The 144179-nt window shown below is 36.7% G+C and overlaps 1 long non-coding RNA gene across 4 annotated transcripts; it reads left to right on the top strand.

Moving 5' to 3' along the window:
- Positions 1-47932: 47932 nt before the first annotated feature.
- LOC150083019 (uncharacterized) lies at positions 47933-143370 on the top strand. 4 transcript variants are annotated; one of them, XR_016547156.1, is made up of 5 exons: positions 47933-48323; positions 59382-59430; positions 76186-76341; positions 100852-100986; positions 143162-143370. It is a non-coding gene; the product is annotated as an uncharacterized LOC150083019 (long non-coding RNA). The 4 variants fall into 4 exon arrangements; XR_016547157.1 differs by lacking the exon at positions 143162-143370 and adding an exon at positions 141031-141466; XR_016547158.1 differs by lacking the exon at positions 100852-100986.
- The last annotated feature ends 809 nt before the right edge of the window (positions 143371-144179 follow it).

Raw genomic sequence — 144179 nt, 5'->3', positions numbered from 1 at the left:
ACATATGTAGATATTACAGAAATTCAAGGATTTACATCAATGTTTACCAACAAAATGCTTCCTTATCTTTTTTCCATAATTGTAATTCTGTTCCAAAAAAGTCTTTTATACAATACTACACTGCCAGTATAGTCTTTGTTGCCAGAACACTATAATACATTTACATCTTCCATCTGTGTTTACTTCATTTATTTCTTGTTGGGTTTTCCACCTGCGTTCCTCGACACATTTATATTGGCCACCTCATGGAAAATGTGCATCTCCAGAAACTTGGGATCAGTTTCAAAAAGGGTAATTGGATTGTATATTTCTCTGATAGTAAGAAAGACTTGTTTCATTCACAAACAGATAATAAGTTTGAATTCACCATTAGTATTGGCCAAGTTGAATCAAACAGTCAGACTAGATATGGTAAAATTTTAAAATTTGGTCTATGCAAGCCTCTATAGCCACTTCTTGCTGCATTAGTATTAATAAGGTCACCCAGAAAGTTCTGTACTCTTCCCCCATCCTACTGATTTGATGTGTCCCAACAGATTGTTCAGTGCAGTGAAAAAATCTAATACACTACTCTTTTAACCACAGCTAAGAGTTTTCCAAAGTACTTAATGCTACCTCACAGCATCTGCAAATACTCTTGCACCTGTTCTATTCAAGTACATCCCACTGTTGGAAAATCAGTCACTTATAGAGTCACAAGTACAGGAAAAATTTAACTTTATGAACCCTGCCAATTTCTCACCTTATCAAATTGACTGATTAAGCTCAAAACAAAACTACTGTGCAAATAAAAACATTGTGCAGAGTAAGTTTGTCTCTCGCTTTTATGTAAAAAGTTTTTCTTTCACCTCTAATTTATGTTTTTCTTTGTGGATTAAGCTTGAGGCTACTGTACAAGGAAAAACTTGAAACAAAGCCACATTCATCCTGAAAAACACAATCTGACATTCAATTAACTTGAAAGATTGAGATAAACTGAGTTGCTTTTTACAGACAAAAAATATCACTGAGTAGTCAATGGACTAGATTGGGATTGCCTCATTCAAGGCTTACTACCACTGCACCATAACCCAAGAAACACTGGCACAAGTGGCACAATTAGGAGTAAAATGACTTGAGAAAATTTCACTAACTGGCCCCATTCAGTGTAATATAAAAAGTAAAGGAGATGAGGCACAGGATTCTTTGGGCTAATGGCATTTTGCACCTCCCATGCCTTCCTATCATTGAAGAGCTGGGCCTGATCAATAAATGTATTTATACTGCAGGATAACCATAAGGGGTCAAAAGAGTTTACAATATAGTGAGTATAAGATTTGCCATATTTTGTAATATTATGGATTCATACATGCAGCATATATAACTAACTAGCACTGACTACTCAACTATGCTGAAAAACTGGCAATAAGTCCAATTATGGACAAATAGCATCTCACAATTTAAGTTATACTTGCTAAGAACATATCCCTTACCACTGTTATAGAGTGACTATCTATACTCACAAAGGTTAACTTTCAGAAATTTGGAATCAGTTTTAAAGAATAATGAGATCTTATGTTTCCCTTAACACTGCAGAGTTTACTCTTAAAATACAGAAGTAACAAATATCTAGTGGCAATACTATTCAATACACCAAGAATAATGTCAATACCATGGTATGTACCTTCTGTTGAAAAGAACAATAATAACTTTTTTGCAATCAAATTAACAGAAACACACCACTAACAAATAACACAAGTTGTGGATCAATTTGTATATTCTTCTTCTTCTTCTTTGGTCCTTAGCTGGCAGCTGGGGGAGGCGGTGGGCCACGCAACCAGTATGCTGCTGTAGGTGCCGCAGGGTTTCGGACTTGCTCTGTGATGTTCTTCCATACCTTACGATCCATGGCTTCAGTCCTGGCCTGGTTAAGGTCGAGACGTCGGCTCTTCAAGTCATCTTCCACTTGCTTGGCCCACGTTTTCCTAGGCGCGGTCCGTTGGATGCTCCATTGGGTGGGTCGTTGTCTCCAAAGGAGTGTGGATGGTATTCTGTTCGTGCCCATTCTACATACGTGGCCAAACCATCTGAGCCTTCGCTTCTGGATTTGGTTGGCAATGGTTGGTTGCTGTTGGCATCTGGCGCGGATGGTATCATTAGTGATGCGGTCGCGAAGAGAGATGCCCAAGATCTGCCGCAGGCATCGCATTTGGAATACCTCAAGTTTGTTCAAATCTAACTTGAGACAAATCCATGTTTCCGATCTGTAAAGAAGAATGGGCAGGATCAAAGTCCGGAAGAGTCGGATTTTAGTCTTTGTGGAAATGTTGGTCCTCTTCCACAGACACCATTTGAGCGAGGCGAACGCAGTGGCCGCCTGTCCAATTCTGCTGTGAATTTCCATGGTGGATGCAACTTTCTTCTCCTGGACCAGCGACCCAAGGTATTTAAAGTCCTGCACTTGCTCGATCTGGACGCCTTCGAGATAGATGGTGGCTTGCGACCCATCTGTTGTCAGGGCCTTTGTCTTACCAGCATTGATCTTCAAACCGTATGGCCGGGCAATGCGGGCAATGTCGTAGAGGATTTCCGTGGCTTCAGCGTCGTTACCGGCAAGGATAGCACTATCATCAGCAAACATCAGGTCAGTCACATAGTGATCCTTGTCATATTGTATGCCCTGTCTGTTTCTGAATGCTTGCCTCATAATGGCGTCGACCACGATGTTGAAAAGCAACGGGGAGGCTACATCCCCTTGGCGGACTCCAGTTTGGATGGTGAATTCCTCAGATAAATCGTTCTGGATGCGCACCTGGCTGGTTAAACCGTTGTATGCAGTTTGGAGGAGTGTGATGACTTTTCGAGGTACATGTTCAACCTCTAGTAGTTTCCATAAGGCAGGCCGGTGGACACAGTCGAAAGCAGACTTAAAGTCAATGAAAACAATGACGGTTCGCTGTCCACACCGGATCCTCTCCTCCATCAGCTGACGAATGGCAAAGATTTGATCACAGCATCCTCGCCCGGGTCTAAATCCTGCCTGTTCTTCTCGACTGGTTTGCTCGCGATGTTTTTGCAGTCTTGACTGGATAATCTTCATAAAGACTTTTCCAATGATGGAAAGGAGGCTGATGCCACGGTAGTTCTTGCAGTCCCGGTTATCACCTTTCTTGTGGATTGGTACGATAATGGCTTTCCTCCATGTTAACGGAATTTGTTCAGTGCACCAGATGGTTTTGAGGAGTGAGTGTAGTCGGCGAAGCAGTACATCTCCCCCGGCTTTGATCGCTTCTGTGGTGACTTGGTCCACTCCTGGTGCCTTGCCATTCTTCAGGGATTGTATGGCTGCTTTCACTTCTTCTACTGTAGGCTCAACATCGACCATGGAGACCTCAGGGGGGTCGATCGAGAGTGCTGTTGCTGGCGGTCCCTGAGGTGGGTCGTGATTATACAGAGCTTTGAAGAATTCACTCCACCGTTGCAGGCGTTCGGATGGTGATCGCACGAAGGTCCCATCAGCATTCTTGATGTTGTCACTAGTCAATTTAGTCTTTCCACTCAGACATCTGAGGGTGCGGTACTCGTTTTTGGATGCCGCCACTTCAAGATCGTCTGCCACTTGGTTCCAGTATGCTTCTCTTTCTGCTGTCATTCTTTGTCGGACTTCTCGGTTTAGCTGCCGGTACCGTTCAAAGTCGACCAACTTTGCCTGTTTCCGTTTGTCCACGAGGTCGAGGCACTCATCTGATATCCATGGTTGCGTTCGACGTTGGGCAGGTGGACATAGGGGCTTGGCACATTCCAGGATGGCATCAGAGATCTGCTTTTCTTCTTCATTTATATCCTCGGGCACGGCCAGCATCTCGAAGCGGTTGGATAGGGCGATCTGATATGCCTGTTTGTTGGCAGCATTCATTAGCTGCCTCCAGTCCAGCTTGGCTGACCGAGATGATCTTTTTGCATGCCGTAATTTGAGCTGCACCTTAGCCCGGATGAGGTAATGATCAGATCCGCAATCAGGTCCCCTCATGGCACGAACATCCATGAGTGATGAGCGAAATCTGGCATTGATCAAAATGTAGTCCAGGATTGCTGAGTCCTTGCCAGATGGATTTCGCCATGTAAGTTGATGTTTTTGAGGGTGCTGGAAATGGCTGTTTCCAATGATCAGGTTGTTAGATGCGGCAAAGGACAACAAACGTAGTCCGTTGTCATTGATCTTCCCATGGCCAAACTTGCCCATTGTTGTTTCCCAACCAGATCTGTCCACGCCAATATGGGCATTAAAGTCCCCTGCGAGGATGATCACTTCTGTCTGCGGAATTGAATCCAGCGTATGTTGGAGCTGGTTGTAGAAGTCATTGTTGTATATTACTGGCCTTACTGAGATCCAAGCAAATGTCAGAACAGGCTTATATTGATTTACATCAGTACTGATCTGGAAAATTCTCCTCCCTCCATTTACCAATATGTAGTAGCACAGAAGCATGTTCAGGAGAAAGCGGAAGGGGCATATGCTCTCCCCATTAACCATGCATATAAATGTTCCTAAGTCTATCTAAAAAAAAACTCAAAAACCTGGTCATCTAGACATCATGCCTCCCTTACAATGATACCTGAATATGACAGTGTAGTAGCATGATATGAATAAATCTAATCAACTTTGTAATATTCTTCTTAACCCATTTAGTATTAGTTGCAGATGATGAAAAAAAGCAAGCTCATACAGCACAGGCCAAAAAAAAAAAAAAACAATGCTTCATATTACCTGTACACCCTTATAACAATGTCTAGTTCTTCAATTTATCCAAACTAGTCACCTCAACAACATAAGATGGGAGTTTTTTGCAAAATCAACTGCCTGCTGGCTGAAGTTCAATTTTCACAGGTCTATCCTGCAATGATGCTTCCACAATTTCAATTTATGCTCTCTTGTGTACGTAGTCTGAAAAAGGAAAAGGATTCCATTAGCATTGAGCTTACTCAATCCATTCAAAGCCTCAGTCAAATCTCCTCACTGCCCAGTCTCCAGATAGTTGCAATTTGCAGAGCTAAAGTCTTTCCTGGTAAGAGCACCCTTTTGTTCCCCTCACTAACCTTTCTCTTCTCTGCATCTGTTCCAACATATCTGCATCCTCCCACAAATGAAGCTTACAGACTGCATGCAATATTCAAGATGTGGCCTAACCACCTCCTTAACCCTATTGTTAAAATTACTGCATATTACTGACAAAATCCCATGAGCTGTCACTAGATGGTTAATGAATTATCCACTAAAATAAGAAAGGTTGGTATGAAAGCCTTCTCATATGATAAACCTTTCATGGAAACAAGAAAAGTGGATTCACTTTTAAAAAAATTAAAATCTGCTGAACTCTTCAGCCACTAATGCAACAAGCTCACCTGAAAATCCTTATATCTGATTAAGAAGGATATGCATATAAAAGAAAGTTGTAATCCGTTTCACAGTGATGCTTGGAGTTGCCTATCTTGAACAGGCTTATCAAGAACAGACGTAAGAAATAAATGGAAAACAAGGGAAAGGTTAGGAAAACAAAAGAGAAACTACTTTTTTTATATATACTTACATTTTCTATTAGTTGATAACACACTGTGCCAATATCCATGCATTAATATAGAAAACTGAAAAAAATTACAATGTTAAATAAATAAACAGTCAGAGCATAGCACATATTTAAATCTAAAACTATGCAAATGTAAACTTAATATAATATTGCAGATCCAAAATATGCAATTGATGAACAGCTCAATTATTTGCACAATGCTATGCACAATGCTAAATAACACTTCAACATTAAACCACATGCTTTTAGTGGTGAACTTAAGGTCTCCAAAATGTGTAGTTATAAAATGAGTACAACAAAAGTAGACAATATTTTGTAGAGAAAAAAAAAAACAATCTGTTGGAGAGGTTCACATTATATATAAATTCAGCGGATAAGTTTATAAGAGACACCATCATAGTGCTGTATATGGATAACACTTGAGTCCAGACAACTTTCATCTGAGCAAGCAATAAAATAACATTCCTCTGGAATATTCCATTATGCAATACTAAATGACAATTCCTCAATTCTTTGGTAGTACACAGAAACAAGATCCCATAATATGCCCATAACAGCTTCAACCTTATTACAGGTTGAAGATGTTATGAGCATGTAGGCCTTGTACTGGTTTTTTGTTTGTCTTGGGATTTATTAGGTGCATCGGTATCTGTGGCCATAGTGCACCACCTTGTACTGGTGGGATGAAATCTAGTTAGTGTGTCAACCAGGGAAACAGAAGTCATTATTATTATCCTGAAACACTCCTCCAATGATCAAGGCAAAGAAAGGCCTTCAGCCTTTCTTTGCATGCTATTAAAAAAGTTATTAAATTAAACATATCTTAAGTATTACAAATATGATGAATATATATTAACATATTAATTCTACCATTAATGAAATTTATAGTGTGATGCTGAATACAGATTAGTAAATGCAAAAAAAAAAGTGGGCAAACAATATTCAATTAAAAAAAGGAGAGCATGTGAATGCAAAAATAAATGGCTGAACACCAGACAACTTTCATCTTTTACTCCCTCATGTATGTATAAAAAGTCATCTTTCTACATTCAAAGTTTTGAGTTAAATATGAAATAAGCAAATGTCACCAGCACTGGAAGTGATTTCTTTGGAGTAAACAAAATGTACAAAAAAATTCCTAGAATTTAGTCTATCATTCCTTTCCCAAAACCAAAAATCAAGAGGAAAGTGGTGGGTGGTGGGAGGGTTATATCCTCCCCCACTTCCCCCTTGAGATTAATTTTTCTTCAAACCTTAAAAGATAAGCATGAAAGCAGCAAAAACAAGCACTATACACATTAAAAAAAAAATGTAGAGGAACTTCATAGGATTTAATCATGGGATCAGGAAAAAAAAAAGGATTAAAATTAAGAGTATTATATAATGGGATTTTCTATATGCACACATATATTAATAAATTATTAATATTAATAAAATAATATTATAGTAGGGATAAGGGGGTGATTGTTCCCTTATAAAAGACAATGGTCAGGCCACACCTTGAATAATGTATACAGGTCTCGAGGCCTCATTTTAGGAAAAATGTAGAGCTGCTGGAATGAGTACAGAGAAGGGCAACCAAGATTGGTAACTGGAACAAAGGGTTGGTGTTACCAAGAAAGGCTTAGGTTTTGCAAATTAGTGTCTGGAGACTAAGCACCTGCAAGGTAATCTAGATGAGGTGTATAAGGCCTAGAATGGATTGAGCAAGCTCAATGCTAATGGGATTCTTCCTCTTGCTCAGATTACTCACTTGAGGGGACAAGTTCAAATTGAGGAAAAGCAATTGTATAATAGATGTATGGAAATTCACCTTTAGCCAGCAAGTGGTTAATAGTTGGAACAAATGTCCATCTGTTGTAGTGGAGGTCAGCAGCTTAAATAAATTCAAGGCAGAACTAGCCAAACATTTGGAATAAATGGATGGGTGAAATGGGAAGGGCTTTTTTTTTTTTTGGCTGATGCTATATAAGCTTGCTTTCTTGCATCATATGCCTCTACTAATGCTAGATGAGTTTTATGGGGAGGAAAAAATTTACACATTTCTGTTGAACCAATTCTAATGAAACTTGGAATGGACTGTCAACTCTTTCTATCAAAATATATAATTTCATGAAAATCTATTCACCAGGAGATGAGTTTTTATTTTCAGACGGACAGATAGATATGGAGATAACAGGCATACTTCATGTGCTTACAACTGTTAGGCCCCATAATTATCCATTATGCCCAACCAAATACACAGAGTGAATGCCATTGAGCTTATGTCTAATTTATCCACTGTTTATAAGTATAAATCTTGGAATTTTTTAACCTTCCTTCAAGATGCTAGTCTGAAATAAAAGTAACTCTTTTTAGGTACTCTGCCACCCTATCCCACAACCATGTTGTAAATTTCATTGGCATCAAACTTTAACTGGCAGTACTTATGCCCCAGAAGCAAAGTAAAAATTCTGCTAACTCCCAACTGCCAGATTGCTGAAATTGGGAATCAACGATTTGATTGACCCCTCCCCCAAATCCATGTCTCCAACAGTGGTGGAATGTTAGTTTGTCACTGTCACTCCCCCTCCTATCGTAACAAAAACACTTGTGCTACACCCGACAAGTGCATGTTTTTTTTTTTTTATTTCTGCAAAGAGTTTGCAGCGTTCTTGAATTCTGTTTGGAGCATAACAATGTTTGAGGTTTTATTAATTTATTTTCTGATGAAATATTTGAATATTCAAAATCTTGTGTCATTTAGCACATAATTTCCAATGAAACAAAACTTAATTCTGCTGAAAAATGTTTAAACAATAAGACATAGCAAACTATGTCCCTTCCATTTTCCATAACTGTCAAATACGCAAAATTGTGCATACACAGCGCTAGACAGAGAACAATATCAAAACGAAGTCGCAAACGCCATTCGGCAGCATTAAAGAAGAAGAAGTGCATACACAATTTTTTTCTCCTTATATATTACGTACATAAATATTAAAAATATATATGTGTGTGTGTGCGCGCGCGCACACACACACACACTAAGTTGCAACTTTATTGGGTACACCTACCCTTTGCATGAAATGGGATGCTCCTTTAGTAACAGCATCAAGTGACTTTGAACAACATGGTAACTGATGCCAGATGTGCTGGCATGTGTATCTTGGAAACTGCAACACTTGTTCACATACAAATATCTTGTGTACGTATCCACAATAGTCCAGTAACCAAATAACATCGTCATCAGCAATGGGTAGAAACAGCTTGTTGATGAAAGCAGCCAAGAAAGGCTGAAAAATCTTGTGCAGCATAACAGAAAGGCTATAATTAATCAATCTAATCACAATTCATACTGAATTGTGATTAGATTGATTAATTATAGCAGTTATACATGGATTAATTATACCAGTAGCCCAAGAGGCATTTCACAGCACATACTCATCATACCTTGTCACAGATGGGGTATCACAGCTAATGAATAGTACTCCTGTCAGCTGACAGTGGGTTCAGGAATGCCAACACTGGAGAGTGAAGGACTAGAAAGACGTTCCCTACCCCAATGAGCCCCTGAATCCTGCTAATGGGAGGACCAGCTGATGGCAAAAATTCAAGCACAAGCTTTTGATACCTTGTTGCATCCATGCATTGACAAATCCAGGTTGTTCTGAGGGCTAAAGAGAAACCTACTTGCTATTAGACAGGTGTAAAGTGGCCATTTTACAGGGTGTTTTTCATAACATATGGGCCATCAGGATCTGAAAATAAAAGTTTATAAGAACACATACTCAAAATTGCTTTGTTTCAGAAATTTATCCACCTTATCTTCTAACTGCTTAAAAAAAAAAGCACCTTCTGCTTGAAAATATGCCCAAACATGCTGCATCATCGATTGCCTAATGCTTTCAAAATTCTGGTATTGTTCAGATTTCTGGTATTGTTGGCATTCTGCACTTGGCAAAGAATTTCAGTGATGTCAATGGACATATAAATGATGGATTTCTGATGACCCCCCAAAGGTCTATGAAGTGAACCAGCCATGCAAGGCCTATCTATTTCAGGGAACCACTCATCTGAAGACTGATTATATGAATAAAGAGAGGTGGAGTGCCATCACACATGAACCACATAAAATGTTAGACAGCAGCAAGAGGATCTTCATCTAGTAAATTGCACAAATCATTCCTTATACATATATAGAGGGAAAAAATGAGGAGAGCATAGAAGGTAGCAAAAAAAAATGTATAATAAGAAATAATTACAAAATTGATAAAATAAGGATTTGCCACACAACTTACAAAACCAGCTTCTTGTCAGGTGTCAATGGCCAGGATTGCAAGCAAAATAGCAACATCTCCATTTCTGCCTTCTTGTTTCCACTTTGTTATTCTTTTCAAAGTGTTTCCACTTAATTTTTGATTATGTACATAATTATAAAAATCTCATTCTCTATAACTATATCACAGCCTAATGTAATGTTTAATCACTAGTTCAATCATATTAATCAGTTCTTAAATGGGTCCTGAGCTGGATATCATCATTCTTCTCTTTCCTGGTGATTCCCATCTACTCTCTCTCTCTCTCTCTCTCTCTCTCTCAATCTCTCTCTCTCTCTCTCTCTCTCTCTCTCTCTCTCTCTCTCTGATATTTTTTTTTGATGCAGCATAAGCCTCAGGCTTCCTTGCACCATATGGTTAATAATAATAATAATTTAAGCCTGCATGGAGTGTAATCTGCCTTCAATTTCAGAATTACAAATTATTCTCAAATGCTTCCTGTATCACTTCTTCAGTGACTATAAAGAGAGCAGAACTGGTATATTATGGTGACTTGATTTACATAAAGTTGTTAATTTGATTACACATTTCTTATTTGTTAAGATTTAGCCTTGAAATTAGTTAACAAACAGCTATCAGCAAACAACAGGTAAAGATTAAATTTTAAGTTTTAAATAATTTTACATTAGTTTAGTTAATAAGATTAATAATTTAAATTAAATAAATTAACATTAAATGGATAACTATGAATACTTACCTTTGTAATGCTGCCTACTCAGTTCTGTTAAATCTAATTTACATAACTTTATTCTACATTACATATCTTCATTTGCCTCTACTTCATAACTTAAATTAGTTTGGTTCAATTTCTGTTTTGTTTTATATATATATATAAATAAACTTGATTATTCAGATTAAATGGGGATGTAAGATGTCCAGATAACAAAAAATCTGTATAATCAAACAAAGAAAAAAAAAAATCATTTTACATGTAATTTTAATACATATGTTTTTTAAAAATATTTAAACTACATAATAAAATATATAAATAATATAAAAAAAATCCTGCCCTGGTAATACATACGTATTACCAGGGCAGGATTTAAACTTGTAGCCCTAAGCTACAAGGTCCTTCTCTCTTACTGTTCACCTGTGACAATATTAAAAAAGGATTTTTTAAGATTGAGCAAGACCCCTTGTAATGTTAAGCCCTAAGCTGTAGCTTGTTTAGCTTATATGTAAATCCAACCCAGTGTATTGCTATTATATATATATATGTACATAAAGAAAATTATTCTTTCTAGAAAAAGTTATTGACATTTGTTTAAAAGTTGCTCTCCTTTTCGTAGCTGCGAATCATGTATACTTTTTAAACATAAAGCTGTTGTGTCACATTCTTCCTGTCTAACTACTTGATAAATGTAAAAAAAATTAACTGCAGTCATGATCAATCTATTGCAGGACGGAAGCCTCCTCGATTCATATTGAGAGAAATGGACCATAATCTGCCACACCAGTCCAGCGCAGGTTGTCGGTTCAACCAAATTTAGCAGTCAGGCACTTAAACACTGGCTTACTCGAAGAGCATGTGCTACTGCACTCCAGCTCCTGACCACTGGGCTATGGAGTTCTCTGTACTATCGGCCTCCATCTTTGGGTCTCCGATGTAACCATCACATGTAGCTAATTTCACCGATTCCAGTCCAAGCACACAGTAAATTGGCATTAACCCGACTTTATTCCGTAATCTAAAGTTACTTTGGTTAAATTTCATACTGTATTTTGTCTTTTTGAATTCGTACTTTTATTCATTTTTTCTTTAACAAGATTTAATTGGCATTATTTTAGCTTTATCTTTTATATAAATATTTTTATTTATGTTTGAATTTTATTCCTCCTTTTTGGTCTCTGGCGGGTCGGCTATGATGTATGCATACGAAACGTATACGTTTCACATGTATACATCATAATAGAAACAGAGACCCTGCTTACAGTGGCTCCTACGGTTTTGGCAGCCAACCCTATAAAGAAGCAGTTAAAGCCCTAGGACCCACTACTTTAGGTACCATCATTATTATTTTTATGTTAATCTAATTTAATTTCAGGTTATCTGCTTTTACCTTGCTGGCATTCTCAATTTTTCTATGGTAATTACATTTGACAGGTAAGCACCTCTACCCAATACACTGAAAATAGACATTTGTCTATATTTCATTATGGTTGCCGGGTATTTTACTATAACTAGTAGTGTCCCGGATCCATAACCCAGTTTTATAATTTAATAGTTTTCTTACTTTTGCTTGCTCGATTAGTGTTCAGTAATATGATTAAAATCCTATTATTTTTATCAATATATATATATATTGTTTCCCCCCCCCGTATCTGATGACAGCTATACCACTTTCATTTTATTTTTTATTTTGTTGTACTAATTTTACTTTACAGTTCCCCCACTTTATATTGGCATGGCAATTCAACCCATAATTTACTTAATTCATCATAACCTCTAGGATATTAATATTCTTTCAACTAATCTACTATTCTTTTTCTACTTTTCTCACCTTTATAGTCACTGGCACTTTGTATAACTTTCACATCCATTTATACTTACTTTACTTAATTTAATATTAAAAAAATATATATATACAAATTATATATACTCTTACATCCTTTAATGCTACTTTGCGCTTTTAGGTGCATCTGTCATACCTAATTTATTAATCTTGCTTTCACTGAAACCATTTCATCTACTGTTTACCCCTTTCCTATGTGACAACTTTTTTTAAAGAGTTACATTGAAACCCCATTTTTATATATATATATATATATATATATACACACACACACACACACACACACACACAGACCAGGAGACCAGTCTCCAATCATCCAAGGTCCAGTGCCGATGTTCTTTTGCCCAGTTCAGGTGTAGAGTCCTGTCATGGTGTTAGCAATAGGACTCTGGTGGGTCAGCAGCTGCCATAACCTATTACGGCTAATGATTGCCTGGTGGTCTTAGTGGAGACGTTTCTGGCCCTCGTTGAAATTGCTGGTGATTTGTGCCACTGTCACTCTCTGGTTGGCTGAAACAATGGGAGACAGATGTCGATGCCCACGTTCAACCACCACCTTTCTCCGCCCACAGCACTGTCCACAATGAGATGTTATTCCAGAAATGGCATATTCCCGATATACTCTTGATACTGTCAAACAAGAATAGTGCAATTTCAGTACTACCTCTGCAATAGAGGGACCATTGCATCAGGCACCCGCAGTCATCAATCTTTCAGAGTCTGTTAACTCACGTTTATCAATCCTGTCATCAAATTACCATTACGTAAATGCAGTGATCCTATGTACCTACCAAGCGGTGGGCTTGTTCACTAGCAAGAGGGGGGGGGTGACAGCCTTGAGTTGCCCAGAAACCAGCTACCCTATGAATTCTGTCCTTTCAGTGTGTAATGAGTAACAAAGGAACTGGATGCAAAAAAATAATTGTGATATCATATACAGTAGAACTTCGACTATCCATCGGGGTACAGGACCAAGACCATGATGGTAATCAAATAGCCAGATAACAGAGTATGTACATTAAAAACATTATACATACAATAGGCCGGGTCATCTAACTTGTTTATTTTATTACATAATACATAACCTAATGAAATTTAATTAAACTTTAATTATTATTTACTGAGTCATCAAAAAATCATACATACCTATTTTTAATATTTTGACTATTTTAATATATTTTTACTTTAATTTTAAAGTCAAATAATTTTATGACATTCTAGAAATGTGTCCCAAATCCCTAAGGAATATGACATATCTGAGGGGTCAGTTATAACCATTCTCCATAACCATTTGGGGATTGACTAAAGTTAGTGCAAGGTGGGTCCCCAGATTTCTAACCCCTGTGCAGAAGCAATTCAGAGTATGGTGTTGTGCGAATTAGAACTTTATGGAAGGGATCCTAAAACTGACATCTTCAGAATTGTTATGGGTTATGAAACATGGGTTCATCACTGGCATCCTGAGACAAAGCAATGCAATGGAAGTGCAAGGTTTTCTCCCCCAACCAAAAATTTTCTTACACATCCTTCAGCTGTCAAGGTTATGGCTACCATTTTTTGGGATTCTGATGGAATTTGTACATTACTACTTGGAACACAAGCAGATAGTCACTGGGGACTCATATGCATCCCTACTGTACAACCTAAGGGATGTCATAAAGGGAAAATACAGTGGAAACTCTCCAGAGGTGTGCTGCTTCAAGACAATTAACCAGTGCACAGGTAACATGCTGTTGCTGCTACTTTGAGAGACTGACTTTACAGAACTTACACATCCACCTTAGTCTGAATCTGGCCCCTAGTGACTATTTGCTGTTTAGAGACCTCAAGAAAAACATACATGGATGTTGCTTTACTGATGAAAATGAACTGAAGTCTGCTATTTCTGCATTTTTGATGGACAGGACAAAGAATTTTATTTGTGTGGTATTTCTTCATTGCCAACAAAATGGAACAAGTGTTGAAGTTCAGGAGAGTTACTTAAAAAATAAAACAAGATTTTTTGCCCTCATCTCATTTTCTTCATAGGTAGGTAGACAATTTAATAAATGCTCCCTCATATTTTAGCCAATTTTCCATTAGTTTTTTATCCTCCAAGAAACCTCTCCTCTTAATCTTGCCCCTCTCATCAAAATTTGACTTGCTAAATCAGTTCTATAGTTTGTCCCCCTTTTGTGTAGATAAGTTGATGCTTAACTTATCCACACACAAGGGGACAAATATTTGTCCCCTTGTGTGTGGGTACAAACAAGGTATGCAAGGTATGTCAATATCGACATACCTGGCAAGCAGGTATGCCAACATGGCTAGCGACCCAACAAAATTTTATTACTTTCGTGTTCTTTCCTAGATGAGTCAGCAAGTTTTGAATATTACCAAGTAGGAAGTTATGATGCTTTCTTGGTTGCTGTAAAGCGAGAAGGGCACTCAGAGAGTCGGTAAAAATAATACTATGGGTAAACTGCTGCAACTTTATAGTTTCTAGCGCCATTTGAATGGCATGAAGTTCAGCAGTAAAGATACTGCATTCTAAAGGTAACTGATTAGAGATTATAGATGATAGAAGAACAATAGCAGCACCAACGTGGTGATCAGTTTTGGAACCGTCTGTGTATATCCTGGTATAAGATTCATATTTCTCAAGTAGAGATTTATGAAGCTGGCCCTTGGGACTGACAAACAAACAGAGCAGAACAGCCAATAAGAAGAGTGGGTAAGTCTTGACATAAGCCTTCTATAAGGTCACTTTAAACTCAGCCAATCAATCACTTTTCTTTTCTCCTAAATCAACCAATGGATTAATCCAGATTTAAAAAGATAATTCAGTTCTAAGCACTATACCATTTCCAACTAGCTGTTCTCCACAATATCCACCACACTTACTTATTTTACTTAGTTTAGTTTAAGTTATTTTACTTTATGTCCACTGAAGAAATATATGAAAGAGTCAATACATATATGAATCAAAACCCATTGCAACACAGCGGGAGATTTTACAGTAAAAGCTTTGTTACCTGTTGTGCATTTGCATTATGGCATTTTATATCAACTCTGAAAGCTGAATATCCAAAGAGAATGTCTTATTGCAAAGTACAGTACCATCAATTCAAACTAAAAATTTACTCATTCTCTTGATTGATATTGTTGATGTCAATGCTTTTCTGCTGTTTTATTTCTCGAATGGAGATAAAATGCAATGAGGGAACTGAATACTACAGTATTCAGTTCCCTCAAGCCAACTGGAATGGCCAAACCACAATGACCAAATTCTTACAACAGTCACCACCACCAAGAAATAAGTAATTATTTTAGTTTTGAATTTTTGTAAGTTGACGTGTCAACAAATTGATCATATGCTAAAGTGGATGCATCTTCCTTCACATTCTGTAATGACTTTTCCTGTTAGTTTAAGTACTGTATAACAATGCTATTATTGTATATTTATTATATCAATATTTTCATAACTTGTCAACTCACAAACAGCCATATGAAGGCTGATTTGCAATCTCGCTATATTTCTGCTGCTGCAGCAGCAAGGTTTCCCAATTGAGGCATATTTTCATTTCCAACTTGGAAAGTCACAGCAAATTAAACAGCCTAAGGGCCACTCCAAGGATGGAGTGGCCCTTATCCCTTGAACCCATGTTAAAGATGTTGCTACAGAATACCCAGAAAATTATAACTATACTTCCATCACCACCCTGATAACTCTCCCTCAAAAGTTATTCACATGAGGAACAAGTCTTCCCCCACCATATTCATAAGAATAATTATAAATTAAACAGTTCTGAGCAGACTTCTGTTTTTCTCCTTTGAAGAAAAAGTCAACCCCACCCCTTAACTCATGTTACAAGCTCATGCTACTACACTTCACAAACATCCAAGACCAAACTAAGGCCAAACTAAGGAATCTATCTTTTAAAACAACTGTTGCTGAAAAGGAATCTTAAGTCAATTCAACAATGGGTGGAATCAGTAGTAGAATAACAAAACCTTTAAATCTCTTTGGATTACTTCATATATCAGCAAATCAAAAGGGGATCACCATTCTCAATACTTCTTACTACCAACTATGCAGGTATGTTGCAGGATGCAGAAATAGTGCTCAAAACCCACCAGGAAGAAAAATTAAAATGATTAAGGGTTTCATCAAAAAGCAAAAAATTATGAAGATCACAACAAATTGAACCCCACAAACTCTAACCACCGCTCCACTCCTATTTATTTATTTATTTATTTTTGGAACAAGGGATAAAGGAAGGGGATGGGGCAAGTTCACTGTGAGGAGAAAACACCATTTGATCCAGCACATGAAACATCAATATTTTCAAATATTATATTAGTACAAATCCATAATCCTCACTTAAGACTGCTTTCTCTACAGACTTCAATGCCCTTGTACAACAAGCAGGATACTTGCACACTTCAACATAATAGTAAGAGGAGGCAGACAGGTGAATGTTGTTGTTTGTTATTTGGTTTTTAGGAGCATTAGCAACTAAGGCCATATTGCTCCGGGGATATGCGGTGGTCATTCCCTGACCTTTCTGCATCCTCGGTATTTGGTGGTCACGGGCTCGAACCCCGGTCTAATCAAGAAGCGTGTGCTAGCACTGCTGCCCCTGCCCACCTGGCTACGGAGGCGCCTCACAGGTGAATGTAATTCACCAGTCACAACCTCACACAAACAAAAAATATATACAGGCCACCCATTCCACTAGTTACATGTTGTTGTCATCGACATTACAGTAATAAGAGTAACTCTTAGTTCCGAAGTCAGTACTTTTATCAGATGAGGGAACCTCAGCATTTGACCCCTCCCCCTTTCATAGAAAAACTTATTTGGCAATTTTTGTCACCTAGGGATACAGTACAGAAACCTTGAAAAGTTTTCCACAAATTTCTCAACACACACAATATCAAAACATTTCTTTTGCCCTTGAAACTTAAGTTTCTTCCCTACCACAACTCTGTCAACATCATGAAAAACACAGAATTCCATGTTCCACAAAGCCATAGGTCTACCCAACTAAACACATACCCCTGCCATCATCTACCACAACTACTCAGGGTTAGAATAGAAATTAGTAGCAATTAGTTACAGGAGAAATCAGTACATTGCCAAGGCACACTGTAAAAACTTATTTTCAAGGCAATTCAACTAAAATTTATTTTAGTTTTGGATTTCCAAGAATAAAATTTACAGAACGAATACATGAATTAGTCTCACAATAGACCTTTAGGACTGCATGGGGGGGCTGGAAAAGTCAAGAGACTACATTGCTTTCCATTCTATTAATAACAGCAGTATCAGTAACCTGTATAAACTCTTACATACTTGGTGCTGAACCCCATCAGAAAAGAGAATTTATAGAATTTTCCAAATTCAGATCACAAAAAGAAATTCACAGGGAATAAACAAGTATAGGAGTATGGTCACTAACTACACCAATTAAATTAACCTTTTCAAGATGAAAGCAACTAGACACCAACACCTTCCTCCCACCTGGTTCTGATATGAGACCCCCGCTCGCCAGTGCTGGATTAAGGCAAGGGCTAGCAGGGCTCTTGCCAGGGGCACCTAATTTTGCAAATCATGAAAAAAATAAAAATATTTTTTTTTTTTTTTTTTTTTTTTTTATGAAAACCCCAAACACGAAAGGTATCAAAACCTATAGTACTTAGTACCATGCATGGGTTGAAGGAGAAGTATGGGGAGAGGGGGATGCTGGAAACTTTGCTCTAGAGACCAAACATGGGTTTCACCAGTTCAAGCCTCCAATAAGCAAAGTGGTGGTATTTCACCGGTTGATGAAAGTCATCTACCACCTGATATCCTTAGTAAAGGGGGGGTGTCAAAAAATCTTTCTGTCCGGGGCATGAAAATACCTTGGTCCGGTACTGCCACTCATGACAAATTCAAGTAAAAGTAACACAAGTTTGCTTTCCTTTGTTCTTCTGCATATGGTTAAACTCAGGTTTCTAATACACTTCAGTTCTAAACTGAAGCATACAATTAGGTATCCTTCACCATGAAGGGTTAATATTTAAAAAAATAGAAGCAACAGTGATCAGATCACCCATGTAATTGCTGTTTAAATTTTTAAATGTTCATTTTTGAAACTTGTAAGGATTAAGTTAAAAGCTAAACTTTCACTGACATATACATAGCAAAAGCACTTATCTGTCATGACTGCTGGCTCACTTGAATTCTAATTTTTTTTTTTTTTTCCTACAAGCAGCTCAGATATTGTAAAAAATTCTATTAAATAATGGAGTACAACTCAGCATGACAATAATTACTATTAGTTGAGTTAGCATTAGCTAACTCGAGTTGATAGACCATAAGCTGATAATCAGAATGCACCAGTAATAGTGCAACAGAAATACTAATTTTGGGATACATTAATAAAATTATACAAGATTAGACACTGTTCACTCACTATAGAAACTGACTAAGAATAAAACTATTCTCAATCCACTGTCTTAGCCATATTTTCCACTCAAATTATCCACTAATGTTATTATTAAGAGGCACATTCCACCTTTTATCACTTCCACTAGAAGCTCCAATATAATAATGACAAGCTCACATAACACTACTGGTAATAATTTTTTTTTTTTTACACAGAAGAAATGCATTGTTCAGAAAGGCTGAGCAAGCTTAAACTTAACAATTGCAAAAAATACTAGAATCAATTAAATTAATGAATATTAATTATTTCATTCTAGAATTAATCCTACATTAATAATTTGGAGTACTTTAATTTATTAATGCAAGCCTACTGAAAGTGTTTACACTGCTGAGCTCTACAAATGTTATCATTACATGACTCATTAAAACATTTTCCCTGTAATAATATTTTGAAAATAACATTAAATAATATTATTAAAATAATGCCAATATCTCTGTAAAAAAATAATAATAATAAATAAATATTATTTCATGCACATGACTATTTTTAAAAGGATGTTCTGATGACAAAACAATCAAAAAAGTAATGAGGTTCAATACTACCACTTTTCAATTTTCATGGCATTATGGGCAAAATCATGGCCAGCTATCATGGTTTGTGGGACTGAATGCAAAACAACTAGATGAGGCCAGCAATTAATATTTGTAAAATCTTTTAATAAAAAAATAACCGACTATTTCATATAATTATAAAAATAACACAAAAAACACATTAAGAACAATCATAAACTTAACAGTAGATTCACAAAACAAAATAAATTGCAATAATTTCATTATAGACGGAACAGTTAATCCAGAAACCAAATCAAGTACCATTATACGCATGCACTTCTTTACATTTTATGCAAGAACTAAAGAAAGACTTAAGCTTGGGAATCTGTATGCTTTCACTGAGCAGGCCGCCTTGGGCAAAATTAGCATTTCGCCCAAAGCCTGCTCTAGGTGAGAAATGAACGTTATTTATAGTATAATATATATATATATATATATATAATGATAATCATTATGTATAAGTCAGCGGTGTTTCAACTCTAGTAAAAAAACATTTTTTAACCTACTGTATATACTGAATATTTCCGAAGAACGAACAGTTCAGTGGCCTTATATCTATAAAGGATTTTTTTCTTTCTCTATATATAAAAGGCCTTTCTTTTACCCCTTTAAAAATTTAAGTCATTTCCTATCTGGTCGGTATCGACAAGGATACTTACTGTACGTATGAATTTATATCATTACTTCTGTAGATGGTAAAGTACCCAAACCTAACGTCAATTGCATTTACAATTTTTATATCACAGAACATTTCATGAAACCAATCATTAATTACCTTTTGTTCACAAAAAAACGCCATTTCGATGGCAATTTTTTTAAGCTTCGAAGAGAATAAAGGAACAGATTAAATATCAAGATGCTGAGTTTTCAATTAACCATCTTTATCATTTCAGAGACATGATTACTTTATTTAAAAGAAAATAAAAAAAAAAAAAAACTGAGGTGATATGCTCTCCCGTTGTAGATGTGACACCATAAAAAAATCCAAATACATAAAGAAATGTATTATCATATAAACACCACCAACATTTACACATTCAATACCAAATACACCATCAGACTAATCCCATGCCTTTACATATCGTATTTATCAGATTACGCCAAGCGCCCTCTCCAATTCAAAATCAACACATGGAAATTTGGTTTCTGCACCGAAAAATTTCTGCCTTATTCTCAAGCTACAGGGGAAAATTTTTTATTCATAAAATATCTCCACAAGCTTGAAAAAAATGCAAATAGGAAGACAGTTTTTAAATTATTTTCTTTTCGAAGGGATAATGTCAAATTAAATACTAAATAGGAAGTGTTCAGTAAAGTGAAGTAACAGCAAAGACAACTGAGGTTTTTCTACCAATAGCTGTCCATAAAGGTTCCAAGGGACCCATCAAGTCCCTGGCTGTTGAGTGCTTGATGGGTCCCCTTTTACACTACTATTGGTTAAGTTGATATACCATAAGCTGATAATCAGAATCCAAAGTAATCCCCTACGGCAGAAAGGGATATAACACAGGAAGTATCTATCATTAGTGACTCTATTGTAATGGAAACGATAGAATGTACATTGTGCAAAAAAAAGAATACGTGGAATAAGACCAGAGTATGTCTGCCAGGGGCAATGGCTAATGATATTGTAAAGGCAGGAGCGGATTAAGGTCGGTTCGGGCGCAGAAGAAAATATTGGGGCCCTTAAAAAAAAGAGAGACAGGAAAAATAAAAATACATGTTAACCATTTTTTTAAATAAAAAAAAATATTATGTACTATTAATGTTTTATTTCCAATAAAATTTGAATATAATACATGTATAATATAATTAATAATAGCATAATAATAATCACAAAGTTTTGAACTAATATGTTCAACTAATTTGTTGGGGTTTTAAGTGGACCCTTCAGAAGAGGCGGATTTAACGGCGGGGGCCCAGGGCGCGCGCCCGGTGCACCCGCCGTTAAATCCGCCTCTGTGTAAAGGGCATATCAACTTTTAAAGGCGCAAAAGGTGATACTGTTTTACACCTCGGTACTCAGTTTTATTAAGAATAAAACTGTCACATTTGGGTTACCCGAAAATATGTCCATAAACTGATTGTGCTCTCTGGTCGGTTTGCCAGTTTTTTTGGATGAAAAAAGAGATTCAGGAAGACACAAATCTTGCTATGCTTGCCTGAGACCAATTAACCAAACCATTTTGAAAAAGGCCCATAAACTTTTCCCGCGTCATTGACGGGACTAGAAACACCAAGCGTGCGGAGAAAGGTGATTGTAACCACTCTGATACCTCCGAGGACAGATATTACGAATAAAATACCATATTAGATAATTATCTTTTGAGGAAAAGATAAACTTTTCCTCAAAAGATAATGTTCATCATATCTTTAAAGATAAAGATATGATGAACATCGTGGCGAGATCCAATATTCCTTACATTTCGAGGGTACAGCTCTAAAACGTGTACTAACTAACTAGCGGTGTACTAACTAGCGGCTGTTCGCAGGCCAGCCGCTAGTTAGTACACCGGACTGAACCTATTGGTAACTCTCTAGGAGGCTTCCGGATCAGCTAGTCTATAATCTTGCTATCTCCACTCTGCCAGATAGTGACTGGAGGGAGTCCGAGTAGTGTGTATGTGGGGAGCATTGGCGAGGCCACGTATGCCAAGGATCTGGGTATATTCTTACCACGGGTACGCCATATCCAAAAATTTCATTACTTCATACAGCATGTCCCACCCACTTTTTCTTACTATTGAATACACCATGAATTGTCAAAATAATAGAGCAAGCTTATCAGCGAAGAGATCTAAACCTCCCAAGCACTTCCTAATTCATTTCACAAATATACGTGGTCACAATTCTAATCTCAACGATGTCCATTTCCACTTGCAGTCTGCCAAATCCCATGTACTATTTCTGACAGAATCTCAGTTATCGGTTGATTCAATTACTGCTCATCTCAGATGCCCAAATTATTAGCTATATGATTCCTTTCACCTCAAAGGTGGTACTTGTGCATATGTCCGTTCTGATATTTCCTGTCAGAGATTTGGCAATTTGGAATCTCTTCTCTTTGATCTTCTCTAGCTTAAAATCTCTCTACCTCATTGTGTAAAATTCATCTGTTGTCTCTACCGTTCTCCCACTCCACTAATCACTTGGAGCTCTTTGCAACTTGACCTTCTCCAGTCCAACTTTCCTAACAGTGAGGTAATTTTCCTTGGTGATTTTAATGTTCACAACTCCAGCTGGCTTCCGTTTTCTAGTCACACCGACCCAGCCGGTCGAGATACTGAGCTTTTGCAATTACTAATGACCTTGCACAGATCGTTCATTTACCTACAAGAATACCGGACAATCCTAATCATACAGCCAATACGCTTGATCTTTTTCTCACAAACAACCCTTCTAAGTACACGATCGAAGTGAGAGTTCCTTTAGGCACTTCAGATCACAACTTGGTGATTGTCTCTTCTCCAATGGAACCTTTATCTCGTGGCTACTCCAAACCTGGTGTTGTTTGGCATTACAAGAATGGAAAATGGGATGACCTGCGAGACTTATTTTCTTCTTTTCCTTGGTCAGACTACTGTTTCAAAACTTCTGATGTCAACGTTTGCTCAGATCGTGTCAGTGAAATTATTCTTGCAGGAATGGAATCCTTTATCCCACACTTCACTTTAAAATCTCATCCTTTATCTAAACCTTGGTTTTCCAATAAATGTGCTAAGGTTGTTCAAGAGAAGAATGTTCCATATCGTAATTTGCTTGTTTCGAATTCTTCAGTTTCATTTTCTGCCTACACCAAAGCTCGCAACAATTTTAAAGCAGTTATTAATCAGTCCAAACTAGAGTTTGAACATGCCAAGAGTAGAAAACTTGCTTCTTGCCCTAATGGTAGCCTAGCATTCTGGTCTCTTGCCAAAGCTATTGGCCGCAACTTTTGCCTATCTCTGCTCCACCTATGTCCAAACCAGATGGTTCTGTTGTCACTTCAACCAAGGATAAAGCTGACCTGCTAACATCCCATTTTTCTTCAAACTCATGTATTAATGATCTTGGAAAACACCTCCCACCATTCCCAGCATACTCCATTCAATGCCTCCTGTGGTCTTCCGTCAAAAGAATGTCAGAAGGATTTTGACGAATCTTGATGCTAAGAAAGCTCCAGGTCCCGATGGTATTTCTCCACTTGTTCTCAAAACCTGTGCTCCTGAACTTACTCCTATTCTATGCCACCTTTTTTCACTTTCTTATTCCAAAGGTGTTTTTCCTTCTGCTTGGAAATTTGATCATATCCAGCCAGTTCCTAAAAAGGGTGACAAATCTCTCCCATCCAATTATCGTCCCATTGCAATTACTTCTACTCTTTCTAAAGTAATGGAGAAACAATTAACCCCCAACTCTTAAACTACCTAGAAACCTTCCGTTTGATCAACGATCGCCAGTATGGATTCCGTCAGTGTCGGTCGCTGGTGATATTCTGGCTTATGTTACCCATTTATGGACTAATTCAATGGAATGGTTCGGTGAAACACAAGTAGTTGCTCTTGACATCTCAAAGGCTTTCGATCGTATTTGGCATAAAGGCTTCCATCTTATAGTTTGCCAACTGTTATTAGTAATTGGTTATCCAGTTTTCTCTCTGATCGCTCACTGAGGGTGATGGTAGATGGCTCTCTGTCTTCTAACTTCTCCACTAATTCCGGTGTCCCCCAAGGTTCAGTTCTTTCCCCCACTCTTTTCCTCTTGTATATTAATGACCTTCTTCCATTAACTGGAAATCCCATCCATAGTTTTGCCGATGATAGCACATTGCATTCCACTCTCCATTTTGAGAAACCTTGTCCTGCATAATCAGCTTCAACTTAGCATTAGCATTAGCATTAGCATTAGCAGAGGCATATGATGCAAGAAAGCAAGCTTATTCAGCATCAGCCAAAAAAAAAACAAAAAAAAAAAAAAAAAAAACCCACTCCCATTTCACCCCTCCGTTCGTTCGAAATACCTGTCCAGTTGAGCTTTAAATTTGTTTAGGCTATCAACTTCAACAACCAGTGATGGAAGTCGGTTCCACCAACCAACCACCCGCTGGCCAAAGGCAAATTTCCGCACATCTATCCGACATCCGTCCTTCCTCAATTTGAATTTATGCCCTCTGAGGTGATTATTCTGAGAAAGATGAAGAATCCCATTGGCATTGAGCATGCTCAAACCATTCAAAGCCTTATACACCTCTATCAGATCACCTCGCCGGTGCCAAGTCTCCAGACTCTGTAATTTGCAAAACTTAAGCCTTTCTTCGTAAGAGCAACCCTTTGTTCCATTTACTAATCTTGTTGCCCTTCTCTGTACCCGTTCCAGCAGCTCTACATCCTTCTTGAAATGAGGCCTCCAGACCTGTATACAGTACTCAAGATGTGGCCTTACCATTGCCTTATACAAGGGAATAATCACCTCCTTATCCCTGCTAGAAAAATTCCTCTTTATCATTGACAAGACACCATGAGCTACTCTTGCAGCTCGTCTGCACTGCTCAGAGAACTTCATATCTGCCTGCACAATTACCCCCAGGTCCTTTTCATTCTCCACCACTGTCAGTGTAGTACCGCAGAGTTGATACGTTGATCTGGGGTTACTGTTTCCCATATGCAGCACTTTACATTTGTCGATGTTAAACCTCATTTGCCACCTCTCAGCCCATCTGTTCAACCTTTCCAGATCCTGTTGCAGCAGCATAGCGTCAGTATTGTCCTTAACGACCCTGCCAACCTTTGTATCATCTGCAAACTTGGACATTAAACTTGATATCCCATCATCAATATCATTCATAAACACCGAAAACAACAACGGACCCAACACTGAACCTTGAGGAACTCCACTAATAACATTAGTCCACGTTGAGCAGTGTCCATTGATTACCACTCTCTGCCTTCTGCCACTCAACCATCCCCTTATCCATAGCAGCAATTTGCCTCCAATGCCACACTGCTCCAATTTGTGCAGCAGTCTTCCATGTGCAACAGTATCAAAAGCCTTTCTAAGATCCAAATATATAATATCAAAGTTATTCCCTGCATCCAGTTCTTTTGTGACTACATCATAGTATCCAATCAAATTGGTCAGGCAAGACCTGCCCTTAACAAAACCAACTTCTCGAAAATCTGCTAGCACTTCCTTAAATGCCAATCTTCAGGTAATTCTCCAGTGGGGCAAAGACAACTTAGTTGATTTCAACCCTTCTAAAACTCAATCTTGTCTTATATCTCGCAAAAAGGATTCTTCTGCTCCTATGCTTATCTTTAGTGACACTCCGATTTCTAGGGAAGATGTTAATATCTCTTTTAGGGATTACCCTGACTTTTAATCTCTCTTGGCACAAGCACATTACAAATATTGCTTCCTCTGCATCTAAAAAACTTGGTTTTCTCTTTCGCTCTCGCCTTTACTTTTCTTCCAAACAGCTGCTCACTCTGTATAGATCGCAAATCGGCCCTGCCATGGAATATTGTTCCCACATCTGGGGTGGTGCTCCCAAAACCTCTCTCAGGCTTCTTGATTCCATCTAAAAAACTTGGTTTTCTCTTTCGCCCTCTGCGTTACTTTTCTTCCAAACAGCTGCTCACTCTGTATAGATCGCAAATCGGCCTTGCCATGGAATATTGTTCCCACATCTGGGGTGGTGGTCCCAAAATCTCTCTCAGGCTTCTTGATTCCATTCAGAAGAGTGCAGTTAGGTTAATTAATGATTCATCTCTAACAGAGTCTCTCCACTCGCTGTCTCATAGATGTACTGTTTCTGCTGCATGCCTCTTCTACAGATACTTCCATGGGCACTGTTCTTCTGAATTGGCTTCTATAATTCCCGCTCTCTCTTTCAAAACAGTCCGAACACGTGCCGCCAGCCAACATCCATTTACTGTCCAACTTCAAACTCACAGAACCAACTTTCCATCTTCCTCATTTATTCATTCAACTGCCGTTTTCTGGAACAACCTTCCTTCTTACGTATTTCCTGAAAATTACAGTCTACAAAAGTTCAATTCCAATATGAACAAATATCTTCTTTCATCTTCTCAACCTCTAACCCAAGCACGGTACTGAGTACTATAGGTTCTAATACCTCTGGTGGTTGGGGTTTACATAAAAAAAAAAAAATCTCAACAACCCATGTCTGTTATGCCTGCATTCATAAGTTTCTGGTAGGTTTACCTGTTTTGTTGGACGGGGAAACCCGAGTTTCCTCTTGTGCGGGTGGGACCTTGTTGTCCTCTCCTCTCCTGAGACCGACTAACCCATCCACAGAGTAGAAAAAAGCTTATAAAAGTTTCTTGTGTTATAGACAAGACTCTAAACCGGTCTTTTCCACCCCATGTGGAGAGGACGATGATTATAACCACTGTGCTACCAGAGAAAACAGATGTTAAGAATAGGAAATCTGAGCAATTTTGCTTAAAGAGCGCGGAGAAGGGCAATAAGATTAGTCAAGTGACCTTGAATAAACTTTTTTGCTTTTCTCTGCAACGGTTCTAAAGAACCTACATCCTTCAAATAATTACGCTTTCATACTTGTGTAAGCGATACTCAAGATACGGCCAGACCATTGTTTTATACAACATGATATTCACCTCCTTGTCCCTGTTGACAAAATTTCCGAACATCATTGAGAGCCATGAGCTGACATACAGAACTTCATCGTTGACTGTACAGTTACCTTTTTACAATACATACAATGTGGTTACAAAGGAACTGGACGTGAAAAATAATTTTTATATCATATACTTGTATTTCAGGAAATCTTTCGACACTGTTGCGCATGGAAGACTACTGTACAAATTGGAGCAGAATGGTATTAAGGGTAAGTTGCTACAATGGATAAAAGGATGGTTGAGTGGGAGAAGACAGAGGGTGGTAATCAATGGACGCTGCTCTTCGTGGACTAATGTTATTAGTGGAGTCCCACAGGGTTCGGTGTTGGGTCCACTGTTGTTTTCTATATTTATCAATGGTATTGATGAAGGTATATCAGGCTTAGTGTCGAAGTCTGTAGATGATACAAAGGTTGGCAGGGTTTTTAATGACAGTGATGGCAGTGTGCTACTGCAACAGGATCTAGAAAATTTAGGTAGATGGGCTGAGAAGTGGCAACTGAAGTTTAACTTTGACAAATGCAAAGTACTGCAGATGGGTAGAAGTAACCCCAGAGAAACGTACCAACTGTGTGGCACTACACTTAAGGTGGTAGAAAATGAAAAAGACCTGGGAGTAATTATGCAGTCAGATATGAAGTTTTCTGAGCAATGCAGACAGGCTGCCAGGGCAGGTCATGGGGTTTTGTCAATGATATATATAGGAATTTTGCTAGCAGGGAAAAGGAGGTGATTGTCCCTCTGTATAAGGCAATGGTCAGGCCACGCCTTGAGTACTGCGTACAGGTCTGGAGGCCTCATTTTAAGAAGGATGTAGATTTGCTTGAGCGTGTACAGAGAAGGGCAACAAGACTGTTGAGGGGATGAAGGGATCCTCTTACCAAGAGAGACTTAAGTTCTGCATATTGCAGCGGCTGCCGACTAAGCACCTGCGAGGTGATCTGATTGAGGTGTATAAGGCCTTCAATGGGTTGAGCACGCTGAATTCTGATGAGATTCTTCCACTTATTCAAATTACGAACCTAAGGGGGCATAAATCCAAATTAAGGAAAGCCTGATGTAGAATAGATGTGCTGAAATTTGCCATTAGCCAGCCGGTGGTTAATTGCTGGAACAAACTTCCATCTGTCGTTGTGGAAGTTTATAGGTTAAATAAATTTAAGGAGGAACTGAATAAATATATATATTTTTTTTTTTTTTTTTTGGCTGATGCTGCCTAAGCTCATACACTTGCTTTCTTGCTTCACTTGCCACTACTACTACTACGAACCCTCGATCTCTTTTGTTCTCTGCCACCTTGAGTGTAGTCCTAATACTACCCAATTGTAGCCGTATTCTGGGATTACTGTTGGCCATATGCTGTACTTTTCACCTATCAACATAAAAGCTCAAATGTCACTTTTCGGGCTACCTGTACAATTTTTGTAGGTCTTGTTGCAGCAGTATACGTTGATTCCTGTCGCTGATCGGCCTACCGACCTTTCAACCATCTGAAACTTAGATAATAAGCTTGTGAAAAAAGACAAATAGCTTCTTAATATTGTTAATGATTACTGAAAACAGTAAAGGGAACAACGTTGATCTTTAACTCTGATCACTCAGTATGGTGAAAATAGTGACCACTCAGTAACACACGAAGTGATCTACGGCCTGAGTTCGAATCTCGTCTATGACGGGTGGAATTTTTATTGGCCTTTTTCAAAACGTGAAGAGTCCGATTTGCCTTTGTTAATATGAGGAGAAATGGTGTCACGTATTGTATGACTGTTTAATATATGAACAATTTGAACTAATGACTAATAACAATAGTCTAAGAAAACCAATGCCCATTTATAATCACTCCTTTCTTCTGCTATACAACTATCCCTTTATTCATAACAGTAAACTGTCCTATAGCCACACTGCTCCGATTTCTACAGCAGTTTTTCATTCAGAGCAGAGTCAAAAGCTTTACTGAGATCTAAGTACCTGATATCAATTTTTTATATTTTTATTTTTAATTTATTATTTTTTTATTATTTTTATTTTTATTTATTATTTTTTTTTATTTATTTTTATTTATTTTTATTTTTTTTTTTTTTTTGCATCCATATCCTTTCTTCTTTGTCATAGTAACTAATCAAGTTGGTCAGACAAGATCTCCCCCTTAACAAAGCGATTTCAATATAACCGAATCTTGCAAGGATCATCCTGCAATACGTCGTCAAACTATCCTTCCCTTTGATTCACCCCTTATGAATACGGGAGATATGTACACATTCGTCCAATCCACAGGGACCTCCGCTGAATCAGAAGGTTCACTCATAATTGTGGCTAAAAATTTACTTACTTCTTTTGCTGCTTTTTTTTTTAAATTATAATTAGATAGATTCCATTAGCCTTAAGTACTTTAGTTACTTCTAGCCTCAACGATTTGTATTCTACTTTCCTCTCAGTTTTCAAAAAATTATTGAACTCCCAGTTATAACTTGGTATACTTCTAGTATGTTCATTCCTATACACATCTTCACGTGTGAAGGCAGTAAATTCCTTAATCAGTTTGTCAGCAACCAGAAAAAGGAACATGAATAGTTATACCACTCATATCTAGTAGAAAAATATGGTTCATTCCTTTCTTTCTAGTGGAACAATAAGGTTCGTTCCGTTCTTTCTAGGTTAACATAAACAAATAACTCTTTGATTCTTTTTTCGCATTCCTAACCAAATAGTAGTGTTTGGCTGATTAACCTTTGTGACTTGATTGCAGACTCGGTTTGCGCTTTCTGATGTTTCTGTGTCCCCTGGTAATTTATGATTATCTCATGCATTTTTATTCTTTGAAACTAGTCTCATTAGTTAACTGCCGTCCATTTAGGTCTAAGTGGACGACAGTTAACTTTTCTAAGCTTTTCATACCGTCTAAGAAATACAGCTGAAGTCTGAATGGACTTCAACTGTATTGCACCCAGTTTTGGTCCTGCTGAAAAGAATTTTAAAACTGTCTGAGATCTACAATAGTAGTCACCTTTATGAAAGCAAAATCCCTTCCCTTTACCCTTGGCAGTAGTTACATCTTGATAAAAACCACGCATACACTGTCATAACAGCCACCTAGTGGTTCTTTTATCTTCAAATTTTTATTGCATGAATAGTTTGTTTGTTTTTGTTTGTTATTTGGTTTTTAGGAGCATTAGCAACTAAGGCCATATTGCTCCGGGATATGCGGTGGTCATTCCCTGACCTTTCTGCATCCTCCGTATTTGGTGGTGACGGGCTCGAACCCCGGTCTAATCAAGAAGCGTGTGCTACCCACTGCTGCTCCTTCCCACCTGGCTACAGAGGAGCCTGAGTGAATAGTCATTTCAGATTAACAGATTAACAGTATTGCTTTCCCTTGTTTCAGATTAACAGTAATCTTGTTTCAGATTAACTAATTTCAGATTAACAGTATTGCTTTCCCTTGTTGCCTTTGACATGCTGGTGTAGAAAGCAGCCATCCAATAAATCTAGAAAAGTTCTGTTACTGTACGAGTGACCAGACTACAAGTTCCAATTAATGCTGGAAAGTTAAAGTTCACCATTATAAGACGTTCTGATTTAGCATTAGTAGAGGCATTTGATGCAAGAAAGCAAGCTTATGCAGCATCAGCCAAAAAAAAAAAAAAAAAAAAAAACCCACTTCCACTTCACCCCTCTGTTCGTTCAAAATACCTGTCCAGCTGAGCCTTCAACTTATTTAGGCTATCAACCTCCACTACAAGGGATGGAAGTCTGTTCCATTTATTAGCCAACTCTGTTTGTCTGTGAGCTTTTCGTTGTATTCATCATACTCATTTGACCTCTAACATTCCCTTACCTTTCATTTTTGTTTTTTCAGTGCTAACGTCGAACTAAATTGGCTTAACATCGTATTGTACACCTATATCAACTGGATGCACTGCCTTAGAGTCTATGTGCTTCTTAACAAACAGCATAAATCCCCCATCCTGCCTATCCTTTCTGTAAACGGTAGATGTTCGCAAATTTGCCTTTAGCCAGCGGGTGGTTAATTGCTGGAACAAACTTCCACCTGTCGTTATGGAAGTTGATAGGTTAAATAAATTTAAGGAGGAACTGAACAGGCATTTGGAGGGAATGGTGTGATTTTTTTTTTTTTTTTTTTTTTTTTTTTGGCTGATGCTGCATGAGCTCATACACTTGCTTTCTTGCATCACATGCCACTACTACTACTACTATTATACCCATATATCTGAGTGTTACCATGTTTATAATACGAGGAGCAGTGCGAAAGTAATGCCTTTTATTTTTTTTCCTTCAGAAATTTAATTCTGACAACTATGCTTTTCATATCACTCAATCATCGATAAATGCACTGTTATTTTTCCACAAAGTCACCATCATTTTCTAAGCATTTCCGCCATCTCTGAGTCAAACGCTGTATTGCAATCCAATAAAAGTCCTTACTGTTGCTCCTGAGGGCTTTGCAAACACTGTGTTTGAGTTGGTCATCCCCAAAATGGTTTCCACGGGGTGCATCCTTCAGCAGGCCAAAAAGGGAATAGTCGGAAAGTGTAAGATCCAGGCTATGAGAGGGGTGAGGAAGAACAGTGCATCCAGTTTTGCAATGGCCTCCATCGTGCACAGACTGGTATGCGGCCTTGCGTTGTCATAAAGATGAAGAATCTCAAAGTTTTTGTCCGGTCGAACTTTACGGATGCCGGCTTCCACCTTTTTCAACGTTTCCATATATCGATCTGAGTTGATTGTGGTGCACGCTCGAAGAAGGCCACAAGACTACATCTTTGTCCCAAAACACTGTCGCTATGACTTTATCAACAGAATGCTGTCTTTTGAACTTCTTGCGCGGTGAATGTTGATGGTGCCACTCCATCGACTGTCTCTTCATTTCAGGGTCATAACAGTGGACCCAGGTTTTGTCACCTGAGACTATGCCTGAAAGAAAAACCTATCCTTCACTCTCGTAGCGCTGGAGAAGTTCGGTATGGATGACTTTTCAAGCTTCTTTGTGTTCGTGTATCAGCATTTTCGGAACCAACCGGGCGCAAACCTTAGTGACCACTCATTAACACACGAAGTGATCTACGGCCTGAGTTCGAATCCCGTCTATGACGGGTGGAATTTTTATTGGCCTTTTTCAAAACGTGGAGAGTCCGCTTTGCCTTTGTTCATATGAGGAGAAATGGTGTCATGTATTGTATGACTGTTTAATATATGAGCAATTTAGAATAATTTTAAAAACTCTTATACTGAAATGAACATATGTATATTTTAAACAGATCTAGGTATGACGCTTTGCGGGACTTTGCAAGGGCTGTTTTAAGAAACGACGACAAATGTCTGTTATTATTGTCTGTGTAATGAGTTTTGCTGTCGTCTTTTTTTTTTGGTTAGTTGGCATTCAATCTTATTCATGATTCAGTGAGACTGAGCGCTGGAATATACATTTATTTATTTATTTTTATTTTTTTTTTTTTTTTGTAATTTTATTTTTCTGGAATTCAGTCTTACTAATAACTGGGTGGGACTGAGTGCTAGAATATACGCAGTTTTTTTTTTTTTTTGCTAGCTTCCAAGTTTTGGCAGCCTAGGAGCGAGATTGCTGGCGCCCACCGGTTTCGCACTACAGCTTGTGGGTGCGGGATTTCAGTGAATACTACACAGACAGAATGCAGAACCAGGCCCGGGTTCACATGCCAAGGAAAGGCACCAGGAAGCAGGTACTCTAGTGGATCCCGCTCCCTGGTGGCTAAGAGGCTTTTCTTTTTTTTTTAATACAGATATACAGGTGGAGATAGGCGCTAGTCCGCGTGCCACTGTAGACACATACATATACATACATACAGTGCCACTTTCCCCACTCTTAAAGTTTAACTGAACTCACGTCTACAGTATTGCCATCATAAACATTTTTGAGACGCGTATGGATTTCCATAGGTGTCACTTTTACCTTGGTAAGAAACTAAATCACCACTCTTTGCTCGATACGTATATCTGTGACATTCACCATTTTGAACTGTCCATGTGCTGCACTCATAAGACCGATTATGATTATATTATCAGTATGGTGAGACCAGAGAGCTCTAGTGACACGCGAAGTGATATATGGCCCAAATTCGAATCCTGTCGATGACGGGAGGAATTTTTATTGGTCTTTCTCAAAACGTGGCTTTATTAGTCGGTCTAAAGCGAGGGTAGCATGGTTTTTCGTCCAGGAAACAGAAAATCGACCTCAGAACATACCAATTTACAGACAATATACACGTAGCACCATAGCTTATTCGCCGATGCTCCTAAAAAAAACCAATCCAGCCATCCACACACCATATACTGTGATGACATAGCAGCCAATAGGATTATTGGAAGAGAAGCGAGAAACCAGAACCTCCTCACTCTCAGCAATAGACCACGCCAATACAAAGAGAGCTCCCAGAGGAGCTCCCAAAAATAAACAACTGAAACTTTGATGAAAACTAAAGAGCCTTCTACTGGAGTCTTGGAGAAAACGGGAAAGACGGAAACCGACCACTCGAGAAGGAGACAATCGAAGAGTTATGGGGCAAAATATGGAGCAGTGAAATAAGACAAACAGCTGATCCCCCTAGATAGAAATATTACGGAAGAAACCCAGGGACATGCAAGAGATGAGAGAGTGGGAGATTCGGGAAGAAGAAGTAAAACAGTCAATCAGGAACTCCCACAACTGCCGAACCCGAGGAACATATATCATCCACAATTACTGGTACATGAAGCTCACTTGCATACATAAGCACCTAGCAGAGCAGTTCACCCGAATGATAAGGCACCCAGAGATAATCCCAAAGTTCTCACTCAAGGAATCACTTATTTGAAAGCTAAAGACCAAGATACAAGAAACCCGGCGAAATACAGGCCAATCACCTGTCTCGCAACGATGTATAAGACCCTGAAAAGCTGCTTTTTTTTTTTTTTTTTTTTTTTTGGTAGTTGTGGGCGCATCGGCTTCTGTGGCCATAATGCACCTCCCAAGGTTTTTGCAGTACTTTGATCCAAGCCCTAGGCGGGAATCGAACCCGCGACCTTTGGGTTGCAAGGCAGGCACTTTACCCACCCGGCTAGCCCGGCCGGCCTGAAAAGCTGCATAACCAAGAAAATATCAGACCACTTTGAGAGCCAGAACGTAATGGCAGAACAGCAGAAACGATGCAAGTGGATGAACAAGGATGCAATGAGCAATTAACCATAGATGCAGCAGTTGTAGAGCAAGCATACATGAAGTGCTGCAACCTGTACACAGCCTACAGGTTGCGGCAATTACCACATCGATTAAATAAATAAATTCTCTGTTTATACTCCGGGACGACCAAACAGTCAGAGGAGTTAACAAGATAGACAGAATTACTGCAAGGCCTTCGACTCAGTACCACATAGCTGGCTAATAGAGACATTGAAGATCTACAAAGTCAATCCGAAAGTGGAAAACTTCCTAGAAGTAACCATGGCAAAATGGAGTACCGCCATCAAGGTCGAGAACATCACAACCAGACCGATCCCATCAGGAATCTTTCAGAGGGATGCCCTGAGCCCACTATGATTCTGTATATATTTGTATATATATATATATATATATATATATATATATGATCAAATTAATCGAAAAATTAAATAGAGAAATAAAAATTACTGAAAATAAATAAGAAAAATAATAGAAAAGTTAATCAGTAGCAGCAGAAAAGCACAATCCACTACATGTTGCATATAATAAGCTAAATTAAAATAGGATATTGCCAGTAGCATGGCTAACCAGTAGAGTCAAAATGAACTGAACCAAATAAAATAACAATAACAAAAAATAAAGAGGGTAAAGAAGAAAAGGGTAGTGTTGAAGCAACGTTCCTAAAATAATTTAGAAATTAAGCAAATTAAAAGAAATTTAGCGGCGCCCCCCCCTAGTAAGCACCCGTTTTTATTGGATTTCATTCACAGAGATATATATCCCATCTAACAAATGCATTTCGAACGTTTCTGCAACCGACAATGCAGTGCAAAACACATTATTTGAAAAATTCACAAGTGGTGCAGTTTTTTTGTCCACAACCGTATATATATATATATATATATTGCAACCCACTGCATTGTGAGCTGCAAAAATGTTCGAAATGCATTTGCTAGATGGGATATATATCTCCGTGAAAGAAATCCAATAAAAAGACTCCACCTGATATACCTAATTGCCATAAATATCTTCCCAAAGGGTAAAATGCGTAATTAATGGAAATATGAGAAATCATGACAACAAAACATACATTTTATTGCATTTGCGTGTACAAACTGAAATGACAAGTTAACCTAATAGTATTATGTACTGTATATCAGCAAAATAAGTCTTCAATATTTTGTTGTTCCTCCTCGAGTGATAATTGTAGCCTTGCAACGATCTGGAATAGAGTTAATCAACTTCTGGATATACAGTTGCCCAATTTCGTGGTACCAAACCCTTACAATGCTCTCCTGCAGCTGAATCTTACTTGTTGGCTTCTTCTGACCAATTTTAGACGACATTATGTACTAGAAATTTTCAATAGGGTTCAAATATGGACTGTTTCTGAACCAGTCCAACACTGTAATGCCAGCATTTCTGAAATATGACTGCACCTTAAGTGAGAAAAACGAGGGAAAATATTGGTGTAAGTATGTTTTAAGCCTTGTGAGACAAGAAGACAAACTCATCACTAAATCTAAATAGCATAAAACTTACCAATTTTGCTATGTGGCAAGGTGCTGAATCCTGTTGAAAAATACAGTTTTGGACCTGCGTGGTGATCCCTAATAACGGGTTTCAGGCACTCCTCCAAGATAGCAGTGTAGATTTTTGCATTCACCGTTCCGTTAATAAAATTAATTCGTCCCACCCCCCCACCATCTGACCGGCGAAGAACTTTACAGTCGGTGTTATGCAGTTAGGATGGTATGTCACCGATTTTCGTCCTCTGACATATCGCTTCCCATCCGAGCCATACAGGTTCAATTTGTCTGCGTGTGTAGCACAGTAGTATCGTCACCGTCCTCCCCATAACGGGTGGAAAAGGCCCAGGTTCGAGTCCCGTTGATGACGCGAGGAACTTTAATGGCCTCTTTTCACTCCGTGGCTGAGTTAGTCGGTCTCAAGCGTAGATAGCAAGGTTTCCCCCCAGAAACTGTGGTTTTTCGTCCAGTAAAACAGACAAATCGATCACAGAACACATGCAATTAACACACATAAGACACACAGCACGGCAGATGAATTTAATTATTCGGGTGGCCTAAAAATAAGAGTTTGATTTTTTTTTTTTTTTTTGCAGGTTGAATTTCGATTCGTCAGAAAAGATGACGGTGTCCCATTGCTCTTTTGTCCTTGAAAGAAGCGTTTTAGCCCAAGCAAGTCGCTTCTTTCTCATTTGTTGGGTCAACAAAGGCTTCTTCTTGTGCCAATAGGCATGCAGGCCACATTCCGAAAGCCGTCTTTGGATAGTTCGTGCACTTGTTTCAACATCAGAGGCCATCTCAAAGTCCAGTTTTAGATCGAGAGCACTATCATGACGATTACGAAGGCATAGCCGTTTTAAATATCGATCTTGGGAAGGCGCATGGATGGGGAATATATATCACTCTCTTATGGCCTGATCCAGGTCTTCTCTTCACATCACCGGTTTCACGCTTTAATTTCAGCACCCGGGATACTGTTGACTGGTGGCAGCCTATTTTATCACGGTGCTGTTTCTTGTATTCTATGTGAACTCCTCTGACCGTTTTGTAGTCCCGGAGTATAAACAGAAAATTTATTTATTTATTTATCAGCGAGAGCACAGGTAGAAAGCCCTTCCTGGAACAGAGCAACAGCTACACTTTTTTTTTTTTTTTGTGTCAACTGAACGTATGGAGCCATGCTTACACCTCCGCAAAACAGGATACTAATGAGCGTGTATACCCTTCCAACGCCGTATTTATAGAAACGGCTGATGCAATAGAACTGTTAACTGATGCAATACCTTTGCTTTGCGATAAAAAAAAAAAATCAAATGAAATCAAATTATTATATTAGGGCCAGCTAATCGCTTACATATACTCATATATGTATTATCACTGTAAATTGCGTGTGTTCTCTGATCGATTTGCCTGTTTGCTGAACGAACAAACCCCAGTTTCTGGGGAATATATATCATCCACAACTACTGGTAGAAGAAGCTCACTTGCATACACAAGCACCTGGCAGAGCCGTTCACCCGAATGATAAGGCACCCAGAGACAATTCCGAAGTTTCTCACTCAAGGAATCACATATCTGAAGGCTAAAGACCAAGATACAAGAAGCCCGGCAAAATAGAGGCCAATCACTTATCTCGCAACAATGTACAAGATCCTGAAAAGCTGCATAACCAAGAAGATATCAGACTACTTGGAGAGCCAGAACGTAATGGCAGAACAGCAGAAAGGATGCAAGGAACAATTAACCATAGATGCCACGGTTATGGAGCAAGCCTACAAGAAGCGCCGCAATATGTACACAGCCTACATCGATTACCGCAAGGCCTTCGACTCCGTGCCTCATAGCTGGCTAATAGAGGCGTTGAACATCTACAAAGTCAATCCGAATGTGACGAACTAGGAGAAACGATGGCGAAATGGATTACCACCATTAAGGTCGAAAACGTCCCAATCAGGCCAATCCCCATCAGGAGAGGAATCTTTCAGGGAGATGCCTTGAGCCATTGTGGTTCTGTCTAGCATTTAACCTGCTGTCCACCATGCTCAACAGTAGCAAGTACGGATATAACTTCAAAGAAGGAAGGAAGAACCTGTACACCCTCACCCACCTGATGTACGTGGATGACATTAAGCTCTACGCGGGAACCGAGAAGCACCTCCAGCAACTAATCCAGATCACCGAAGAATTCAGAAATGATATTAGGATGGAATTTGGTCTAGACAAATACAAGACCCACGGATTGCACCATGGAAAATTAGTCGACGGAAACTACCAGCTGCAGACTGGTAAAGAGATCGAAGCCATGGCAGACGGAGAGGCCTACAAATACTTGTGGATGATGCAGGCAGGCAGTTACAACACAAGGAAATTAAGGCATGCCTGACCGAAAAATACTATCAGAGACTCAGAAGCCTGCTGAAAGTAAAGCTGAACGGAGGGAACACAGTTAAAGCCATAAACACCTATGCATTCCCAGTGCTAACATACTCCTTCGGGGTCATAGATTGGACTTACACCGAGCTAGAGGATATCATGATAAAGAAAAGGACAATGATGACCAAGAGCCGCCAACCCAGCCCGAAATCTGCCGTGGAGAGACTGACAATTTCCTGGAAAAAAGGAGGTTGGTTGGTTTGGTTTTGTTTTTTTTTTTTTTTTTTAGGAGTATTAGCAACTAAGGCCATATTGCTCCGGGATATGCGGTGGTCATTCCCTTAACCTTTCCGCATCCTCCGTATTTGGTGGTGACGGGCTCGAACCCCGGTCTAATCAAGAAGCGTGTGCTATGCACTGCTGCTCCTTCCCACCTGGCTACGGAGGCGCCCAGGTTGGTTGGTTATTAGGAGTTTTATGGCGCATCAGCATCTAGGGCTATTGTGCGCCAATGGAAAGAAGGAGGAAGGGGCCTGATAGACCTCGTTGAGCAACAGAAGACAGTGATAGTTAACCTGAAGGATTACTTCCAGAAACACACAGCAGCACTCCAGCAGGCCATAAGGAAGATAGACAAGTGAGGAGTCCTCCCCCCCCCAACCAGGAAGCACAAACGAAGCTAGAAAGATGGGCAGAGAAGACACTCCATGGCAGACACTACAATGATCTCTATCAAGATCACATAGATAAAACTGCTTCCAATGCACGGCTCACGAGCGGGAAGCTCTTCCCCGAGACTGAAGGATTCATGCTCGCCATCCAAGGTCAGGTAATCAACACAAGGAACTATAGAAAATGCATCGCGCGCCAAAGAGCCCGGTGTTCGATGACACATGTCGACGATGCCACCTGGCCTCAGAAACGATTATAAAAATGTGAACATTTTTACATCGTAAAATATTCTCATAAATACCCATACATTACTTTTGCTTGTCACTATATGTGTGAAGTAATAAGGCCGGGTTGAAAGTTATTTTGTTCGATTCTATTTTTAGGAAAGCAGTAATCGAATTTCCATCTCACTCCCATAGTTTCGGTCAATCCACTGCATGAAGCCGACACTCGATAGGGCAACTAACTAGTGTTGCGTTAGTATAACTCAGGTATACAGTGGCAAAATCTGTGGGTGCCAGTGAGTAAATCGGAATCAGGAAGATACTCTTGAGTGAAATTCGAACTGATTACTGCGAGTTGACTCCTGTCAGAAAATGGATAGAGGTGAATAGACTTTGAATGAAGAGAATACTTTGGTATAACCCGGAAATATCACCGCATATCAATTAATAATTTGCTCCTTTCTCTCGATAGATTTCTCAAATTAAATGTGTCTAATTACGAGGACAGGTCATCATAGATTTGCTTTTCCCCACGGAAATAGGCTGCTAACCAATCAAAAGAGAACCATCCAAAGGGGAGAGGGACATTTATATATTGGGAATAGAGGAAAAACGAGGAGTTGTTGGTGAGTTTATTGGAAAGCTAACTTACATAATTTTCCGCTATGACTGATGAGAAAGAGCAGGTAGTGCCTAGCAAATGGCTATGGAGCTATTTACGTAAGTTCGCCTTTTAGTTTAATGACAGGCTATCTGGAATTACTGAACAACCACATCTACTTCTATATCCCCTGCCTAATATCACATACTAACCTCTCTCCTCCCAGATAAATACGCAGATGTACATCCATTTTCTGTATTAATGCCAGAATGTGTCATCAATTGTACCGACTACTGGATACTGCGTTTCCAGTAGCGATAAATGAAACGAGATGTCAACCTTACACATTTGCCTATAAACTCGAATAGATGGAAGCTCTTCTACCTATTGTGTATTAACAGCGATTGTTTACCGAAAACTGCATGAAGAATGCAGACAGAACGGCAGAAATATGCCATGTTACCACTACCCGTTAACTAGTTAAATGTAAAGCTATCCTGAGTAAAGCTACCACTTACAACATAACATAATCTTAATTTCCTATATTACTTAATATTTCTTTTTGTAAATAAATAAACATGTAAATATACGTGCAATAAACTATACTTTGTTTGTTGATCTCTCTTTCTTCAGGACTATTCTCTAATGTACACATTTGATTGTATTCAAATAAGTTGTTTAAAAGAACCATTAATTGCGGTCACCCTGGGGCCCCCTTATCTAAGAGGTACCTCTGGGTGAAAAACACAATGCCTCTTGATGTTGCAGTTTGTTCTGTACCTCTCAGAGTCAATCTAAGAACACAGTATTTTGTCTTGAATGGACTGCTAGATGCTCATATAAATCCTAGTCTTTCTGGTTTCTCATTTTAGTGTTGGAAACCTGCCTGGGAATCTTGTTATTCGTATTAAGCACTATCCAGCAGGCGCCCCATACCATTACAGAAACGACTTCGGAACACGGTTCAACCATCACCGCGGGATGCAAGGTGATCACCCAGACTGAGTACACTCATAGACACGACCAGGTAGCCAGGATAATACATCAGAAGCTAGCAAGGAAATACCAGTTGATCGAAGAAAGTGTACCGTACTACAAGTACGAACCCGAGGCAGTACTAGAGACCCCACCCACAAGCTGTACTGGGACCGCGCCATAATAACGGATAGGAAAATCTCGCACCACAGACCGGACATAACCCTTGTGGGCAAGAAGGAAAAGGCTACCTTCAGATTGACATAGCGGTACCCAACACTGGCAACCTGCAGAAAAAATCAGGAAGTACACGAACCTAAGACAGGAGATCAAAGAGATGTGGCATATCCAACAAGTAAAGACCATCCCGATCATCGTGCCAACCACAGGTATGATGCCAAAGACCCTACATAACAGCCTAGAAGCAATAGATCTCCCAGCAAACACCTACAAGGAACTCCAGAAAGTCGCAATCCCGAACACTGTAGGATAGTCAGAGAGTTCCTCGACCAACAGTAACACCAGACATAACAACAATCACCCTGTGTGAATACAGTAAATGAAAAGAAGATACATAGCCAGGAATTTTCATCAGGGAACTATTCCTGACCATGTATCAGGCGCTGAGTATCCAAACTTGTCTATAGTATTAGAAAAAGGGTGGGAGCAAATATGTGGCCTTTATCGTAATACTAATAGACAAGGTAGTCCCTACGCAGTGTAAAAATTAAGTTGATTATGTAAATTAAATTTTTTTAAATTTAATACAAATTTACAAATGTGTATGTGAAATATAATACAAATGTTTGTACCGTGCAGAAGGGATAAAAAGTAATTCAATTAACGTGGTTAAACAATGTAAAAATTCAAATATACAGCAGAGAAATTTGATAAAAAAAAGTGTGGACAAGCAAATGGTATAGGGAATGGTAAAATTCTTGGCGTGGGGAACGTTACAAACCACACATCATTTATATCCTTTTGCTTCCTTTACTGCTGTGCGGCGGGTTGTGGAGCATCAGACATATGATAACTTTTGTTATTTTCCTTTTTCTGCTTATTTTGCTTCTTAACAGTTTAATATTACTACTACTATATATACTATATATATATAATAGGATGTAGTGATAAAATTGAAGTCTAAAAAATAACGAAAAAATTATCAATTTATTAAATCGAATTATGGATCCAGGACACTACTAGTTATAGCAGAAACACCCAGCAACTATAATGAAATATAGACAATTTTATTTGATAAGTGTATTGAGTATGGTCACCGACCTGTCAGCTGTAATTACAATGCAATAAATTAAGAACGCCTGCAAAGTAAAAGCAGTTTACATGAAAATAAATAATAAAATTAAGATTAACATAAAAATAACTGAAAGTAATAATCTTAGGACCTATACAGCATTAAATATTATTTTATTACTTTCAGTTATTTTTATTTTAATCTTAATTTTATTTATTTATTTTTAGGTAATCTGCTTTTACAAAGTAAAAGCAGATTACCTAAAAATAATTTATTATTTTTAATTTATTTCATTATTTCATTTTAATTTATTTCATTCTTAATTTATTCCATTATAATTACACTTGACATTTCAGCAGTCCTACTCAATCAGATCTTTTTCATACGCTGTGGAAAGGACGGCGATTCTGTCAACTGTGCTACCCACAAAGCAGCATTTCAGTTATTAAAAATGTACAGTACTGTAAATTATATTAACTTCGATTCAGAAAGTGAACAATTTCAGAGGATGCTGCCACCCATCCTTAAGCCAAATCATTACGCATAATAATTCTTTCTTTCCATTTATTTTATTATTTTTCGGCCTATGGTATATTCACTTAAAACATGATACTGTTATGCTATTATTATGTTAAGTTGCTTTGTTTAATTCTTTTGGTTTTCGTTTTGCCAGCCATTTTGTATAATTCAAAAATATTTATTTGAATTCGCTTTTTGTTAGTTAAATATTAACTTGACGCATACTTGGATTTACTTAAAGATATTACTACTATCAGGGGTAAAGGGAAGGGTTTTTTCTTACGTAAAGGTGACTATAGTAGTCTCGGGCAGTTTTTAAATTGTATGCAGTGGGACTAACTGATGATGTTACCAGCAGCAAATTCTAAATGAGAAGCATTCAAGGAAGTAATCGTTGAAGCTACTAGGCTTTCATTCCGATTAAGAAATACTGTTCAAGGTTTAGGCCTAAATGGATGTCAGATGAACTAATGAGACTCGAGGCAGAGAAGAAAAGTTCATTGCATATCAGGCGACACAGAAGCCTATGGTAGATATAAGCTAGTCTGTAATCAAGTCACAACGGAGGTTAGGCAAGCGAAGGCAGATTACAATAAATCTTTGGCAAAAGATGGTAAGCAAGGACTTCTTTAGTTAAAAACAGCAAGGACTTCTTTAGTTATATACACTCTAGAAGGAAGGGGATGAATCAGATTGGTCCATTTGATATCGATGGTTCGACTGTTGATGATCCTACTCAGATAGCTGACAATTTGAATGAGTATTTTGCATCTATATTCAAACATGAGGAGTTATTAAGGGAGGAGAATGCCAGACGTTTATCAAACTGTAGCAGGGTGATTAATGATTTTGTAATAACTGAGAGAAAATTGGAGGAGAAATTGTTGGGACATATCCAATTATATTAAAGGAGGCGGAAAAGGAAGTAAGCAAACCCTTAGTCATAATTATGAGAGCATTCTTGGACTCAGGGGAAGTCCCCACGGGCTGGAGATGTGCAAATGAATTCCCAATTCACAAAAGAGGATCAAATGGTGACAAGAGTAATTGCAGACTAGTTAGTTTAACTTCTGTTCTAGGGGAAATAATGGAGTCACTGGTTAAAGAAGCATTGCACGATCATCTAGACAAGACTGCAGTAATAATTCACACAGAGCATGGGTTTGTTAAGGGAAAGTCTTGTCTGACAAATTTGATTGTATATTATGATTTGGTTACAAAAATTCATTTTGACATCATATACTTGTATTGAAAGAAAGCTTTTGACACTGTTGCGCATGGAAGACTGTTATACAAATTGGAGCAGTATGGTATTAAGGGCAAGTTGCTACAATGGATAAAAGGGTGGTTGAGTGGGAGAACACAGAGAATGGTAATCAATGGACACTGCTCTTCGTGGCCTATTGTTATTAGTGGAGTCCGTCGGGGTTCTGTGTTAGGCCCACTGTTGTTTTGTATGTTTATCAATGAAATTGATGAAGGTATATCTGACTTAATGTCGCAGTTTGCAGATGATACAAAGGTTGACAGGGTTGTTAATGGCAGTGTGCGCTACTGCCACAGGATCTAGAAAAGTTGGGAAGATGGGCTGAGAAGTGGCAGCTGAAGTTTAACATTGACAAATGCAAAGTTCTGCATATGGGTAGAAGTAACCCCAGAGAAACGTGTCAACTGCGTGGCACTACACTTAGAGTGGCAGAAAATGAAAAAGAGCTGGGATTAATTGTGCAGTCAGATATGAAATTTTCTGAGCAATGCGGACAGGCTGCCAGAGCAGGTCATGGAGTATTGTCAGTGATATACAGGAATTTTGTTAGTGGGGAAAAGGAGGTGATTATCCCTTTGTATAAGGCAATGGTCAGGTAATGTCTTCAATACTGCGTACAGGTCTGAAGGCCTCATTTTAGGAAGAATGTAGAATTGCTTAAGGGAGTATAGAGAAGAGTAACAAGATTGGTGAGGGGGAATGAAGGGGTTCTCTTACCAAGTAAGGCTTAAGTTTTGCAATTTGCAAAACTTAAGCCTTACTGGCTGCCAGAGCAGGTCATGGAGTATTGTCAGTGATATACAGGAATTTTGCTAGTAGGGAAAAGGAAGTGATTATCCCTTTGTATAAGGCAATGGTCAGGTGATGTCTTCAATACTGCGTACAGGTCTGAAGGCCTCATTTTAGGAAGAATGTAGAATTGCTTAAGGGAGTATAGAGAAGAGTAACAAGATTGGTGAGGGGGAACGAAGGGGTTCTCTTACCAAGTAAGGCTTAAGTTTTGCAATTTGCAAAACTTAAGCCTTACTTGGTAAGAGAATTAATTGTGCAGTCAGATATGAAATTTTCTGAGCAATGCAGACAGGCTGCCAGAGCAGGTCATGGAGTATTGTCAGTGATATACAGGAATTTTGCTAGTAGGGAAAAGGAGGTGATTATCCCTTTGTATAAGGCAATGGTCAGATCTGAAGGCCTCATTTTTTGAAGAATGTAGAATTGCTTAAGGGAGTATAGAGAAGGGTAACAAGATTGGTGAGAGGGAATGAAGGGGTTCTCTTACCAAGTAAAGCTCAAGTTTTGCAAATTGCAGCATCTGGAGACACTGCAATTCGCTTCAATCAGATCACCTGTTATTAACAGGTGATCTGATTGAAGTGTATAAGGCCTTGAATGGGTTGATCAGGTCCAATTTGGGATTCTAATGGGATTCTTCCTTTTGCTCAGATTACGAAGCTGAGGAGGCATAAATTCAAATTGAGGAAAGATAATTATAGAATGTATGTGCGGAAATTTGCCTTTAGCCAGCGGGTAGTTGATAGCTTAAATAAATTCAAGGAGGAACTGGACAAACGTTCGGAAGGAATGGATGTGTAAAATTGTTTGTTTTTCTTTTTTTTTTTTTTTTTTTGGCTGATGCTACATAAGCTTGCTGTCCTGCATCACATGCCTCTGTTACTACTGCTACTACTACGGAGGCCATGGTTAGTCTACATATGGAATATTGCATACAAGTTTGGAAACCTCCTTTTAGGAATCACATAGATCCGCTATAAATTGCGCTCTCTACAAACTGGGAAGAACTTGTGATGGTGGTGATATAAATGTAGATTGAAAAAGGATGGTGATGAAAAAGAATAGATATTCGGAAATTTATATTCAGCCAATGAGGAAATGATTATTAGAATAAACTTCCACCTAATGAAGGGTAGTTTGATTAAATTTAAGAATTTGGAAAAATTATTAATCAGAATGGAGAAATGAAGGGTTTTTTTTTTTTTTTTGTGTTTCAACAGCAACCTTCCAGACTATAATATGGCCGCCAACTACACTTTTTAGGTTTGTTGTACTTCAGTCTAACTTGTCCAACATATGCTTTTTTTTGTTCAGTGAAATCGTAATTTCAGTTATTGGCACTAATTTTACTACTACAACCATATATTTAGAACTATCTTTTATACTGGTCCAATATAGAGTTCATACTCTTCTTGATAAAGCGACGAATGGAAAACGATCATATGCAATATGAACCTTGCGTGGGTCATTGTGGACTGTCATTATGACAGTCCACTATCATTTTATTAATTATACTCATACTAATGTTGTAATACAAATAATTGGCACCCAAATATTTGTCCCCGCTGGAATATAAATCAGGAACCCTTCCACATGGCATTTCACCTGAAACCGAACGAGATGCATTCTATAGTTCAGTTTATATCCACGTGCCAATACATCGTTTAGCATAGTCGATGTTTTACGTAGTATGTGATTTTCCTATGATTTCGAAATTATGAATCCTATGATTGGCGTTTTTAGCTAGTCTGGGGGATCCTTATGCACACATTTTTAGAAGCTCTAAAAATAAGGTCGCGTGTCGAACTGTACCAACAGTAACTGCGTTGTTACGGGGAGCTACTACGACCTTGGGGCCTCTATCAACAACCTTGACACCGCATCACATACCGGTAAATCGTTTCGGTGGAAGTACAGTACTTAAAAATCATAATTAGCAATCGTATAACAGAGGAAAATGCTGGGTTTTTTACTTACAAACAATGAAGCAGATTTACTTATAATACTGATAACAAATATGATGTCTGTGGAGAAACTAATTATGAAATGTGATTAACACATTTCCATAATATTTTTATTACATATGTGGATTCTTTTTTTTTTTTATTTAATTTCTTTTAGTTGCGCCGTTCATTTGTAGAGCATGCTTGTCTTGCATTTCTATTTTATTTCTTTGGTTGTTGTGCAGAAAATACAATGTTCAACTCAATAACGGATTAATAAGGTGAAGAACCAGACTAGAACGTTAAGGGGAACGTGACTTTTGCCTCAGTCCTAAGACAATATTTCCAGATGATGATATTCTCTATTGAATATGTTGTGTATGGGTTTCTTAAAAGCCAATAATATAATTTCTTCGTTAAAATAATAATACGTTTAAATGGCATTACCTCATTCTTCTTAATAAAAATAAAGGGAAATACCACGATCTCAAGAGTTCCTCGGCTCGTGCATTTTTAATTATAAGGATAAATTTGATTGGGGAATTTAGTTGGTAATGTATTTGACAAACAAACAAAATGACTTAAATAATATCAATTCTGCTTTCCGTTCGCTTGAAGTTGCATTTCGGTTAAATGCAGAAAATAATGACAATAAGAAGAAACTTAGAAATTTTATAATTTACTTGACTAGTATTTAAATTTCGAAACTGGCGAGATGTTCCTTACGAAACGTAAAATTTTTAAATAAAGTATACCGTTAATAACGTGACAACAAAGTAGCCTATTCTTACAATTACATTTTATATTTAAATTGCAGTAGATGCTTTCGGTGCAATTTGCAAATATTTAAATAAATTTAAAAATTGTAAATTAGGAAAACGTACTTATTTTACTCGTTTGACAAAAGCAGTCCAATGTGAGAGATTAATTAAGAAAAAATCAAATAACTACATTTTGATCTAGAACTTCTTGAAGTAGATTTGATATTGTATCCGTTTTCTTGTCCGCTTCACATAAAAGCCATAGAAGCCCGGCTTCCATGGTCTACACCTCAAATATAGGTTGAATTCCAAGTACTGTCACATTTGAAAATTGCGATTCTACGACGTCTCTTGCCCACTTTTCTCCTCTGTTGGGCGGTCTTCGTTACTGTCTATTATTAGGCATGTAAGAGGAGTCCCATGCCAAACCCGACGTTCGGTCCTTCCTAAGGCCAAGTCCGCAATCTCCAGCAAGCGGGAGCGGCTATTCAATAATGTCTGCCCCTGTTCCCACGGGGTTGGGGTGCTCCATCAGTTGTCAGACTTCCAGCTGTGATGCAGCTGTACCTCGGGTCTCGGACTGCTAATAAATGCCTGCCTAAATCCCTTCTCTCGCCTGGAGACCACCGATCTTTAAGCTCCGCCTCTTGATCGATGTGAAGGCAGGGACCAATCATAATACTCCCTCTTGTCACCCGCAGCTGCTCAGGCGATAGCACTGGGGCATTATGCGACGAGGGGGAAGAGAGTGTGATACGCACAGTCGCTCCCAGTAATCGGTAGTTCGGCAGCGTTTCTGCGTGCTTGGATGACAGCTGCATCTGCTTACGTGGCAATTAACCGTTAGTGAGTGATGTGTGGCTTCGTTCACGTGCACGGCCGCGGGAGGTTGGTGGTTGGCATGGTGACGGTGCGGCGGAGACAGCGTGAAAAACTTCTTGCTAACTGGAAAATGAAAGCGGCCACAGAAAAATGTATCACTATGAAATCTCTTGATTGATAAAATTCTGCAAGGTCTAGTGTACACGGAAAAGCATAGGCTAAGGTGGAACTGCCCACCTCCCCTCAGGTGTAAGAAGTGCTGTCACCCTCCACTGATAAGATAGAGCTGTCCGCCATGTTGACACTGAGTGTTCCACGAGTAAAATATTATCGTTCTGGTAAGACATTACAGCTATCGTTGTTTCTATCGCTGGTTTTACTTGCTACTAATATATTGATACGAGATAGCTAACAGCGAACAAGCCTTTGTTATTACGTACAGTGGAATTTGTTCGAACGGCCATATTGCTCGACGACGAATTGTTTAAATACGATTTGCATATCATTTAGGCTTACTGATTTTTGGATGACTAGGGTTTCGGTGATTGGCATGCTAAGGTTAATATATATTCGAATATGCTTTATTTGATATTCAAGTTAGTTACAAGGGAGCTATTTTTTGTTACGACACTAATAATTATGCACACTATAATTTTGGCAGGTTTTGTAACTGATCACTTGGATAAATTTTGCATTAATTTCGTGCATTTGCTTTTAACAGAAGAAATACCTAAAAGGATTAGTATCCTATTATTTAATTCTGGAAACTTTTACAATTATGCCGATCAGCTACACTACTAGAATTTTTGTTCGCTTCAATGTACAGCACTGGTTGACTTTTTTATGTTTTACCACCTTACTTACATATAATGTATCTTATGTACTTTTTTTTTTTTTAATTTCGAGAAATAACTTTGTTCCCTACTGCAGTTCCTATTTGATTAGGTATTCGAAACATTTTTAAATCTGAAACTTCCATCAGGTTTGTATAAATAAAATAACATTCTAAATAATGATAAGAGCTTTCCCACTTGTGCTGTCAGATTTTTTTTTTTATTGACATCAATTTTGTTTAGTTGATTTGTCAATCAGTTTAGCTAGTAACAAAGGAAACAGATATTGAGAGAGAGGAAGGGAGGAGAGATCCAGATAGTTATGCCTTCCCCACAAATTTTCTTCGATTTTCAGACCTGAAATGTGGACTATATTTCCTAATATATAATTAAATCCCGTAATTAAAGGAATTTGGAATACACTTAAACACTCATCCTCTATTCCAATAAAATTTCTGCTTGCAGTTTATACCCCTGTTAATCTAGTGATATAAAATGACCAAAGAATTAAACAAGTTCTGGTTTGGAAAGAGAAGCAAAACTGAATGAAAGTAAGAAACGAAAAACATTACATTACATGTTCCATAATAACCCAGTTTGTCAGTGGGAAATACAGTACAAGATACGCATTAATCTTCAAATTTAGAGGGAATCAGTTTATATAAAACGGATAAAATCTACGTAGGACCTCTATGGAAGTATAATACAGACATGGTAGTATTTTGGACTTGGAAAGCAAGGGAACACACTGTTTGCAAAATTACTACGAATATATTTATTGTCAAAAACGCATTTGACACATCGCAAGTTCTATCTGTTAGTTTAGTCAATGACTCATTTTAAGTAAGCGGAACATTTCAACTGAGTCTTCATTATAATTGTTTTATTTTAATTATTTTTTGAAACAGTTCTATTCATGTCAAAGCTATGCTCAGTTTATTATTACCCACACGTCCATATAAATGAGTTTTGATTACTGGACAATATTCAATGTACTATGCTGCGATTCTCCGATTGTGCTAATCTTTCTATCGGTCTATAATTGTCTTAAAACAGATAAGTACCTATGTATTTACTAATCATGCATTCTTCAACAGTGGATCATGCAGACAGAAGGGGAGTACTGCTTGTCAATAATGGTTTACCCTCCCTCTTTCTCTTTCTGTTTATTTTTAACTCTTACGTTTCAAGTATAGTTGTACATCTTCCTCTTCAGAGCAATCTGAAATCAGCAGAACCATCTACGTGATATAAATAAAAATAGCAATAGATTTCTCTAAAACTGATAATGTTAATTAATTACAACATTTGTAACATTCCCAATTATTAAATAACGTTATATAGCCCCAAAATAACACAAATGATTAGACTACACCACTGAGATGTTTATATATTTGTAAACATCCTTGTATGTCCATAAACTATATTATTGCATTCTTGATAAGTATTTTCAAAATTAGATCGGTTAGTCTCTTCACAAGTTTATTACCTAAAATGGTGACTATTTATATGCAATTAACTTCCAAAGTGAGTGGTAGGCTAAATAGTTAGTCTTTTCCTATCCTTTTCATGTTTTACCCTGGATTCCAGGAAAGTTGTGGGATATTTTCTCTTCTGGTGAGCTCCATAGTCATCTTTGGGTTAAATTTCCTGGTCCTAGAACTGAATCATCTTTTAGGTGTCCTTTAAGGTGATTATTCTATATGATGAATTATCACAGAAAGTTTTAACGTTGTAAACTTGAGTGTAAATTTGTCTCTTGTCAGAATTTCTGTGAATCGATTTTTACTCCTATTTGGCAGTACATTTCAACTGGAGAAGCATCCAAAATGTTCGTGATTAACAGAACTAGAATTAGTAGTTCCTCTATGTAATTAGCTGGATTCCTGTGGTTGTATTCAGCTTTTATATTAAAATAGCTTTAGTTGTGATATCCATCGGAGTATCTAGTATTTTAAGTTGTGAAACTTTTTGACATTTGATTCAAACGCTAAGAACTGCAGCAGCTTTATATGAATATCATATTATGTATCATTTTATAGATTAAACATTTAAAAAGAAATTAATTGGGCAAGTGCATCCTTAATGAGATCAAACAACTATTTTCTTAGTTTCTGATTTGTATCTCTGACAGACACCCAATGGCAATCGAAGTTTACAGTTTTATTGTTCTTAGGACAGCCATACAACTGTATGGCTATCATAAAAATAACATGTTTTGCATTTTTTGTGGCAACTTTTGAATTTGAATCCTCAAGGTGTGTATCTGTTAACGTGCATGATATCCCCGGATCCAAGCCAGTGTTTCTAGTTTTTGAATATATCTGGTTCACTCGATATGCTTGCAGAATCAATTTTGAATTTGCAGTGCTCTCTTTTTACATTTTTTTTCCTCCTTTGCCGTTTTCATTAGCTAACATTATGCATAAAAATATGTTGATTAATTGTCTGCTTCCATGTGATCCATTTCGATTCCACACAATTACACCCTTTGCGCTTTTGTAATAGTCATCAAAATAAAACACTCTTTAGAAATTACTTCAACTGTACATCGATATTAATGCATTCGTTGCAAGGGAAATGCGTCATCATTGGTACGTCCCTCGTTTCTGACTAGGACAATCAATAAAATTCGGTCTACAAACGATGTTCGATGTGCCGCCGAGTGATGAATAACATTGGCGCTTCTGATTCCAAGGAATATATCGACTGTATTCAGTTTATTGTAAGATGTAAAAATAAACTGGACGTGAAAAAGTTCTTGACATCAAATTTCGTTATTTAACAGAAGAAAGCCAATGGACCACTAATATACATATATAAGTAAAAGGCTTTTTTTTTTTCTTTTTTTTTTGTTCTCTCATACCGCTAAGAAAAAGTAAAATAAATAATTGACGAATAAGAAATATGGTGGCAAGGAAGCTTGAGGCTTATGCTGCACCAACCAAAAAATAAATAAATAAAAATTTCTGAATTACCCCGAGAGAGAACAAGAGTCAGAAGAAGAAGTGAATTACCAAGAAAGAGAAGAACGATGATATCCAGCTCAGGACCCTGGGTGTGCTAAGCCCATACTCACCAGATGTGAGCTCCTGGGATTATTTAAGCCTATTCAAATGGAAATTTTCCTGTTTAATATTGTAGGTCAGGTTAAAGAAAAAAATAATAAATAAAACACCTAGCTTTCCTAGTTCATTAACACCATCATGACTTCAAATCACTTATATCAAAATACAGCCATCTAAAAAGGTTAAAATATTTCAAGATTAATGCTGACCTGCTGTACCGTATTCTACCTAAACCGATATTTCTGCTGACAATTATAATATATCGGGTGCACGAATAACGTCATATTGAATACATTCAGCAGGTTAGGAATGAAACCACTATATTAAAATAGATATTTTTAATAATATGGGATATTAAAATGCCATATTATTAAAAATGCATTTAATATACTTCTCTCAAGGCCAAGTGAAAATACCCTTAGGTGTACGTATGCAAAAAAAAAAAAAAAAAAAAATTCATACATATAGACACAAGATGCGATCAGAAAGTTCGAGGACTGAACTGTGGGAAATGATTCTTACCAATTATTCGGATGAATTTCCTTCAAAATAGCCTCCTTGATACTGTATCCACTGGTTTCAACGTACTGATTCCTTCTGCAACTCCTGGAAACGTTGCTGATAGGCTTCTTTTGAAATTGTCGTGTTGCGTTATGAATAATAGGCCGCCGTAGCCGAGTGGTCAGGCGTGGGTTCATAGGGGATTCAAGCCGTGGGGATTCAAGCTGTGACTGTTAAACACGGTGCTGTTTCTCATATTCTCTGTGTCTTGTGAACTCCTCTGACTGTGTGGTCGTCCCCGAGTATAAACAGAAAATTTAATTTCCTCAGCCGTTACCTGATCTATGACCTTCCAAGGGAGGTTTTAAGCTTGGAAAACAAATAAAAATAAATGAATAAATAAAATAAACAGGGAGCAAATTCGTTAAATACGACGAATGGGGTGGAGTGATAAAGTGTTTCGCAAGAAATTCTTGAATAGAAAGCACCGAGTGTGCGAGCGCCATTCCCCTGAAGCCCACTTTTCTAGATGCTTTTCTCCGAACTGCATCTTACATTCGCTGTAGAACTATTTCGTAGCATTCATTGGTTTACTGTGTGACAGTGCGGGACAAAATTCATAAGGAACAATGCCCTGCTAGTTAAAAAATAATATAAGCACGACCTTCACATTTTATCGAGATTGCCTTGCTTTCTTGGGCCTTGGAGAAGATGGAACAAACACATTCATTGAGAGGACTAGGCGTTTGTTCCTGGATCATGGTCATACACACATACGATTCTCACTAGTAATGGATGAAACAAAGTCGTTCATCAGCAGCACTTGCCGAAGATCCTGATATGCGAGAACTCGCTGCTCTCTGTAGTCATCAGTGAGGATGAAAGGCACAAACTTGGCTGCAGTGCATCGCATTCCCAAATTTTGCATTAAAATTGCGATAACTGCAACATAGGAGGCATAAGAACTGTAGTATAGTGACCATGAAACCGTAAAATTTAACAGAAATACCATACGCAAAAGCTACGAAACCCAAATACAATGTATAGAAGTGGATTTACATTGAGGAGACTGGCTGCAGATGCAGTCAGCGTTGAAAAAATCTACCGATGATGTCATCTTCGGTGTTTATTTTATATCTGTTTTATTCTCCAAATATTTAATTTAATAAAATTTTTCTAACCAAGTCAATATTAACAAATCTCCCCCCCCCCAGCTATCACAGTCTGTTTAGAATTAGTATTGACAATTATGAAACCAGATGTTTTTGCACAAAACAAAAAACAATGCCTGAGTGTTTTCCTCTTCCTGCAGATACTAATCCAGAGTCATTCGAATTGATACTTTGTACAACATGTTACAGCAATAAGTATTGAATCCGAAAAAGAAGATACGATTCCCACACTAGAAATATATGGGACTACATTTGTAGTACGGGAATTCTCACACTAGAAACATGAAAAGGTATGTATATGAAGAAAGATGCTTAATTAGTTACATGGGCATTGGTAAATCTTTACTGGAGAACTACTACCTTACTACCCCCTCACCTTCTATTTCTTGATGAAGCAGTCTGGATTTGAACACTGGTTTAAGTTACTAGCTTATTTTGGGACACAGGTTGAAAAATAATGTTAAAATTTGATGAATGCTTTCTTTCCGATTAAATTAATTTTATCGGTGTTCTAAAACGAGTTCCTTATGTTATACTAGTACTGGAAGCCAAGATTACTTTGCATTTCGAAGATATTAGTTTGCCCACGAGCTTGAAATAAAATAGTAAATCAATATTACTTGCAGAATACAAGTAAGTGAACTGGGCATAGGAAAAAACGCATCCAAAAACGCTTTTATAGATTCGCTTCAACAACTGTACTGTGTATATGAGTATAATATTAAGGGAAGAAAGAGAAGTTGGTCACCTAAGCAATAAATGCTAATAAAAAAATAATAATAAAGTCACAAAAATGCCCATTATTTTATGTCGAATAATTTAGGACATAAATACTGTGTGCTGTGAGTGAGGAGATTATAGCCGCAGCCGAGTGGTCAGAATGTCAGCACTGGTTCAGCACAGAATAACGCCCCGCGTATTTGAGACCAAGTGATACATCAAAAATAAGATGATATTCTTACACTTTCTCTGTCATAACATGTGTATGGACATGGATTGTATGTCTTATGTAGGGTGGCCCCTGAACTTAAGTTCAATTCCGTTTTGTTGCTCTGTGATGACATACAAAACTCTAAAAAACTCAGAAATGAGTGCAGTGCTATTTTTGTGCTGTGTGTGTGTTGTTTAGTTGTTTCTGGCCACTTTGCTACTGGGAAGAAGCGATCAACAGGAAGGCTGCTTCTCTGATACTGTATAATTGTCTCAGTGTGTGTAAACAGAGAATTTATTTATGAATACTGACATTGATCCACTTAATCTCGCATTAGCACGTTGAAAGGGATTATAGGCTTTAATAGCAGTTGACACCGCTAGCATTTTGCAGTCCAAAGGTGACGATTTTAGATTGAATAAATAAATAAATGCTTTAAATTACAGTTCTATGTTTGTTTTGAATAAATGCTGAGGGTTCTTCAGTACGTCGTGTTTTCCACTGCTTAAAGTGATTTCATCAATTAACATTCATTCGGAGAGGCCTTGGTTCGAATCCCGTCAGAGACAGGACTCTTCAATCGGAGCTATAGTTAGCCATTTTCAGATGGGAAGAGAGAAAGAGAATGAGTAAGGTTTCAGCCTGCACAACATGCAAATCAGCCGTAAATAGACACATCCATGTACAGGTATCGCACACTCAACGCAACGCAACATGACTGGAGATGCTGACACGCCGTAAAAACCACCACAACAAATTTAGTTTGTAACCTTGTATTCTGATATTGCATTTATTCTATGGTCATTATGCCTGCTTTTCAGATTTAAAAAAAAAATGATAATAATAATTAAAAATAATTCCAGTAACCGGGGATAAGGACCATAAAAATTCCACGCGTCAAGATAGGATTCAAATCATGTCCTTTCCAGTTATGATTTATTTCTTTTCCAAAGCTATCAAACAGTGCGTAAGAACTTGAATAATTTTATCTACTTCATGCTGAATACTGAAAATGCACATACACTCCTATAATTCAAAGACAAAGAATAATAACATCTGCTATTATTACTTGGTTTAACAAGGGAAATGAAATCAAGAATTCTCTTGTCTTACATTAATTTTGTAAAGATTAATTCTTGTCTTTACAAGCTATACATAATAAGAATTTATTTATTTTGCTTAAACTGCTGTTCGTAATGACGTTTAGCTCAGAACAAAGGGTAAATTGGAGATCTACTCAGCCTAGTGAATTAATAACATTAATTAAATTTCAATTTTAACATTAATAAAATTCTAATTCAGCTGGAATTCTGCTAAAACTTCAAGGGATCTGCTTTCTTTCCTCAATCCACTTCAACCTTTCTTAGCCTACAATAAAAACAAGATGATAAATGCTTCAGTGAAGAGTCAAGTGGAAATATTTGTACCTGTTTTATATATATATATATATATATATATATATATATATATATATTTATTATTTTTTTTTTTTTTTTGTACATTTTTCTAGCATTAAAATTATTCTCTCTCTCATATATTTCTTTACGTACCATAGACAGCTCTCTTAGAACATGCTGCAGTGACTTGCATCTGAATCCTATCTTGACTCTTATTGAAGGAAAGTCATAAAATACTTTTGTTATTTAAATTTAGCTGAAATTACTGAGTTATTTCATTAAACCCAGTCTTGAAATGAATGCCTATTTAAATGAAGGTCATGCAGTGGCGGCTCGCGACTCTGATGTATGGGGTTGCTGCTTCTTAAAGTTACATTAAATTGCCTTGATTATAAGACATATAGACAGTAATAATAATAATAAGCAAGTTAAAATATATGCAAGTTAACTATATGTGGGACCTGTTAATAAAAATATTCATTGTGTTGCATTGTTCTTCACAAAATTTCATATAACTCCTTTGACTATATATTTAGATTTAAAAAGCTAGGGGTGCTGCAGTGTCTACCAACGAGATGCCTCTGTGAAGGTGTAGGTAATCGAACAAATATTTTCATCTTGCTACTATGTGGGTGGGGCCTACTTGTGCATGAATTTCGACTGTATGAAGAACAAAAACTAGTTTCTCACTTTTAAAATCATTTTAATATCTCTCGCTTATTCTGTTCTCAATCCAAGAGAACGTAATAAGTGAAGGCAATGGCTCATTTATTAAATGGCTGATTCAGTAAGGGACGTAAAAGAATACTCTTTCTCTAATTACTTTTTATGGTTATCTTTAAAATCTGGAATGAAGTATTGAATTTAGTTCAATGACTTCATCGTTGTTTTGGTTTAGTAACCAATCTTATTATTCATTTATAATTCTCCAAGGAAAATTACAATAAACGCAAATAAACTAAACCTTCATTTTTTTCACATGAATACTGTTTAACCATACTGTAAAAAATGTGTCTTACAAAATATTTTCTTAATGAGTTACTGCAGTTATGAATCAGTAACTGTATTATTTCTGAAACGCCAGAAATTCAACTACCTTTAACAGAATCTCCTTTATACTTGGCAAATGCTATCACTCCTTTTTGCCGCTTGCTAACATCTTTTCTGTGTCCCATCTTACGTGGTGAAAAGTCTTGCTGCTTCAGTCACAACTAATATACTTATCAATAGAGAAAACGAGTTATACTCCAATTTCAGTGCTTTAAGCAAACAAGCGTAGAAGATGCCACTGTTTAATCTGTTATATGCCCTAAATACCTTGCCTTGTGTGATGTCGTTCACACATCACACAAGGAAATTAGAACTATGGTGCTGCTGGCTTCATGGAATCATCTAGCGTGCACTCGGGTTCCTTAGCTCCAGAAGATGGCGTAATATGGTTTAAAAAGCCTATATTTCTTCACATATAATAATGTTCAGTATTAATTTCTTTAAAGAATACAAATAGAATAGCTTATACGTTAATATTTCTTTTCATTTTATGGATAAAATATACTCGTGTATTGTACACCTACAAAAAAGAGATTTTTGGTTGATATAGTTAGGAAGCATTTTATAATCTTTTGACATCGCAAAAACCTAAAATTATTTGTAATGATTTTAGGCAATTTACATAATGGGCTGCACATAATGGGAAAAACTGTGTTATAAAGAGATATAGCAGTATATTTACATCTTTCATTATAAGAATTTTAACAAACCTGTTTTATAAAATTTTGTTGTTATTTTAAAATAAAAGTATGAAATTTAAATTGCTAGTCATTAATGTGTTGCTTCATCCATCATTATACGCTAGTCTAACATAGCACAACATAACACAAGCTTAGTATTCCGCACGGAATATGATCCCCTGTTTTGGTTTGCCGACTGGGACCCATTAATAACAAAATAAACATTGCCCATAAAAGTTATTCAAAACTTTGAAAATAGCTACAAAGATATATTTTTGAAAGAGTTATATACGGCTTGGATATTTTTGTATCGCCAGACGCCAAAGGAACCTAATGATACACAAAATGTGCAAAATATGGTATTCACCTTCTGATTGCATTTGTTAATTCTCCTTTTCTTCTCTATCTCGATTCTTTCAAAGAACATCGGTTTGATTTTCTGAAAATCTTGGGTTATTCGCTGTTTCAACGTTTCACGAAGTAAGTTTTTGACATCGTGAAAGATAAACCTCTCTAAGCGCTCCAAGATAAACCTCTAATCTTGTAAGATCTTTGAATTGGATAAGCCATTCCACTGGACCCCGCTGTTAGGAAATCAATCCAGTTGTTAGGAATTATTAATCTAACCAGTTCACAAGAGTTGTAATGAGCAGTAACTACATCTTGCTGAAATAAGTCAGAAACACGTATTCTTCATCCAGTTAAGATGGTATTATCATTTAATTCAACATACAAAGATATTATACAGAGCTAAGATCTTATCAATAATCGTATATGGTATGGAACCGTAGCTTTTCGGATCTTGCATCAGTTTAGTTTCGATTCATTCCTGATGTCTTCGTTTCAGTGGTTATTTTGCCGTTATCTCTGGGCGTACGTACATAACGTTGCTGTACATAATGTCTCTGAATGACGTCTAAGAACAAAATATAAGATCTTCCGCGACAACCACACATAGCTGGATTTTTCTAGACAAATATGAATATCTTCGACTGAAAAAAAATACTGATATACTTGAATTTCGAAGAGATGTGACCATAGGAGAACGCAAAAGTTTTTATAGGAACAAAGAGCAATTTAAAATTACAGTTCATATCTGCGAAATTTGTATGGAATGGAGATAGAAAAACATTATGAAAGACAGTATTTGTGTGTTCTTTCGATAATCTATTAAAACTGTACGAGGTAATGTAAAAAGTATTGTAAATTAAAGTACAATGACGTATACTTTATCATTTGCACACATTTGGCATTAAGGCATTTTCAAGACTTAAAGCGCCTGAACGCAGACAAGAAAATTCTGTCTCTTCCTTCGCAAAAATGGAAATATCGAGGTTCGTTTTGTTGCCGCTTCCTCACAAACATGAAAAGATCTGTGTTCATTTTTCCGTCCCTGAGATCAAGAGCCTGAATACAGCCGCTTCCATGTCAACAAGACTCCGGTAGAAGTAGACTTAACAGACTTATTACTGAAAAACGATCCAGATTGGAATAATGATCGGATCCAGATTGGAATAATGATCGGTATTGGAATCTACCGAATAGTCTCTCAAACTTCCATTTTTTCCCACCCATTTCAAAAAATAAAATAAAATTAAATTAAACACAGAACTCTGTTTACAATCCAGTAGAACTCCAAAGTGGTTAGAGAATTTTTGAGCATTCGTTACAGATTGTAACGAAATTTTCACATTTTTAAAAACTATAATTTGATAGGATTATATTATTAGTTGATAATGATATTCTTTATCTTATGGTTTCCAGGTGAGAAGAAGTGTGCAGCATATCGAAATCGCTTTACTGGAATGAACAGGTATGGTTAACATAAAATAAGTGAATACAGAGTGACTCCCACTATAATTTTATTTTTGATACTGTTGCAGATAAGACTGCTGTACAAATTGGAGCAGTGTGGCATTAAGCGCAAGTTGCTGCTATCAATAAAGGGATGGCTAAGTGGGAGTAAACACAGAGTGGTAATAATGGACACTGCTCTTCTTGAAGTAATGTTATTATTGGAGTCCCCCAGGGTTCGTTGTGCGTCCATTGTTGTTTTCTATATTTATCAATCATATTGATGAAGGTATATCAGGCTTAATGTCCAAGTTTGCCGACAATACGAAGGTAGACAGGGTTTTTAATGGCAATATATATTACTGAAACAGGATCTAGAAAATTTAGGCAGATGGGCTGAGAAGTGGCAACTGAAGTTTAGCATTGACAAATGCAAAGTACTGCATATGGAAGCAGTAACCCCACAGTAACATACCAACTGTGTGGTAGTGTACTCAGGGTAGTGGAGAATGAAAAAGACCTGGGAGTAATTGTGCACTCAGATATGAAGTTCTCTGAGCAGTGCAGATAGGCTGCCAGGACAGCACATGGGGTTTTGTCAATGATATATAGGAATTTTGCTAGCAGGGAAAAGGAGGTGATTACCCCTTTGTATAAGGAAATGGTCAGGCCAAGCCTTGAGTACTGCATACAGGTCTGGATGCCTCATTTTAGGATGCAGAGCTGCTGGAACGAGTACAGAGAAGGGCAACTAGATTGGTGAGGGGAAAAAAGGGTTGCTCTTATCAAGAAAGGCTTCAGTACTGCAAATCGCAGCTCTGGAGAGTAGGCACCTGCGAGGTGATCTGATTGAGTGTTTAAGGCTTTGAACGGTTTGAGGATAAGCTCAATGCTGATGGGATTCTGCTTTCTTACTCAGATTACGCACTTGGGGGGGGGGGGCATCAATTCAAATTGATGAAAGATGGTTACAGAATAAATATGCGGAAATTTGCTTTTAGTCAGCGAGTGGTTGATTGTTGGAACAAACTTCCATCTGTCGTTATGGAAGTTGATAGCTTAAATTAATTTGGATTGATGTCTGCACGAATATCCATTTGAAGTTAGAGTATATATATATATATATACTATTTTTCCCCCATTTTAATTTCCTCTCCTCCTTACAACGATATTGATATTTTTGCTTGTTCTAACACTCATTCCAATGGCTCATAATCGATTGTTTTTCCTTTAATATTTCCTACGATAGCATATCATTCTGTAGATACGTTCAATTCATTTTCTTTTCTAGGTCATAATTTTTATTTCCTTCACTTTATTTCGTGATTTTTTCTTTCCTAAAGACAAACATAGATATATTTGGTCGGGAATAAATTTGAGATTATAGTAATTATGAACTATCGGAGATCTAAGCACATCTGAACAAATAATTGATACAAGAATTCATATATGAATTAATTACGAAAGAAACAGCAGTGTACGCAGATGAGGAGAGACGGACGGAGTCAATTTTCTTCAAATTATGACATATATATTTCATAGGAAGCAATTATGCAATGACTTGATATCGTATAAAAGGGTAGGGGATTATACTAGAGTTTGAAAACAAATGGAATGTCACAACAGAATGCATAAAACCTTTACAAAACACATATATGTTCTGTTCATACTCCAGCATAACAATCATAAGTCAAAAGAGTCTACAACTAATAATTTTTACCGTATTTAGCAATTACATGAGCTCGAACTACGGTCAACTCAGGGGAAGTTCTTTCATACCAAAGCATGAAAAACGCCCCCTTTCTGTTTCTGCTGTTATAGTGTCATGTTGAAGGCAAAGGCGCTTTGAAGATTGTATTTCTTGTATTTCTGACTTAATTTTACATCTGAATTTTTGTTTCGAGGCTGAGGAATACTGGCCAGGAAACCATACCTGGTGCTATAACCTAGATACTTTTACCATTTTCTACTTTATACGACTATTCAAAGTCTCAATTTAAATATTGACGTAGATTGAAGAAGTTCTTAAAGGTCTCTTCAACAGAAATAGTAATTAACCGATCTCTGGCGGAGGGCGTAGGATTTTCCCAGTGAGTTTTTCAGTTCGCACAACTTGCATATCGACTTGTGAACATACACTTGTACAGATCAAGGTGACTCTTCCTTGCTGTCCTTTCCACAACATTAATTTTTCACAACCGTGTCCCCAAACTCTAGGACTGGCCCTGAGAGACATAATATACATAAGATCTGATTTGGGGGGACTAGGGGGAAAGCGTTTAAAATATTTAGATATAACCTACAATACATTTTCGTAAATATGTATTATTTAGGCTATAAATATTCTTATCGACAAATACTTTGTAAAGATATTTTATAAACATGAAAGAGAAACAGATACGTCATCAGCGTGGTGAAGACGTGTCAAGTATCAATTTGTTCTGAATAAGACAGCGAAAAACTTTCTCGAAAATTAACTACGTCTGACAGCAGGCAAACAAATACCTATAAATTTAGTGAAAACATCAAAGTGAGCAATTGAATACGCTTGAGTCATAATTTCAGTACAAAACTGATAATTTAAAAATATATAATACAGTTTATTGTTTTAAGATAAAATTTTAAAAATAAAGAAAACGTTTCTTCATTTTGAAGGATGGGAGAACATGATGATTAGTAACTCCAACTTTAAGTTCATTTTGTGTTGGCACTGGATATGAATAGTCTAGAATTCTAAAAGAAGTTGCTGAATTTTGCTACAAGTTACAAATACCTTTTGCACTTTCGAATTTTCTGCTATTACTAATATTAAAAATGAGAAAATAAAATGATTGTCTGTCGGAGCGGCCTTGACGATCAAGGCCCCTTCGCCGGATAAACAGTCATTCTCTTTTCTCATTTTTAATATTAAGAAGCATCTGGATCAACAAGAAAATGTTGTTTTTTCCCGCTACATGAAATGGTCCCATTTTCCCAATTTTTGATAATATTAATTTTCCCCCCTTTTGAGAAATTGTACCTGGATGTGGTCACCTCTGGGCTTCCATCCTAACACGGCCTTGCCTATTCGTTCAAGGAATAACATAATCAGTCACCAAACTCAAGTTTTGAACTTAAACAATATATTTTATCCAGAAATGTTTACTTGGGTTCAGAAATTGTACAAGAAAAGGAAGTAATGGATGAAGCAGTTTGTTGTTTAGAGAATATCACATATTACTGACAAGGGTTTTTGAATAAGAAAAGACTAAAAGACCGTTTACCATACTCATTCTACGTACTGTCTAGAAGTAAATATTTGTATTATGTCAATCAATAAAACATCTATACTGTACTTCCGTGAAGTGTACACCTTTTATATTTGCCTATTAATGCTGCTTAATTTTGGAATTATCTCTGAAATGGAAGTATCAATTAGAGGAGATTGAGGCCGCAGTAGCCGAGTGGTCAAGCTCGCGGGTGCGTAAGTACACATGCCTTCAGTGACCGGGGTTCAAGCTCGTGACTGCTAAATACGGTGCAGTTTCTTGTATTCTGTCTATCTTATGAACTCCTATGACCGTTTGGTCGTCCCGGAGTATAAGCAGAAAATTTATTATTTATTTCAGTAACAGTCGACTGCACCCAATGTTCTCTATATATGTGCGTCTATTTTAAATATCAATTACATTAAATTTATAGCAGCACTTAAAAACAACCACATTTCCAAAATTTAAAAATCTTTTGATATAATAGTTTAAATTATACAATTGTAGAAATTTAATCTAAGATAAACCAGGTTAATGGAACACTGATGTCTGAAATGTTTGACCAATGACGTTAATTAGCAGGAAAATGTGACTGTGTGCCACTTATCTGCCTTCACTTTGTTACACTTAATACTACAAACTAGAAACTTGCGTTTACAATCGTTAGCCAGTCTTAGAATAATAAAATTTAGTATTAGAGAAAATGCAAACGTAGCATCAAACTTAGCTCACTAGTAACTGTACGTTTTCTACGAAATCCAGGTTATGGTTGATCAGAAAATTAAGAAACAGTATGATTTGGAAACTGCTCTCCATAAATGAATGAAATCCTCCGCAAACTCGAGAAGGATTTCTCAATGGGAAAATGACTCGACACCTTTTATCCTATTCCACGTTTAACTGTTATTTCTTGAAGCCTTATTAAATTCGAAAATTTTGTGCAGGATATATAGAAATGAACACAAAATAAAATATGCGTTCTCTCTTTCTCTCTCTCTCAGCAGAAATAAATATCGAAAATATATTCTAACTTAAATTAAGCTTCCTCATTGATTCATAACAAGCAACATCAAACTTATTTTAAGTTTAATTGAGGAAAAACTACAATATTACAATACTGCTTATTTGCTATTAAGCTAATATAAAAGGAAAGAGTTTGAGGTAAAGCGATAATAATGCTTGTGATCACAGTCAGGAATCCCGAACCCTTCCTTCTTTGCAAATTACGCAGCGCCAACAAGTATTTCATAGTTGCATAACGAAATAACAAGTTCTTAAATTGATGAAAACAAAGACGTTTTGTCCGCAAGATTCCATGAGCTAAAAATAAATTTCCATTAAATGAGAGTTAATTACACACTTAGATACCGTATATAATCTACAAGAAACTAGAAGTCAAGAAATTTTCGGTTAAAATTTCGGAATGTGTTTTACTATTTTGAATACATTCACGCGACACGAAATGTGCATTATTAGTTTAAGATTCCAAATGGTGAATAAAGCGGGTGTTGTCCAAAGGTTTCCGGACTCCTCTTAATGTAAAAACAATGATGATGATGGTATGGAGTTTTGTCGCTAGATGGTGATAGCAGATGATAATGTATAGATCTGTGAAAAGTTTAGTACCAACCCTCGCTCGTCTAATTTCCTCATCGTTATTTTAAGCAGTACTCGAATTGGAAAATATTAATAATTGGAATGGGATTAAATATATATATTTGTGAAAAGTTTTACCATACATGCAAACATTATACGCAAATTTTCATTGGTTTTGACTTTTAGACGATAAATTACGAATGGACGCAAACTTTTAATAGGCAGCGCTCATCTTAACGTTTCAGAAAACTTTTTGGGGAAGGATAATAACCCAAGTGCTTTTAACTCGATTTTAAAAGTAAACTTATCGACCAGAACAACGTTCCTCCGACTCAAATCGAACACCTAATTTACTTACCTAGGGTAAGTTCGATTGAGTACACTTTATGATTTCTGTATTTTAATAGGATTACATATTTGAAAGAACAACGAATATGCATCAATGAGGTTACTAATTCAAGGAACTAGTCGCCTCATGATCCATGACTTGGCAGCACAACTGAAACTTTCCTGTGAAACCCGACAATGTATTTTGAAAGTAAAACCGAACATGCGACGAAATCTATTCCACGTGTGCTGATGTGACCAAAAGCAATGGCATTTGAGTAAGAACCTGGAAACTATGGCGCTTTATCTTAAGTGCCCTTCTGACATAACTCTTTGTGATTTATTTTTGGTTCTAAAACTTGTTTCGAAGGCTAAAATTTAAAGAGTGGCGATTTAATAATATTTTGGGAGATTCAACAACAATCGAAAGGGACAAAGCAAGGGATAGCGAATGAGAATTCTATACCTTGTTCGGCAATGGCAAAACTGCTGGAAAAAGTGCGTTACTTCGCAAGGAATGACCTCGAACGGGAAGGCATAGAATATCCGGTAAGTGAAATTATTATTGTTATTACTGTTCGGAAACTTGTAACACCTGGTTAATTAATGCAAATAGTCATTTATTTTTAAAGTAATCATTTCCTGTAGTCATTTATTTTTAAAAGAAACCAAACAAAATAGTAATTTATATATTTTCAAGATCATATCAAAATCAAAACAAATTTTGGCATATATAAAAGCGAAAGTACAGTGCTTGCCCCGCTTGTCACGTGTTTTGAAGAGGTTTAGGTTCGAGTCCCTTCACACACTAGAGGAATTTCTAAATGCCTCTTTAATCTCGGCTATAGTTAGCTGACCTCAGAAGAGTGTAGGGTTCCCGGTTAGTTATTCTGAGATTTTCAGACCGCAAAAACTCTCATACGAGTTGTCAGTCTTTTATTATAAGGTTACTGCCCGTCTAACTTATCATGTCTGTAAATTAAGAATATTTGTAAATGGTTTTAATCATTTTTCTACATTTAATGTGTATTTCAAATTAATTACCAATGCTATTTTGCAGTGCAGATAGGTGGCTAAACGGTAGTCCCACACGCCAAAAAAAAAAAAAAAAAAAAAAAAACGAAGAAGAGAGAGAAAGAACAGTGCTACTTTAAAATTTAAATATACGAGTTATCGTAAAAAATGACATGGTCTACAATAGGATTTTTTTTTTTTTTTTTTCAATTTTTATCTTATGGGTTACTGCTATGAACGATTCTGGCTCGCTTCAAGCACTGAATAATTGTTCATAATGGGGGTTGTTCTTTCCATTAAGAATCAACCTTTTGTATTGTCTCTTAAGGTTAAACTGATGCGTATAATCCTTTCTGTTGATTACCAGGTAACTGGTAATCCTGGCAACTAATAAGTTGCCTGGATTACCAGTTAACATCAATATATTTTTATGAAATATCGGCTATCAACTAGCAAATTGTTGGCTCTAAGTCTAACTGTTCATTATAGATATCCATGTGGCATACTCTTCACTAGTTTGTTCTATTGTATGCCTGGAGTTTTTGGCATAAATAATTAAACCTCCACCATTTAAAAATTAGCTTTTCAGATATAAAAGTTCATCCATCAAGCCATAAATACGATTCTGTTTATGATTTCTATTGAAAGCATTTATTCGGACTACCGAAAAGTAAAAATCCTTCCAGGAGTCTGATGTACCATAGATTCATCCAAAGGAAACAAAATATTTTAATTATTAACATGCTTTGTCATTTTGATACGCTTCTTTAAGCTAATTTTCTTTAATATCCTGTTGAAAGTATTTGTGAATGACAAAAGGGAGTCCAGGAAATTCTGAGCGCCAACTCTGATTACTTCATTAAAGATACGTTTTGATGTCTCCTTTCAAACTTTGACAGTGCTTTCATTGGAAGCGGTTCTTAAATTAGCTAAGACAGAAAAAAGAAAAAAAAAAGATAATTTTATTAAATAAAGATATAGAACAATAGTTGATTTCCCTCTTAAAGAGCCGTGCCTAGTTTATTGGTTTAAACTAGCGGATTTACTCTAACCTACATCGAGAACATTTAAATTTAAAATGTGCTACTTAGCCATCGCTGTGTCACCGGGATTTCCTTCAAGCGTGTAAAAGACAACGACGCATGCGCACCCATTGCAAGATACGAACCCGGCTTAACTGTACTTACCCATCTGAATCACAGCTGTCGCCAGTGCCGCTCATTGGGTGCGTCATTTTTCTTCTCGCCTTGCTGGCTCCGATCGATGCTGTGACATTGAGGGCGTTTTTCCGACCCGAGCTATTACGGCTCTGAGACTTTCAACGTTCATTCCTAGAATTCGTCTAGCGTCGGTGTCTTCAGATCTCTTTCAATTGTTGCGCCTTAATCCAAGCAAAATTTGTTAGAATTCAGCTTCAGTGTGAATCATATTCATATATGGTTATAAATTATATGAATAGAATAATGGAAAGACTTAAATAATGAAGCGTATTATATAATAATTAAACATTTGAAATGCAATTTTATCTGAAAAACTTTGAAATGATTAATGTAAATTCGAAATAGACTTTAAACAAATGCGAATATGTCTTTTATAAATTAAATTGCTTTATACAAGTGAGCGCATGCCAGTGAAGATTCCGATACAGTGCTTCGTGTTACCATTTATTGACTATCATTAGTAGCTAAATTACTGCGAGGAGTTGAGAAGAAGAGGCGACTCCAGGTGTGTTCTGAGAGATTAGAACATATCCTGATCCTTACTCTACATACTGAAGGAGAGGTACATGTCTTGGAATTCATTATGGACACAAAAATGCTTATTAACGTCACTGACTCTAATTCTGAGTTCTCAAGCCGATTCTCATATCTGCAGGAACTAAAAAAAAAAAAAAAAACCGTAGAAAAATTCCTGTCTTCGGCGATAGGATTGTGACCTAGATCTTATTTTCAGGTGGCATATGATCAGCTCATCACCTCGCGTACGTATGGAGTAATGGTTACCCATACTTTTCTCTGATGGAATAATTTACAAGCCCATAAGACTAGAAAATAATCCCATTCAGTGAGAATTCAGTCAATCAATGTTGATTGCGATGCAAAAACTCTTTCTCTTTTAAGTTAATTAATCAAGATTATTTAAGTAATACGAATTAAACGGAAAGCATTTTATCTGCGTGAAAAAAAAAAAAAAAAACCAATACAGTACATTTATTTTGTACCCAATGCAAAGATACGGTTCCCACACTCAGTTTAGATATATCTATCAACTGTTTATAACACCCTATCATCGATTCATTCATCATGCCAAGAAGGGGGAATTCGGTTACAAAGAAACAACTGTTCTCTTCCAAAACCAAATATCAACTGCTCATGTTAAGTCTTGGAAGAGAACGTTCAGCATTTTATTTTGTGATAATCATCCCAATTCCCAAGAAAAAGTTCGTGACAGCAGTTTGAGGACCACTATTTTATAATTGGAAGTAGTAACTGGTCATTACAATGTATATTTTCGTTAATCGGAGTATACAGAAATTAAAATATACCTACACGTAAAACACAGCAAATAAAATTACACCACGTTTTCAGGAGATGATGGTGATGTTACCATTTTATAAGGCTATGACGCGTCAATGTATTCTGTTTCTAGCTGCGTGTATCCTCTCATTGGTTTGCCGTTTAAATTCTGGTTTTCGGGAGATAAAACCATGCCGCTGCATTACAATTACACCAAATATTAACATCAAGGATTTTGCAGGTATCACAAAATTCGTATATTAATTTTAAATAGATAATGTACTTAATGTTGTTTTGAATTTAACAATGAACTATTCTACTAACGATCCTTAATGCCATTTGTTAAAATTAGAACATTACATATTTGATTACAAATGTGGAAAATTGATTTTAGATCCTAAATTTAATATTCAGAACATCACCAGCTAGTAATAAAACAATATAAATTACAGTAATACTCAATATGCAAAAACGAATAGGTAAAGATAGAAATATAGATACATTAAATAAGCCAAAATTGGAATAATCAAACTAAAAGGTATAAAATTAATTAAAAAAATAATTATATTCTTTACAAATATTAAATATTATGCACGATGACTGATTAGATTAAAAATTATGCACAATGGTTGTTGTGACTGATTAAAAAAGCATGCAAATACTTTCTCTTTCTCACCTCCTAGACTGACCTAACTCAGCTACGTCTCGAATCGAATCCTTTTTTCACAGGATGTGATAGAACAGTAGTTGGGCTAACCGCGAGAGTGCAGATATATGCAGTAGTGTGCTTGTTATCAATTAGCAATAGGTTAGCTGTATAACCCATATATATTATATCGCAGCTAGCCCATCGAGTCACTATTATTTTTTTAGTGTTTTTATGTATTTAGATTTAAAAAAAAAAAAAAAAAAGCACTGGAAAACCGGACTAGTTCTCTTCAGAACTGCATTAAGGAATATCTTGGATATACTACAAGTTCGTTTATATTTCCTGCTAACACAGTTTAGATTTTAGTGGTAGTTACGCCCATGCTGAACTTTCAGCGCATTCTCAACAAGCATGTAGAAATAAAGCTGGAAAATGCATGAACTATGATACATTTACCATCTATGTTTGAATTGAATCTATTACAATTAAATATTTTCAACCTGTTTTCAATGATTATTTAAATATAATCATATACATCAATTAAACTTTTTTAAACTTAATTCCGAATTATAGGGTTGTTCATAAAATGTCTGCACATGTCTCCAACTCTCTATAAACTACCTTTCTTCGCGATTTTCATCCAGCTCTAAGAGAAGACGGGATATTATTTTGAAAATTTAAAGTCCAATAATAATTATCATAGTTATTGTTTCAGTTTACCTCTTGCACCCATGGGTCCGGCGGTAGCACAGTGGTTATAATCACCGAACTACCCACACCTGGTGGAAAAGGCTCGGGTTAGAATCCCATCAATGAAGTGAGGAACTTTTATGGTCCTTTTACACTCCTTGGCTGAATTAGTCGGTCTCAGGCAACGATATCAATTTTCTTCCCCGGAAAATTTGTTTTTTCGCACAGCCAAACAGGCAAATCGACACAGAATACACTCAATTTACAGGAATAATATATATGGGTGGCATAGATCGTTCTCAGGTGACCCTAACATGAGTTTTTTCTTCTACCCACTGACAAGCCATATTTACAATACGTATTGGGTACATATTAGACTATTTATTTACAAAATAATTGTCTTCGTCGTCCTTTTATTTTATTTTATTTTTACTGGTGATTCTCTTCACTAGTTTTAAAGAGTTGCTGTGAGACAGAGAAAAAAATTCTTTTCGATAAAAAAAAAATCAAAAAAACCTGCCTGCTGTTTTGCAAGTAACGTATGTTATGCATATTGCGAGATCAAGTCCATAACAATTACAATGAGCAGAAGTCACTCTGCTGGTTTTGCTTAGTACCGTATGCGATAATTTAATTTTAATTAATTAATCAATTGGCCATTATAATTAATAAAGAAAAAATAGCGGACCTATATAATATAGAAAAGAAAATGTTTACATGTTATTGATGATTTTATTTTTTTGGAATTACACAAATTATTTGTTTACAGAAATTTATTTTTAATTTCTTTGGCGAGCTTATGTGCTAAGATGGCGCTGTTTCTATTTCTCGCTCAGCCATTGCGATTTTATCCGGAGGGCAATCACACTCTTAACGTGTATCATTTTTGAATTTTTTTTATTAATCAATCTAAAACTTTCTTAAATCAACATAATAATCAACGAAGGATTGTTACAAGATTCATCCAGACTGAATGAACAATATTAAAGGGATCAAAACAGGTAGGAATTTTCATTCCCATTAATATTTAAAATATTTAAGTTAACATTAGGATTAACTACGTGTGATTGTGACAATATGACGTGTGTAGACCAACACGAAATTGTAGCAAAACAGTTTTAGCTAGGCAATAGCAGCTGAATTTACCAGCTGAAGAATAAATAGTAATAATTTACTTTGGCTTTAGTAATTTACTCTATCAAGTATAAACATGGAACTGTTTTATTAACATTACAATTAACCCCAGGGGCTCACATCTGGTGAGTATGGGCTTGGCACAGGGTCCTGAGCTGGGTATCATCATTCTTCTCTTTCGTGGTGATTCCTTTTTACTTCTCTCTCTCTCTCTCTCTCATCTGCGCATATTAGAATGCGTACAGACGAATACAGAAAAATCATTTTTTAGGCCTGGCTGCAAGCTAACGTTTATGAATTTGGCCGAAGCAGAGAAGTGTGTATTTACAGTGTACTTAAGAGTAGCTTGCATACAAAATCAATAATAATAATTAAATAAGTGAAATTAAATTGTAACATTTCAGTTATATAAATAATTTTTAATAAAAAAAATTAAAATACTTGGAAGTATACTAGAATGCCATTTAGAACAAGTGTTTGCGGAACTGTAGTACTCTGCGGTTTTTTGTTGTTGTTTGTTTGTTTTATTGGTGTCTTTAATTTATACACATATATATTACTGCTTTTGAAGATATTGGAGTTCCCCGGAAAATTTGGATTTCAAATGTGTTCTGCTGTAGACAAATGTTAAAGTGCTCTTTCAAGCATGATTTTATTTATTTTTTTTTACAATTTACAGAAAATTGTGTTTGACAAACACAATGTTTCTATAATTTTTTTTATAGTTTTCTATAATTCATCCATGACAAATATTTCTTTGGGTGGACGTAGAGGCAATATGACGTAAAGAAGGACTATTCTCTATTGTATAGTACTGTATTAGTATTATGGACTCGGCGTGGACCGGAGCACACCAGAACGCTATTCGGTTCGGCAAACGGATTGATAAATAAAAATAAGATATATAATTTTATATATTAACGAGCGTTCCGTTTTGTAAAATCATCCATGTAGACCACTACGATGGATGTATAAAATTCACAGCAGATGTATTAGGCCTGTTTAGTGTTTAGATTTCTGGAATTCTGCAGTTATTTAATAACTGCAGAAATATTAAAATAAAGGTAATACCTGTTGTTTTCATAATTAAATACAGCATTTAGCGTGCATGTTTCTTTTCTTTTTTTTTTTTTTTTTTTTTTTCAAATAAATAAAACGAATAGAAGTGTATTTGAAGAAAATTTTCGCAATATTCACTTTATCGCCTGAAATTTTCTAGTAGAAAATTAGAGGTGTGCCTTCCAGGGCTGATTTAAGCACGCTCGGGAATGGGCACAATTTCGGGCCCTAGACTGTCCAAATATATTAGTAAATTTTTGTCTCCTCATTGCAACTGGAGCCCAGGCTCAGCCTCTCTAGCTCCCACCCCTCCCCCCTTTCCAAAAAAATTTCCTCCAACATCATCCATTTGTGCAAATTGTGCAGGTGCACGGACCTTCAGTTCCAACGGCGCCCCAAAGGAACAGAAAAATGATAAAATTACATAAAAATAAATAAATAATGTTTCACTAGGGGCTCAGTCTTATGATGATACACCACCATTGGAAATAGTTAACGGTTATAAATGAAGAGTGCTTTTTTTTTTTGTCTTCTCTTGGATTTAGAAGACTTCATAACATCTTATTTTAACAAGGCTTTAAAAACAGTGGAGTGTGAGGTGCCATGGCAGTCTTCTCTTATCTTCCTGTTGTGGGATCTACCGCAAAATCTGATGTAACCTGATATCCTTTGCTGTAGATCAACTGAAATAATAAATTCAATATTCAATTCGTATATTGAATTACTGTAAAGTCGTAAATCATGTTTGTTTTGTGGTCAGTTTGCTGGATGAAAACAACTCGATTTTTCCGGTGGAAAACTGCGCAACCATCTCTCAAAATTTACTTATTCGGTTAGCATGAAAACAGCTCATAAAAATCCCTCCCGTCTTGACTAGATACAAACTCAAACCTATTGTTCACAGTAGAAGGGTAGCTATCATAACCACTCTGCTAGCCACGCTCGCACGAGAGTTTAGTTTGTTGGCTGTAGTAGGGTTTTTAGGCGCATCACCAACTTAGGCCATATTGCGCCGTATATAATATGTCTGTAAATTTCGTGTGTTCTCTGGTAGATTTGCTGTTTTCTGGACGAAAAACCCAGTTTCCGGGAGAAAAAAATAGTGCTACCTTCATCTAGTGCTACTGACTAACTCATCTACGCTGTGAAAGAAGTCCATAAAAATTCCTTGCGTCATTGACAATTCCAACTCAGATTTTTCCACCTGTGGTAAGGACAGTGATTCTACTAACTGTCTACCCATGAGGGCTGGCACGACACAGAGAGAGAGAGAGAGAGAGAGAGAGATATGGCTGTTTACCCCCCCCCCCCCCATTGCGGAAACGCTCAAAGTAGTGGTAGTCACAGCATTAATAGAATAGAATGTTTAATTGCAGTAAGATATACACAATTAATTTATCCCGGCATGGTAGTGCTAGGATTTTACGAATACCAATGTGAGTACAATAAACACACGTGACAAATACACACGTGATTACAATCAATTAATAAATAAACAAAATGAGCTAACATTGATATACATTATTATGATACTGGAAGTGAGCACGTTAGTTTATCTTATTATAGGCAAATTTTGAGATGTAGCAGATTCTTGATGGGATTATTCAGAGCCGGAACCGAGGGGTAGAGCTGGAAAGATCTCCGAGTCTTTGTAGTATCTAGACTGTAGTCGGCCTGTGTTCCTAGAAGGCACACCTGCAACAGGCTTGGTTGCATGGAATAGAGGAGGGGAACCGAGACTTCAGCTCACAGATCTGCAATTTAGCAGAAACGGGTACAGTTGCTTTGGACGTGATAGGGTATTTTGAACTTTTAGAATGGCGAAGATTTCCTGTCTGTATTTCTTGTTTTCTACGACCTCTTGGATGGGCTCCTCGTTCTCTTGCAGTAAGGGCTGCATGTGTGCTAGCCCAGTGATTTTCAACCGGGATGCCGCGGCACCTTAGGGCGCCGCAACATTCCAGTGGTACCACGTAATTTGGGTTTAAGTTACTTAAACTTATTATTATTTTTTAATTTATATGTTTATTTCATTATAAAAAGGTGTACAGTATCTGTTTAATTGTGTGATCTATAATTGATGTTTACTTAGTATACCTCTATACAAAGAATAAAATTATATACTGTATATATATATAATTTGTATTATGAAATGTAATTTTTATAATTATATTATTGTAATAAATATCATATACCATATATATTTTTTAATATTATATATATTATATATATATATATATATATATATATATATATTGAGAAAATTGAGTAGGGGTGCCGCAAAATAAAATAAATTACTTAGGGGTGCCGTTATTAAAAAAAGATTGAAAACCACTGCGTGGCTAGCCGGTTATGGTTTTCTAATAGTTGTGCTGATGATCGAGATAAGGCTGAGAAATCCGCTAGGAGCATTGATCCCAGAAATTTGCCTCAGTTATTTTACTCATTATCATCTTGATCGTGAATAGCAGCCTTTCCCCGGTGTAGGCGCGCAACCTTCAAAGTTTAAGGGTATCTCCTATGTTGCTCTGAGAGCTGGGGAAAGGTAGAGCTTGGTGTTGGTCCATATTAACAGCTAAAATTCCGCTGCAAAGATCCTTTTAAGGGATTCGGCAGCCGAGGCTGATATCTCCTAGGCTTTTAGGGTGACCGGGTTAAAATTAGATACGATGTATCTTTTTATCACTGGTATGGAGCAGCTACTGCTTGGCGACCCATCGAAGAGAAGTTAGCTTTGATCGTATGAGACTGATGTGCTCATTGATTGATAGCTTGGAACCGAACACCGAAATCCTTGTGTAAATGAACACTTGGCGTTAGGAAGACGTTTTGCACAGACTGTAACGTTGTGGGGCTGGCATTTAGCAAGAAGATGATCTGTGTCGATTTTTGGGGATTGATTTTGAGGTATCCTCAAAATAATACCCAACATATAACTAAAGGACCTATAACTAGGTCCTTTAGTTATATGTTGGTTTATTGGGTGGTTTCTGCTGGCGATATCCTTGTTAAGAGCTTGACGTTGTCAGCATATGTGATCCGGTTGTGTTTGTTGACCAACAGCGGCACCAGGATCGCCGTAAAGAGACGCTGAATAAAACTCCCTCATGAAGGCACGCCACAGTTATATTCTGTGATGATCTTTCTTCCGACGATCAGGACGAGCGACCTCTTGGACGGGAGAGTTTCAAGGAACCGGAGTACATCTCCCTGGAAACTGAAGTAGACTTGTAAAAGACGTAGGAGTTAGGGTACAGGGATGGAATCAAACTCTGAGTGGTGTTAAGGTGTATGACTAGAAGCTCTTGTCTCTATTCTAAGGTAAGATGTGAGAAGTTGTTGTAAGATTGGTTATGGTTGATCTACCTGAAATCCCATAATGTATTATTATTAGTAGTATTAGTAGCGGCAGATGATGCAAGGAAGCAAGCTTACACAGCATCAGCTAAAGTAAATAAATAAACTCCCCACCTCAATCTGTCCATCCCTTATAAAATTTGTCTAATTCTTTAAGTTTTGAAGGGTACCGCAATATTTGAAAAATATACATGAATTCGCACCTAAATTTCACTCACTCTTTACCACCCTATATATCACAAATTTTTGAAGAGCCAAAATCATATTCTTTCCTAATTATATTGTGATTTTCACGTTTTCCGGTGTTTACAAATATCCAGTTACTGTTTTAAGGTTAACCAATACGTTCATATATTTCACCAACTTTTTAATTTTTTTTTTTTTTTTTTAAGATATCATAACGCTGGATGGTTTACCAATATGACAATATGTATATACACCTATCGAAGTAACCAATACTTTAATAGCTACCAAAAAAAGGACAGACTTTAATGCTTCTGGTAGTGTCCATGGTGTAATGTAAACGATAAATACAGTATTTTCGAACTTTATAAAATATTTTTAATATTTTTTAATATAAATTCTTGCTGTGCTAAACATTATTATTATTTTTTTATTTAATTAATTTTTATAGCGCATAATTAATTCACGTCTCGTTGATACTAGCTAAGTATGTGATGCAACTGTCCTTTTTTAATTTATTATTTTTCAAATGGGTGCCAGTCGCATGAGCTTTCCGGATGGATGGATGACGGATAGTTAGTTGAGCTTTTACTCTAACATGTTTTCAAGTCCTTTTTAAGTAGAGCAAAACAGTAAAATTAATTTCTCTGGTGCTAGTTAAATTAATTTCTCTATATTTCTTTAGCTAAAGGTGAATCTTTCAAGGTCATTATCCTTCTAGGTCGTGGTAATCAATTTGCCCCTTCCGGAATAATGAAGGCATATTCTGTGATCATCTCTGGCTTAAAGCTTATTGCATTCAGTTGACGCATCCTTCATTGTTCCAGACGGGGCTAATCAATTCTCAAATATGATCTTGAAAAGTTTATTAATAATTGAAAGTGGTATAATATTATTTAAGGTTACTGTGTTTATACTTTTTGATACATTATATTTCATGCCTATATGAGTTTTTTTTTTTAAGATTGTATGTATTATATCTTGTCATAATTTGTTTTCAGGCGTCTCCCCATCGGAAATCAATCCAATAGCAACGATGACTTTTCAGACAATTTGTCCTTTGGTGTCAAAATTTCCATCACTGACTCACTGGAAACTGTCAGATTTCTAATCCAGAAAGGAAATACAGGAATTTATCAAAGATCGAGGAGGATGAGGTAAGATTTTACTGCTTTACTAGGGCACCAAATTCTTCATACCATTTTCATTTAGTGAATTGGAACTCGTTGGAAACAGAGTTTAGTATTTTTGAGACAAAATGTAATATTGACAAACTCACGGGGTCAGAGGAGTTTAAAAGATAGAAGGAATACGAGAACATTGTCATATTTAGTAGTCACATGGGCAAGAAAAGCTGCCAGCTGAAATGATTGTACTATTATTGACTAAACCGTAAAAGCAAATTTGTCGACTTTGTGTCCTCACTTCTTATTGACAAGTCTCAGTAACATTTAGAGAAAGTGTTCTTAATGTTTAAATGTTTTTATTTTGCTTTTGAAGTTCTATGAGGATTAAGAATTAGGATTGCTGTTTTACATAACTGTTCCACGACATTACACGGAAATTAACTTAGCATTAATAGTAAGAAACATAAATTATACTACTTTGTTAAAAATATATTACTAGTTCCGAAACAGTCAGTGATAATTAAATTTATTGTTTTTTAATAGCGTAGTGTAATGTTATTCCGTACTATTAATGCTAAAGTGTGTGTGTGTGTGTGTGGATTAAGCGTCAAAGCAACTAAGGCTATGGGGCGTTAATATACTATATTTGTAAATTGAGTGTATTGTGTAGTTTATTTTCTTGTGTGCTGGACGGAAAACTCGAGTTTCAGACGTGCTCTCTCAAAAAATCACCTACGCTCATACATCCAAATATAAATGGAATGCCTATTCCAATTGTCACAACTCATAGAGATCTGGGGATAATATTTGACACCAAACTTACATTCATTCACCTTGCATATTGACTTACTCTGAGGATGAACTATGTACGTTGCACAACCAACAACGTCTCTTGCACGTGAGACAAACTGCGACGACTGCAAGATATATAAGAACAACAGTGTATTCGGCCATATTATACGGTGCTGAATTGTGGGCGTCAGCCAACCCTACCTACACTAGGCGAATAAATGCGACTGAATTCTGGCTGCTGAAGTGGGCCAACAATAAGCACCATTTCTCCCAACAGTTAAGGACCAAGCAGCTTGTTGAACAGTTGAAACTACAGCGTTCACCAGGCACCATTGCCTGGAAACGACTGATAACTACAATAAAGATGATGAGGGCGTGATATCCTCACCATGCTTCTGGCAGATTTGTGGCACATCCCGCCATTCACCTTAAGATGCACGAAATCCCTGAGGATGAAAGCCAACAGAGTGAAGATGGCCGATAGGTTCATGCCAGCCAGGGCATTGGAATCAATCCACACCTTATCTCAAATTGGAATTGACCTTAAAAGGCTAATAGAAGATCCGAACTACAGGAAACAAACCGCGATGTGGTTGGCTCAGGCTACTGTCGCATAACAGTTCTGTGCTTTTTTTGAAGAATTGTGTGTGTACTCAATGGTGTGCTTATGTGAACAAATGTACCACGTCTATAGTGTATTTAGTAGTGCTGTTGTTATAATGATCAATTTGTATGTTAATTGTCAGTACTCTAGGCAGAAATGCAGTGTAAATTTAATCCCTGTATAATTTCTATTTCTTTATATTGTATTATATGTAAATCCCCTGGCATTTACTGCCGTGAAGGGCGCCTCCGTAGCCAGGTGGGAAGGAACACCAGTGCGTAGCACACGCTTCTTGATTAGACCGGGGTTCGAGCCCGTCACCACCAAATACGGAGGATGCGGAAAAGTCAGGGAATGACCACCGCATATCCCGGAGCAATATGGCCTTAGTTGCTAATGCTCCTAAAAACCAAATAACAACAACTGCCGTGAAGGGTGCGTGAAAATTTTTTTTTTTTTTCCGTCTCATTGTACAACACGCAAACATAAATGGAATAACCGTACTCCCCCCGCCCAAAATCGGCTAACTACAGAAGGGAGCTTTAGAAATTCTTCTGGTTATGTACGGGAATCGAACCCAGAGAATAATTTCGTCAACGAGTACACCGATATGCACCTCGTGAGAGGTGCATGTTAAGGAAATGCTACAACGGCAACAGCCGAATGTCGCCGTATATTTTCTCTGCGCAGCAATAGGCGTATGCTTATCAACATCCGCCACAACCTCAGGAAACAGAGTCCCCTACAAGGGAGAAGTAACCATGGTTGGCCTCATTGAGATTGCATTTGGAATCGAAATTAGCCATACTGAAAATGTTGTGTCCATCCACCCATTCATAGAACACACGTAATTTACAGATCACAACAACGAGACTGAATGAGTCTTGTTTGTCTTCAACTTTGCAGTCTGACCATGTTCTACTAGTGGAAGTACGTCAACTATGAATAGGCAGAACTTCTACAGTTTTGTCCATGAATCTTGCAGATGTTGACGTTTTTCTTTACGCCACTGCGGAAAGGATCAGCGACTTCTGCACGCAAGTGGTGTTTAATTTGCACAAGCTGCAATTTTTGATCAGTGCAAACCCAATTCCATATGTAAGCCAGCGTTAATATGTGAGGTAGCTGTTGCCTAAAATACCTCTCCTCACTTAATACTAAACTAAGGCTGCATTAATTGCTGAGCATTTGAACACTGAACGATTCCTTCAGTTTTTGCAGACTGCGTTGTTGAAGGATGTACACGCTAAGCAATGTACATCGTTCAACAAAGTAGGTGTGTATGTTGGCCACAGTGTTCTTTCGACATACATAACACTCCTTCATTTCGGATGGCAGATCAGATCAGAAAACAGTACATAAAAATGCCAGCAGCACACCTTCTTGTGTGCAGAGGCATTGTGAACGTAGTGCAGCAGATAAATTGACCCTATCAAAATCCTATGGATATTTTTTTGTAGAGAAAATGTAGCCCCAGGAGACTACCTTTTAAGCCCCATTTACGTGACTTCTACAGTTGTCCTCTTAATAGTTTTAGCTGCATCTGTGCGTCTCTCTCTCTCTCTCTCTCTTTTGCGGTGCGCTGCAGCATGTACTCAGGCTGACTATGATCGTTTCGCTGATTGTAGGTAAAAAAAAGAAAAAAAATCACGATTATGTCAAAGGAAACACTACAGCTGTATTTATTTTTATTGGTTAATAAATTAACTGAACATTGCTTAATATTAATTGTTTTTTTTATTTACCATAACATAAAAGATGTATTCTAACAATTAAATTAATAAAATGGTGATAATTAATAAATAAATAAAAATTTCACAAATAAAACAACAAGAAACTTTTTTTTTCATGCATATGTCTCATTAACGGCTCATTCCTTTTATAGATTTTTAAACAAGGGCATTTAGGTCGATATATCCCAAACCCAAAGGTTATTGCGCAAAAATCCGAAAAGGGAAGTAATGATATTTTCAAAAATGTACCACGTTAATTCATTCACTCTCAGTTTTCAAACCTATGGTGTGGGGAATGAATTACCCTTATTAGTAATATCCTATTGCTACTTTCTGGCATTGCTTTGTCACTTTAAGACTTATTCTTTTAACCTGCTTATTAATGTCTGTAATCTTGCTTCATCATTTTGTATATCTCATTTCATCAATATTCTTCTTCCATCAATTTGTAGAATACCTGGACACCTTAGCTGTGATGGGTTTAATTAATCTGCTGGGTTTTTTTTTTTTTTTTTTTTTTTTTTTTGGTATATAGCAAGCAGTAAAGATGGTTTGCATGTCTCCTGCTCATCCCCGCCACCGCCAAGAGTTTTTGCATGAAAATTATAAAAAGAAAGCAACGTTATTTTTTAAATTGTTTCATAATCACGGTTGATTCGCCTTACCCAAATTTAAAACAAACACAGATGTGTGACTAGCGGTTAAGAACTTTTTTTTTGTGTTCTAAATATTGTTGGCTTTTTTACTTGCTTGGCCACCGTATTGCCGAACGGAAATGTTGTAAAAGTTCCAGGTCGTATTGGTATTGATATAGGTATTTAAGGGCACAGGGGCTGCTGAGGCCAAAACGTGCCAGTTCCTACAGAAATACAGGGTAATTCAAAATTATTGTCGGGGTTTCCGTGGCCTATAATTTTCAAACCGACAACAACAAAATAAAACTGATTACGGAATATGAAAGTGTAACTCAAAAAGTTTTATTACCTATAGAATCAATACTGCAGAATGCTAAACAACTTCAACATGCGCGCTTTCCGTGGCACGCAAGATGTCCAAGCGATATTCAATTTCCCTCCAAGTGTTCTCCAGCATTTGCGGTGTAACTGTTTCGATTGTAGCAACAATTCTGAGCTTCAGTTCATCGAGGGAGGTCACAGGGGTCTTGTACACAATGTCCTTCATGTATCCCCACAGGAAGAAATCAAGTGCGTAAGATCGGGTGAGCGCGGAGCCCACGGAATCGGTCCACCACGCCCAACCCAGCGCCCAGGAAAATGCATGTCAAGAAATTCTCGGACAATAAGAGCCCAATGTGGCGGTGTACCATCTTGCTGGAACACCACATTTTTGTGGGCTTCGAGAAAACGCTTCGTGGATTCGATCAACATCTTCCTGCAAAGTGCTCGGTCTTCCCGCACCTTTTCGGTGCAGAACACTATCAGTCTCTTGAAATTGCTTTAACCAACGTCGGATAGCATTATCTGAAGGTGTATCTTTTCCATACTGAGTTCGGTAACGACGTTGCGTTGTGATAACGGACTTTGTTTCGAAAAACCAAAGTACGCACATTGCCATTTTTTGATGAATAGCCATCATTTTGAAGTAATGCCATCAATATCTCCCAGACATCAATTTTATTTGGCAACAGCGTTGCCAAATAAAACGTTTTGAGTTACACTTTCATATTCCGTAAGCAGGTTTATTTTGTTGTTGCTGGTTTGAAAGTTATAAGCCACGGAAACCCCGACAATAATTTAGAATCACCCTGTATAATAATTTAGTCCAGTTTGACATCACTTTATCACTTACCCATGGATATGGGTAATGATAAAGGTTCTTACAATCGTGAATGAGAGTGGAAAGTATTTTTCTCAATTGGAAATAGTGTGTACAATCCAAGAGTATGTGTTTGACTGTAAGTAAGTGGTAATGTACAAGGCTTGCGTCGAGGTGGGTCGTCCCCCACGAGAAGAAACATTTTATTTAGCTATGTATGTCCTATCCTTAGTCTTACTAGTACAACTTCTTCCTGTCTGTTTTTGGTGAAGCTGGAAATAGATAATGCTGGTTCCCCTTTGATTTGGAGTAATTTGTTATTCCCTTGTGACTTTCATATTTCTGACCGACCATTGAAATGTACAGAGTTCCAGGTCGTATATCCCGATAACGGTGCTGTATATCTAAAAATACCAATAGGGAGCATGGGGAGTATTTTCGGATATTGACCTTTATGGTTTTTTAATCATCCTGTGTAAATAGGTTATACTTGTCGAGAGTGTACCAATTAGGCTGAAATACTTTCGGCAACGACAATTTGTATGGACATCAGCAAAGTTACGTGTGACAGTAAAAACAAAAAAAATGATACAGTATTTCACAAAGCATTATTAATTGCATCTTCTTGCAATTGGCAGGATCTTTAAGGATGATTTTAATAATATTTATTATTATTACACACACACACACACACACACCCTGACTGCCGTGGAAATCATCCTGTGTAAATACGAATTTTATTTGAGAGAGTCGGATGTTCTTTAATATGTTATTTTCCTTAATTTAAATAAATACAAAATTTTTATATCAATGACCAAGGTCGTGTTCTCATTTGAGTACTCCTCGCCGTCATAAAATAATTACCATAAAGGTGTGGTATTGATTAGAACCATGCTTGTTATTAATACCCAAAGATCGCATCCAGGCATTTTCATGAAGCATCGAATTGGTAGATTGCGAAGTATAATTAGTAGGGTTTATTTTTCAAACCCCACTTTTTATTTTTCACTCTTTTTTTCTTCTTCTTTTCCACCACTGATAGGTTAAATATAAACAAAGCAAGCTAGCGACACCATTAGTTCATATAATTACAGAAAACCCATCCCCACCATCTTGAACATTAAATAGAACAGGATTTCCATATACACTTACATTTACAGTCATAAATCCAAGTGTATTTTTCTTTCTTTCGATACTTTCTAATAAATGAGCTTTAGTTCGGTAATATTTTTGTGTTTCACCGTTAGGAATTTCGCCTCCCACCCCCTTACTCTGCGATTCACCAGACTTTATACTGTAGCTGCACATCAAATGTGGTGTATGCTGAATAAGAAAGAAAGCAGCTGATATGGGAATTATTTAAATAACTTGTGAAAGGAAAGAAAACAAACAGATGGTTATAGCGGCAACAAAAGATTAATGACAAAGTTACTAGAGAGAGAGAGTTTGAAAATGTGACAAAAGGAATTTTATATATCAGTTTAGGAGTGGTGTGGACATATGCTAAGAAGAGAAAACATGCAAAAAAGAAATGCTGAAAGCAGCTTTTGAAAGAGATAAAGTGGTAGGTTTCTTAGACAGTGGTTGGAAAATGTTAAAGGTGTAGTTTCAAAAGAGAGAATGCAAAACAAAACAGGAAAAACTGGAAATGTGTAATGTTTTATAACGAGGAAGTAATTCGTATATAAAGATTTTTTAAGGTAGTTTCCAAGGTAGCTGTATACCTTTCGTTCTTAATAAAATTTTAGAAAACAAACCCATTTTAATAAAATCACTGATGCGGTGAATTATTGAATAAATGAAATCGTTAGAAATACGTGTTTATAGAAAAGCAGCAAAATTTAATTAGAACGGCAAAGCAATAAGAAAAAAGTTTACACGAAGGCAAGACTTGATCATTGCTGATTTAAGAATTAAGAAACGATAACGGAATAATTTTTATATCCTATATTTAAAAAGGGATACTAGCACAAGTCTTTAAATTAAAGAAACTCTCCCCTAGAAGAGGGTCTTGGCATGCTCGAAATAAGGGGAAATTATCTTAAGTAACTGTACTATTCGCAAGGTGCGAAGTCCTTGCCCCAACATGTGACTCCTTTTTTTGAAGGGCAAATTTTGCATGTGCAGTTTTCTGAAGGAACTGTTATTATATTTAAGGCGAAGACGGTAACTTTCAGAATGTAATTGTATAATAAGCCAAATCTACGTTTAAGCTAAATGGGCAGGTGAACTGTCACAACTGTGTGGGTGTATTGGAGTAACAAAAACTCGCATCCAAGGACGTTACGGAATTACTGCGTGGAGGACCTGCTCTCGTGGGATAATTGAACCTTACAGTTCCCATGTTACAGAGCAAAGTTATCTTTAAATGAAAAGCTATCTTTAAATGTTAATGAACAATGCTGTTCTTGCAATAATAAATACGTTACCTGGACACAGAAGTGTATTTTCAGCAGGAAACTGCACCGTCACACTTTCATGCGAATGTGCGTACCGAATTTCCTGAATAGTGGATAGGTGGCGGAACGCTCACGAATACCCCCCAAGATCAGACCTCACCTCTAGACTTTGTCATATGGGTATATATTAAAGATGAAGTGCATAATCCTAGAACACTTTTAGATTTGAGGGATAAGATGCAACAGGAATCACTTAAAATTACACTTAACACGTGCACGGTATTTGGGCTGTTGAGAAAAGATGCTGTTCGTGTATGCAGGCCGATGGTGGACATTTTAAAAAGTCTGACTAATCTTTGCTTGTTACCAGTATTCGGAATGGACCGAAGTGCATCGGAACACCCTTCCAGTTCCTTAACTACGCATCATTAATGTGATTCACATGCTTGATTATTAAAAACTAAGATATTGTTTTGATGAGAACGCCCTTCCAGTTCCTCAACTGTGCATCATTAATGTGATTCACGTACTTGATTATTAAAACTAAGATATTGTATTGATGAGCATTCCTTTTCATAAAATTTTTCATTCCAACGTTGTTACACCACTAAGTGTGTCGAAAACTTGGAATTACGTTTACTCAATAAACGTTTAAAAATACATTTAACAAGTTGTCTCAATCTGGCGTACCCCGATTAAAATTAAAATATTTCCTTGCATATGGATTGTTATATGAAGGATACTAAACTTGTTACTCAAATACTAACGGATAATGATCATAAAATGTCACGAAATGGGTAATATCCAAGGAAATTTCGACACTACAGGTTTTTGGTGTTTTCTTAGCTGAATTGGAGTTATTATATGTTATTAATACAAATGCATTATGGGAAGGAATTTAAGGGATTTATCTTGCAGACCACAAACCCATTCATTCCAGTTGAGAAGTACTACAAAAGAAAAATTTTAAGAGAGCTTGAAAGACTTAATTGAGCAAAAGAAAAAATAACGGGACAATTAGAGGCTATCACATGGCACTGCTTTATACGATAACTAAAAGCAAATTTGTAGTAAAACCACTGAGGGAATAAGAATTGCAAAATCTGAGTATGAAAAATCATTGATGAAGAGAGCTAAGAACGGGGAAAAGGAGTTCTACTCATATATGAATGCAAAGAAACAGAAAATAAAATCGATACGCTCCCAAGCAAGATCAAAGTGGTGGTATAATCAATAATTCGATAATTCAATTCTGCCGCCATTTATGGCTGCAGAATTGAAAAGGTATTTTGCAACTATCTTTATTATTGAAACCTAAATTAGTACGACGGGAGGAATAAAGAAGCCGGGTTGAGCCACTGAAAAATAAATGACATAATGATATCAGAAAAACGCTTATCTGAAAAGCTACTGGGGTTGAGAGGGTGTAGAGTCCCAAGGTGGACCTGCTGTACCTAACCTATACCGAAAAAAAAAGCAGCAGGTCAGTGCATCCAGCCATCAGTAATATGAATGAAAACATCAGTTAGGTTTAGGGATTATTCCCTTGGACTCGAGAAGTGCCAATATCTCCTCCAATCTATAAAGGAGGAGCCAAAGAAGCGATGGCTAATTATAGACTAGCGAATTTGACTAGTGTGGTAGATAAGATTATGGAAGCTCTGGGTTTGAGCATAGTTTCTTGAAGGGAGAGATCCTGCCCAACTACTCATGTAGATTACTATTGCGAGGTTATAAAGCAATTGGATGTGAGAAACAATTTCAAAATTATATATCTGGATTTTAGTAAGGCTTTTGATACAGTTCCTCATGAAAGGTTATTGTATAAATAAGTGCAGGTCGGGATAATAGGAAAGATCCATCAGTGGACTAAGGTTTGGTGGAAACACCGGAGACAGAGGGTGATCATAAATGGGTATTCTTCAGTGTCGATTATAGTAGTTTAAAGGTTGGGACAGTAGTTACAATACCGATTGCAAATATGGTCTGAAAAATGATAGCTAAAGTTTAATGTTCCCACATTCAAAGTATTGCACTTGGGGAACAGAAACCCAGGAGTACTTTATACATTATGGCGAGAGGAATTAAAGGATGTACTGGATGAGAAAGACGGGAATACAATGCAGAAAGACGTGATGATCAACATGCAGTGTAAGCAGGAAGCAAGTACGACACATGATGTTCTCTCGCGCTCTCTCGCTCTCTCTCTCTGTGGTATGGTATATCGGAATTTTGCAAGTGGAGCTGTCATTAATCTCTCTATAAGACAATGGTATGACCAGACTTGGAATATTGTATTGTATCCAAGTCTGAAATTCGTATCTAAAGAAAGATATAAAACTGTAAATGGTGCAAAGAAGAGTGACTAGATTGGTAAAGAGCTCATTATCCCTATGAAGAACAGCTTAGATGATTTGGTCTGCAGACCTCAGCATCAGCAACATGATACCTTTGATGTGGAGGGGGGTTGTTTGTTTGTTATTTAGTTTTTGGAGCATTAACAACTAAGGCCATATTGCTCCTGGAATATGTGGTGGTCATTCCCTTGACCTTTCCGCATCCTCCGTATTTGGTGGTGACGGGCTCGAACCCCGGTCTAATCAAGAAGCGTGTGCTATGCACTGCTGCTCCTTCCCACCTGGCTACGGAGGCGCCTGTGGAGGGGGAGGGGGAGGAAGAAGATTTAATTGAAGTGTATAAGGCCTTGAGTGGAGGATTAGTAAAAATAATGAAGAAGGAATATTCTTTCTGATGAGTGGAACAAGAACTAGACACCAGATCTTATGAAATTTACTTTCAGAAGTAAATCAGAAACGGAATAATTTGCCTGCAATTAGTATTTAATGCTAATACATACTAATATCGTTCCAGATTTTTAATTGAATTTTTTCCTTATAAGGATTTAGAAATTGGAAACGAACACTCCAGTAGAGTAATTAAATATTCTGCTGGTTAATTAAAGTGATGTGACCAAATATGAAAAATAACGATTCCACAGTTTTCAAACTTCTAGCCTATTGGACTTTGTATAAAACTGCATTTTATCTTTAATATTTTGTATAAGAAAATGTGTTCTAAATCCTACAAAACAAAAATGAAAGAATATTTGTTTATTAACGAATGGGAGGTGTATCGAAAAGTAATCTCATTTAATAGAAAACTATTGCGCCGAACCGCTGAATATGGCTTAAAACGGTTTTAAAACTTCATGTATATATTCTGCTTTGGCGATAAGAAGGAATAAAGGGAATTTATGGCGAAAGCTTACCGCCTGTATAAACCAGGTTGTTCCAAGTATGCACGCAATCACTATTGAGGCCTGTAATCAGCACGTAGCTAAAAGTGACAGTCTGATTTATTACCCCAGATTGTATTTTTTGTTCTTCTTATTACTAGAGTTGAAAAGGCATGCCCCCAAAAAAAAGCAGTAGTTACTTTATGGTATTCAAATTTTCAACCCTTACATTCTTGCTTTAACAGCTATAATTACGTAAAAGATGCATCATCTGATTTTCTCTCTCTCTCTCTCTCTCTCTCTCACACACACACACACACACACACACACACACACACACACACACACACACACACACACACACACACACACACACACAAATACAAATTTTAATGTTTAAACTTTTTAATATTTAAACTTTACTGGTTATTATGCTAAGAAACAATTCCCTATTTTTCACTATTAACTTCATTTTTCCAAACCCTTTTGTAAAATGGGTTTGGCACAAACGAAGTTGATGTAATATGGTTGTCATTAAGAGAGAGCATTGTTTTCTAGACCTTTTTAGGCTTGACTGAATTAATTTATCAGGAGGAGGTGTGATCTTTTATCCGGAAAACCGACCTTTAAATACACGAAATTAAAGTTCTACGATATTCAGATATCTGTCATGCGATGGTTAATTGCCAATTAAGAATCCTTATTTTCTTTAGTCCAGTACTATTTTATTTTAAAAACTTCACTTTAGCTAGATTTTCAAAATTTCTCTATACATAATAGTCATTTGTTAGTCATCCTCGTTTGCTTTCCAAATCTTTCAAACGCTTTTACAGTGTTTACATTCCTGATAAGATTCCGGCTATCTGTAACTGGTCGTGTGCAAGCACAGGTGCATCCAAGAACAACCGTACGAAATTAAATGTCTGCCCCTGTCTCTTGTTGAAAGCATGGGTGTAAACATAAATTTAAATGGGGAACACAAATTTAAAATATCAATTTTTATAGGGGGAGCTAGGTTAGGAAAGCCAGACTGCCCATTCGACAGTCTAGTAAAATATATGAAGTGATATAAAAGAAAGTGACTTTACCTAAAATCCTGGAAGGATGACTTTTTCCTCTTTAGAGCTCTTGGTAGATGGTAATGATTACCGAGAATTATCATTTCTGTAATAAAGGTCTTATCTCTTTTATTCTGAAAGCTCTTCAACACAAAAATAATTGCAACTCGATGAATGAACACAAAAATCAATAAAAGCGATATAGGAACATCTCTTTTTTGTACAGGATTCCATTTGGAACTAGACAGCATTTCACACAACTGAAGCCTAGAAACCTTAGAAACCACTGTGACTGTTTCTCGCAGTTAAGCAATTTTATATTTCGCTACTTATAAATATTTTCATACATTATTATCTCGTGATCCGCTAAGTGATGCACCTCCCCACCGCCGACTCGGATCCAAAACAGAATAGTCAAGTGCATACTGCTGTGGTTGACGGAGATTGTTTTATTGGAAGATTCTGTTGTTAGAGAAACGGGTAACATTTTTTTGTAATTAGAGAGGTGGACCAGAACCAGGGTGTATTTGCCGGGAGCAACAAATGATGATGTTACCAACATATTGTCAGATTTTAAGGGAAGTAGAGAGAGTATTATTATTAATGTGGAACTAACGATATTAAAAGAACACGACCTCACCATTTGTTGGATAAATATAGAACTATGCTGAAAAAATGCCGCTAGCTAGGTCAGAATATGTATGTGTCTGCAGTTCTTCCCAGATACGATAGGAGGGATTATATGCTTAAAAGCCTTGTGGATTAACTCAAGACTTGAGTGATTCTGCAATGCTCTAGAGGGGAAATTTTTATCAGCGTGTCCCACTTGTAGGTAGAAGGAATTTATTTTGTAGAGACGATATTCATTTGAAGAAAGGTGTTGCAAGGGACTTTACCAGTATTATTGAAGATACCCTAAAGGTTCAGGGAAACTGTAAGTTCTAGGGGAAAAGGGTAATATAGATACGCGTTTATCTATGATATGGAATGGATCAAAGTAAATCTCAAGAATTCTTGTTTGTTGCCGCCACAACCGATGTTAGCAAGATGTTCTGATGTTGTGAAACGATTCAAATGAGCGAGAAGATAAAGCTGGTAAATAAGCCTAAATAACTTAAAAGGGTATGTCAGGATAGTAAACTATAGAAGAATGCTTAGTCTTAACTGATCTACAGTAATATCAGGAGTGTTGTCAACAAAAAGGTCAATTCGAACTCCTGGTTAGCAAAACTAATGCTGACATAATAGAGCTAACAGAAACGTGGTGCCACCCGGAAACTGGGGATGACAGGTTACATTATGGTATGTATAATGTATTTGAACGCATCTATACCATTAGGTAAGACAAGGGAGATAGAAGGGCTGTGGGGTCATGCTTCTTATCAAAATAAGCCTAAGCGCGAAAAGACCTTTTGCTGAGTCAGGAGTTACTTCTGCCAGCATAGAATCAGTGTGGTGTGAGTTAGTTGGAAGAAAAGGTATAATGAAAGTCGGAGTAATCTGCAGACCAGAAGATTGTGAAGAGTATAACGAGTCTCTACATGCAGATGGAATGGACAAGCAAGCGTGAAAGTCTTATTATGGGTAACTTCAGTCTGCCCCTAGTTGATTGGAATAAGTGGGAGGGAAACACGCCCTTGGTGAACAAAATTTTTAAATAAACTGGACAACGGTATAGTTTAGGGCTAAAGCCTCAGGTTATGAAAAGAGTTTAAGTAATGTACAAGTGAGTACAATTGCATTATTTCAGTACATAGCCAACTACTTAAGTATTATAAATTAGCATCACTTAAGTAGATATCATGGCATCACGAGTTGCCATATCTCATCATATTATGGCAACTCGTTGTGAAGGTATTCACAATATGAGATATACTTAATGATGCCAATTTATAATTACTTAAGTAGTTGGCTATGTACTGAAATGGTGCAATTGCACTAACTTGTACATTAGTTAAACTCTTTACATAACCCGAGGCTTTAACCCTAAACTATACCGTAATCTAAATTACTCCACACCATTAGGCATCTCTCATATTGTGGATTTCTACTTCGCAACTGGGTTGTCGTCATTGCAACACCAGGGTACCTGCCCATCCACCAAGGAGAAGCCAACAAGCTTTGAAATGGTGCCGTCTGCGGGGGAGGGCTGATGGCCACGGATTTTCCGAGAATAGGTAACAACAATCTTCTCTACTGGGGAAGCGTTGCCTATTCGAGGAGTTTTTGAGTGGTGTGAGTTGAAGGAGTAACTGTCCCTTTCTTCCTTCGGTGGCATTTCTTCCTCTTCCTCTCCTACTATCACCTTCCTACATCTTTTTTGCTTTCCTAAGTCTAATAGGGATAGTATGAGGATAACGGAGAACTTTATTCCATACCATATTTCAAACGGTGCTGTATAGGTGGTGGTATCTGCTTAGAATAAGTAACAGTAGTCTTCTCCTATGGTAAAGCGTTACTTATTCCAGGTAGTGCAATATCATGGCAACTCGTTGGGAATGTATTCACAGTATGAGATATGCTTAATGATGCCAATTTATAACTACTTAAGGTAGTTGCCTATGTACTGAAATGATGCAATTACACTAACTTGTACATTAGATAAACTAGACGATTATTATTTGTAGAGAAAATATTATTATTTGTTAGAGAAAATATTAGGGATAAGAATATTCTTGACCTCATCATTGCTCACGAATCAGATGATATCACAGAGCTTAAATTACAAGAACCATTGGCAGGTAGTTATCACGCAGTGGTTAGTTGGAAGATTAAGAAAGATATTACAGTGGCTAAAGGTAAAGTCACGATTTTAATTTCAGAAAAGGGGACTATGACAGTTTAAGGCGCTACATGGCATCTATCAATTTGGCTGATTGTAAAGGGAGGGCGAATACATTTGAATTATGGAATACCTTTAAAACCATAATCACGGAAGCCATGAACACATCTATACCATTAAGAAAATACGGCACAAGAAGGATGCGGGGCTGGATGAATACGGAGCTGGCCAGCAAAATATAGCAGAAAAAGACTACATAGGAAAATTACAGAGAAATGAAAAGTGAAGCGTATAACAGATACAAGTTGATTCGTAATAGTACCACAGGTAAAGTTAGGGAAGCCAAGAATCAGTATGAGAAAGCACAGGCGAAGAGAGCAAAGAATGGGGACAATGAGTTTTTCATGTATGTGAATATAAAGAAGAAAACGAATGGATCGGATCGAACCCTTGTATATTGGGTGTGGGAAAGTCTTAGATAACCCAGCTGATGTTGCTAATGAATTGAATAGGTACTTCGCATCGAGTTTTACTGACGATATACTCTTAATGCTAAGGCGAGGCTGTGCGAGGGAGGCTGAGTCATATGAAATTAGTAATTTCTAAATTAGGGATGACTTTATTAGAAAAACTTTCCACCCTAAGAGCAAGTAATGCTCCTGGAGTTGATGGCATATACCTAGTAATTTTGAAGAAAGCAACTAGAGAGTGTATTGAACCATTTCGGTTAATTATGAGGTCATCATTGGACTCCAGAGAGATTGGTTTAGATTGAAGAAGTGCCAACGTATTGTCAATACATAAAGGTGGTTCTGAGAGAGAGAAGTCGGTACAGACCTGTTAGTCTGACTTCAGTGGTAGGGAAAAGCTATTTTGAAGGACAAACAAAATGGTTTTTGTTAAGGTAAAATCTAACTAACCTGGTAAGCTATTTTTACACAGTTACTCAGGAGCTAGATGTAGAGAATAATTTCAACATAGTTTATTTGGATTTTAGCAAGGCATTTGACTCAGTCCCTCGTGAGGGGTTATTGTATAAGCTTGAACATGTACCGGAAAGATTCTAAAATGGATTGCAAGGTGGCTGCAGGGCAGAAGGCAGTGGTTTGTCAGTAATGGATATTCTTCAGGTTGGTGTAAAGTCAGAAGTGGGGTTCCCCAAGGATTGGTTCTTTGTTGTTTCTGATTTTCACAAACAACATCGACGAACGAATAAAGGGCGTGATGTCAAAATTTTCAGACGACGTAAAAATGGGAGAGGTCGTTAATGATCAGTCCCAAGCAGCGCATCTTCAGGATGACTTGAAAGTTTTCAGGAATGGTCTGAAAATGCAAGGTCTTACACTTGTTGGGGTTGAATTGAAAACAGTAGTGGAAGAAAGGGATCTGAGAGTTATAATACGGGCAGATATTAAGTGTTCTGAGGTGTAAACAGGCAGTCAGGAAAGCCGATGAGTTATCGAACAATATAGTGTTAAGGCAATTGTAGGACCACATTTGGATCGTTGTGTCTAGGTATGGAGACTTTATCTTAAAAAAGACATGAGCTTCTTGAAAGGGTCCAAAGACGGTGAACTCGCATAGTAACATTGGCAAAAGGGCGACCGTACGAGGAAGACTTCGACCCCCAAGGGCTCACATCTGGTGAGTATGGGCTTGGCACACCCAGGGTCCTGAGCTGGATATCATTATTCTTCTCTTTCTTGGTGATTCCCTTCTACTTTTGACTCTCTCTGTCTCTCTCGGGGTAATAGGGAAATATTTTTTTTTTGGCTGGTACAGCATAAGCCTCAGGCTTCCTTGCACCATATGGCTGATAATAATAAAATAATAATAATTATTATATGCATTACAAAGCTTGGCAACCAGGCACCTTAAGAGGGAACTTGATTGAGGTTTATAAGGCCCTGTTGTTGTAGGATTTTAGGATCAGCAGCGAGTAAGGCCATATTGCTCCGTGTATATTGTCTGTAAATTGCGTTGTGTTCTGATCGATTTTCTGTTTGCTGGGTGAAAAAGCCGAGTTTCCGGGAGAAAAATCCATCCCCTAGCCTCAGACCGAGTAACTCAGCCACGTTTTGAAGAAGGCCCATAAGAATTTCTCACGTCATCGACGAGACTTGTACTCAGATGTTATCCACCCGGTATGGGGAGGCCAGCGATTTTAACAACTATGCTACCCACGATGGCATAAGGCTCTGAGATGGGTTAGTAAAATGATACAACGACTGTATTTGATAAGCGAAGGACGCTGCTACGTCTGGAAGGCTTGGATTTGTAGTGCAGTATAGTGTGGTGTATGAACTGGCTTAGATAAAATTTTGTGCACTTGCATTGCGCTGCTTTGAATTAATGGAGTTATGAGTTCATGTAGTGGAATCACATTCATATCCTTATCTCTTCTGGCAGGAGTAGGTCTACTGATCGGAAAAATTGGAGGTTTGTCATTTTTGAAATGGTTTGGAATTCAACTGCGAATGCAAGTATAGAAGATGTGTGCAGCAGAATTATAGTTACAAAGCTAGCATACACGGTTCATAGTTGTCAGATGAAGGATTTTCTGTGTGACCGAACAGAATGAATTCATTTTTGTGGGAGTGGACAAGGATGTGATATTCTGTTCCTGAATTCTGGTGAGTGTCCACTCCCACATCCACATGATCGACGTCTTTATTTTTTCACTTGACATCCTCTGGCTGTTCGTTGTGTTGTCAGCATTGTTGTGATTGTCATGCGCAGCTCCTTGTGCTAGTTCGTGATACATACAAGAGCTCCTTGTACCGATAGTTCTGTTCTAGGTAGCTCCTTGTGGCACAGGCTTTTCTCAGCGGAGTACCTGGTACATTAAACTACGGGTCCTGGTATGGTTTACCCTAGCCATCTTAATTGATGACGCTGGGGGCTTTGAAATAAGCTGACAAGTACTTATAACCCGGACTTTGGACTATTTTCTATATGTATCTATTTTTGTGTCGCTTTAATGTATGTATTTTTGTGTGTTCCCACCATGTAATTGGAGAAATAGGAGAGGGAGTATACAAGTATTAGAATTATGTAAATTGTCTGTATATTAGCTAGCGGTTTGCAAAATTTGCCGGGGACCGCCTAAAACAAAATAATAATAATAATATAAAAATATCAGTACATTCGTTCTGAATTTGTAAACATACAACTTCCCTGTAGGAATTTGTCCAGTCTGATCCTTAGTCAGTTTTCAATAGATTCATAACATAGCAACGTTCTCCGCTTTTTAAATATAGCTTTTACAAACTGCTCAGAGGTAGCAATTATTAATTGGTTTTTCTTTTGAACGAATTAATAATTGCTCATCCCCACTCTCAAATTATTCAGATTTGGCGCACTGGAAATCAGTTACAATCTGAGCCTACATATTATCCAGAGTGATATAATATAATCCCAAGTCTTGTCAGAACCACAAAAGCAGTTAATTCGTTCAGATATCACCAACTATTTTGCGAAAATGGACCTTTGACCAATGAAGAGAAAAGTGCAAACCTGGAAAAAACTATGGACATCCCAGATAAGCAGCATTCTTGACACGTGGAAAGAACTTTTAAGTAATATATTCGTTTATTGATTGGGTTCAACGCGTTTGCCATCCACCATTGAGTCTTTCCAAATTCTCACCTTTTCCTTCTTAGGATCATTTATAAAATCTGTCTGCAGATCACCAAAGTGTGTGCTACAGAACGGTGCAAATAGGACAGTCCCTCTGTAAATTAGTGTAAGTCAGTAGGCATTTTTCCACCAATTCCTTGTGGAGCTAGCTTTGAAACAGTTCTGCTTTGAAACAGTTCTGCATGTGACAACTCTGTAACAACTTACTTAAGTGACAAGTTGAGGACGATGCCTTTGCGAGAGCTGCTTTTAAACGGAGACCTCTGCTCTGCTATAAATCTATTGAAATCTGATCAGACTAGACGAATTCCTATGTTAAAGCTGTATGTTTACAATTTCAGAACGCAGTTTCTATATTAAATATTTTAGGAGTAAGCATGGATGAGAGGAGAGGTGAAGCGACAAGTTGTGGACAGTTTGCATATTAAAGATTTCATGTTGTGAATTATTGGTTTGCATTTTGGAGAAATTTTGGGGATCTGTCACAGTCTATTAGGATACTGTAGCGAATCTGTGAATCTTAATTCTGGATAATTGCATCATGGCTTTGGTAGTGCGAACTTTCCTATGTTAATAAAATTAAGTCTTGAACTGCCATATAAATTGGGAAAATAAACAGTTGGTCTAAACAAGTTATCAGAATTGGTTTTGTCTTGTCATTGATGGAAAGATTGAGTCTGGTAGAATTCTTGCGGAATTTTTACCTGATTCTGGATGGTGACTCATTCTTGTTATCTTGGTGACTAATTCCAGATGGTGACTCAGTGGCTGATCTTTATCATAAATGGTAAGGATGCCAAAAATTGTCTGGAACCGCATAAACACAATAAATGTAAATGTATCAATACATTCGTTGATTCACCATCATATTGTCTTGTAATTGATGATTAATAAATCGAACATTTGTGGTTTCGTGTTAAGAACATGTAGCTCATTTCCAAGTCTAAACGACTATTACATTCTGACATATGTGACTCGTAGCCCTTTCCTCGAGAGAGAGTTTTAAGTATGGCGGGGGGGGGGGAGGATTGCCAGACATTAAGATTTTTAACCCACTTAGCTATCAAATTGTGGGGAATAAACACATAAACTCACTCATTCCATTTTATGGAGCGCGAGTAAAAGAAGTTGAGAACTGCTGGTCTTAACAAATGAAATAGTTTACAACACGAATGCTGTACTGTAACAACCAGAAACTTTTCAATTTAGTTGTGATACATTTCGTTTCTTAATAGTTTCTTAAATTAACAGTGTCTGAAATAAGATAAACAAAAATTACTGAAAGAAGCGGAATAAAATCTCGTGCTGTTTCTTCGGTCTTCAATGCGTAAGCCATTCGAAATTAACACCTGGTGATAATCGAATCTGTTCATTCATTAGTATATTGTTCATATATGGCAAATGTCATTATGTAAAAATGTCGCATGATAGAGGGTGATCAAGCGGAATCAGTTGGGGGGTTCGGTGAATGGAAAATGTCACGGAAGTGAAAGTTCAACCAACAATGACATAGAACCGACGCTGAAATGACACCTGCAACATATCACTGCCACATTGAGCACACGCTGCAAGGGGCAGCTTCATATGCACATTGTACGTTAACGGCCTTCAGCGTTCAGCTATGTATGGGTACTAGAATTATATGAACACTCCCCACATATGCAAATGATGTCCGCTAGATATCCTTTATCATTTTAATATATTTTTTAATCTTTCTCGATTTAGATATTTGTGTTCTAAAAAACCATACTTAATTTATGAAAATTTTGTTAACTGGAAGTTATGGAAAATTTGATGATGGCCACATCGCCGCTTTCCACAAATTGTTTCAACCTCCTGGCTAGGCAGCAAATTTTATGCTTCCTGTTTGACACTTAGTATAATGTTTTTGTTATATATATATATATGTAGTCGTATGGCAACCCAAGTAAGTAAAATAGAAAGTAAAGCAGTATGTAGCACAGCAACAAACAAAGGAGGGATCGAGATAAAGGGGTGTTGCAGAAGGAATACAATCCTTATAAAATTTAGACGAAATGCGAATTAACAAAAATACTAAATGATATAAATTTACTAAAACTCGACAGCACCTAGTCCAAAATACATGACCTGTCACTACAGGCGAAGACGAAAACCAGTCACAACTACTTGACCAACAGGGTGAAACAAACATAAAATACATGTAAAATAGACTGACCATTATGCCAGAACTTTTCAGAACGCCACCAGGCCAAAAATGGCCGGGGAATCACTGCATTTCCAACATTAAACAACTCAGTGCATCTCCGATTTGACCGATACGCTAATCAGCCAGTCAATGCAATAGCCCTGAACAGTGATGGCCTTTATGCAGTGAGAAATTATACAGTACTAGAACAGATCGGAGCACTCACGTGGCAACATCAAACCACCGACACAAAGTAACAGTTAAATAAGAATACATCCAGAAGAAATTGAGCTATAGATGGTAGTACGAGCAGTGTATTAGCATCTCGACTGACATGAAACGTAAAAAACAAACTTTAACTAAATAGGCAATGAAGAAAACAATACCAAAATAATATAATACATTATTTGGTATTTTTTTAAATTGGCATTTATTCTGTATTATATTAGTATCGTATTCCTTTCGCGACATCCTTTATCCAGATTTATTTTCTACCCTTCCTTTGTTTGTTACGTATTGGTTTACTTTCTGTTCGGCACTTACTTGGCTTGCCATACGACTGGATATTTAAATTAAGTTTATAGTTTATATATATATTCTATTTAACTGGACAATTTGCGTATACGTTAAAGCCGGTCATTACTTTTAGGTAAAATTGAATTCGAATAATGAAACAAATAAAAAAGAATTGAAATGAACTGTTATGATTGTATCCTAAACCATCAATTAAACCTGATGTATGTTTATGGTACATCTGTGACACGAGGTGCATCTAAAAAAATTCCAGGACATACAATACATTTTCCGGAATGGGATTGCACTAAACATCATATTTGAATGCTTCTCTGGGAGTAGCGTGCAAGGCCTAATTTGCTTAAAAGTTTGCAACTGCAGTCGATGCTCAAATGTGCAGGGTGATCTGTCGCCAATAACAAAAAAATGCAAATTCTGCTCCCCCCCCCCCACTCTCTGCAGTGGAAGAACTGGTAGTATGCCCATAGCATTCTGTTTTTCGCTTCTGGTAATTATAAAATATCGTTTTTTGTGCACTACCGGTATCAAATTCTGTGTGGGCATTAAAAATCCGAAACTTTACAATTTGCTAACGTATAATGAAGATAAGATGAAAGCAGCCAAGTGAACGAGTGATATAAGAATTGAGCAAAGGCAAAGTAATATATATATATTTTTTTTTTTTCTTTGCATTTTGGTGACAAGAGCATTGTCACCGAACTGAAAAAACAGCCGTTATGTTGGATTTTTTTCGTCATTTGAGAAATGCAATTAGGAAAAATAGGAACCGAAGTTTTCCCATAAAAATAAAAATTCAGTTCACTTCCAGCACACGGATTCGCATTTGTTAAACGATACCTCACAAAACATGAAATAACAACACGAGGAAATTATGAAAAATTATAGAATTATTTAGAGTAGAATTCTTAACATTTACGTGCTGTGTTTAACCACCTTTTAATTGAACAGATTTTACCTGGACCGTCTTATATCTTTTACCCCATTTTCTAATAATAGAAATAATTAAAAAATGCATTGTTAGAATGGATTCAGACCAAAGAAATATATTTCTTATAAAAATAAACAAAAGCAGCATCGTTGTTGTTGTTCTTCTTGTTGCTATTTGCTCATTTTAAGTCAATTCAAACATCACAGATGTTAAGAAATATCGCGTTGCATGGATGTCAAACTCAATTCGGCATCCGGGACAAATTATTATTGTTATGGCGGCTGATAAAGATAAAACTTTTAAAAAATGTGGTCATTATTTATTTTATTTCAACGATCGTTTAAAAATTTAGATATATACTAATACGATTTTATAAATGTATTATAATTATATAAAATAAAATATAAACAATAAAAAGTACCTGAATACAAATATAAAACATTATTAATTTGCCATTTGCACAGAAACTTGGTGCCGTTTTTCTGCGACCATTCTATCAATGTTTGATTCCACTGATTAGTGTTTTTTTTTAGTATTATAGTATAGTACTAATTTTGTAGTACAGTACAGTATTTTTAATTTAATTTTACAACTATTTTTATTATTTTATAAGTATTTTCCTTTCTAAGCGAATTATTTTATAAATTTTTTAAATTGTTTTTTGAATTTTTAACTAATTTTTGATTGTGTTTTCAATCGTTGGTTTTTTTTTTTTACTGTAATCATTTTGCGTTAATCTTTTATTCGTTTTAACTTCTGGAGAGTATCGTACTGAAGTAAATTTCTCTTATTCTTCTATAAATATATAGTATAGTATAATTTAATATAATCTGATTGATGCGAAAATTTTATAAATAATAATAATAATAATTTATTTATTCCTGTTTTATGTTACACTTTTTTGGGAGATAACAGCAAAAAGGGAAGGAGGACACATAAGCCAATGGCTTTTTAGGGGTGTTCACTTAAAAACGATGAATATACAATTGAAAAATGTACAGTTCTGGAATTATACAGGTTTAGCAGAAAAGACAGAAATAAATTGGAGTTTTTTGTACATTTCTTTACAGAATACTTCGAAAAGTATCACTAGTTATAATATCATTGTGAACATTTTTACAATTAAATGATGAGAGATAAGAAAAATGATGAGTTGTCTGCACAGAAAGTTACAAACTATTTGCCAACTGCTTCCTTTAACATTTGTACATTATTTCCATGTTGGTGTTTTTAAAATCCGGGAGTTGAGTGGAAGGTAATTTTAATCAGACAATCAGACATCCCTGGTGATGTGTTCAATTAGTAGTTTCTTGAATTGATTTAGTGAAGTGACATTTTTGATTTTTGCAGGAAGTTTGTTCCAGGTTTTAGCACCTCTGTATTTTATACTTTTCTGATCTATGGCTTTTCTGAAAAGCAGAATCTTCAGGTTGGCTTCATTTCTTAGATTGTATATATTTCTTCTTCTTCTATGGTTATGAAAAAGGACCTGAAGAGAGGGGGGGAACTCTGGTGTCTTCAGTGTATTGTAAACAAAGACCGCCTCGGCTTTCTGTAGTAGTTGGTAGATGCTGAGGAGTCTCACTTCTTTGTACTGTATCTCGAACTAACCGATGCGTTCCAGGGAAGGCCCAAAATTGAACGAACGTATCGATTGAGAATGGAGTTGATTCTTGCAAGGTTTTCTTGGCTGGTGTTACCCCATGAGAAGATTCCATAGGTGAGGTGCGGCTGAACTAAAGAAAGGAACACTAGTCTGAGAAGGGAAGGAGACACCCAGGCAGAGGCCCTGGCGAGTATTCCCGCTAGTGACGAGGTTTTCTTTCGTAGGGTTATCTGTTTTGCCTAACTAGCTTATCATCTAACCAGATTCCGAGATTATGTGACAATTGAATAAATAAATATCTTAAAATTTATTTATTTATTTTACTTATCTCAATATGTATCTTCATCCTTTTATCGATGGTCATTAATACAGTTTTCTTCCTAAAAATCCACTCTCTCCAGTCTCGCCGCATTTATTCACTTTGTACATATCACTCATAAAAGTAAACAGATTTGGTTCTTTTACAGTAACACATAGTATCCCTCATCTGTTTATACAATATCGAAACGATTTGTCATTCGTGTTTCCGTCTACCAATGTTGAGCGGTAACTTTGTACCTTTTCGCTGATGATCTGGAGCTTTACAAAGTTATTAATTCATCCTTTGATTCGATAGCGCTGAATCTCAATCTTGTCTGGATCCTTTCTCTTTGTAGTTGCTGAAAACGAATTTCTAAATCTTTTAAAGTTTCTAAATCCTGAGCTTTCTTACAACTTAAGGTAAAAGGTAAACACTATGGACAACTTAAGGTAAGTCTATAGCGTCGGCCAATACAATATAAACGTGCTGGAGACAGTTGACTTGTTACAAACTTTCCCATTTCCCACGACGCCATTATCGACAAAATAATTCGTCGCGTGTGAAAACCACAAAATCAAATCACTTTAAATTACTAAGTATTAAAAGAGGAATAAAATGATCATGCATTAATTTAATGGTAATATAATAGGCTTTTATCAATACAGAGATAAAAAAAGACAATAAACAGAACTACTGTTGGCAGTAACGTCATAATCTGCAACACGTTCGCAGCTGAAGGCAAAATCTTTCCATTCTATAGTTCACAACACAAATGGCATTGTGCGTTGCTTAGGCATTTTAGTCGCTATTGCAACTTAAGGCAGGCGAAAAATTTGAGGTGTTACAATTAATCCGCCCCCCTTCCTTTATTTTGATGTGTTCTTAATTAATTAATGCAAATGAACAAAAAATAGCTTTGAATTCTGTTATTTTATTTCAGTCTATTTGCTATTAGAATCTACATCCATTCTCTCCCTCATTTGCAGACTGCCATTTTCTCTCTACCAGTGAACCTTTGCTCAAGGGTTCTTCTTTGTGAGTTACCATAACGGCTGAAGATGTAAGAATAGTTGTAATTGAACTAAATGCATTAAATAATTTATAATGGAACCTCTCATATGGTAAGTTACAATCGATATTACGGTTAGAGAGATTATTTTTTTTATTATTATTCCGTCATTATTTCACCCTTTAGAATATATCTGATAATTATCATAATATCCATTTCTAAGAGTTAGTAAATTACCTGTAAACCACACAACTATATAATTTTCAGTAAGAAGAATTCACTTCAGTATAACTTGAATCATTCAGAATAAATTAAAGGATTAATTTGAAATGTGAATATGTATAAAGCTCATGATAATAAATACACTGCTTGACAAAATTAACAGAGCACATAGAAAACGTAGCTAACTCGTGCAGCTTGCAATGAAGCTGGACAAAATTCGGCGTGGTGGTGTACCGCAGAATAACGATGAAGTGAAGAGACAGCGAGAAACTTCGGACATATGAGGGACATTTATAGAGGTTGTATAACAATTATCAAAAATGTCACATTACAAAAGTCGATACAAGTTGCTCGAAAATATGATGACATCAGTACAGCGTATGATCCTCTCCAACGGCTAAACAGGCCTGAGAGCGATAAACCAATCTCAATATAAGGATGTCGATAAGATTCTATGGCAACAAATCCCATTCTTCCACCAGCGCAGACTTTAGACTTTAGCTCATCAACTGGCCGAGAAGTTGGCTGCCGGCGTGCAATGTGATGCCGAAGGACATCCCACATATGTTCGATTGGATTTAAGTCTGGTGATCGTGCTGGCCACGGCAGTCGGTGGATATCGTCAATTGCAAGATGTTCCTCAACCACTTGAGCTCTATGTGCAGTGGCGTTGTTGTGCATGAAAAGAAAATCTTGGCCAACTCCCCAAATCCACTGACCAGCAGATTCGATATAGTAGCTCATTAAATGGACATGTGATTTTGCACATCGCGTGTGTTCGAATCTATGACCTAAAATGGCTTGCCTTTGTTATCAGTGAATGACATACAGAGTAAATTTATACTCCTTTGATTCTGTGTGGCCATCTTGGAATATACTTTTGCTTTATTAGTTATATTTCTATTATACTAATACTAAACATAATACTTTTGTCATACCACATTGTGTAATCTGTAAGTTACTTTTACTTTAACCGAATTGAGAAATTTTCCCGATCTTGTATAATAATAAAAATTGAAGTATTTATTTTCCTAATGAACATGCTCATGCTTTTCGTTAATGTATTCCCAATTACTTAATACTATCAGAAAACATGAGTTACTGCTAAGAAATATAACAATACTAATTGGTTTCGCTGAATTTATGAGAGTATCTGATGGTGATTACATACGGAATGCTGCCAGATGTTTCAATAGTATGCAATCCTGTCATAGTTGAGGTGATCCTAAATTGATTCCTTACCCATCTAGTATGTGGGTGTAATTTTCGTTATATAATCATGTGGTTTATGTCACTTAATACTTAGGCCTTGCCCGTTTTATTTGGTAATTTAATGCAAAAACATTGCGATACAGAGCACATCTAGCAAGAAATTTATTGTTGTTAGGGTGCGCTTTCGGTGCGTAGGTTAGTTACCAACTATAGTAATAAGAAAAATGCGGATTATTCCGCTGTGATTAACAGTTTTATTTCCCAACATTTCTTCCTTGATTAAACGAGAAAATAACCCAAGAAGTATTCCCATGGTCTTCTCAGTTTTGGGCTGGATATTGTTCCTGATGGTAAGGATGATTTCTTTAAAAATTCTGAACTTGCGATTTAGAATTGTTAAAGAAATAGATACATTTGATGATTCAAATGCTTTGCATCACCATGCTTTGCATGGTGATTCAAATGTATTTATGTAGTTACACGCACACATGATTGATCAGTTGATAACTACAATGAATTACGTATTCTATATTTTAAGAACGTAATATACGGCAATATTCTTCTATATCGTGCAAGGAAGTTTGATGTAATTCTGTTTTATAGATGTGTTATTTGCATGCAAATGTTCATTATCTGCCCACAGTATGTTTTATGACCATTCAGCTTGAACTTCAAGATGTACCAGAAACCACAGTACAAAAGCAGTGCGCGAGTGTTCGATCTCTTTTGAGAAGTTGTTGTGTGTATTTGAATTATGTAGGAAATCAGTGGTGATTTAAGTATAAGCGGCCTCTTGCGGTCCTTGAATTTAAGACCTATAAATTACTGTATCTATCGAAAAATGCCAAAGAGTATTTCCATACGGTTTAAGGCCCTAAAGTTCTTAGTGCTCTATGCTCTTATGGAGGGTCTTTGGCACCATACCGGTGGTTGGCGCGATAATCAGGATAGTCGCTACTTGTTCCATATGCCACATCTCTTTGATCTCCTGTCTTAGGTCTGTCTGTTTACTTATTATTACCTGTGAACAGTTATAGTTCGAGGGCTTCTACTTATCAAGTTTACAATAATAATTATTTAGGAACTTCTTTTTAAATATTATTATTTGTATAATTCCTCCATATATGTGACTCAGTTTTGCTCTAAATGTTTTGTTTCGTGAACTGTTTGCTGCGTTCAGTCTCGAATTTTGCATAATTTAACCACCGGTATATTAAAAAAGATCTACAAATATTAATAATAATATCAGAGAATTAAATTTGGGATTTCATGTTTATTATCGTTTGCTAAGTGTGCTGAGAGCGTTCTGGAACTTAAATCTTCAATATGCACCACTTCGACTGTCGCTTCCTTTAAGTTCTTTGAAGAAAGTTAATTTGCCTGAACACATAAACATGAGATGCGTATAGAAACTTAACTTTAATTTATAGGGAACAACTGGGGTGTAAACGTGGAATATGTTACTGAAGCGCGCAAACAAGTACTTCGTTTTAATAGGTTTCTTAGATTTAATAACACGAGTGGAGACGACAGCATAACAATGAGTATTCCATAGGGACAACGTCCCTGTAAAGGGTATACACGAATAATTTAGAACGTGTGACGTTAACTGGCATAAAATAATTTATCCTGTTTCCATTGAACCAGTTTAAATTAATTAACGGGTGCTTTCTGTCAAGTTCTAATTGCAAGTTGTTATTATTCCATATAGAAAATAAAGTTAAAAACATTCAACAGTTGTATTATTAGCTTGCGGCGTAAATCTCGAATGAAACAAGATAGGCGATTGAAAGGATGTGACTATTCGAAGACCGAGCACACAACTGTAATAGAAAAATTAAATTTTCTTGTGTGTGCAACTTTGTGGGTTTTTTTTTTTTAAAGCTGTTTAATAAATAATAGAAAAGTAACTTAAAAATAATATCGCGAGTTGACATTGTTTATGGTACGTTGTATATCCGATATCTAAAACCACCTTTCATTCTTCATAAGAGCGCTAACAACGCATATGTTTAATTTTTCTTCTGGATACATTTTTGATTATCCGAAATAATTGGGGATTAACTAGTTCAGAATTGGCTAGTTAATGTTTCATGCAAACAGAATTCTGAACATAGACAAACTTTTCCACTCCAGAAATAAATTACAGTATAAAAGTAGAAACTGCAAACACAACTTGCTAATTATACAATACTGCAAATGTTAAATCGTGCTAAAAGAGAAACAAAACATTTTTCACATTTTTTTAACATTTGGTAATATTTCTAAACGAAATTACCAGGCTTAAAGAAATAAAATTGCTAACTTATTATTAATTTGTCTTGTTATTGAAATATTTTAGCTGATGTAAAATAAACTGATACATGTACTTCGTAAATGGATGGGATATTAAGAGCCAGTTCCTTGAGTGATTCGGATAATCGACATTTCGGACAATCCGTAAAAAGAAATATTTATAACTTAGTTTAACAGAATTTTAATAGTGAATATGTATGGATCCTGAGAATCCAAAAAAGCTATATATAATCACAGTTGAAGTGGAGTTTGAATAAAAAATATATATCTCGATTTGGTTCTTTCTAAATTTGGTAGTAATTATGCATGTGACCTGCATGGTTTACGTATACGGCTGTTTATCAAATTATATCCAACTTGAAAATCGAAGGCGCTCATATGAGAAATAGAATGATAAAAGACTGGATAATCAAGAGTTTACTGTATAAGTATGCCGTTATAATTGATATGAATTTGCCTTTTTTGTTCCCTTTTATGGTTTTCACACAGACACTTATACGTATACCAACTCTCTACAAAAATACAGTAGAAGAAAAGATAAAAATTTCTTATTTTGTTTTCATTTGATATTATTAGAAATGACAGCTTAAGTAACTGAGAGTACATATCAAAGCATTCATCTTCCGTGTCTTTCAGCTTTCTTTTTTTTATTGTTTTTACTCCTTATCCATTTGGTATTCTTTCCAGATCGAAGTTCTTTTCCTTTGACCCATCTGTCCCTACTCGACACCTAGTGTCACGATTGACCTTGTCCTCTTTTCCCATCTGTATTCTGCTGCTATTTTTCTTGTGTTAAGAAGCTGGCTGGTCACAGTACAAAAGTGGCTTGTCACAATGTACAAATGATTTTGACCACCGATGCTTCTTTTTTTGTTGCTCACGCCATTTTTTATCTTTGGAGCAGTCGATTTCCGTATAGTCCTTTCAGAAAAATCTGAACATTTTCTTTTTAACTTTAAAAAGGACTTTTTAGCGTATCTAACATCGTTTCGGATAGAAGCGGAAGACTTTTACAGTCGAAATTTTGTAGCTATCTAATTTAATTTTTATCATATCATTTTGTTAATTAGAAACGTTTAGTTGTAAGGCTACTTGTAAATGAGAAACCCATCTCAAAGTAATTGTAATCAAGCTATTCTGTCACCGTGAGAAACAAACTCTTACAATTAACAAAGATGTTTGATTTTTTCCCAGTTGATTTGGAGTTGAAAAAATTAGCAAATAAAGTAAAATACACAATTAGAGCTTAAAATAGCGGCTTAATCAAAAGTGTCTTATTGCATCTCCACAAACCACGATTGTTACTATTCGTATAAGCTCAGGTGAGAGAGGATTATGCAAACTTTTATTCTTAATGTTATTGCTGGAAGTGCGATTTATATTCTTTTGTATCAAGCGTATCGTTTCGAACTTAATGGGTTCGATAGCAATGTAATTTATGTCAGCTCATAGCTCTTCATTTTTCTCTGTCCGCGGTTTCTGACTCTCATGAATACACACGGGCGAGATTGTTTTAAAGAATCGTTTTCTTTGCTTTATATACCGACCTTCTGATCATGCATCCATTTCTGGTCCAGGCTTTGATATATTCTTTTCCTTCTTCAACAACTCTTTTATTTCCCTTCTACGATTATTCGCATTGTTATAATTATGAACAGTTGTACTGCAGTTTCAAATTTCCATGCATTCCTTTTACAAATGTTTTTGTCTCCCTTTATGCATAACAGTTGAGGGCAACATTATCGTTGTTGTTTATTATGGTTATATTATTTCTTCCTGATGGGGGTAATAATAGTGGAGCCCCCCTCTAAATACGGGCTTCCCGTAATGTAGAATCTTCTGGGCATTGCATTATGCCACTGCTTCAGTTCTTAAATAGTGTATTCTGTTCATTCAACCTTTTCATATCTATTTTTGACCCGTGGCGTTTTTGGAGAGTAAACGGCGCTGACACTTTTGCTTTCGTTGATCATGAGCTGAAACTGAGTTATTTATTGCCTTAATTTGTCCTCCCATCGAAAATGAATTCGTGTAGGATAGGAACCTTAGTTCAAGCTAAAATCACAGAAGCGTTGGTATCAAAAAGAAGATATTAGTTCGAAATTAAATCGAAATTCTTATAATTACGTATTGATAAGTAAATATATTTTTAGATACTGTAACAGGAAGGTTATTTCACAAATTGCTGTTTAGTTGGCATTTTTGTTATAGTTTCAACGTGAAGCGCTGTATTAATTCATTTTAAACAGAGACCGCGTCATATACTGGCGCCTGGCACACTAAGTTTAGATGTGTGGTATCTTTGCGTACATCTTCGTTACAAATGGTCTCTGCCAAAGGAAAATAAAGTTTGTAATGTATCTAATGAAGAAAATTGCTGGGGCGACTTGTGAAGATATATGAAAAAAATATTAGTCTTTTAGAAATGTCTTAGAAAAGTTGTAAAAAATAATGTAATTCAGCATGGGGGATTTTTTGAGGAATAGTAGTTCATCCTCCTTACTAGATGAATCTGATATTTTCAATGTGTGGAGAAGAGACGATCCAGTGAACACCCATAATTTTCTTGAGGATCTGATGTTTTATTTTGCTCTCTCGGAGAATGGAGATAGTATATAAAAATATTAGATTATATTTTTAAAAAATGGCAGATGATTACCGTAAACTCATGGTAGCTTATTGGATCCAATATGCCCATCTGGATACTACATTTCTTTGTTGGTACGGGGAACTATTAAATAGTTCTTATATCTGGATTTATTGATCTACTGGATTTTCTGACATCTCAGATGTGATATGCTTGAATTATTGAACTTTAATTTTATAAAGGTATGCTTTATATGTAATATATGCGTTAATCAAGAGTACGCATGGGTAGGAATGCAAAAGTTATCCTTATGTGCAGCGTCAAATTTTCTAACTATAATTAACATAGATTTGCATATGTTTTGATTGATACTGATTCTTTTTGATTCAGCTGAGATATTTTCGCTGAGAACTACTGAATTTGACAGAGACATATTTCACGCTTATACTCGTATATGATCGCGTCAATGCTACTTGTTAAATTCATGCTTCTGTGTATTGCACATTAAACATAAAGCATGTTAACTGAAATCGATGAGGCACCATTGCTTTTGAGAACGTGACCCGGGGACATCACTGACACGTTCATCATCCCGTCATAAGCAGGTTTCCTGTAGTGTATTCACCTGAAACAGCTTTATTTTAGTGCAAAAATAACAGCAACTAAATAATAAGAAAATCGCTTCCCAAACTGCTTTTCAAACGAGTTGTACAAACGCTATACCACTTCAGTTGTATAAACGTATTAATTTTCCCGAGATCCCGCTTTAAAAAAAAAAAATCATATTTTAACATTGCGACTATTATTTATGAACAGGTCTTTATGCAATCATTTCTATATTTTATACGGAAAATTTAATGAGATATAAAATAAAGCTCCCCGACTGCAAACTTTCACTTATTTTATTTTATTTTATTATTATTATTTTTTTTTTTTTTTTTTGCGTGTATGGTTTTTCCCCTACTTCAGTTCATTTGTACAACTTTTAAAAATCATAATATGGTACTGTTCATTTCTAGAAACCTTTAGAGCAGAATAGAATTGTTTTATTATTATTGGTACCATTCCGGTATGTCTACCACTTTAAAAGCATGAACACAACTCAGATTTTTGTTTACTTCATTATTATGTCACATGCAGAACAGATTGTCAAGTTCCCCATTTGAAATGCTAGTTTTCGCTTAACCGTAAGATTTATACCCTTGAAATTTATTTTTCTGTATTTAAATAATTATTATTGATATAGAATGCTAACATCAGCACAAATTTAAAATAGATTTGGATTCGTTAATTGTTAACAGGGCTACAGCAACTGACGACATGGTTTTTTTCGTATTCAAGAGCAAAAATTGATTAATAATTCTAATAATAATAATAATAATATTAATTTACCAGTTTGTCTTCTAGCCAAGTTTATTCCCAATTTTTATAATGATTTAATGCACTGATCGTGTTTAAGCTTGGGCATAATACATAATCGAGAAGAGAATTTCATAATTTTTCATGAATAAACTCTCTTGGTCAGGGCCGGATTAAGGATGAAATAGGCCCCGGCCATATTTAAATTTGAGGCCCCTTTAATATATATATGTTGGCGCCTCCGTAGCCAGGTGGGCAGGAGCAGCAGTGCGTAGCACACGCTTCTTGATTAGACCGGGGTTCGAGCTCGTCACCACCAAATATGGAGAACGCGGAAAAGTCAGGGAATGACCACCGCATATCCCCGGAGCAATATGGCCTTAGTTGCTAATGCTCTTATAAAATATATATATATATTGTGAATAATAATTCCTTGTTAAAAATGTAAACTAAGAGATCAAAAATGTTTTGTTTTTTGACTTGAAAAAAAATGAAATAATAATAAAAAAATGAAATAATAATAAAAACAATTTTAATAGAAACTTTTAACTTAATTATTGTATAATAAAAAACAGTATAAGAATAAAATTTAAACGCTTAAAGGTAAGTTTAAGAATACTTTTATATTACACGTTTCCTTCTTTTATTATTATTATTATTAGAAATTTTTATCACTACTTTGGAAAATATTTACACTGAAAATGAGGTCACTCTTCGAGTGAGGCCCCCGGCCATGGCCCTCACCCGAAGAGTGGCTTGGCGCCGATTTGGTGGTTTGGCGACCGATTATTGAGATTAAGGGGAGAGTCTAATTGAATGAGTTGGACTTGTAAACAGAGAACATCAGAGTTCATTCAAATATCGCATCCCTATGTTCACCTTTCCGAAAGAAGGCGGTAAGACCCTTTTCATTGTTCTTGCTATTTATATATTACTTTGCAGTCTTTTCGCGAACACACTGCACCAAAGGGTTAATGAAGCGGAGGACGCATGAAGCACGTTCAGCTGCATTTCCTTCAGACGTTTCTCTGAACTACTTCAGTTATCACGGTTATCCTCTGTGTATCCCGTCCACACGACTTTCTGAAAAAATTACGGTTGCATAGATCAGAAAATCGGGATTTTTTTTTATTAAAGATTTAAATATAATTTCTCTATCCTTTTATTCACCGAAAGATTTATCCTAAACTATTCCTTTCAGGGATTTAAATTGCATGTGTAAATAAATAGCGGTCATTTATGTCCTTTCGTCTATAACCAAAGATGCAGTTTAGTTAAATGAGTTATGAATTCCCCTTGCTTTGAGCGACCGTGGTTCAAGTCCGTGGCTGCTAAATACGGCGCCGGTTCTTGTATTCTTTCTACTTTGTGAACTCTTTTGGTTGTCCCAGAGTATAAACAGAAATTTTATTTATTATTTTTATTTATTTAAATAGAAATCCATCGAGAAATTATAGCTGTGTTTGTTGAGCCAGCAGTGTCTACAAAAATTTTCTTAGCGATGTCGATCGATTGTTTAAGGAAATGATATGAATTACGAACATTAATTGGGACTGTTTGGAATTTTCGCCAAGGCAACTAAAGCTATGAGACATCAGTATTTCGCATTTGTAAATTGTGTACAGTGTGTAATCGATTTGCCTGTTTCGCGTGATGAAAAACAGAAGTTCCGAGAGAAAACCTACGCAACTCTCTCTCTCTATCCCTTCCCTCCTAGATCAAATAACTTGGCCATGGTATGAAAAAATGTCAAAAAAAAACAAAAAAAAAAAAAAAAAAACCAGTCCGGTCCTGTTCACACTTTTTCAGTGCGAACAGGACCGTATTTAGATAAAAGCCGCATAAGCCATGGCTTAGGACTATCCGGGGGGAGACTCCCCGTTTCCTTTTGTAAAATGTATAATTACATATTTTAGGGCATTTTCACATGCTTTGGCTTGGGGTTTTCGTCGGGTACAAATCCGGCCCTGAGCGTGGAAGGGCAATGACGCTATCTACTGCATTGCTGCGTGTGCTTCTATACGAACTTAGGTGATAAGGGTGCGTGGATTTGGTCTGTAACATTGGCTAATACATGATAAATCTGCAGTTTTTGTGTACAATTTATAAATAAGTTGCAGTTCTCAGTATATAAAACAGGTAGTATCCGAAACAGTTTTCGTGAAAATCAAAATTGACCCCATTGGAATTTATTAACTGTATTATCTGTGCCACTTACCGAAAAAAAAGTAATAAGAAAACGTCACGTGAATCTATAAAGAAATGCCACTATTTTAAAATGTTACTAGAATGAACGATTTACTAGAATTAATAAATAAGGAATCAATAAGTCACTGAGTAATTAGGAGTTATCACTCAGTTTAATTCAAAGAAAACGTTACAGAAAACGCTTTTTTCTTTTTCCTTTTCTTTTTTTTTTATACTGTAGTAATAAAAGAAATTTTTAAGTCGGAATATGTAAAGGCATAGCATTCCATATGTATTAGTACCGCATAAGCCAGAAATTAGGAGAAAGCCAGTAAAGTTTCTGAACTTTTGTGACACGTAATCTTGGAATCAGAATGGCAGTAGCGGTAAAATATTGTATCTGTCCATTATTTCTTATGACATGATTATTTCTTGAGCGCATAAAAGAAATTGCTTTAAAAATATACTAACTCGATCAATATATCCTTTCATTATAGTGTAGAAATAATTACACATTTACGATATTTTGTGTAAGGACAGTGATCATGTTACTTGCCAACCCGTTCGGAAATGGCTACATTCCTACTGATAACCCAATAAACTTATCAACATCTTTTCAAACTGAACTGAGTTAACTATTATTTTGATGATGTTTTTTACTGGGCCATTTAATTTTGGAAATAGACAAACCGGCCCTAGGACATGCACATAGTTTAGTAACTCCTCGTGGTCTTAGTTGTCTAGGCATGAACTTAAAATAACCTCATGTATCTCAGTACAAATATCGAGTTTAATGGAAAATGGTACGAACCGACATTTGAAGAAGGAAAGGCAGTTGAATGTAAAATCCTTATTCATTATATTTAGTAGTCAATTATAAATAGTAGTAATCTCAAAACCATATCCATTTTAATATGGTTTGCTGTTCGGCTTGCTATAAAATAGGATGAAATTAGATAAAATAGATGAAATATTAGCAAAAAGCCGAAGTTTGCATTAGAAGAAACCTCCTCCTATCCAACTTAAATAAGTAAATTTATAGTTCTTAAATAAATAAAAAAACAGAACGGAGTGTTTTACTGTTTAAAGAACTAGTGCAGCTGCACTAGGGCCCACCACCAGATGCTGAGTGAAATATTACGAGGTGGGGGGAAGTAAGCAACCTTTCAAGAATATTTTCGCGAAAAAAATGCGGCCAACTTTGTTGAAATTTTAGAGGTCTGGCTTCGAATCTGAGGTATAAATGAAGATGCATGTCATCTGGTGGTGGGCCCTAGTGCAGCTGCACCAGTTCTGTAATCAGTAAAACACTCCGTTCTGTATTTTATTTATTTAAGAACTATAAATTTACTTATTTAAGTTTGGTGGGAGGGAGGAGGAGGAAGTTTCTTCTAATGCAAACTTCGTCCTTCTGCTAATATTTAATCTTTAATTTAAAATTTCTATTTGGATTTACAGCACTTATTAAGTTTCATCCTATTTTATAGCAAGCCGAACAGCAAACCATATTAAAATGGATAATGAATATGGTGTTGAGGTTACTACTATTTTATAATTGACTACTAAATATAATGTATAAGGGTTTTACATGATGCTGAGTGAAATATTACGAGGGTGGTAGGAAGTTAGCAATCTTTCACGAATATTTTCGCAAAAAAAAATGCGGCCAACTTTGTTGAAATTTCAAAGGTCTGTTTTCGAATCTGAGGTATAAATGAAGATGCATGTCATGACCCCGAAGTAATATGTCCCAAAGAAAGGTGTAATTGCTTGATTAAGTAGACGTCTGGAAAGAATTCATTCTGATGACGCATGCGCGCATAAATGGGCAGGACGCTGCATCATTTGGAAACCTTCCTTAAAAGTAACTACATCTACCCTAATAATGATTGATGAAGATCAGGAGCATCGTTTCTTTAGTGTCTAGGTGTCATATGATGCCCTCCTTAGGGGCATGCTTCAAAAGGATACAGGTTGCTAAGTCATTTGTCTTCCTTTACATTAATGATAACAACGGTATTATTTAAAATGTAAAAAAAAAAAAAAATAAAAATAAAGAATTTTAATTTTAATCAAAACACTTCAAAGCCATAGCGAAAATCGGTAGATTTTCGCTACGGCTTAGAAGTGTTTAATAGAATTAAACTAGAGAAACAAGAATTAATAAAATTTTTGAATAGAATAGTTATTATACACGTTAAGTGTTTTGAAATGTATAATAACTTCGCGAGTTGCCTCGGTATTGCATTTCGTATAAATAGCACTTTTTTCGAAGTAATGTTGTCATTTATTGCCGTTTCGATGATGTTGCCATTTCAGCAAGGGTCAGACAAGTCAGTGGAAATTTATCAAAACAGAAGGGATATAAATCTAATATCGCAATGATTTTGTCAAATTCACACCCCAACTTGGCTGTAGCACAACCAAGGACGTATGTCCTACCGTTATTAACGTGTATTTACACTTATTTCATGAAATTTTCTGGTCGAGTTATTTTTGGTGTAGTGGGATTTTTGTGCCGAAATTAGTCGTTTATTTTCAGAAAACGTCATAAACTAAAGCTCTTCTTGATATGTTTCCGCATCGAGGAAATCGTCCTCGTCTTTGTCGGAGCGCGCGCTGCTACGGACGGCAAAAGACGAAGCGAGGTAACTCGTCTGCTCTCTGCGAACTTCAGGAGCAACGTCGGCTAGTGCAGCAACAGAGCGAATTGCTTGTTTATGAGTACCTCTGCAGGCGTAATCGTTTGGTCTATGACGGCTGGTAAAGTCTACCTCGTGTGTGGTGGGTGATAGGTGAGCTGTCGCAAGCGTTCAGATTTAGTGTGTTTAAACGTTAACACCAAAACCTGTCTTTTTGTACGTGTTATGTCATTTCCGGCAATAATTTTTCAGCTATTTTTAGCATGGCTTTTTAAGCAGAACACAAATTGAACAGTTTAATCAATATCAAGCTGCCTAAATTTTAATTCGTTTTTTTTCGTGTTTTATAATTTGAATATTAGTAAAGTGATGTCTTTAGAAAGGGATAATACAAAAATTAGCAAAGGAAAACTGGGTATTTACTGGGTTAAACATATACTTCAGGTTTGGACAGCATATATCTCAATAGTGCTTTGTAGTTATCAGTTTTCAACACTTAGGGAAGCGTAAGTCTCCTTTGGACACCTAAATACATATGCACCAGTATTTTTCTGATAATTCATTCGTTTCAAACATTTGAAAACAGTTGTCATTGTTGGTGAGTTTAAAATGGAGCAAAACTTTGGTACTTCTATTTTAGTGCATTTTGCCCTCTTAACTGTTTGTGTTAAGAGGGCAAAATCTCTCTCTCGCTTTATTTATTTTCGTCTTGCTTAATTAAATTCAAGCAAAGCTAGGTATAACATATTCTGTTCTCAGTTTTCCACCTGTGTACATATTGTCTTATCACAAATTATGGCTGCATATTAATATAAACATTAGAAGCAGTACAGAATCCACAAACTAATACATGTACTAACTGTCAGTGTATTGCATTGTGCCTATCTAAGCGGCTGGTGTACAGATAGCCTGGATGTGCAGCCTTGAAAAAAAATTTTAAAAATTATTTAAATTTATTCAAACTACCCACTTCCACAACGTTAGGTGGAAATTTATTCCAACAGTCAATTACTCTGACTGAATGCAAATTCTATACATCTGTTCTGTAGCCATCCTTTTTTTCAATATAAATTTTGGGCGTGTGCGTAATCTGAGAAAGGATAAAGATGCCATCAGCATTTAGTTTACTTAACCCTTTCAAAGCATTATACACTTCAATCTTGTTGCTGTTCTGTGCATCCCTTCCAACAGATTTATGTTCTTCCTAAAATGAGGTTTCCAAACCTGTATACAGCACTCAAGATGTGGCCTACCCATTCCCTTATACATTAGGATAATCAGTTCTTCTATCCCTGCTGACATAAGTTCCTGTATATCATTTACAGAACTTCGTGGACTATTCTAGCACTGGTCACAAAATTTCATGTCCGACCACAATTACCCCAGATCTTTTCATATTTCACTACCTTGGATTTGGTACGACTCGAATGGCATGGCATGGTATTCTGGAATTAACCTGTTATCCAAACGCAGTCCTTATCAGTATTAAACCTCAGTTGCTATTTTTCAGCCAATCTGCTTAACTTATCTAGATCTACTTGAAATGGAATTACCTGATTACTATTATAAACAGTACTCATGTTTGTATCATTAGAAAACTTAGATATAAAATTTGAAATACATATGTCAATATCATTATTATTATTAATCACAGTAAGGGGACTCAACACCGACTCCTGTAGTATCGCACGCATCATATTAGCCATGAAGTGCAGTGGTCATTTATAACCACTTCTTTGTCTCCTTCCACCCCTTATTACAAATCAATGCTATGATTGTCTTATGGCTCCACTCGTATCAAAAATAATTTCGCATTACTTTGACAACATTATTGCCTTCTCGCAACTATTGACAACGTTATTGCATTCTCGCAAAGGTAAAACTTACAGATCTATAGTCACTCATTTCACCCTCTGAACCATTGAATCGGAGATACATTTGCACATCTCCAGTCTGTAGAGATTTCTCCTGAATCTAAGAATGTTCTTATTAGTAAATGGCTAAATGTTGAACTACCTCTTTTGCAGCTTCCTTTAATATAATTAGATAGATTCCATCAGCTTCAGGTGCTTTGTTCACTTTTAGCCGACAAGATTTCTTCTTCACTTTCTTTTCTGTTGGTATAAAATTTAACTCCTGCTAACTCTGTCTTTAAAAACTTCATATATGAACGCAGATACAATACGTTTATTCAGCTTATCAGCAATTTGCACAGAACCATCAGGAGGTAACTTAAGTTAGTGATATTCTTGGATTATCTATCTTCACAGCTCTCTAACCCTATACATCCTTGCCGGAGTACAAACAAATAATTTATTTTATTTGTATAAATCGATTAATTTCTCTTTTGGCCTTGAATAGTAGTTTGTGACCGGAATCTATATGTTTTTAAATAGTGACTATAGATAGTATTGTGTGCCAAGTAATGTAACAAATCAACCTTGACTGATTGAGCGCAGTTCACTGATAATGTTTTTAGACGAGTGATAATAGAGCTTATACTGCTGGTCATTAGTCCACCATGGACTGGAAAAATGAAGGCAAGTATAAATTGACAGGAAGCAATTACTATGTGCTATATTTATTTTCAGCCATTTTGTTATTGCTCATGTGAGAAAAAAAGTGCCCTCTCCCTCCGTTTTTTTTTTTTTTTTTAACTGAAAGCTTTCAGCAAACTGTTCAAAAAAATTATACTTTAACAATCTTTAACTTTTTTCCCTCAATGTACATGAAGCTATGCATTGCACGAAATGAACTATACTACACTACTTTTCAAATGCATAAATCTGTTTACACGGCCGTGAAAAGTACATGCACAAACTAGTGACTTTGGATCTAACGGCATATTCTCTTGTTCCCAACTAGATATTCCTTCATCAGATTTTCTTTGAAAGTAGTTTCATTTGCATGTTTCTTGACTACAGAAAGCCGCTTGCAGAAATCTTTCAAGAAGTCTTTTAAATGCCTAAAAAAGTGGTAAAATATACGAAAAGACCTCATTCCCTCTCACGTACGTTTCGAATCTGATTTATGGACATCTAGTGTCAGTCTCTTTTATGGAGAGCGACAGTACCGACGTGATAAAACATCCCCTTCGCCCTGCACACTGAAACAAAAGTGTCCTATTAGACTTGCGTCTTGGCCTGCTTTGAAATATTGGAGCTTCCCTTTCGTACGGCATAGCGATGTTACTTTATCTGTCCCTCCCCTATTCATAACGGCCGTCATCTTTAGATGACGCTGGTTCTACACGTCATACTCTAAGTGTACACGTAGTATCTTCTTTGGCTGGACTGTCTTCAACTAAATCTTCCCGTAGTTTCTGAAACAGCACGGCCAGACTTTGCCAGTTGTGTTTTTCTTGCTTTATGTTTGTTTCTGTATCATCGATAACATAAAGTCTATATTGCCTTTGGATGTGTTTTTAAAGCAGCGCATAAATGAGATTCGGCCTTTAACGACTTTATAGAATAACAGCAAATCATTGATAACTTACTAAGTTACAGAAGTTGTCAGGTAACATATTGGCTTTTGGCAGCAAATAAAACTCACAAAAAAGCAATAAACAGATAAAAAAATGTCAGATTACTGAAGCCAAATAAACTCTTCATAAGTTTTTCTTTCAAGCATTTGTAGTTCTGATGCTGTTGAATATTTGCACATACACGGGATTTAACTGGGCGATTTGATTTCATTCATAATTGATGGAACAAAGAAGTGAATGCTATATTTACAGAAACAGTGTGATCGCTGACAGTTATTGTTGAATACAAAATACTGTAATAGTGATCCAGGAAGTCCATGAATACAGTATTCACTTGGCCACTGACCAGGACTCATAGCTAATTTTCAATTTAGCGTGTTTTATAATGAAATATTTTTAAAATACGTGAAGCATACCTACGTAACATTACGAAAATTCCAATAAAACTGCATAATGCAATTTGTCGATAATAAAACAGGAACTAATAAAAGTGTTAATAATAAAAAAAAAAAAAAATTCCACGTCACAAAGAACGTTCAGTCAAAATAAAACTCAGGAAAAAGCTGTTACGGTTATTATAAAACAAAACCGTTCTTTTCGCTATTCACTGATTGCTTGATTTCGGTAATTGGTTCTTACAGAATTAGTCGTAAAGGGGAAGTAAAAAGAAAATTTTTATTCCTTTATCATTCAAAATAAAGTATCTTGTCCTTAATAATGTGAAACAGAAGTTAAAAATATTCAAAATCTAGGGAAAACAATAAATTAGTGTTGCTTTCTGCTGGTCTTGGTACATTATTTCAAATCACTGCATTATGGAACTGCATTCCATTCCAAATATAAACGTATATATAATTAATCTTTTAAACTATATCAGTTTTTCAAGTGCATATATGTTTAGAATCAGATGTACGCCTAACTGTTTATTTGTCAAATATTTAAGTTTAAAGCGATGGCTTGCCTTTAGAAGGTAGAACTATAAGATCATTAAAACGGCAAATTACTCCCAGATCATCTGGAAAATTACTTTCTCAACTTATAGAGATTATGCCTATAGTATACCATTATTATAGTGCTTGCAGTCTAGTAAAATAATGGTACAGAACCTTAAATCATTGCATTTAAATTAAATTAAAATCCTCGTGCTTAAATACCAAAATATAATTGAAAATTAAGCAGTTTAGCATAATACTTACGACTTCCTTACACTTTTTGTAAATACTACCGCAGATGAATCGGAGACGATATTAAAGGTGGATTTGTTTTCCCTTTCATAATAGGTTTTGTTTTATCGATCCACCGATTTTACTATTTTCTTATACAGAAAATAATATGCTATTGACTTTTCAGACGATACTTCAACTATACCCGTGGGTACGCGTTAAAAAAGTGAAAAAAAATTAAATTAAATCAAATTAAAATAAAAAAGTATAGTTTAAGAATATTAACGTGCTTCATATTAACATCTAAGATAACATTATAAAGATTTTTCAGTCCAGGAATTAATGGCATCGTAGAAAAACTTAAATAGTAAGTTAGAAACTAGGTGGTAATATGTACTGCATAATTGCGTTTAATATTTTGATCCATTCATTATTTGTTTCAAGTTTACTCCTCTCCTTACAAGGTCATAGACAACTTGGTTATAATCAGTTTATCGCTGTACGATTTGATCCTTGATTTACTTCACCGCTATTTCATGTTTTTTTTTATATATATATATATATATATATATAATCTCTAGCGCTGGGCTAAAGGCAGCAGTTAGTTGTCAGAGGATAAACGAAAACATCACAATTAAGCAGTCGTCCTGTAAGCTGCCTTACGATAACTTGAAATGCATGTGGCAAATTGAAAGGATACCGAATAAGGAGCTGAATTTACATCAAGAAATTAATATTGGCGTGTTCAGTTTGTATTACATACAAACTGAGGTGAGTAGAAAAAAAATATCGTGAAGAGTTCTGGTGCATAAGAATTGACTTTAAAAACACGCCGTGTATATTGCATATCATTCATTTGCATCTGTGTCACATCTGGCTCACGAATATAAACTGAGTTAGCCACAGTAGCCTAAAGATGAGGATTAGTGTATGCTGTTTCCAGTGTGTACGGTCTATTTTAGTGCAGGTGCAGGAGCAAGATGTAAACACTTCGCAGTTACCACCGCATTTACCCATATATAATATGAAAACACTTTTTAGATGTTGAGTAAGATACTTAAACAGCTGCCCGCTCTGTCAGATTCGGTTATTTTTAACACCTTAGAATTCATTTTTAAGCTTTTTCGATATTATAGAATAAGATAAAGATTGATTATTTTTTATTTTTATGTTTATTTTTGTGTAAATTTCTGCTACACTAAATGATATTTTATTAAGAACATTAAGTACTATATGCGACAGTATTTTCGATTATGACACCGCCTACCTGATGCAGTGCTCTTAATTTCAGTAATGTGTGCCACTTATGTTTGAAACTTCTTAGCGATACTAATATATACTAAAATTATATTTCATATGAAGTAGAAAAATATAAGGCGCATACATAAACAAAAACTTAACAGTATTGCGTTTTGGATCTTGTATGCAGTTTCTAGATGTACAATGCTGTATACAGTTTCTAGAACTAGGGAAAATAAATTACAGTATATAATTTTTTTATCATTGGATTCATCAGAACGGGGGGCATCCATCTTCTACTCATTCTTCAGCAATAGAAAAAGAAGAAAATAGTAAAATATATGGGAAGCATGGATTTTGACCATGAGCTACTCTTTATTATTTGATAATTGCTTTATTTTCTGAATTTTGTTGGATCGTTTAAGGTAAGTTTTCTCAGGCAAAAACTCAAATTTCCGGGAGTTAGGTGTGCAACTGTAATTGAACTTGAGACATTTTGCAAACAGGTGAAATGGAGATGCTGCTATACAGAGGATACATACAGGTATTCCCATATGAAAATATTATGATTGTGAACAGTTTTGGCTGTATATTTGGCCATCGAAATTTAGAAATGTCATGCTAAGTAAACGAGAAACCCAAAAAGGGAGTATCTGATTGGAGTATTCTTTGAATTAAACTTGGAAAGGGGGCCCAAAGTGTGCCCTTCAATATGCTCGTCAGCTATACGAAAGCATGGGGGTGTGTGTGTGTGTGTGTGTTAATAATTTCCCAGTAAAGATGTGTAATCCATCTTTTCTCTTCTTGCTGCATTCGCTTGTGTACAGATGATCTCATGACATGGCATGGCATTATTATACTACTACTACTTTCTCTCTTTCTCACACTCATTCGCGCGCGCGCATTACACTAGCAGTCACTTCTCTTCTACCGACTTCTTCCCTCCATCCGTTCCACTACACAGTTCATCCCATCCCTTCCCCACTGTTATCTTCTAATCGGACGGACGGCGGTCAGACAAAGAGGAGGCGGAGACAGCACCAATTTACGATGCTGGCTATAATAGAAATAACGAGGTGCAAATAGCCTCCGCTTCTCCGACTCCGCTGCGCAGCTGCCCCAGCCTTTGGTCGTCTGCCATACCGCACATCAGGATGCTTGACTGGCGGATACCACCAGTGGCAACGGCTCTTGTTTATCTGTAGGTCCGCGAGACTTCTGTCGGATAAGTTTGGTTAAGAGATAGGCATTCTAAATAAATAGTCTGTTTGCTAGGCTCGAGGAAGAATCCTCACTGAAAACCCTTCTAAGTATACTTTTGTAAGAAGGAGGCGGAACTGGAATATCTATTGAAACTGGAATACGAATCATGGTGTCTTCCCCATTCCGTTATTTACTGTTATGCCATCTGGGGAAGTGGGTGTAAATTAGCATTGCTTCGTGATTGTTTTTAAAACTTTTTTACGAAGTAATTATGGAATTATGGTTGTTGAATAAATGGAATCAAATTTCTATTAAAAGTTGCATAGCTTATGTATAGCTAATGTATTTATTCAATATTCCATTCAGATATTTTTAATAAGCTTTCAGTTTTTTACCACACACAGCGGAATATATTGTGGTATTCCACATGGTTATTGCACTCCAGCGTATTCATTAAGGAGTCACTTTTTCCCGAATTAAGCCAAATCTAGTTTCCTGTGGCCTTAAGCAATCTCTTCTGATATCAAAATCAGCAAAATTTAGCATGTTTAGGTATCAGAAGCCATTGCTCAAAGCAGTTAGTTCATTACGTTTTTCCTTACTTACCAAAATCTAGTAGTCTTATTTCCCCCCCCCCCCCCTTCGGTTCTAATGTTTACTGTTCTTCCATTATGCTTGTAGGCATTGACCAGTGATTGTTTTCCCGCATTATATTCAGTACCTCAACATCAGTCTTATATATGGCTTATATAACGGATATTTTATTTAAATACGAGTATGCAGTTTAAATTATTTTATATTATTGGAAAAAAAGGAAAGTTCTTTAGCTATTTTTATTACAAACAACAAAAGCTTAATGACAACTCACACAAGAATAGCTTTCCTCCCCCTTTCTATCTTAGTTATTAAGCTTCATATTTTTACAAAATTTTGGATGCTCTAGCCGTAAAATTCTACAGAATTTGGCGCATGAAGAAATTCTGTCGGTTTTGGGTGCATCGTGGTTACTATAATTCTTTCCTTCTGGTGCTATAGAGATCTGGATAAATGATAATCAGGCGAATCAAGATTTCAAGAATGGTGGTGGATGAGGTAGAATTCCCACTGCACGGTCACTGTTTTTATTTTGATTCTTTTTTTATTATTATTATTATTTTTTAATGATTCTAGCACCCATCGTAGGAGCTTTAAGGCTTTTCGATTCACCAATGCAAATCGTTTCGCAATTAAAGCTTGGCTTACACGACCAGCTGTAATAGTATCATTCGGTAATAATAGCAGTTCAGTATGCATATCTTAAATACCCTTCAAAACTCACCTTATAAAAATCACAACCTTTTGCAGGTCAGAGGTCCCGTTCGAGAGTTTTTCTTAGGATCTGGCCATTGCTTTTAGCAATATCTATTCATCAACAGCACCAAATTCTCATTATTAGGCACAGTTCGTTCTAGAAATAAGACTCACAAAATTAGCCTTGCTTTGAAAGAGGAACAATTGGATATTTATCATATGTTGTTATCTTTAAGTTCGTGTTAACCCTAACTTGACGATTTTTCCAAACATACTGAAGTGAGTATAAACACTTGCATGTGTTGCTTTTAATTTTTTGAGAAATTTCCTAATCTGCTCCTGCTGAAGCTTGTAAGTTGCCAATATACATATTGTACTTCAGGCGTCCCATCAGAATGAGGTCGATTGGAAAGGACATATCGAATTTCTGAAAGAAGTTTGAAAACCACCGTGACAGGTTTGGTTATTCAACACACCTCCTCCATAAATATTGTACTTCATATAGTGTTTCACTGCACCCAGTAGCTCTTGGTGAATTAAATCCTTACATACTGCCGCATGAAGCATTCAGATGTGTATGGATTTCATATACAGTATGCACTCTTTATTTATACTAAAAGGATGGGGATCAACTTCTGTCTTCACTTATATTTTTCTCTTATGCATCGGGAGAAACATGAATTTTTCTTTATGGTGAGAAGGTTTGAATATATAAATAGGAATTTAGGCGAACGAATTAGTGCCAAGCATAATTTTAGTTCATAGTAAATCAATCACGCACTCACTCGTTGTGAATGCTTTCACAACGAGTTGCCGTGATATTGCATTACCTCGAATAAGTAACGCTTTGCTAGTAGAGAAGACTGTTAGTTATTTTTGGCGGATACCACCACCACCCAGACGGCACCGCTTGTTGGCTTGTTATCGGTAGGCTGGTTATATCTAACCAACTATAACTAACCTTGGTTATACAATGAGTGACAGCCCAGTTATGAAGTATAACTCCACAATATGAGAGATGCCAGACAGTGTGCAATAGTAAAGACTAAAAAGGGGGTTTAGGGCTGAATGCCTCAGACTACGGGAAATTTACTAGACGAACAAGTTAGCGCCAAACATGGGAGTTTAGGCTACTTTTTTTGTCGCTAAATATGATTTCTTTGTTTCTTTTCATGGATTTCTTCCTAAATTTTGATTAAAGGAACGTGCAGTGGGCCTACTTGTAAATAGCGAGTTTCTCAAATGTGTGTTGAAGTTTCAGATTTAATATTGCCTCCCTTAAGTTTTCGCTAAACGTTTTCCTGCATAAAAGCAAATCATTTCATATGGGAAATTTAATTTCCGCATTTGAACATTTTGTTTTTCGACGGAAATAGCAAGCTGCATTTCTCGAAGACATCTCATGAAACTATAGGCCTGATGTACTGAACTGTACCATTATTTCCGCTTTCGGGTTCCATTTGCTAAAAGTTATTTCGCAGTAATAAAAGGAATCTCACTTTGATCATGGAAATCATGCAGTGATCAAAATCCCTAAATATTTTCTTTCTCTCTACTCGACAGTTTATTTCGTTGTTAATTAATCAAAACATTTTGCTGCTTTATTACCTTAACGAGAATAAAGTGGCAAAGTAGCAGCTAATGCCACTGGTCAACCGATTGAAAAGATCAGGGTTCAAGTACCGTCGAACGAGGAAACTGATTTTAGATGTATTTAATAACGCTTGCACGACACACGCAATTTACGGACACGATATAATGATGCATCATGTCCGCAGTCGCCTTGGTGCCCTTCATAATAGTCCTAACAAACACTCAACTTTACCAGCCTGAACATGCTTAGTTGGAATGTCTAATCGCTTCTTTTCTCTCAGCCGACCTGTTTTTATCGTAGTTTCTGATCACAACGTTATATGTGTCAATTAAAACATTAAAACAACGTATTCTTCTCATAATACCTTTTGAAATTCTGCGTAGTATCCATCCAACAAAAAGTAAATGAAAGAAAAATGAAGTTTGTCATATTGGCCGTTCAGGAAAACTGATGCCTTCCTTTTTGAGTTAAGTTTCTTCAAAAATGAAAATTTTCCATTTCTTTAAATTTAACGCCTATTGTAGACAAAAATTGTGTAGAAAAATTTGTTCTGTCTCCTCATATCACGAAGTCCCTTTAAAGTATAGTTGTATCAACAAATAGTTGATTATGATAGAGGTGATTATGATTAATCTCCACATACATTAGCCTAAGCTAGACAGAACGTATTAATTTTCCTCTTTCATTTTCACTGCAAGAGCTAAAATTTAATATCGCCCCTTGGGAGTCATTTCGACCATTTTGCCGAAAGTCTGTGTTTCAAGAAAATATGATTAATAGATCATTAGGATGTCGTAGCAACAGGCGGTATCTGACGAATGGAGTAGATCCGCAAATAAAAAAAAAAAAAAAAAAAACGAAAATAAAAAAAAAAAGAGCTCGGGGGAATAAAAAGAAAAACTAACAAGTTGCAACATTGCTGTATAAGAAACTAATTTTCTCAAGGAAATATAAATGTCTTTTGTTGATTAGCTTTTCACAGCCATCAAATAATTTTATACCGGAAAATTTTTAAATAAAATAAATAATAGATATAAATAAGAAATAAAACAATCACAGGCATCAGCAAAAAAATAATTCTGATTATTAAAGAGTCATTAAACTGCGGTCATTATATTGTATTGCTAGATAGCTCATGTCTAATTTATGGCATCATTCATGATGCAGATATCTTTCTTGAAGAATTGAATTACGTTGGTATCTTTTTATACGACGTGGAGTAATTCTAGTAAGGTTATTATTATATTTGGAGTAATTCTAGTAAGGTTATTATTATACCACTCTTATGCCACGTGAAATTAATAATATAGTTTATTAGGCTGTCCACCTACATTACTCTACCTTAAAGTAATCCCATTCTGGTAATCCCGAATCTCCCATTCTGTCGTCTCTTGTACGTTCATGGTTTTCATCCTTTCTAGAGCTTTCCATTGACACGGCCCAGAACTCCTCGAGCCTTCTGGTTGGAGGTCCGTTTCCTTCCTTCTCCTCTTGTCCGATTTTCCTGTAGAAGGCTCTCTGGTTTTTATCAAATGTCGTGTTGTCTGTTTTCTTCTGAGAAATCTTCCTATAACGGCGAAGTCTCTTGCTAAGTGTCAGGAGATTCTGCTTGAGGGTGTCAGGATATTCTTCGATCCTCTGATTGTAGGTCTCGTGTTTGCTGTAGATGTTGGCTTCCTTGAGTATAGCGTTCACTTTTCTGATCAGCTTCTTACATCTGTTACCACGGGTCAGTTGGCCTATCTTCACTCTTTATCTCTTCTATCTTTTGCTGTAGCCTTCTTTCCCAGGCTGGTGATTCCTTGTCTTTGCGTTTTATATTATATTATTATTATTATTTATAATAATAATAATAATAATGTATTACTTATAAAAGGCATGTTTAATTTTCAAACAAGTGTGTGACACCGAAAAAAAAAAAAAAAAAGATGAACTAAAGATAAATTTTCATAGAAGTTACATTTTCGGTTACTTACAGTTTTATCCTCAATTTTGCCTTCTGCTTACAGCTACATTATTTCTGCAGCTGTTCCTCATCGTCATACAGTTAGGCATTCTCCCACGAGATAGAGATCTTCTAAACCCAAAACCCTGGACTGGATGGATTTTAATTTAGAAATCCGAAACGTATCGAAATTATTTCGTTATTGGGACTGTGTGGGTCGAATCATATTAATTTATCCTTCCATACCAATAAACTAATTAATTATTTAATATTGTTAAGTAACTTTTATTAAATACAGTAACCTCTGTAAAATACAACACATGCAATCCGGATTCTTAAAAATCCTGGCACACACACACACACCTACATTTTAATATCCGGAAATATAAGAAAGCAATCGGGCACTTATATAAAGTTTAAAACTGCATAAATAATGCATTCGCTTCACAACAGAACAAACCTGCTTTTTCAATGAGTTTCTGTGGTATTGAACTACTTTTTAAACATTAAACAGATGGCTTCGCCAAAAGGTTAATTGGTCATTTGTTTAAAATATGCTGTGACAGCCTGTTTCATAGTAACTGGTCCCTCATCAGATACTAGGTGGTCTCTAGCGGCAACCCATAGACTAAACAGTTGTAAAGAAGTTGCTTGATGTGAACTGCCATGCGGTATACGAAATCGGAGTTTCTCAAAGTTGTAATATAGCTAAAGCTGTCTGTTTTGTCTGAATGTTATTAGAGACCACCTGCTATTTGAAGATTGACTGGTTAGTCCTGAAACAGGCAGTCATAGCAGTCTCCTCTTTTAAACAAATGGCCAATTAACCTTTTGGCAAGGCCATCTGTTTGAAAGTAGTGCAATAACGGGGAAACTCGTTACAAAGGCTAGTTTGTTCTACTGTGCGTATTGAGACCACTGAAATGCATTTCCCCAAAGTTGCTCCTCAATACGCTTCTCTAAAATCCAGCACCCTCAATCCTCGAGCCTGTCAGATTTTGAAGAGTTCACTGTATTATCAATTAACTTGAAAATCCTGCTGGTCGCATAAACAGACAGATGGACAAGGTATTCCTAAAAACAACTTATAATTTCGTTGAGGCCATCTAGGTCATGCAGTTTTAGCTATATTATAACTTTCAATTTCTCTCTTTTATTAGTGCTATCTCTTATTCAGTAAACTTCATAACTTAGCGTGAACTGCCCTTACAAATTACAGCTATGTGACCGTTCATACAGCGCTTGCGTGAATTGGTGAGCAGTTTGATGTCACTTTAGAACGGCCGAAAGCAAAGAGAGATTGAAAATGACCAGCTTTTCCAGTATGGGTACAGCTGGAAAAATGTATGCTTTATTAATTGTATGGTTAATCTTTTTCATAAACATATAAGACAGCTTACTGACGCGCACAAACGATAGATTTAATTTTACACAACCAAGGTTTCTAACATCAGTCATATAGCTCGTCAGGTGAATGACTCAAGTAGCGAGTAAAAAACAGGCGGCTCAAGGCTACTCACATGGTTTCCCTCTACGTATTAACGCAGTGGAAGAGGAGGAGGACAAGACCTTGATCGCTCTTCACCCCCCCCCCACTATAGTTATAATGGCGAAACTTAGCGACCTTAGTTATTGCGTGAGAGAAATTGATTAAATTTCTCCACAATACATTATTAAACGCAAAATAGCATGTATACTGATAAAAAAGACTGCCTCGTTACAATAATTATTCCTTAAGAAGTATAGTTATTTTTTTCCTTATTCTCCATTGCAAAAGTATTTTTTCTCTGAAGCACTAAAATTCTGACAACGTTTGTTGTGACCATGTTTATTTATTTTTGTTCGCATTTAACAAATTGAACTGTTGCTTACCTTTTAACCACTAGTACTATCTTTTAGTCAGCATAAATGTTTACAGATGTAAATATATTCAGTGTTTTAGTGTTAATATTAATTTAAATGTATTTCTCCTAAACTGCCCCTTCACTAGGTATGCCTTTCAAAAATCCGGCACCACGCAATCCCCGAGGGTGCCAAGTTTTAAAGAGTTTAGATTAATATTACTTAATAGTTTTCTCACGTGATTTATAAGTTTAATTCCGTTTTTCTTTAAATCAGCTTAATTCAGTTTTTTAAATGAGAGTAGGAGTTGTTACAGGCCAAATGATAACAGCTATACAGATAAATAGGCTAGGCTAGCATAGGAGACTTAACTTTACAGATAATTATTAAAACTTGTGAGTTGTTTAGTGAGATATACTTGGGTTGGTTATTGTATAAGTCCAGTTCCCATCCAATACAGATCCATTGTCTAATCACACGGTCCCGGAACGGGTTAGAGCACAAAGAAAAGAAGTGAACACCAGAACATTTCTGGATTTGCTGGATGACCAGTTTTTTATATGAACAGATTAGTGATGCTACACAAGAAAGCAATATTCTTAATTTCATTATTAGCAGCGACACATTATGTATTAAAAATATTGAAATAAAACAATCAGTGGGCGGCAGTGATCATTGTGTATCGATATAGGATTTATTCAGAGAAATTACTACTGCCACGGGTAAAGGGATTTCATTTTCGCAAAGTTCATTACAATGATCTCGGCGATTTTTAAAATTCTTTTCAGTGGAATTAATAGATGTTTTTAATCTCCCTTATCCTTTCTCCAGCTTGCCCACTGAGGTGCGCTAAGGGATTAAGCTCCTCAAGAACATTTTGTTTTATATTATAATTGTACTGTCAGGTGTTGTCGCTTGTAAAAGCTACCAAGTTTAAGAGTCTCCTCCCCCCCCCCTCCCACGGAAAAAATTACTGGGGAAGCACTAAACTTTTTATGCTAACAGATAGGTATTGTTCAAAGACTAGACCAAAATGGATGTCAGATGAACAAATGATCTTTGACAGAGAAAAAAGGCATGAAGTGAATATTATCAGGGAACCCTGAATCCTGCAATAATCTAAATATAAGTTAGTCTGTAATAATGTTACTCCGACGGTTAGGTATTGTATATATTATCAGTTAAAGGAAAGAAAAGAAATCAACTATACTGGTCCATTTGTTGTGAATGATAAAAGTATTGATGATTCGCAGAAGTTGCTGATAAACTGAATAAATATTTGCCATCTTCATTCACATGTAAAGAATGTTTTAGAGAATAGAATAGCAGAAATCTTTCTCCTACTGATTGCAAGTTAAATTATTTTGTGATAACTGTGGTACAAAAAAAGCCTTAGCTTCCTTGCACCATATGAATTTTTCAGCTAAAAGTAAACAAGGCACCATGATGGAATCTATACAATTATTTTAAAAGAAGTAGAAAAAGAGGTCATTAAACCTGTAGTTATAATAATAATGAGAGAAACCTTAGATTCGAGAGAAGTCCCTATAGATCTGAGATGTACAAATATTTCTCCTATTCACAAAGATTATTCGAAGGATAAAATAAGTAATTACAGACCTATAAATTGGCGTCCATGGTTAAAAAAGTAATACAAAATCATCTGGATATGAATGGAGCTATAAAGTAATCATATGTGTTTACTAAGAGGAAACATGAATTTCTCTTTAGAAAATGTGGTTTACTAAGAGGAAGATCATGTCTGGCGCTTATCACAAAGGAACTGGATCCCGTGAATAATTCTGATATTTTGTTCTTAACCTATTAATTTAACAAAATACAATTTTATATCATTTCGATAATCTTTCTTAAGTGAGCAACATTTTGAAAACTGACCTGGAGGCCATTTCTGGATAATGGGAGTAGGTTTAACTGGCTCCAGTGAAAAAGGATGCTACAGGGCCTTCACCTTCCTTGTATTTGATGAAGAATTCCGAACAGTTCAGGTGCATTTCGTTTCTCGAGGTTCTTGCAAGTTTCGGATCCACTGAGGCTACAAATATCAGTTATTTCCAAATTATCATTTGTTTTCGATTTTGCGAGACGCACCACCTATTTCGTTCTAGATTTTCTATAAGGAGATGGTTAGGCATCTCAGTGTTACCTAGCGCCTTGATGTTTGTCATCTCTGAGCGGTCTTTCAAGACTGTTTTGGTTGAACAGAATAGATGGCATCGTCAACATCTCCCACCCGTTCACACGCCTCTGTGAAAACTGGGCAAGTATAGTTTAAATGATCTTCACTTATGGTTATTATTGCTGAATTTTAACGATCGTTGTTGGACTTCAGTCTGTTTGATAATTTATATGCCAGCATGTTGTTAGCATATAAATGGCGTCACTGTTAAATGATCGGATACCTAATTAATGTTACTTAGTCTGTTGTCATTGGCTTTATGCCTAGTGGTTATGTGAACTTCTGAAACGAAACGTATTTCCGTGGTCAGATATCGTAGTAATAGGAGATACCGTATCTGCCTCTCTGGGAGATACGGTTTCTATAAAGTGTCAATTAACTTTTGAGCATTGTGCCTAATAAAATAACATCTTTCTCTTGGTTTACTGAAGTAAGAATTTGTGGGGTGACCAAATTCCGCAAAACTGAAAATGTTAAAAAGTCCACCATCTTTCTTTCTTTAGGCAAACAGAAAAGGTTGAGGGGGAAGCCGTAGCCCTGACATTCCTGTACAGATTTATTTGGATCGCAGAGTAATTGGATAGAAACGTTTTAATTCTCTGTAATGAATCAATCTGGTTTGTTTTCCAGTTGTGCGTACTCTTTACTTCCATAAGTGAACACATAGAAAGATTTCAACCCAATTAGTACAGCAACAAGTCCGTAATACCATTACTACGAATATCACGCAAAGTTTCATGCAGCAGATGATGCGGTAATGTTTTTTCCTTGTTGATACTTCGTTTCTTTTATGAAACATTGTTATGCCGTGAAAGTGCAGCAGTGTGACTAACAACGTGAACTTAGAGCTGCAGTGACAGTCGCTGGACGCGTGTTTAAATTCGGGTACCATGCGCCAATTGTTATCTGATAATACATGGTTCTGATAATGTCAGCTATTGTCTATTGTTCTGCAGTAAATGCCATTGTGCGTAGCTAAAATAATTGCTCGGTATTTATTTCATAATTCTAGTAGGTACCAGTTTTGAGCGTTGGCTCCACTTTGCATGGCCCGCAGGACAAATCTTTATTCCAAACAGAACTGCTTTTCCAGTTCAGTCGTTTTTGCAGCTACCGAAACCCGCTGTACTAGACATTCCTTTCACGCTACGTTGAGTCCGTCTTGCAGCCGCTGTTGTTTCTTCCTGAACCCATATTACCTCCAGGCCTAGCCACAGAATGCTGCCGAAGCAGTCAGGGCGGTTCTCGGCCTGTTTTGGGCGACCACAGTCCAGCCGCCGTTGCCGTCGCTCTCGGCGGTATACCTTACGGGCGCGTGGCAAAGCATGCGACTTGACCCACGTACGGTCAAAGGAGTTATAAATCAGGAAACGGAAAAACGAAAACCGACCCCTGCTCATGACCCTTGACCCAGATGCTTTTCTATAGTTTGATAGATCTGCGCCGTGTTGTAGTCAAAGTTTGCTTGTAAATAAAGGTCGGCCGCGTGATGGAGCAAAGGTTAAACAGTTACTGATGTTACTATAACAGGTTGGCTCCCTGTTTGTGGCTCTCTTTTGTGATGTTTTTTGGACATCCGCATTGGATGAGCGTTCAGGAAGCATGAAATTACCACTTGGCGTACAACCCTTGAAGTTGTTTGTGGTCGGTTAGAACGAACTTTGCAAAATATTTATTTGCTGGTTAGATGGACTAGATACGCAGTTATTGATGAAACGTTAATAATAACCTAAATATTTAAGTCAGTTCTAGATGTAGCAGATTTTTTTGGCAGCTCCTTAAAAGAAAAGAAAGTTATACAGTATTTTTAAACCAAACTTTATATAATGATTTAAATGCGTGCGTCACGTTGGCATTGCAATACAAATGTTGTGTTGCAATGCCAAAGTAAAGGGAATACTAATTCGGCTTTAAACGCGTTACTTTCCATTATTGGAAATAACGTCTTGTTGTAAAAGCAATTATGTATTTGCTAATAATAATAAATAATATTATGTATTTGTCGACTTGCTAAATTACAGTTATGAACTCAACGATGTATGAATGTGAAAGAAAATTGGCTGAGACTAGCGACTTATGCTACCTTATGTACTGTCTTTAATTAATAAGCCCAATTGTTTCTACTATGTACGCAATCGCAATTCGTCAAAAATATCAAAGAAACATAAACAACATAAAGTTCAAAGAGTGAAATGTAATGTAATGTGAAAAAATGGTTGCCTCGTGACACAGATTGGTGTAAAGACTTACAGATCAGTGAAAATAATTAAATTTCCGTTTTATACTCTGAACAGCCGAGGCCATGGGTTACGTTATTCTCACTGATGAAGAGTTGTTGTGTATGTGCAACAGTTCGAAGTGATTTTTTAATTTATTTTTTAAGGTTCTGGAAATTTTGGGAATAACTTCAGTACCTAAGCCCAAGATTGGTCCATCCATATAGGCGGTTGCTCAGGATGTGAACAACCTCAGCTGCATCTGCCCATGGGATTTGGGGATGGTAGGCGTGCCGATTGCATGATTCGCCTAGAGCGCCAATTGCTGATGGCCAGAACCGCTTCTTGGGGTTGCCAATTGCATGGTTCGCCTATAACCCTAGTTTTTGGCAATTAGTCTAGGATGACTAGCTCATCCCTGCATGAAAAGGGTTCAGTACACCCTTTGCAAACGGCCGCTGAGTGACAAACCCACTCGGCCATGAGGTCTGGAACAGACGAGTGTAGAAATCTTCTCTGTGCCCAAAGAGAAATCTGTTGCATTTATCCACGAAAAAAAAAAAAAAGATGTGCCGAATTTTTTCCTCACAGCGAAGGAATAGCAAAATAATAAAATGTAGCATTATGACTCTTCAAAGGGAACGTGATGTTGTGTATAAATGATTTCTTTGGCAGGACTTCACGTGCATTTGTAATTGCTATAGTAAATGCACACAAACGGTTGTATTTTCATTACTGAATTTTAAAATTTTTGCGTTTGAGAGCGTCTAAGGTGTTTAAGAAGTGAATTTTGCGTACAAATAAAACAGAATTTCGAAATGCATTTACAAGTACGGTAGTTTTCATTGATCTCTTTTTTGATTTATCGCATTGCAGTTATGTCTCTTTGAAGAACAGGGACATAATTGCAATAGGTAATTTAGATCTTACGTAAATCACCTTAAATATAAGTTAGGTAAGACCTTTATTAAGAACTCCATTACGAAAATGACAATTCCTGGCAATCCCAGCATTTGTCATTGCCATCAACAAAAGTCAAGGGCAAACATTTCAGTTGTTCTTTAATTAATAAAACCGTATTTGCACATGGTTAGTTATACTCGCACTCAGAGGCAGACTGGGTCAAAAATTCTTACCGGGAAAAACTTGCAGCGGCCTCATACTAGTGTTTATGGCCAAAATCGCACAGGCCTCCATTGGCTTCCTCCCTCGGCCCACCGGGGTGTCCCCAGTAAGTCTTATGGCTAGTCCGCCTCTGCTCACACACCACCTTGACACTCCTCAAGATTGTGAACAACACAAAAGTGTATGCTAAAGACTTGGACAGAAGGCAGAGATGACTAAAAAAATGACACTGTCGTTAAGATCATTTTTGCGAGATAAAATTTGGAAAACTAACTGACCCCGGGAATATTTAAAATAAAATGGTTTTAGGTTAAGGAAAATATGAATTTTTAACGGAAGTTTTTCTTATGAATCATCATTATATGCCTGACATTTAAATTAGTTATGCAGTGTGCAAACTCCTTCCTCTCCTCTAATGATTAACTTCTTCAATGTCACCATATCCCTGACCGTTTTTTTTTTTTTTTTTTATATAATAACCACCCAATATGTTAAGGATAATATGTTACCATACAGAAGAAGTGGTACAAAGGATTCATTAGACACCTGTTATATCTGTGTGGTAAATATTTAGGCTCTAAGATTAAAATAACAGTTTAACGGTTAGCGCGTTCCATGAATACAGAAGATTATGCAGCGGTTAATGCTATAGAAAGGAGTGTAAATTTGAAATACGGGAACGAATATTTTAAAACCTAAGAAATGTATTAACTGGGAGTTAAGACTGTTCGAATCAGCATGAAAATATGTTTATGGTAAGGAAACGTTGCATGCTTTATGGTTTGGGAGAAAATTATTTTAAAATATATTCTATATAACTAATTGGAAATATTGGACATTAATTAGTCATCGAAGAAGGAAGAAGAGGGATAATAGTGCCACCTTATGAATAAATTCATTGACTGAAGATATAATAACTACTTTTGCGAATCTGATGAATAATGGATATCTGTTTATATACATAGACGACCTCTGGAAACCAGGCAAAAACCAGTTGTAATCAGCCTTCTGCACTAAACGGGGCTCTGCTATAGTCATCTTCCTCTTCAAGATCCCATTTCCTCTTCATGCATCTCATCTCGTGGGATGCATGATGACTCTTCCTATGATTAAAGCCAGTCCCTTTCAAAATCGGCCATGTGGTAGGCAATGGCATACCACCATATTATCTGATGCCACAGAGACCATAACAAAACCAACTCCAAAAACTGCTGTTAAAGGAAGACCTGCAACTAGGTGGAAGGATGGGATCAGTGAACTTTTGGGCGTGACATTTTGCGATACCGCTAGTATAGCACATGATCGATGCAGTTGGAGAAATTTGTTGGTGGCCACAACAGCTCCTCATGGTGCTATGTGACTGGAAGAAGATGTTAAGGATTGAACATTTTCTCGTTTCATGCATTTCCATTAACTTATCCTTTAACGTATTAGACACTATGTACGCTGACTGCCAGCCAGTCCAGTACACTTTATAAGAACCATGTAATAAAAGCGTATTTTGCCGCCGTTGGCCCAAATTACTGCTCGATATGACGTGCAATGGTGTTAACAAAATGTCGAAAAGTGGCACGAGGTATATTAGACTATTCATGTAACAAAAATTGACTCCAATTCCTGAAGTGAAGTGGGCAGAAGACTATGCTGATGAACACTCTTTTACAGTTCACACCATAAATTCTAGTAAAATTGAGATCGAGATTGAACCAGCCAGAGAAAATGCTTGAATTTTCCTCATATTCCCGAAACCGCGCTTTCATAATGTTGGTGTGATGGATGGTTGCATTGTCATCTTGAAAGTACCAACATGGAACATTTCGAGGTGTACCTGACCTCCAAGGGTGTTCAGATATGTTCTGTAGTTCACGGTGCCCTACACTGAGTTTAAGGAATTAAGGGATACGACGAAACATATGGTAGGATGTCTTCATTCTCCCTTTTCGGTACCACTGGAAGGACCATGACGTAACTAGTACAAAGTGCACATTATTAAGGAAGGAAGGAAGCATCACCCTATCGGAAATCTCATTCTTGCTTCCTCCAACTAATATAAAGGCGGGATTGTGTGTGTGTGTGTGTGTGTGTGTGTGTGTGTGTGTTTTAAGTGCCAAAGCAATCTGTAATATCATAAAAAAGCTATGAGGCGTCAGTGTATTTTTGTCTATAGTTGAATGATTGCGTGTATTTTTCGGTCTGTTCGCTGGACGAAAAACCCGAATTTTCAGGAGTAAACCAAGTAACCCTCGTCTGAGACCGATTAAGTCAGCCACATTTTGGAGAAAAAAAAAAGTTAAAAATTTATACGTCATTGACTGGATTCGAACTCAGTCTTTTTCACTCATTGTGGGAGGATTATAACCACAGTGCTACTCGCGAAGGCCAATGTACGTATATGTGTACCTTATGTGCCTAGTATATATATCGAAAGAGTGTAACAGTAAATAAAACGTGGCCAGCCTATGCTTGAATATGTGAATACTGGAAGCGAGGAAAAAAAAATTTAATATGCACTCATTGTGTATTACGTATTTTATAGAAGTACATTACAGAACAAAAATCTCATACTAAGAAACTCGCTTAAATTCTTAATAAAGTCTATTGCACCCGAGTAGGGAGGAAAAAACTGCGTTGGAACAAAATCGGATGTGACTATCACACCGTTTGAACCCTCGCAGTAGCACTGTGGCTATAATTACTGTCCTTCCACACTGGATGGAAGAAAGCTGAATTTGGAATCCCTTCAGTGACACGAGGATTTTTATGGGTTTTTTGACGATGTGGTCGAGTTAGCCGATCGCAAGGGAACTCGGATTCTTCTTCTAGAAAATAGCAAACCGACGGAAGAATACGCAATAATAAACAAAATGTACTGATGCTTCACAGCCTTAGTTTTTTTTTTTTTGGTGCTTAATATTGTACAACCCCGCACCACTGCCACTACCATTTGAATCTCTCTCCCCAATGTACGATGCTTTCTAAATCCTCCACAACCTGAGGGGAAAAAAAAAAAAAAAAGGTAATGAATACAGCTATTTCAGTTCCATCAGAAGGTATATGTCAAACTACATAGTGAAGGAAAAACGTAAACCTCGTCGACTTCTGCAGAACAAATGGGAATATAAGGAAAAGAAGCAACTAATGAATTCATACACTGGTGTGCAAAACTTAAGGACCAACACTATTTCTAAAGGTTACAACCACAAAATCTTTACTTAAGGTACTCTTTACTGATGAGAGTAGGTTCGGTCTCAGCAGCGATTCTGGACGTCAGCTGATCTGGCGAGAGGTTGGCACATGGTATCACCCTGCAAACATCACTGAAAGGAATCGATATGGCGGTCGAGGTGTTCTCGTCTGGGGAGGCGTTACCTTGGATGGACGTACACAACTCCAGATACTGGAAGGTAGTACTGTAACCGGTGCACGCTACTGTACTGAGGTAATCCTTCCCCGTGTGTGTCTGTTCCGAGGTGCCATTGGCCCGGAGTTCGTGTTTATGTATGATAACGCGACACTCCATTGCACTGCAGCTGTTGATATGCTTTTGGAAAGTGAGGACATTGTTCGTATGGATTGGCCTGCCCGTTCCATCGATTTAAATCCCAACAAACGCATGTGGGACACTCTGGAGAGACGCCTAGCGGCACGTCCACACCCACCAGAAAATGTTCACCAGCTGAAGATGGCGCTGACAGAGGAATGGACGATGTTACCGCAAGAACTTATGAACAACATTGTTCTAAGTATGGACAGGCGGTGCAAAGCTTGCATCGGCATTAGGTTTGGCCATATCTCCTGCTGAGGACCATCTCTTCCCTTTGTTCCATCTTTGGCAGTGATGCATCTGTATCATGGCAGCCAGTGCTATGCTGCCTTTTTTGAATAAAGTCCCTCTGTACCGTTTTGTTTCCATTGTTGTGTGGGTGTTGTTTCCTTCATCATTTCTGTACCTCACGAGGTTCCTTTGGTATGCTTTTTCCCATATCCAGGCCATTCCTATGAGAAGCTACAGGCGAAAACCTGACTGGTCCTTAAATTTTGTACACTAGTGTAGAATGTAATATCATTTTTACAGTAAGGGCCATCTGTACATCTATTTTTCCGAATTAATTTAGAACAATATTAACCACGATGATGGTTAATATTGTTCTGAAAACAAGAAGCTTGGAAGAATTATAATAAACTGGCCCAGTTTGACCATGGTTGTATCTACAAAGAAACAGTAAACGAAGCAGTGAATTATTTATAATAGGAAAAATAACACAAGCCACAAACTGTGCAATCCCTTAATCCTCACGTATTTTCCAATCTCTCTCTCTCTCTCTCTCTCTCTCTCTGGACAATGATATATCATCTTCGGACTTGTGTTAACTGCTCTTTGTACGAAATGCATTAAGGCAAAATAAAATAAAACAAAAAAATATTCGTTAATAAGATATACACGGAGAGATTAAACCCAACCATGTACTGAACAAGTAGTAAACCGTGCAATAGTAAGATGTATTAATCAGTAGGGAAAGGGAAGCAAAAGCAAAGAGGGTTGCTTTCTATTGTAGAACTCCCAGACAGTTTGAATGATGGGCAAACTATAATTTACACTTAGTCACAATAGGTCACATTGATTTTCGGTTGCACGTCACACATGAAATGTTGCCCGTAATAAAGGTGACGAAGAAGAAGAAGAAGAAGAAGAATATGCAGCACCACGGTGGGTAGTAGACGCTGGAAAACGGTCGGACTATATTTCAGTCCAAGATTAGGTCACTTTGACTGCCTGGCATATAATATGAGTACACCCTTACCCAGAGTGGGCGGGAACGCGATGAAAGAAGCTATGGACGACAGGGATCGATATCGCTGCCTTACATATTTTATTAAAACACATTACACTACATATAACTCTATATAATGCGAAATTTCATAAAAATTCCTCTATCGATCTCATACGAGTAATAGGGGTTATACGAATAAGGAATATTGAAGACGAAATTTATGATCCGTGTGGAAAGCATTTTAAAAAAATCAAATAAAAATAATATAAAATAAATAATGTGTAAAACGAAAGATATATAAAAAAACAGAGTAAAATAAAAATACCCGGTGCTCACTTACCTTGCGTCTTCGCGAATGTGTTAAACACAGCGTGGTACTTAAACAAATACATATATTTGTGTCGTTGATATTACTCTCTGTAAACCTCTTCATATTTGTCAGTGTTTCGAACTTTTACTTATTCAGTTCACTCTTACGGATAACATTTCCCTCACAAATACCCTGACCGTCCGTTCAATTTATAGCAATGAAACGGAAGGATCGATTACTTCTCCTCAAGAATGTTAGCGCATAGATTCCTGATACACTCTTTGGAAATTGACCTCTTAAAAATTTAATTATGTAATTTAAATTTGAAGAACATGATAGTAGAACATTTTTAAAAATAGCGTACATTTGAATGGATGACGATACATGGATTTGTTTCAAAAAAAAAATGAGCGAAAACTGTTATCATACTCTGTGATTTCAAACTTTTAGGCGATATATATATATATACTCCGCCTATAACACACACACACACACACTCACTCGCTTATTATAGTTAGTGCAGGATCCTAAGTAATTTAGAATCCGCTTTTGAGTTGTGGGTGCATTTATAACATGGATGGATGCATTTCTGGCATTAAGGCCCTAATGGTGCTGACGAACAATTTAGTGCGTTGGTATCAACCAGATTTTTACTAATTAAACACTAATGTATATAATCTTATATCTTTACCACAGTTGTTTAAGATTAAACAACTGTGGGAAAATGCAATATAAAGAAAATAAAAGAAAAATTAAAATGAAATACCAGGGCAAAGTGAAAGGGGAAAAAATGAGGAAATGGAAAAATACGCTATCCACGTGACCGTCTCTCCGCTGCTTCGTCAGGGGCTTTGAATGGATAGATAGCCATACGAAATGAATTCCCCGTGCATATCCGTTTCTGTGGTCCTAATAACAGTTTTATTACTTTTATTTACATATTTTAATTTCTCACTACCTACTTTTCGTGGCAGGGACTCCAAATTCACATTACACGAATTAAAGGGCTTCAGTGCCTTATAATGGAGCAAGTACATGAAGAGTGCAGAACTTCAATATCTTGTAATGGAGTGGGAATTAGTGCTGCAAGTTGCTGTAGCAGGGTTTTAGGAGCATCAGCGACTGAGTTCATATTGCTCTGTGTATATTGCCTGTAAATTGGGTGTGTTCTGAGGCCGAGTTTTTGTTTACTAGCGAAAAACTACAGTTTCCGGGAGAAACAACCATGCTACCGTCGCCTGAGACCGACTAACTCAGCCAAATTCCTTCCGTCATCGACAGGACTCGAACTCGGGGTTTTTCCCCACTTGGTGTGTGGGGGGGGGACTGCGATCCTACCGATTGTGCTGCCCACGAGGGCAGTGCTGTAAGTCTGTAATTATCTGCAATATTGTGAATAGTAGCGTGATGCCAGGAAAGTTTGGCTGGAACCGCCTAGTACAGTGGTTTTCGATCTTTTTTTAATAACGACACCCCTAAGTAATTTATTTTATTTTGCGGCACCCCTACTCAATTTTCTGCCTGTTAGGTCCGATTCTCTAAAGCCCGCCGTAGCCTAGTGGTTAGGCGCGCGGGTGCATAAGTACACGTGCCTTGAGTGACCGGGATTCAAGCCCGTGACCACTGAATACGGTGCTGTTTCTTGTATTCTGTCTATCTTGTGAACTCCTCTGACCGTTTGGTCGTCCCGGAGTATAAACAGAAAATTTATTTATTTATTTTATAAACAAAATTACAATTCATAATACAAATTATATATACAGGGTGATTCACTACCAGTGCGACAAACTTGCAGGAGGTGTAGGGGGCACAAAGACGAATCGGAATCACATAGCATTGCAGGGTCCGAAATGCCTTCGTCATGCGGTAGAGGACGTTGAACGGGAGGTCGCGTGAACAGCGATCCCGCTGGAAGTCAGCATTTGCGAACCGTTTCTGTTGAAGAAACCAAGTAGCAAAAGTCCTCCGGAGTGGATAATCCGCAGGCTCCAATGATTGGACGCGTTGCAGATGGTATGAACTCATTTGGTTTGTTGACCGGGAGGTCAACAAACCAAATGAGTTCATACCATCTGCAAACCAAATGAGTTCATACAATCCGAGTACGAGTACTCGAGCGATAGGCCAACGATTGGGAAATACCCAATCGTTGGCCTATCGCTCGAGTACTCGTACTCGGATTGCCTTCTGCAAGACGTAGGACATTCTCCTCATTGTCTGGCGTCCTCGTCGTTCGCTTTCTATTCATGGTATCTCTCGTGAAACAACCAATCTCACTTAACCTTCTCATCATACGATTAAAATCGTATGATGAGGAGCACGCCTGTGCGGGAAACGTTCCTGGTACATGCGCAGAGCGGCGCGCCCGTTACAGTCCGCAGCTCCATACGCGAAGTGCATGTCGGCCAGTTCAACGTTTGAATACTCGTCCATCCTACTGCGTCGGGAACCGGTTCGCAAATGCTGACTTCCAGCGGGGGATCGCTGTTCACGCGACCTCCCGTTCAACGTCCTCTACCGCATGACAAAGGCATTTCGAACCCTGCAATGCTATGTGATTCCGATTCGTCTTTGTGCTCCGTACACCTCCTGCAAGTTTGTCGCACTGGTAGTGAATCACCCTGTATATATAATAATTTTCTTCTTTATATAGAGGTAATAAGTAAACATCAATTATAGATCACCACAAAATTAAAAAGATACCGTACACCTTTTTATAATGAAATAAATACAGTATATAAATTTAAAAAAAAAAATAAGTTTAAGTAACTTAAACCCAACGTGGTATCCCTGGAATGTTGTTACGGCACCCCGGTGAAAACCACTGGCCTAGTACAATAAATAAATACATTTTTTTTCATTATTAGTACAGCCAAAATAAATTTTGATAATTTGTGATAGACTGCTAATTATAACCTATGCTTACAGCAAATTGGGATTGGAACCCAAAGCCCAATGGGTATGCACCAGCATAAAGTACCACAGTATAATTTAATAAAATACACTGTTCACCTGATATCTCCAAAAACTCAGAAAAACCACTTTATGGGTGGTGGCCAGCAGAAAAGGAGAGCGTTTTCCAGTCTGCCGCTGGATTGCAGGGGCACTACCTGATCAGTTGTAACCGTGCATTAGTTTGGTAGTTAGAATAATAAATTTAACTAAATCTAAGCGTTCACTACTCTAAATTAATGTGCTTGTTGAATTATATATGTATAAGTGTATAACCAAATGTCTGTTTATGGGATTTTTTTCTTTTTGGACGTATGAAGAGAGATATCGTCGTGGAAAACACTTTTTGAGTGATGAGGAGCCGAAAAAAGACAGTGAAAAGCTGGCTTCAACAGCAGGGTACATCCTTTACCCACGATGATAAAAATGTATCGATAAACAAGGTAGATACATAGAGTAATGTGGGCATGCTCCCAGTGTTTAATAAATGATGTGAATTTCAACTTTTTATCTGTTGTTTCCATACTTTTATGGCCAAAGGGGCATTACATATGGACCGACCCTTGTACATGAATCATCACGACAACGCGCTTTTTACTGTACTACCCACGTCATCCCTCTCTTCAAGATTGGCAAGGGCGAACCGGAAAGGTTACCAATTCAAAAGCCAGTATACATTGGCAGACAAGTCAAGGAAATCGTTAATGAACATTTTCCTTGCAGAGTAAATTGTCATACTCTTCCCGTTCATGAAGGTCTTCGCGTTCGGCAAAATGTCTCGTTCTGTTTACGGGGATCCTGTAATCCTTTGGTTTTATGGAGATGCTTAAAGTCCAAATTCATGTATGGATCCCCTGAGTAGCAGCAAAACTGTAAGTGGTTTTAATTAAAGAAGTAACATCCCAGTTGAAATGCTTTTATCAGCTGTTTCACCGGTGATCAACTGTATGCAATGTGTTGTAAATATTAGTGGTAATTTCGAAAGTGTTGTAAAGTTTGTACCGGTAATAAAGTTTTCTGACAGTCATTTTGTTGTCATTTTTTGTGTCAGTTTCTTTGTACTAATAATGATCATTCTGTACGTGGTGCACAAACTCAGATTGTGCAGTTATACAAATCTGACATAAAATATTTTCCAGTGGATATCCAATAAAGGAATATTCCACACAATTTCAACTGTTTCCAACCATACTTTTGAAAGATATCTAATGCCTCAAACTCCGGAAGTTATTGTATTATTACCAAGTCAGAGGATAAAACTTATACCTAATCTATCTTGATGACCTTCAAACTGGATTTATAAACTGTAAAACATATCTACACTTTAAATTAAAAAAGTGCAAAATATTACATTCAAATAAAAAAAGTTAAAAAATGTTGCATTTATTGAGTTTCATTAAAACTGCTGTTAGTACCTTAAAATGGTTGTTTGGTTACCCTTCGATTTATATTTCCATGCTGTACTAATTTCTTTCTCCTATATATCTGTATGTATATCCGATCGTGTTGGCTGACTCCTACAAAGATGTGTACCGACAAAACAAGTAAATAAAAAGAAAACTAAGAAATAAAATACTTTCCTGTTTTTTTAAAAAAATCCTCCCCTCGATCGTACAGCCTCAGCTTATTAATTTTTGAACAGTATGTATATGCAAGTGAGTGCCTTAGTTTTTGTAATAAAAAGAAAATGGCAATGTTATTTTTTGAAAAATAACATTGATAAATAGTTAAAAATTTCCCCGTTGAAAATTTTTCTGTAAGTGCCTTCATTACAAGAACTATTATACAAGATAACAACTTCTTCAGAGTAACTACGTAGATGGTTCATCCTTCCTTATTCTACATTAATACAGTATTAAGAATGTCCTCACACACACGCGCACACACTAGAATAATGTACCATTGCCAGAGAAATTAATATGCATAAAGTTAAGGACAACTATTTACCTTAGTATGGCTTTTAAATTTTCAGAAAAAAAAAACATTTAAATCGCTTGACTAAACACCATTAACAAGACGGTCTGTAGATACTACGCGTATGATGAGAAAAATGGGATATTTGGCAAACATTTCTTCTATTGAAAGTGTAAGGAACGATCTTTTCATCATTTACTATTTGTAGTCCTAGTTTCTCACATATTCGATATTAGTTGCGTAGAGTAATGCCTCTGTGTGCATAAAACTGTTTCTTCAGCTTAATACCAACGAGTCTCCACCCAGAATTGTAGCTAACATACTTAAGTGAGTGTTCTGTGATTGGTTACACCTAAATAACTCTTACACTGCGAAACGGTCTGAGGATTTAACTCTCCCTGCCTCGGAGTATCTTAAAAGCTTTATAATTTAAATATCGTGGTCGTAATGTTTTCTTTTGATAAATCCCCAACATCTTGTTACTGTTACAGTTGTACTTTACTGGCAGATTCTGTAATAATACTTGTGTGTTTGCAGGTAAGAAGCGAAAGACAGAGAGAATTTGCTGTTGGAATTATGGTGTGTCGTTAAGCAGCTCGAGAAACCTGAAGCATACAAAATGAGATTGGAATTCTTCGTGGTAGTCCTTTAAAAATGAGGGGCTGTTTGTGCAGCACGTGCAATGGAAGTAGCGGAGATGAGACAATAAACTTAAGGTCACTGTCCGCACGTTGTATTGAAATGAGGAAAAAAAAAAAAAGAATAAAATAACAAATAAATTTCAACAGTGACCACTTAATAGACTGAGTGTTTTATTTTTATTTTTATTTTATATTGAGTCAATATTTCTGCCTGTGTGTAATTTTAATAAATTATGTGGATATGTGACTGACTAATACAAATGTAACAAAAATTGTAAATAAAATGTTTAACATTGCTGGTTTCACTGTGAATGGCTCTTTTTATTTTAAACTCAAAGAAATAACAGATCTTCAACAGCTTAAGCGTCAGTTTTGATATCAGTAATTTGTTTTAATTTAGAATTTCAAATAATGAGATCAGGGTTGAATTAGGTCACAGGGGAAATTCAGTGAACTATAAGCATAAAGACACTGAATATACACTAAATGATCACTATTAGGTACACCTACTCTTTTCATGAAATGGAGCGCCCCTCAAGTAACAATATCAGGGGTTCGTACCATGCGATATAAAGCATTGAGGAATGCAAATGCGTAGGAACGTTGTACGTGTGCAATTCAGACAAGAATGGACAAGATGAAAGAAACGCCATAGGAAAGCTAACTTTCGTAATCTATATTACCCTCCAAGTGTATGGACATCCCTCTTTTTCATAGTCTGTTAGACCTTACCGGATAAACAAGTAGCTGAGAACTACTGTAATTTGTATGGCACAGAGGGCCACACAGATTACAGTAGTTATTCTGGTGATGGCATGTAGCACTGAATCAACTGTTTTCAAGAGGATCTCGCTTTGAATGGTGCAATGAACACCGTAATCGGTCCACAGAACCGACTTCCGGTTCTGTGGTCT

Source organism: Mastigoproctus giganteus, chromosome 7 (assembly GCF_048544385.1).
Source record: "Mastigoproctus giganteus isolate SK-2022 chromosome 7, ASM4854438v1, whole genome shotgun sequence".
NCBI lineage: Eukaryota > Metazoa > Arthropoda > Arachnida > Uropygi > Thelyphonidae > Mastigoproctus > Mastigoproctus giganteus.
The sequence above is the reverse complement of the archived record's forward strand: the minus strand, read 5'-3'. Positions and strand labels throughout refer to the sequence as shown.